General features: G+C 44.5%; 5 protein-coding genes and 1 long non-coding RNA gene across 10 annotated transcripts in view; 2 read left to right on the forward strand and 4 right to left on the reverse strand.

Annotated features, from left to right (window-relative positions):
- Nucleotides 1–73989: 73989 nt before the first annotated feature.
- On the reverse strand, nt 73990–76693 carry LOC127317408 (uncharacterized). The gene has a single exon (XM_051347970.2). It carries the CDS (start codon nt 76566–76568, stop codon nt 74793–74795), a length of 1776 nt encoding a protein of 591 aa, XP_051203930.1. The 5' UTR covers nt 76569–76693; the 3' UTR covers nt 73990–74792.
- A 102-nt stretch (nt 76694–76795) lies between these two features.
- On the forward strand, nt 76796–81530 carry LOC127317409 (uncharacterized). 5 transcript variants are annotated; one of them, XR_007861103.2, is made up of 7 exons: nt 76796–78311; nt 78409–78616; nt 78817–78868; nt 78993–79343; nt 79447–79605; nt 80130–80480; nt 81240–81530. XR_007861103.2 is itself a non-coding variant. In XM_071824619.1 (7 exons), the coding sequence occupies exons 5-7, from the start codon at nt 79136–79138 to the stop codon at nt 81455–81457; spliced, it is 585 nt and encodes a 194-aa protein (XP_071680720.1). In that variant the 5' UTR covers nt 76805–77744; nt 78269–78311; nt 78409–78616; nt 78817–78868; nt 78993–79135; the 3' UTR covers nt 81458–81530. The 5 variants fall into 5 exon arrangements, 3 of the variants coding, with proteins under 3 accessions (XP_071680720.1, XP_071680719.1, XP_051203931.1); XM_071824619.1 differs by lacking the exon at nt 80130–80480 and having other exon boundaries at nt 76805–77744; nt 78269–78311; XR_007861105.2 differs by having other exon boundaries at nt 76806–78311; nt 80416–80480.
- Nucleotides 81531–90310: 8780 nt separating this feature from the next.
- On the reverse strand, nt 90311–97132 carry LOC127317406 (potassium channel KOR1). Its single transcript, XM_051347968.1, has 13 exons — nt 96813–97132; nt 94776–95000; nt 94446–94509; nt 94003–94342; nt 93611–93906; nt 93382–93462; nt 93184–93282; nt 92089–92307; nt 91799–91987; nt 91616–91691; nt 91211–91505; nt 90955–91076; nt 90311–90875 (listed from the first exon to the last, which is right to left on the reverse strand). Exons 1-13 carry the CDS (start codon nt 97025–97027, stop codon nt 90616–90618), a joined length of 2481 nt encoding a protein of 826 aa, XP_051203928.1. The 5' UTR covers nt 97028–97132; the 3' UTR covers nt 90311–90615.
- A 911-nt stretch (nt 97133–98043) lies between these two features.
- Nucleotides 98044–116541, reverse strand: LOC127317407 (potassium channel KOR1). Its single transcript, XM_051347969.2, has 13 exons — nt 116285–116541; nt 101928–102152; nt 101518–101581; nt 101070–101409; nt 100657–100952; nt 100443–100523; nt 100247–100345; nt 99884–100105; nt 99591–99779; nt 99342–99417; nt 98933–99224; nt 98745–98866; nt 98044–98659 (listed from the first exon to the last, which is right to left on the reverse strand). Exons 1-13 carry the CDS (start codon nt 116467–116469, stop codon nt 98403–98405), a joined length of 2448 nt encoding a protein of 815 aa, XP_051203929.1. The 5' UTR covers nt 116470–116541; the 3' UTR covers nt 98044–98402.
- On the forward strand, nt 114323–115086 carry LOC139834109 (uncharacterized). Its single transcript, XR_011749466.1, has 3 exons — nt 114323–114440; nt 114543–114653; nt 114771–115086. It is a non-coding gene; the product is annotated as an uncharacterized lncRNA (long non-coding RNA).
- A 26693-nt stretch (nt 116542–143234) lies between the features above and the next one.
- LOC127317405 (potassium channel KOR1-like) overlaps nt 143235–144179 on the reverse strand; it is a 6566-nt gene continuing 5621 nt past the window's right edge. Inside the window, exons 11-13 of the mRNA XM_051347967.2 lie at nt 144035–144179; nt 143832–143953; nt 143235–143747 (exon numbers count right to left, since the gene is read on the reverse strand). The exon at nt 144035–144179 is cut by the window's right edge and continues 150 nt beyond it. Coding sequence (XP_051203927.1) covers nt 143488–143747; nt 143832–143953; nt 144035–144179 — 527 coding nt within the window. The 3' untranslated portion in view covers nt 143235–143487. The remainder of the gene's footprint in view (nt 143748–143831; nt 143954–144034) is intronic.

Consider the following 144179-nt stretch of genomic DNA (forward strand, 5'->3'; position numbering starts at 1 on the left):
TGTCCTCTTGTTCTGAAAAATAGCATCATTGTCCGATAAGGGCAATGGTTAAAGAAGCAGTTATGCATGTTTCCATTTTTAGGGTTTGTTCCCCCCTTCCGATGTCGTTAATATTTCATGTAAGAGGTTAATACTAAGAATGATTTGGGGATACTTGATTTAAAGTAAAATACAACCTTGAAATGTTGTCAAGGTGTTTTTGGAGTCCAAATGCATTAATGGACTTATTTTCATTATTGAAAATAAAATATGTGATTTAAAGGGTTATTTAAATCATCAAATTTGAACTTATTCTTGTTTAACTCCAAAAATTCTATTTCATATTTTATTATGATAGAGATTTTTATACTGAGTGGTTTTCATATTTTTAATTATTTTTGTGGAGCTTTTAAACATTTAGTATGAATTTTCAAAGTTTCTGCCTTAATTGGAATTTGTGAATTTCCCAAAATGTCCACTGGACCCACCTGTCAGTGGAGCCCAGTGGTTTGGGTTAGACCAGCTCGGGTCCAACCGACCCGAGCGGTCGCTCACTCCCTCGCCACGCGCCGCTCGACTAACCCTAATCCTCTCCCGTGCTCTGGCGACCCGTGGTCGCCGCCGCCGTCGCCGAATTACTCCGGTCTACTCCGGCCACCGCCGGCGGTGAGATGGGTATCAATCGAACCGCCGTTCGACGGCGCTTCGATTGATCCGCGTCGATCTGCTTTTCCCCGCCGCCGCCGTTCTTCCTCAACGCCCCAGTGACATGGCCGCGGGCGAATCGCCGCGCTCTCGTCGTTGCCGACGAGCCTGATGCCTTGGCGTGGCCGTGTGCCCCGCCGTGGTGCTGCTGGGGTCCCTGCGCCCCGACGACAGCCTGGCTTGGCCATGGCCTGACGCCGTCGTTCGCCCGACGCGTGCCGCCGTGGCCGCCATGGCTGCGCTGCTCTCCTCGACTCCGGTAAGTGCGCCTCCTTTCCTGCTCCCCTCCTGTGCCTGACCTTCTTCCACCTCTAGACCCGCTGCTGTGGTGTGCTTGCCTATGCAAGCACTGCTGTGTTCTTCTGCAGCGCCATGTTTGCCTGCTCCTGCTATGCTATGCTGCTGCGCTATGCGTGTGCTACTGCGCAAGATTGCTAAGCTATGTGCCTGTGAAAGCTTGCTTCTGTGTTTCCTAGCTCTATCTGTTCATTTCCATCTCTGGCTGTGGCCCTCCTGTGATTGCTCATGAGCATCCAGTGATGCTCATGACCTGTTGGCATGCTCCTATTCCTTTTTACTGTCACTAGGGCATACTGTGCGTGCTTAATTCTGTCTCTGACTTGATTGTGGTGATTAATCCTTGCATACTTGCAAGTGCCAGTGCCTTTGAGCTAGTTCATTTAGTTTAGATTCATGATTATGCTCTGTTGAGCTGTACTGTTGGCTTAGCAGTGTGATTCAGTGATGGATTGACATGTGCTTTACTTGTATAATGTGATCCTATGGTTCATCAAGCTTTTGATGTGCTTCTGGATACAATTATAAAGCCTGATGCTCTTATCTGTGATGCAATTGTTCAGTTATTTAATTATCTGTTCATGTGTTAATTGCTTGGAATGGATTCTAGCATGCTTGATCAAGTCCTGATGATCTTATGATCATCAGTTGCTTGGTGAATGGCTGCTGTTTCACTCTTGTGTCTAGCTGATGCTCTCCTGATGACAGTGTAACACAGTGGCTTGTGTTTGTACTCCTTGGTGTTTGCTCAAGCCCCTGCTACTATCTGCAATGATCCATTGGATCATCTGCATGGCCTGGTGCATAGCTTACTTCTCTGTTTCATTTATCTGTGTAGCTTTGATTCATTAAGTAGATAAATGATGTGAAGCTACTTTCTGCATGATGATGATCATATGAATGAATTGGTTAAGCTAGAGGGATGCCAATCATATATTGGGGACCCTAGCTTCATTTGAACCCTATACGGGTAATGATATATGTGCTGGTTTGATGGTTTGATTGCTTAAGTGGTAGAGGTTGCCTCAACAGCCATTCTTGACTGCTCAGAAGCTCCCACATCTTGTTGGCTTCTTTGTGATTACTAGATCTTGTTGGTTGATCCAGATTTGGACTTCAGGTGGCTCTTTCTTGTTGACAAACTTAAATAGACATATATTGTCTATCGATCGATGGAATCAATAGCTATAGGTGTTGAGTATGTGGCCGGGCTAGTTTGTGTCTTCATCTGCTGCTGGATTTCTTCAGTTATGCATTAATTTACATGGCTGTTGTTCCCTTTAGATGCTTAACCAGTGGCCTCTCTACTCTTGCTTGCACCATATGGCTTAGTAGCCAGATGATGACACAAACAGGGTACTCACACCCTTTTGCTTCTGTGTGTTTGATGCACATGCTTATTTATGAACAAAACCATCTGGTTTGTTCATGTTGAGTTATATACCTCACTCCAGCTCCTAGATTTTGATGTTGGTGTAGAGGTTTTTCTTCAGTGTTGATCTGATGGTTGAGTTGCTTGCCACTGCTCCTCCCGATGAGCTTGTGAAGCTTGGTTTATTTTCTGGTGATTGGGAATAGATGGAACAGCTCTAGCTGTTCATACATTCTTGGTGTTCTTGGCTGTTCTTGGTGAACTTACCACTGCTTCTTGTCGATGGATGAACAAATGGCTAGGGTTTGAGCACCGAAAAGGTTATATATGGTGCTGCTAAGCTCTCACTGGTCGGCTTGACTTGGGTCTGGTCACTTTGGTGACTCAACGATCTTGTGTATGTGTTGTGCCACATGCACAACCGGTGCACTGGTGTTGAGCATGCACACACTGATGTGTGTGCTGCTTGGGTGTCTGTGTGAACCAGATACTTTGCACTTGGGACATTGAGAGGATCAGCTCGGCGAGTTGATCATATCTGCTTATTTTCCTTTGTTTCTAACTCGCCAAGTGGCTATGCCACTTGGCATAACTCTTCTTTTGTTTTGAATATGTGCAGGGATCATCCATTGAGCAAAATGGACAAGGACTTCATCAAATACAAGATCAATTGAGGATGACCTTGTAGAATTTAGACTAGGACTATTAACTTGTAATTTTTCTTTATTTTCTATTCTGCCCAGTTATGTAATGTGTTATATTATTCTTTTATTTCACTTATGAATATTGTAATGACATTGTAATTTGTGTGATGATCAATAAAGCTCAAGGTTTCTCTCAAATGAGCTTTACTTAGTTGTTATATTCTTAATTATCTTGATTAATGATAATTGTTTATTAAATTATCTCAGGTTTAAATTATGTGATATTCTTTTGAGGTTTGAATTTGAAATTCAAATTCAACTTTGGTTTGAATTCAATGATACAACTTAATTTAGAATTCAATCATGCAACTTAAGTTGTAATGCAATACTCTCCTCTCTTCTCAAAACCCTAATTTAGTTAGGTGCGTTACAAGTTTGTCGCACTCTCGAAACCCTAACCCTGTAAGGTGTCGAGAGAGAAACTTGTCCCCCTTCGATGCAGTTTTTGTTTAAAAACGCGAAATTTCCCCAGAATTTTCTATGCAATGCACATCCCTTTCTAAAATCTACCCCTTGATCGTCTCTAAACCTGGGATATTACAATGTGTACCTGGAACCGCTGGTGGATGACTTGGTTTGTGGCTGGGAAGGTCGCGGGATCTGAACATATGACGCATCAAAGAAGGAGTACTTTGGTATGTATGTGTGGTACCACACGTCCCTGCATGACCTGCCAGCACGTGCTTTCCTCTGCGGGTGGTGTACACATGGGAAGTGGCCTTGCCCACAGTGCAGGCAGGCCGTGACTTTCTTCTGGCTAAACAAGGGAGGCAAGTATTCATGCTTTGATGAAGCTCGACAGTTCCTTGAGCGGAGGCATGCATACAGGAGTGATGTAAAGAGTTTCAAGAAAGACCGTGTTGTCCGTGGCCCGAAGCCAATTCTGAAGACCGGAACGGAAATCAAGGCCGAGTTAGATGCTCTTCAGCCTAGCCCTGATGGGAATGGTTTCTTGGGATATGGGGAGACACACTAATGGACTCACAAGCCGTGCTTATGGAAGGTCCCTTACTTAGAGTTTCTCGAGCTCCCGCATAACATTGATGTAATGCACACCGAGAAGAATATTAGTGAAGCCATTTGGAGCACGATTGTGGACACCGAGAAGACGAAGGATAACATAAAGGCTCCAATTGATCAAGAAATATGGTGCGATAGGCCGGAGTTGAACATGCAGCCACCTCATGGTGCCAAAAAAACTTGGACTAAGCCACACGCTCCGTTCTGCCTCACAAAGGCCCAAAAAAGGGAGGTCTTCCAATGGATGAAGGACTCCTTGTTTTTCCCTGATGTGTTCGCAGCCAACTAGATGAGGGGTCTGAACATTGAAACGTTGCGAGTACAAGGACTGAAGAGTCATGACTACCACATATGGCTTGAGCGGATAATGCCGGTGATGATTCGAGGCTATGTCCCTGAGAATACTTGGCGAGTGCTAGCGAGGTTGAGTTTTTTCTTCCGCCAGATTTGTGCTAGGGAGTTAGACACTAAAGTGATTGAGAAGCTGGATGAAGAGGCACTCGTGTTGCTTTGCGATCTAGAGAAGATCTTTCCTCCAGGGTTCTTTAATCCGATGCAAGATATGATCCTGCACCTCACGGAGGAATGCTTAAAGGGGGGGGGGCGAATTGGGGCCGTTGGCAGTTTGGTCCCGAGAGAGAAACACAAAAGCTTCGTCAAATGACTGGCAATAAATGCAAGATCGAAGCATCCATAGCCGAGGCAGTCCTGAACGTGGAGGTGGCAAACTTTACCACTAAGCACTATGATCCCAACATTCCCACAAAGCACAACCCAGTCCTCCGTTACAATGCCGCCAACAATGAAGAAGTACCCAAGCTTAGCATCTTCGTGGGGCTTGGTGGCAAGTCAAGTGGCTTGAAGCCGTACAGAACGGACCTACAGGAGCAGACCTTGATCCACTCGTATGTCTTAAACACCATGGTCGAAGTGAAGCCGTACATCGAGTAAGTGCAAACCATTTAATTATTCGCAAACATTCACGGCCTTGATCCACTCGTATGTTCGTGGCTAACTCTTCCTCTTTTCATCGGTATAGGCAATTCAAGGCTATACATTGGAAGAATACCCACAGGGAGCCTACCCCGGAAGAATCCAAGCAAATTTTTGATAAGGGCGGCGGTTTCAGTTTCAGTAGCTGGTTCTGTAACTTGGTACTATTCTATCCAAATTAGCTAGCACTTCCGACATGTATCGGTCGTTTCTCGTTCTAAACTTCTCGTGCTAAACTTGTAGGCAAGAACTGACAAAGAGATGAAGTCAGAGCTAAGAAAAATTGCTAGGGGCTTTGACCATTCCCTCAAAGCGTTCAACTCCTATGACGTGAACGGGTATCGCTTCCAGACACATAAATACACAACAAGCCGGCCCAACGCGAAGACAATAAATAGCAGGGTGGTATGTCAAGGTGATGACGGGCTCCATTACTATGGAAGAGTCGAGGGTATATACGAGCTGAATTACGGGTTTCACAAAGGGCTAAATCCCGTCGTCTTCAAATGTCATTAGTTTGACCCATGTCGGGTGAGACGGGATCCTGAAATTGGGTTGGTCGAAGTTGAAAGGAACTCTGTTTATAAGAGAGAGGATGTGTACATCTTGGCTACCCAGGCCTTTCAAGTATTCTATCTCCCGTACGCATGCAAAAACCCGACAAAACGTCTACATGGATGGGATGATGTGATGACGGTGCCTTCACGCAATAGGCCGCCCCCGCCAAACAAGGACGATTACCTCCGCGTAGACCCCTCAGCAAAGAGTGTCGAGTTTTATCAAGAAGAAGGGCTCCCCGGACATTTCACAATCGGCTTGCCGACTATCGATGACATGGTCGTAGACGATGAACAAGAAGATGCGGGCATGGATGGGGACAATGCAGAAGATGAAGCTGAGGATGTTTGTGCCCCGGAAGACCTGAGTTTGCTCGAGGCGTTCAGAGCAGGGATTGACCTCGATGCAGATGGACCACCTCCAGGTTTCATTGATGATTATTGGTTCGCCGAGCCTGATGACGATGAGGAGACACACGGTCCAATCACGGATGGCGACACAGGCTACTGATTTATGTAGTAGTAATTGTGAGGCTAGCCTATTTGTAATAACTCTGTGTAATAGTGATTGTCTAGCTAGGTTATTTGTAAGAACTCTGTGCTATGTTTGAGAGAACTCTATGCTAGTTATTTGTTGCTTCCACTAATTAATGTTCATCCTTTTGCATTATTGTTGCTTTCATTAATGTTCATCTACTTATATTTCTGTTGCTTTCACTAATATTTATCTCTTTACAATATTGCGTACTAATAAACCACTCTCTTCATTTGTGTTTGCAGGTGATTGAAGCATGCCGCCAAAAAAAACGGTGGCGGTCTTAAAAAGAAGCTCAAGGACTTGGTAGGTGTAGGGACTTCGAGGCGGGGCCGAGCTACTACCCCCCTCCTAGCCCCCCTCCTGTCGCTCCCATAGGGCGGTCGCGTAGGAAGAATCCGACGAGGGTACTCACTCGTAGTCCTAGCCCCCCTCCCGCAGCCGATGATGATGATGAGGAGGAGGAGGACCAGGAGCACCACGGGGGTGGGGAGGACCAGGAGGAGGAGGGGGTGGGGAGGACCAGGAGGAGGAGGGGGACGAGGAGGACCTCTCGGAGGATGAGGGGTTGGGGAACTTAGCGTTCGATGCCGATCCAAACCTAGTTTGGCAAGCGCCGGAGGATTACCAGTATGTTCCAGCTGTGGAGAGGCTGAGGCCACGTGATAGGAGGCCATATCGGCGTGGGATAACACAGCTCCCCGCGCTGAAGCGCTGGCGCTACAGCCATGTTGTTCTAGAGCCCTATGGAAGGAGGTACATGTTAATTTTTGGCATTTCGTTATCGCAATTTTGTCATTATGAAAATTATTATCACATACAATTTGATGTTGTCGTTTCATGGTGCACCTCGTTCAAGTTTGAAGACCCGTCGCAGAGGCCGCCACGTGGGTACTCCAACATCCTTGGGGGCCTACTTAGAAGGTATTTCCCTGGGATAGTCGATCTCCCTACTGGTGGTTGCGACGTAGCTTGGAGGTGGGCGCACTACAGCCTCGCGGAAGATCCTCTTGGCTGCGGCACCGCGGCGGACGTGGTTGTTGGCAAATTCTGGGTACGTGACTTTTGACTTCTTACCATTCATACACTCTCCTTGGTTGACAATAATTGCACTAATGCCCCTTGTTTTACCTATGTGCATGGTTGCAGAAATACTTCAAGGGGGCGAGGGCAAGGAAAATGCGTGCGATGATGTCCTACACCAGAGTGCAAGGAAGAGGGTGACTGGCAAGCACTACGAGGCACGTGTTCAGTGCGCCCGCGACTGGCACGCTGACCGCTTCGTCCACATGACTAAGGAGGACGCTCGCGACACGCTCATGCAGCCGTGGCAGTACATGCAGGTATTTGCATTTATGTGTTATTGATTTCTTTATCGCCATGTAGTTTATTTTACCATAATGGGTTTATCTTGTGCATGTAGAACCCTCCTCAGTACGTCGGCAATGACGAGAGGTGCTTTCTTGCGATGGTCATGTGGTGGACATGCCCCCAGTACCTCAAGAAGCACGAGGAGGGCAAGAAGAAGCGGGCAGAGATGCGAGGTGGATCGCATATCCAAGGAAGCATCCCCATCTCTCTTCACCTGCAGAACGAGGTGAGCAAATTAATGGTTCCTTCATTCTTTGAATTCATGTTATATATTTGTTAACTCTGCAAGGGTGTGCCACTTCACTTAATTACATGTTCTCTTTTGCAGGAAGTTAGGACAGGAGCGAAGCCTAACGTCTTTGCCGTGCTAAAGAAGATTAAGCAAAGGAAGACGCCTGATCCTGAGATGGGGTCCGTGTGGGTTAACCCGCAATCCGAGTCCCAGTGTACGTCGTATGTCTCCAAGTTCAAGCAGAAGTACGGCGAGGATGCCAACCCAGAGGCCGAGGACTTTGACCCTGACGTTGCGGTGCTTGCGGGAGAAGGCTTGAAGCATGGCCGCCTATGGTTTGGTGACGGGTGCGTCGACCCAGCGAAGGTTCCCTCTCTCCGCCAGATCCGTCGTGGTCGTAAGAGCGGCCAGCCTGGCCACGGGCTTCGGATCTAGCTGTCGAGCGGTTACGGGTATGTTCTTCCTCGGGCCTCTATATTTCCTTTACATGCTTTCCATTGAAATGTTAATGACATCGCGGCAACACAACGTAGGCGGAGATGGCAGCGAAGGAGCAGGCAGCCCAGGAGCAAAGGGCGCAGATGGAGCAGCAGATTCTGGAGTACCAGCAGCACCAGACAGAGATGATGCAGCAGATGCAACATCAGCAGCAGATGATGCAGCAGTGATGTCTACGCACGCTTCTATTCCTGTAGACAGCGTTGGGCCTCCAAGAGCAGAGGTTTGTAGAACAGCAGCAAGTTTCCCTTAAGTGAATCACCCAAGGTTAGATATCCCTCTCAAGCAACCCTGCAATCACGATACAAGAAGTCTCTTGTGTCCCCAACACACCCAATACACTTGTCAGATGTATAGGTGCACTAGTTCGGCGAAGAGATAGTAAGATGCAAGTGATATGGATGAATATGAGTGGTAATAGCAATCTGAAATAAATATGGCAGCAAGTAAACATGCAGTAGAACAATAAATAAATGGAGTTTCGATATTCGGAAGCAAGGCCTAGGGATCATACTTTCACTAGTGGACACTCTCAACATTGATCACATAACAAATAAATAACTTCTCCTCACTTGTGCTACATACACTCTCTTGTTTGATAACAAACACCATTCATTGTGTAGGGCTACAAGAGCTCCCTCAAGCCGGAGTTAACAAGCTCCACAACATTCGGAGTTCATATTTAAGTAACCTCTAGAGCATAATAGACCATTGCAATTTACACCGAGTACTAACATAGCATACACACCGTCACCAATAAGCTATGAAAGGGAGAATAGATCACATCAATACTATCATAGTAATAGTTAACTCCATAATCTAGAAGAGATTACAATCATAACCTACGCCAAGTACTACATGATGCACACACTGTCCACATTACATCATGAAGGACGAATAGACTACTTTAATAACATCACTAGAGTAGCACATAGATTAATAGTGATACAAAGCTCATGATCACATAAAGATCACATGGGAGAGAGAGATGAACCACATAGCTACCGGTACAGCCCTTAGCCTCGGAGGAGAACTACTCCCTCCTCATCATAGGAGACAGCAGCGTCGATGATGATGGCGGTGGTGTCGATGGAGATGCCTTCCGGGGGCCATTCCCCGTCCCGGCGGCGTGCCAGAACAGAGACTTCTGTCCCCCGAATCTTGGCTTCGCGATGGCGGTGGCTTTGGAACTTTTCTCGTATCGTGGCTTATTGTTTTAGGGTTTTCGCGTCGGGAGACATTATAGGCGAAGGGGCAATGTCGGTGGAGTCCCAGGGGTCCCACACCATAGGGGGGTGCCCCCCCCCCCCTTGGCCGCGCCGCCTTGTGGGGTGGGGCCCCCAGGTCTCCCCTCTAGTCCCTCTCTGGCTCTCTGGAAGCTTCCGTGAAATATAAGATCGTGGGCATTAATTTCGTCCAATTCCGAGAATATTTCCTTTGTAGGATTTCTGAAACCAAAAACAGCAGAAAACAGGAACTGGCGCTTCAGCATCTTGTTAATAGGTTAGTGCCAGAAAATGCATCAAAACGATATAAAGTATGAATAAAACATGTAGGTATTGTCATAAAACTAGCATGTAACATAAGAAATTATAGATACGTTGGAGACGTATCAAGCATCCCCAAGCTTAGTTCCTACTCGCCCTCGAGTAGGTAAATGATAACAAGGATAATTTCTTAAGTGACATGCTACCAACATGATCTTGATCAATACTATTGTAAAGCATATGAAATGAATGAAGTGATTCAAAGCAATGGTAAAGACAATGACTAAACAACTGAATCATATAGCAAAGACTTTTCATGAATAGTACTTTCAAGACAAGCATCAATAAGACTTGCATAGGAGTTAACTCATAAAGCAATAAATTCTTAGTACAAAGTTTTGAAGCAACACAAAGGAAGATATAAGTTTCAGCAGTTGCTTTCAACTTCAACATGTTTATCTCATGGATAATTGTCAACATAAAGCAATATAATGAATGCAAATAAGCAAGTATGTAGGAATCAATGCACACAGTTGACACAAGTGTTTGCTTCTAAGATAGAAGAAGTTGGTAGACTGACTCAACATAAAGTAAAAGAAAGGCCCTTTGCAGAGGGAAGCATGGATTACTATTTTTGTGCTAGAGCTTTTCATTTTGAAATCATAGAAACAATTTTGTCAACGGTAGTAATAATCAATATGTGTTATGCATAAGACATCCTATATGTTGCAAGCCTCATGCATAGAGTACCAATAGTGCCTGCACCTTGTCCTAATTAGCTTGGATTTACATGGATTATCATTGCATAACATATGTTTCAACCAAGTGTCACAAAGGGGTACCTCTATGTCGCCTGTACAAAGGTCCAAGGAGATAGATCGCATTTGATTTCTCGTTTTTGATAGATCTCAACTAAGGACATCCATACCGGGACAACATAGACAACAGATAATGGACTCCTCTTTAATGCATAAGCATTCAACAACAGATAATATACTCATAAGAAATTGAGGATTGATGTCCAAACTGAAACTTCTACCATGATTCATGGCTTTAGTTAGCGGCCCGATGTTCTTCTCTAACAATATGCATACTCAAACCATTTGATCATGATAAATCACCCTTACTTCAGACAAGACGAACATGCATAGCAACTCACATGATATTCAACAAACGTGTAATAGTTGATGGCGTCCCCAGAAACATGGTTACCGCTCAACAAGCAACTTATAAGAAATAAGATACATAAGCTACATATTCAATACCACAATAGTTTTTAAGGCTATTTTCCCATGAGCTATATATTGCAAAGACAAAGACTAGAATTTTTAAAGGTAGCACTCAAGTAATTTACTTTGGAATGGCAGAGAAATACCATGTAGTAGGTAGGTATGGTGGACACAAATGGCATAGTTTTTGGCTCAAGGATTTGGATGCACGAGAAGAATTCCTGTCAATACAAGGCTAGGCTAGCAAGGTTGTTTGAAGAAAACTCAAGTATAAACCGGTACAGCAAAACTTACATAAGAACATATTGCAAGCATTATAAGACTCTACACTGTCTCCTTGTTGTTCAAACACTTCACCTGAAAATATCTAGACTTTAGAGAGACCAATCATGCAAACCAAATTTCAACAAGCTCTATGGTAGTTCTTCATTAATGGGTGCAAAGTACATGATGCAAGAGCTTAAACATGATCTATTTGAGCACAACAATTGCCAAGTATCAAATTATTCAAGACAATATACCAATTACCACATGAAGCATTTTATGTTTCCAACCAAATAGCAATAAATGCAGCAGCTTTTAACTTTAGCCATGAACATTAAAAGTAAAGCTAAGAACACCAGTGTTCATATGAACGAGCGGAGCGTGTCTCTCTCCCACTTAAACATGAATTTATTCAGAGAATGAAAATAACAACAAAAATAAAAACACACAGACGCTCCAAGTAAAGCACATAAGATGTGACGGAATAAAAAATATAGTTTCACTAGAGGTGACCTGATAAGTTGTCGATGAAGAAGGGGATGCCTTGGGCGTCCCCAAGCTTAGATGCTTGAGTCTTCTTGAAATATGCAGGGATGAACCACAGGGGCATCCCCAAGCTTAGACGTTTCACTCTTCTTGATCATATTGTATCATCCTCCTCTCTTGACCTTTGAAAACTTCCTCCACACCAAACTCAAAACAAACTCATTAGAGGGTTAGTGCATAATCAAAAATTCACATATTCAGAGGTGACACAATCATTCTTAACACTTCTGGACATTGCACAAAGCTACTGGAAGTTAATGGAACAAAGAAATCCATTCAACATAGCAAAAGAGGCAATGCGAAATAAAAGGCAGAATCTGTCAAAACAGAACAGTCCGTAAAGACGAATTTTTTTGAGGCACTTAACTTGCTCAGATGAAAAAGCTCAAATTGAATGAAAGTTGCGTCCATATCTGAGGATCACACACGTAAATTGGCAGATTTTTCTGAGTTACCTACAGAGAATCCTACTCAAATTCGTGACAGTAAGAAATCTATTTCTGTGCAGAAATCCAAATCTAGTATCAACCTTACTATCAAAGACTTTACTTGGCACAACAATCTAATAATATAAAGATAAGGAGAGGTTGCTACAGTATTAACAACTTCCAAGACTCAACAAAACAGTAGCAAAATAAAACCATGGGTTATCTCCCAAGAAGTGCTTTCTTTATAGCCATTAAGATGGGCTCAGTAATTTTAATGATGCACTCGCAACAAATAAGAGTTGTAGCAAAAGAGAGCATCAAAAAGCAAGTATGAAACAAATTTAAGCCTAACCCACTTCCTATGAAAAGGAATCTTGTAAATAAACAAGTCATGTAAGCACAAAGCTACAAGCATAGAAAGGCAACACAAGCACAATTTCAAGATTCTCAACATAAAGAGGGGAAACTTAATATTATTAAGATGCATATAACCATGTTTCCCTCTCTCATAATAACTTTCAGTGGCATCATGAACAAACTCAACGATATAACTATCACATAAAGCATTCTTATTCACATGCATAAAAGTATCATTACTCTCCACATAAGCATAATAATTTTTTTTAGTAATAGTGGGAGTAAAACTATCACAACCATCATTGTAATCATCATAAATTGCAGGCATGGTATAATCATAATAAACTTTATCCTCCATAGTAGGTGGCACCAAAATACCACTATCATTATAATCATCATAAATGGGAGGAAAAGTATCATCAAAGAAAATTTTCTCCTCAAAACTTGGGGGACTAAAAATATCATACTCATCAAAACCAGCTTCCCCAAGCTTAAATTCTTCCATAGCATTAGCAATAATAGTGTTCAAAGAGTTCATGCTAATAACATTGCTACAACTATTTTGCAAACAAAGTTCCATGGGTTTTTTAATTCTCTCTTCAAACACATCATGTCCTAATTCAATATAAAGTTCATAAAGATCTCTAATTTTGTTGTTGTTTTTCATTAAGCCTAACTAGTGAAAATAAAAACAAGAAACAAAAAGATGCAATTGCAGGATCTAAAGGAAATAGCTTCGAGCACTCACACACCGGCAACAATGCTAGGAAATAGCTTAGTAGTCGGAGGATGTGAATACCTTTTACCTTACCTCCCCGGCTACGGCGCCAGAAAATAGCTTGATGTCTACGCACGCTTCTATTCCTGTAGACAGTGTTGGGCCTCCAAGAGCAGAGGTTTGTAGAACAGCAGCAAGTTTCCCTTAAGTGAATCACCCAAGGTTTATCGAACTCAGGGAGGTAGAGGTCAAAGATATCCCTCTCAAGCAACCCTGCAATCACGATACAAGAAGTCTCTTGTGTCCCCAACACACCCAATACACTTGTCAGATGTATAGGTGCACTAGTTCGGCGAAGAGATAGTAAGATGCAAGTGATATGGATGAATATGAGTGGTAATAGCAATCTGAAATAAATATGGCAGCAAGTAAACATGCAGTAGAACAGTAAATAAACGGAGTTTCGATATTCGGAAGCAAGGCCTAGGGATCATACTTTCACTAGTGGACACTCTCAACATTGATCATATAACAAATAAATAACTTCTCCTCACTTGTGCTACATACACTCTCTTGTTTGATAACAAACACCATTCATTGTGTAGGGCTACAAGAGCTCCCTCAAGCCGGAGTTAACAAGCTCCACAACATTCAGAGTTCATATTTAAGTAACCTCTAGAGCATAATAGACCATTGCAATTTAGACCGAGTACTAACATAGCATACACACCGTCACCAATAAGCTATGAAAGGGGGCATAGATCACATCAAAACTATCATAGTAATAGTTAACTCCATAATCTACAAGAGATTAATCATAACCTACGCCAAGTACTACATGCACACACTGTCCACATTACATCACTGATACGTCTCCGACGTATCGATAATTTCTTATGTTCCATGCCACATTATTGATGTTATCTACATGTTTTATGCACACTTTATGTCATATTCGTGCATTTTCTGGAACTAACCTATTAACAAGATGCCGAAGTGCCAGTTGCTGTTTTCTGCTGTTTTTGGTTTCAGAAATCCTAGTAAGGAAATATTCTCGGAATTGGACGAAATCAACGCCCAGGGGCCTATTTTTCCACGAAGCTTCCAGAAGACCGAAGACGAAATTAAGTGGGGCCACAGGGTGGCCAAACCCTAGGGCGGCGCGGCCCCACCCCTGGCCGCGCCGGCCTATGGTTTGGGCCCCCTGTGCCGCCTCTTGACTTGCCCTTCCGCCTACTTAAAGCCTCCGTGACGAAACCCCCAGTACCGAGAGCCACGATACGGAAAACCTTCCAGAGACGGCGCCAACGCCGATCCCATCTCGGGGGATCCAGGAGATCGCCTCCGGCACCCTGCCGGAGAGGGGAATCATCTCCCGGAGGACTCTACGCTGCCATGGTCGCCTCCGGTGTGATGTGTGAGTAGTCTACCCCTGGACTATGGGTCCATAGCAGTAGCTAGATGGTTGTCTTCTCCCCATTGTGCTATCATTGTCGGATCTTGTGAGCTGCCTAACATGATCAAGATCATCTATCTGTAATTCTATATGTTGCGTTTGTTGGGATCCGATGAATAGAGAATACTTGTTATGTTGATTATCAAAGTTATATCTACGTGTTGTTTATGATCTTGCATGCTTTCCGTTACTAGTAGATGCTCTGGCCAAGTAGATGCTTGTAACTCCAAGAGGGAGTACTTATGCTCGATAGTGGGTTCATGCCTGCATTGACACCTGGGACAGTGACAGAAAGTTCTAAGGTTGTGTTGTGCTGTTGCCACTAGGGATAAAACATTGATGCTATGTCTAAGGATGTAGTTGTTGATTACATTACGCACCATACTTAATGCAATTGTCTGTTGCTTTGCAACTTAATACTGGAGGGGGTTCGGATGATAACCTGAAGGTGGACTTTTTAGGCATAGATGCAGTTGGATGGCGGTCTATGTACTTTGTCGTAATGCCCAATTAAATCTCACTATACTCATCATGATATGTATGTGCATGGTCATGCTCTCTTTATTTGTCAATTGCCCAACTGTAATTTGTTCACCCAACATGCTGTTCGTCTTATGGGAGAGACACCTCTAGTGAACTGTGGACCCCGGTCCAATTCTCTATACTGAAATACAATCTACCGTAATCTTGTTCTCTTTGTTTTTCTGCAAACAATCATCTTCCACACAATACGGTTAATCCTTTGTTACAGCAAGCCGGTGAGATTGACAACCTCACTGTTTCGTTGGGGCAAAGTACTTTGGTTGTGTTGTGCAGGTTCCACGTTGGCGCCGGAATCCCTGGTGTTGCGCCGCACTACATCCCGCCGCCATCAACCTTCAACGTGCTTCTTGGCTCCTCCTGGTTCGATAAACCTTGGTTTCTTTCTGAGGGAAAACTTGCTGCTGTGCGCATCATACCTTCCTCTTGGGGTTCCCAACGAACGTGTGAGTTACACGCCATCAATCACGAAGGAGGAATAGACTACATTAATAACATCACTAGAGTAGCACATAGATTAATAGTGATACAAAGCTCATGATCACATAAAGATCACATGGGAGAGAGAGATGAACCACATAGCTACCGGTACAGCCCTTAGCCTCGGAGGAGAACTACTCTCTCCTCATCATAGGAGACAACAGCGTCGATGAAGATGGCGGTGGTGTCGATGGAGATGCCTTCCGGGGGCAATTCCCCGTCCCGGCGGCGTGCCGAAACAGAGACTTCTGTCCCCCGAATCTTGGCTTCGCGATGGCGGCGGCTCTGGAACTTTTCTCGTATCGTGGCTTATTGTTTTAGGGTTTTCGCGTCGGGGAGACTTTATAGGCGAAGGGGCAATATCGGTGGAGTCCCAGGGGTCCCATACCATAGGGGGGCGCCCCCCCCCCCCCTTGGCCGCGCCGCCTTGTGGGGTGGGGCCCCCAGGGCTCCCCTCTGGTCCCTCTCTGGCTCTCTGGAAGCTTCCGTGAAATATAAGATCGTGGGCATTAATTTCGTCCAATTCCGAGAATATTTCCTTCGTAGGATTTCTGAAACCAAAAACAGCAGAAAACAGGAACTGGCGCTTCGGCATCTTGTTAATAGGTTAGTGCCGGAAAATAAATCAAAACGATATAAAGTATGAATAAAACATGTAGGTATTGTCATAAAACTAGCATGGAACATAAGAAATTATAGATACGTTGGAGACGTATCAAGCAGCAGCAGGCACAGATGAGCTGGTTGATGAGCCAGACGGTTCTGTCTTCTCCACCGGGGAGTATTCCTGCTCCTCCACCTTACTCCATGCCGTGGATGCCGCCACCGCCCACTCAGAGCCCGGGGACACCTGTCACCGTGAACAACATGAACATCATCCGGAGCATGAACCGCGGTGAGTCCTCCTACACTTGTGCCCAACCCGCTACTTGTGCTTGTTCAAGTGATCATTATGCAAATGACAAATGCCAATTCCATCAACCTTGTAGATTATGTGTCACAAGGCAATGACGATGAGGCCGGCGGAAGCAATGAAGGAGGACAAGGTTGATGGCATGGTCTTCGTGCACTCGTCGTCGTTGTAATGGATTGTTCGCACTTGTTATGGATGCTCGGACTTGTTATGGATTGTAATAATAGACATTGCACTTTGTTATGCATGAACTATGTGTGCTCGATGTATTTGTGGTGTTGTTGATGTGTTTGGTGATGCTATGGTGAAATGCAATTTTGAAATGCAATTTTGAAATGCAGGGATTAATGAAAAGCAGCAAAAAAATGAAAAAAACCAGGGGCCTTTGCCGTGTATGACTTTTGGTCACTTTGCCGTGTGCATACACACGGCAAAGGCGCCACGTGGCGCAAGCCTGTGCTCCTGGGAGCTGCCTGGGGCGTGCCTGTAGGGGCCTTTGCCGTGCGTGCTAGGGCTCGGCCGCACGGCAAAGGTGAGCAGCTCGGCACTGGCAGGGTGCACGGCATTGACAGGCGCACGGCAATGCAAAGTGGCTCATGGCAATGTCGGGGCGCACGGCTGCCTCCCTGCCGCACGGCAAAGAATCCCCGCACGGCAGAGATGCTCACGCACGGCAGCGATGGTCACGCACGGCAAAGGTCTTTGCCGTGCAGTTTGTGCATGCGCACGGCAAAGACGGCTTTGCCGTCGAACACTTTGCCGGGCACTCGTTGCCGTGAGTGCACGCACGGCAAAGCCGTTGCCGTGCATACAGGCGTCTTTGCCGTGCAAAGTGGCGCACGGCAAAGCCCTGCTTTCCCGTAGTGTAGGGGCCGGCAATTTATCAGGTTCTCATGAAGCTAGGTGCCACTACACAATTCTATTGCGACTTCGGGATGCTAGAGGTTTTGAAACGGATGATATAAGCACACTAGCTTCATATGCTACTCCCTCCATCCAAAAAAAGATGCTGGAGATTTTTCTAAATTTAGACATATCTATATAGTAAAGAGTGTCTAGATATATCTAAATTTACATAAAATTATAGATATATCTAAATTTACATAAACTTGCAACTTATAGACACAGATGTACTAATTTGCAAGCAATACTAAGCTACTAATAAACTAACTGAGATGACAAAAACTGGAGGTGGCGTTTTGGCTCATAGGTGCAAATGCTCCCATTATACAAAATAATTAAAAAACAATTTTAAAATATCAAAAAATCTGACATAATTTTTTTGTGTACATTGTGACATTCTATGCTAGTGTACAAGTTTTCGTGGAGGAACAATATTTTATGTGACGTGTACAAAAAAGACAAAAAAGAACATCCTATACGTAGTCGTGTTATAGCATCAAAATTTATCTTTTTTACAGGAGTCACATAAATTTTTAGTTTTTTCTTAAAACTTGTGTACGAACATAAAATATGTAGATGTATATGGAAAATTTTATTTCAGAATTTTTTGACACTTCAAAATGTAGATTCACACAATGGAAGCAAATGCTCCTATGAGTCAAAGGGAATATCCCACAAAAACTATGCTTCTTAATTTTGCATGACCCGGTCGTGTCGCCTCTTTTGGTGTACATAACCAACTATTAAAGTGTTTTTTTATTCGTGCGACTGTTCGAAATAGTACTAAGCATTCGGGATTCGGCGGATGCGGCGAAAAGCGGGGGACAGTGGCTCCAGCGGCATGATGGATTAAGTTACATAAGCAGGCAGACCACACCAACTCCAGAAAATTGGTTCGGTAGGCAATTCATCATTTGGAGCAGATTTGCATTGCGAACCTGATGTGTGTGGGGTGGTCACTGGTCACTATGGTCGATGGTCGACTGGTCAGCAGATCAGATTCCTTGGTTTGACGTGTACACACATAAACGTACCATCATCACATGAGACATAACAAAAGCGTTATCGCAGCATATGTCTGTTGAGGAAATTTCAATTTTTGGCACTTAGAAAATTAAAATCATTTTTGATGCAAAAAATAGAAACTTCCTTTGGCAACATTGCCATGGCAAGATCCACACTTGTACCAAATATGGGCATACTATCACAACTAGCACATTGCCCGTGCTTCGCTACGGAGGCCCATTAAAAATAATACGAAACTATTTTGATATATGACTTTTTTTGTAAAATATTACCAGTGTTTCTTACGAATGCAGACACTCTATTAAAGATTCTTAAGATTTGAAGGTATTTTATTACTCCCTCCGGTCCGAAAAAAATGTCGGAGAGGCGATTTTGCAAACACACCCTTGAAGTTTGCTTTGAATCAACACGCACTCCCCCAGCAACTCAACCAAAACTCGTCCGTGGATCATCTCCTCGTTCTCCTCTAGGCTCTGGCCGCACCTGCCGCGAGCAGCAACCGCCCCCGACCCCCTCTCAAATCTCGACCTCCTCTCTCTCTCAGATCTCGGACCCGGTGGTGGCGCGCTGCTGCGGCTGGTAGTGTAGTCCTCCTCGCGGCCACCTCCCCTTAGGACGCCATGGATCAAAGCCCTCCTCCCCTTAGGGTTTCGGCCGCCTCTGATCCAGGAGAGCCATGGACCGCAGCCGGCGGGCGGCGGAGACCTACTGGCGGTAGCAGATGGTGTACGATGTCACGGTGGAGGATGACAAGGTCGCGAGATCTGCGAGCTTCTTCGGGCCTCCAACCCAGCCTCGTCAAGAAGATCTGCGAGCCAGTCAAGAAGTTGATATGTTGTTCATTTGATTAATTTAGAAGGTGTTTACTGTAATAAATATACAATGCCTTCCGAAAGTTTTTTCGAATCGGAGGGAGTACAATTTTATGGATGGATGGAGCATATTATTTCAGGCACCAAACTTCAATATCGCAAATTTATCTAAATTTAGATGTATATAGACAGTTGACACGCGTCCCGTCCCGTCAAGCCACAGTAGATGGACCCACCACCTCCCTTATCCTTCTCTCATGCGTATGCGTACTCCTCTCCTTCCCACATGCCGCCGAGGAGATGCGGAACTGCCGCCCGCCGGTTCTACCGCCACCAACATGTTCTCTTGCCGAAGCCTGCACCGCCACGACTATCCTACGCAACCCCTGCCATGTCACACCGTTGTCTCCACGAACGCCTCCGGCTGCTCTTCTTCTTCCTCCTCATTTCCAGGCCGCCCTTCAGAACACCTCGCGTTTGAGTCCGATTTTGCACCAGTTGTGGGAGGAGGAGAGGTCGAGCGCCGGAGACCTGGTAGTGCTGCCACCGCCTACTTGCATGCTGGCGCTCCCTTACCTCTTACCGGTGCTGAAACGCCGACCGTCGTGCTGGAATTTACAGCCACCAGTGCTACAGAGGTCCGTCGCTTGCTGCAAATGCACACGGCCGCAGCTACAAAAGCGGGTCACCGGTGCTACAAAAGCCGGTCCTTGGTGCTGCAAAGTCCACGACGTTACCCTTTATTAAAAGCTAATTGGACATTTTGTGTTCACAATGCAAGTACCCAATTTAGACCCCAATTGTATTCCAGACAATTTTGAAAATTCTAATCATTTTTCCGTAACGACCATTCAACCTTCTAGTTTATCGACAATTCAATCCTCTAGTTTCTCGTGAAGATTATTTGCAATAGCCATTTATACACAGTGCAAGCAAGAAAACACCCCAATAAAATATAATCCAGAGTAGTGGATCACTACCCGGGTACGTAGTAGCAAAATTGGTAGCATATACATACAGCCCTGTATTGTTCTCACTCTCGATCTCTCTCGTGCCCTCTGTGGCTCTCCCTCACACACGGATAGGTAGCAGCACATTATGAGGGTAAAAAAATGTAGCAGCAGAACACGAATTCCCCACCCTGGCCGACCGGCCCATGGTTGTCTCCTCTGGCGAGCGCCGCCCCTGGCACATCCTTACCCAGGCATCCACCTCCACCCAGCACCGCCTCCAGAGATGGCAGAACGTCACCCATTGGTAGCACCGCCACCAACATCGCGGCATCGGCCCTCCCCTGCATACCGACGGCTGGCAGCTGATTGTGCGCCATGACGCGGCGGCGGGCGCTCCTGTAGAGGCCGCGTTCGAGGTGCCCCTCCCCTCACCTCTTGTATTCTTCCTCTCCTATGCTCCTCTGATTTGTATTCCGACGGCGGATTCGAGCGAGATTTGACAAAATTGACATAGGAGATGAAGCTGGTTGATGTCCTAGTGGAAGGGTCCGGAGCTTTGCTCGCGGTGGGACTGGGATGCCCTCCTGCCGAAAAACATGTGACGGGGAGGAGCGCAGGCGATCTCGCTTGTTCTTCTCAATAGCTGACCACCACATGGAGGCTGAACAACATCGCCTCCATGGCAATGTCTTTGCCGTGCGCGAGCTGCTCCGGCCATGTGCCCATGTCCTCTTATTCATCCCCATGGCTCCCCAGCACGGCAGCCTCCTCTGCATCTCGGCTCCGACCGACCCTTGCATCCCGACGGCCGGTGCCGCCCCGAGCCACCCTATCTCGTGCTGCACCATACCGTCTCCTCCTCGAGCTCACGGCCGTGGTGGTCGCCAGATTGATTAGCAATTGATTCTTTGAGCCACCCCATCCTGCGTGGCAGGGAGACCCCGACCCACCCCTGCATCCAGACGTCCGACATTGTTCACACGCACAGGCGCTCTGGCTGGCGGCGAGATCGTTGTTGTAGATGTGCTCAATTTGGTGGTGATCGTCCGCTTGGACGAGGACGGCGCGCCGCACAGGTTGGGGAATTTTCTATTACTCAGGAGCAGATCGAACCGGTACGTTCCACTTGGCGGTGGCAAAGCTTGTAATATTTCGTTGGTGGCTAATCGCTTGGTTTTTTCTCCGGTTTTCTTACGTGCGATGGTCACCGTAGGCCGTCGGATGGCTGATCGATGGACAACGAGCCACAATGGACCGTCGGATGGCTGATCAATGCGGTCTTTTTTACGTACCAAGCATTGGAGAAGGCTGATCTATTTGGTCTTTTTGACGTACCAAACGGTTTTCTGACCTACCAACACCACCGATTCGTAACTTATTAGTAGAGATTCACAAACTACGGAGTATGCAATATATACTACCTCTATAGTTGAATAGAAGGCCACTACCAAAAATATAATTGTCATCTATACAAGGTCATTATCTTTTCCCGAGAAGAGTTGATTAGATATCTCTCTCGTGCAATGGTCCTCATTAATTTGAAGGCTGCATGCAGTCATATAGATAGAGAAACCACATGCAACATGTCTAATTAGCCTAGAACACAAGAAGTTTTTCACAAATTTAATCCAGCTAATTATTAGTATTTTTTTGGTATCTAGAAGTTGAGATAGTAGCCTTGCATAGAAGAAAGTTCACTTTTGGTCCTCAAATTTTAGTGAAAGTTCACTTTTGGTCCTAAAACTTCGGTTTGGTTCAAAATAAACCTTATACTCTCAAAAGCATTCATTTTTAGTCCTTACTCCGGTTGAGCCAGGCAAATGGTGCAACGGCAGAGAGAACGGACGATGCGGATAGGCAAAGTACTCGGGCCTTCATGGCGCAACACTTAAAGTGAATTAAGATAGAAAGAAATCAGTCGAGGAACTGGTTCAGAAACTCAACGGTTTTTTTTGTATTGAGATGTTGTGTTCAACATCTCCGGTAGCTTGGGATTGGTCTGGTTCAAAATCAATTCAGTTGGTTGACTGTTTCTTCATTCCACATCAGCAGCGATTTGCTCAGCATGACCAAGAAGGGATGAAAAGTGAACTATTCTAAGAGTTTAAGGTCCGTTCTAGACTAAAAATAACTTTTAGGATAAAAGTAAACTTTTCCAAAAATTCAAGGACAACAAATGGACATAAACATGGTCATTTGGTTGAGACCTGGATCCGTTGGCACCATGTCACTACCCCTAGATGTACTATGGAAGTGGTTAGATCATGAGATTTTTTTTAGTTTGTGTTAGGGTAGCTCATAGAAACATAAAAAAACAAAAAAGGTGCCCAAGTTATCACAAGAGTTGGACTCATGATCTCAAAGTGGGGTTTTCAAATGGACGGGAATGATAGACAAAGGGCATAGAGATGGAAAAGAAAATAAAAGTATGGCTTATGAAATAAAAATACTACAAGAAAAATATTATTATTCAATTATAAAAAAGTGTGCGTTGAGCCTGACAGTTGGAAAACGCTAAGGGTGAGTTGTTTGTCAAGCGGGTACGACGTGGCACTCGACATACAACCCTTGCGAGTCAATTCTATGTTAACTATGGATATGGGTAACAAGAGGCAAGAGGGTATGCTGAGCGACATATGATTGCCGATCTGCACGCTCGTCAAATGACCTTGTTTGCTGGGCGCTTTTTTTTCGCCGAGATTTTCTTTGCATGCGCTAGTCTTACCGCCTCATATGCTGAGTGTCCAACAAATTGCGTTTGTTATATAAATGGCCCTCGGCGTATAGCCCCTTTCCGGTATACAATAAATGCAAGGACACAAGGAACTCCATACGAAATCTAACATCACAAACGTACGAATTCGTACAAAGCTAGTTTATTCAAATTAGAAATACAATTGTTACACTGTCTTAATTACAAACAAACTGAACGTAATACTAAATCGAACTTGAAGTACTGCTGGACAATAGAATGAAGATAAACAATAAAACAATAAAGGACCGGTGCACCATTGTGCGTTCCCACGATCATCTAAAAGCCCCAGTGCGACGGATCATGATCGCGACACCACAAAGCTAGCCAGAATTATTTCAATAATCATCATCAAATCTATCATAGATCATCAGGGGTCAGGGTGGGCAGCCACCGTTTGCGCTGTGGGTGCCGCACGAGGGCCCCGCCCCGAGCTGCTGCAGGTACATTTGCCGGAGAAGCTGCGCCGTCAGACTGCCGCCGCCGTGGACAGCCCCCCCTGCCGCCCCCCACATGTCAACGCGGAGCTGCCGAGCTGCGCCGGAGGCAGAGAAGAAGGCCAGGATGGTCAGGAATATCAACAACACGGCTGCAAACCTTGCCATCGCCTGACACTAGACACTAAGAATCAAGTCCTGGATTCTTTCTGCAACCAAGATCGCACGGATACCCTTGACAAGTTGATTCTATTGCTCAATTGCTAAGTGCTACAAGAGGCTGACACTCAAACTTGGGCGAGCGATGGATGAGACGGTCTGTATGGTGCCGATGCGTATATAAAGGAACCTGTAGCTGAAGGCTTCTCCGACGTGATGTTGGTAAGTTCACGTGTGTCGTGACGAGGGAGTCATGGCGGGAAAGGTGACGAAAGTTGCATCGTCCACGCACTCGCGGGGATGTTCTCCGTGGGAACGATTCCAAGACGCACTAGCTTCACATGCTAATTACCCTCAAAAAAAAAAAAAGCTTCACATGCTAATTAGTTAATTGGCATGGTACTAATGCCAAATTGCCAATTAACAAATTAAGATGAGAATTATGGTTGTTGATTTTGGCAGGACCTGACTGGTTCATTTCATGTTGCACCACCTTTTTAAGTGGCTCTTCTTACTATGAAATGGCCAAAAATAGTAGGTATGCTTCTAGTGATTGCGGCGGGAAGCAGGAGACCGGCAGCCGGCACGGTTGGGAAGACCAACGTGGGATTGGACGACAGGTAGTGCTCGGATGGCTGCAGCTACTGGTCTGGTTTGAACTTGCTTGCGTCCCAAACCAGCAGTGTGGGTTTTACCCACTGCCAACTGAAGAAATTTTTTTTTTTTGCGGGTAGAAATCTTTTTGTTGTAAGTAAGGATCATCGGAATGCCTATTCACTACTATAAACCAAAAATGGTACACAGAACCAGAAAATATATCGTTTTGAGAGAAAGCTCGTAAGTTTGGGCCAGCAAATTACTTTCATATGGGATCAGCTAGTTCTAATTAATTTAGTTTTAACTACCTTCCAATGTTGATGTTTCTATCTTTTTTTAATAATTGTCTTAATATACTTCCTCCGGTCCGGTATTCTGGGCTTATTAAAAATGGCAGCGCGACCAAGGTATAAAATTATTGACTAAACTGCATCTCCTCTTTTGATACGATTCCACCAATCAACAGCCTAATTTGATTTTTTCTTTAAGTGTTGCTATTAAAGAGGTCAAGTGAATCGTCCTTTTAGCCCACCCCATGCAGAGAAAACGTTTCACGCAACCTAAGAAATAGGAGAGAGAGGGGCATGTTCTGGGGGCTAGGAGTAATTGTAGGACGTGATTAATTAGGCAATTAAATAAAAATAGACCTCATGTACGTGTTAGGTGTTTTGGAACATATAGTTGTTCATTAGAAGTCCAGAATACCGAACCGGAGGGAGTAACAACTTAACATGTATGTGACGTGTGTTCAAATTAACAATTGGACACTAGTATCGATCAAGCTCGGTAAAAGAGAAAATAATTAATTTAAACTACATCTGGGCATGGGCAGCCCGGCCCGGACGGCTCGGCCCAACCCGGCCCGAAAATCCCGGGCCGGGTCGGGCTTGCACTTCAGGCCGGGCTTGGGCCTGAAATTTGAGCCTGAATATCGGGCCGGGCCGGGCTTGGGCCTTCATTTTCGCGCATTTTAGTTTGATCGGGCCGGGCCGGGCTTTTTGGTCATTCGGGCCGGGTTCAGGCATAGTTTTCAATAGCCGGCTATAGCCCCGCTATAGCCAGGCTATAGCCTTTCAAGCAAGGTGCGGCTAAAGGCATTCACGTGCTAAAAGGTGGCTATAGCCCGCTATAGCCTGGCTATAGCCTTTTTCGGAGGTCGCGGCTATATCCTATAGCCCGCTATTTAAAACTATGGTTCAGGCTTAAATTACAGGCCCGACGGTCGGGCCGGGCCGGGCTCGGGCCTAACTTTTTACCCGCTGGCTTTTTAAAGCCCGGCCCGAAGCCTGGCCCGGCCCGAACTTTGCCCAGGTGTAATTTAAACACACTTCATAAACACGTCCAGTTGCTATATTAAGACAATCATTGTCCTTACTAACCAACAAAAGCAACGCTGCTGCATTAAATGTTAAATTTTTGAATAAATTACAATACAGGGCAGAGAATTGACCAATACAATGGAAAAAACACCAGTCTACGATGAAATACACGCTCAACAAGAATATCAAGTATAAGACAATGGAGTAGATTGGTTGGGAAAACATAAAAAATGCAGGTATCCTCTCCAAATGTTTCTTATAGGCGGTTATTGGCTTGCAATTTCTTTTTGGTATTCCCTAAAAATGTTTTTTGGTAGTAGATAGAAACGATTTGTTCCATTTTAGTTTCCATAAGAATGACATGTTCTCAATTAAATCGAGGTACCAGGCACTATTATGTGTGGATGCACCAATAAATGAAACGAAATTTTGGAAAATGGACCACATGAAAGATCAACATATTCCTATTGTAAACACAATCTCGTGGAGCGTAACTAATACTCTCATGAATAAAATAAATGAAGTCCTCTATCAAGAAGAAACTTGGATTAAGCAAAGAGCACGAGTTAATAAAGAGAAAAGTGCCCTCTTTTTTTATCCTGTGTACTCCGGAGCCGCATCGGTTTGCGGTCAAAACAAGTCTGAATATTCAAGTTGAGGCCATCAGTGAGCGATATCTAGGACTGCCAACGGAAGTTGGTAAGATAACAAGTGATGTCTTTGAGTTTATTGCTGATAATGCGAGGAGTAAGGTGACTGGCTAGGCGTAAAAGAACATGTCTTACCTGGGAAAAGAAGCACTTATTAAGTCCATTATCCAGGCCATGTTGACATATAGTATGAGTTGCTTCCTTCTCTCAAAAGTATCTTGCCAGAAACTTAATTCTATTCTAGGGAGATTCTGGTGGGGAGGAAATTTAGATAAGAGGTCCATGCATTGGCTGGAATGGGACAAATTATCAGTTCCAAAGAGCAAGGGGGCATGGGTTTTAGAGATATGCATTTTTTTTAACATTGCTCTTCTTGGAAATCAGGTGTGTGGAGGTTACTGACTAATCCTACATCATTGTGTTCTCAAGTTTTACTGGGGTGCTACTGCCACAATGAAAACTTGATGGAAGTGTCTGCACCAAGTACGGCGTCAAAGACTTGGCGGGCGATTTTGGCTGGAAGGGAAGCCGCTGAAACTGGGATGATTCAAACAGTAGGCTCTGGTGATAGCATTTCAATCTGGAATGATAACTGGATACCGATGAAACACTCAATGAAACCTATGGGCCGACGGATGGACACTGATTTGGAAAAAGGTTAGTGAACTGATTACGATGACCATAATTGGAAAACTGATGTGATAAGCGAGCTATTCTTTGCTCCTGACGCTGAAGCTATACTGAAGATTTTGCTAAGGCAAAGTTGGGGCGTGGATTGGATTGCTTGGTCAAGAGAGAATAGCGGAATCTACTTGGTCCGATCTACATATAGAGCTCTGATGGATCAACAAGAGATGGCTCAAATAATTAGGAGGGAAAATAATGCTAATACATCCGATAATGACGAAGATATTTGGAGCAGATTGTGTGGTACCTAAAGTGCGTGTCTTTTGGTGGAGAGTTCTTCGAGGAATATTACCTGACTAGGGGACTCTATCACGGCGGCATGTCATGGAGAACATCACTTGTGGCATTTGCAAAGCGAAATCCCAAGATTTGATGCATGCTCTAATTGAGTGTAGTCATGCAAAACAGCTTTGGTGTTGAGCCAAAGAGTCTTCCTGAAGCTTCCAAAGTTGCACCCCTTGACATGGACAAAAGATATCCTTTGTGACCCTAGATATACAACCGAGGAGCGGGCTAGGATCATCACCGTGATGTACAACACTTGGACATCAAGGAACAATATTACACATGGAAAAGTGGGTATAACCCATCCAAATCTATGGAGTTAATTCAGGAGACGATGCAATTCTTGGAGTTACCCAAGAATCAGAGACCAAGAAGAGGTCGCGCCAGCCTTGTAAGTGGAGTACCCCAGCCCAAGGTTTTGTCAAGATGAACTTGGACGGGATGGTCTGTGAGGTGGATGGTCGGGTGGCTACTGGAGTTGTGGCGAGAGAACACACTACATTCCTTGGAGCTTCTACCAAGGTGTATGACGGGGTTCTGGACCCCTTGATCGCGGAGGCCCTTGCCTCGCGTGATACCTGTGCCTAAGCTGTTCAGAGAGGTTTTGATAAAGTTGTTCTTGCAACGGACTGTCAAGTCTTATTGAAGTATTGGGTGGAAAGAAAGAATGGTCGATCAGTGATCAGAACTATCTTAGATGAGATTAGTGAGTTGAAGAGTGGTTTTTCTTCCTTTCACTTTTGGTATGAGGGCCGCGAGGCTAACCAAGGGGCTCACTGTTGCGCCAAATTTGCTGCTGTCAATGGTGAGCCTGCTACTTGGGATGCTGAGCCACCTCCTTGGTTGGTTCACAGCCTTCTGGCTGATTGTAATGGTGTGTGACTGGTGGCTACAAGTTTTTGACGCACTCTTTTCCTTACTAGGTACCGAAGGGGATTGGAAGTTTTTTAATGAGGCGGCTTCTAGCTGGTTATATATATAATGCTTTTAAAAAACTCTTCATATGGTTGTCTGCATTTTAGGTACGTAGATTATGCTTGTATTGGCTTGATTCAAATTTTTATTTAGTAAAATCTCTCTTTATGAGATAACAAAAATTAAATTACAGCCGCAAGAAATGTGGTATATTCATTTTGCATGGACATGCTTGTATGAACTAAGACATCTATCCCCGCCCTCCGCTGCATGTCAGTCTAGGGCAGAACCAGTATGTTGTACACGAGTACAAGAGAGACATATATGGTACAGTACCAAATATACGAGCATAAGGAATAGGTCGTTATTGTTCATTAGGTCAAGATAAAATTGAATAGAATGAAACAAAAAAACTCTCTTAGCAAAGAATGCACATACATTTACAAGTAATTAACATGACTGTAAAGGCGCCCACTCATCCAGTAAAGCGTCTTATCACGTATAAACCCCTAAGAGAGACGGATCATGATCACGACGCCTGAAAAGTGCACGAACATATTCATTCACTGTTCATGTGCATCTCGTCTCTTGAATCTTTGAGTAGACCATGGTCAGTGCGGGCAGCCACCGTTTGCGCTGTGGGTGCCGCACGAGGGTCCCGCCCCCAGCCGCTGCAGGAACATTTGTCGGAGAAGCTGCACCATCACACCGTCGCTGGCGGGGACGACGGCCTCCCCTTCCGGCATCCACACGTCCCCGCCGAGCTGCCGAGCCGCGCCGGAGGCAACGAAGAACACCAAGACCATGAGTAGCATCAGCGACATACCAGCGAACCTCTTCACCATCACGAATCAATTACAGTAGGTGTTTCCTCTCTTCTTCGATCACTAACTACTCGATTCTTGTTGGCTGCCCGCACAAAAGAGCAAACTAACCTGGGACACGGCCGATGAGAAGTTCCATACGGTGGCCATGCGTATATATAGTGATTGCAATGGTAGCTAGCAATAGGGCTTCGCCGTAGTGATCGATGTTGTATGCATGGACGCATAGCTTGAGACTTACATCACGGTACGTCGATCGATGCAGCTGCGAGGATGCTACGTGGCCGGCCGGTGTGAGAGGAATCGTTCCAAGGCGCACTACCTTCACATGCTAATTAGTAATCTGTGGATATACGACCAGTACTAAGATTAGGACAGTAAGCATTGTTAATTCTGTCAGTGCCGTTGAGTGTCTCCTCGTTCGTGCACATAGGGTACTTTCTAGCTGCTTCTTTAACTTGGATTTGATTGCTCGGAGTACATAGAAAATGCGGCGGAAAGGCCGAAGAAGGACGGGCAGCCAGCGGAGGCGAGCACCGGAGACCATCGAGAAAGATTGGGTGGTACTATACCTTGGACTCGAGTCTACCGGCTGGCTGCTGCGAATCGTTTGGGTTTTGGGTCGCAAGCTTGAGCTGCGCGGCAGTGCAAGCGCGCGTGTAGAAATTGTTTGGACAGTGATGCATGAGTCACGCATGATCGATGCTAGGGGTGAATTTCAGGAGTAAAGCCATCCATCGAGTCATCTTCTACGTTTACACCAGGGGTTCAAGTCTAATCCTCCATCTCTCCTTTCCATTTAAGTCACCTTCGTCGTTTACACCGGGGGTTCAGGTATAATCCTCCATTAAAACAACATTATTGGATCACCGTAGAACTCCCAATACTACAATATTAGTACCCGGTAAAGCAGATTGGATTTTTTCACACAGATGGTAATTAAAGTAATATCTAGATGATATCAACTAATACATAACTGTGAGAACTGACCTCGGGTTGGGTGGTTAGAAGGATGGTTGTACCCCAGCCCACCAGAGTTCAAACCCCAGGTTTAACATCTGTGTATCTTATAAAGGCAGAATATTCATTCAGTGGGAGGCGACGTTCCCGTCAACAGTGAGGCGTCTGTGGTGACTTCGTCAATTTCAAGATCTAATTCGTCGGCTCAGTCTTCCGGAGGTGCTCATAGGGTGAGTGTATGCGTGTTTATGTGAGCGTCTGCGTTTATACTGTGTTTCTAAAAAAAAATACATAACTACGACAACACGATACCAAGTTCCTAGTCAAGACATCGAGAAGGCACACAACTAAATTGTTGCAATAAGAAATAGAACAAAGGAAAACAGGAATTTCGACAATGGTTCTAAATAACAACGCCTTTAGTAAGGGAACTACCCACAAGCGAAGTCGTTGTTGGATCAAATCACTTAAGGTTAGATCAAGGATTCTCACCCTGAAGATCAGCTTTGAGCAAATGTAGACAATGCCATCACCTAGGAACAGGAATGGTACAAAATCACCCCCAAAACAAAGTCACGTGTATTGCTTCCACCACTTACTGGCCTAGTGTAGAAGTTGGTGACCCGCGTGATCTTGACATGGACACTGACACGTGAATGATAATTTTACAAGAGCATAAAATATAGGGACCGCCAAAATCCCTCACTAAAGGCCTTCATTGTCATAGATAGCTAGTCGTAGAATCTGGTTATGGCGGTTGGACTCGGGTGAATCCAGCACACACACCTTGATAAGGGGTGGCCCGATCTTCTCAGTAAGCAACGGTGGTGATGATATTCACGGGGTGATTGCTGCGGAGGTAACTTAGATGAAGTGGATGATAACTTGTATGACGCAACGAGATCTCTCGATTGGTCCCTGTCGCCAATGCAACAGCTCTCAACCCTACAAGATATTCGCAACTCCACACACTTGTGCACGTAGCCGCCGACCACGAAGAGGTAAGTTGCAACCGTCTAATTCTCAATGGAACAGCAGATCACACAAGACTTTATCAGGATCTACACAATATCAAGCAATATGGTGTAGGGAATTCAATAATTTTGCAGAGCAAACAACTACGAACTAGGGTTTATCTTAAACATGGTCTAAAGCAGCTAGGGGGCGTCCTGGGCACTTATATAGGCGTCCGGGATGACCTCTGGTCGAAAAGATACAAAAATAACCGACCCAAAATAGATCTGGTCGAGACAGACTCGGACACGGCCGGTCTGGGGGCCGGTCGACCGGGCCTGGGACCGGCCGGTCCGGTCTGGACCGGGCCAGGGACCGGATGGCGACCGGGTGGCGGGGCATGTGGCTCAGTACCCCGCCCGGTTGCAGTCAGCGGAACGCCCGATTGGCGCCGGGCCGGATCCGGTCTGCCGCCCGGTTGAACCGGGCCAGGGACCGGTTGCGCCGGCGTGGTGGCCGGTCTGACCGGGTGCTGGGCCGGCCTGGACTTCTTCTTCTCCTCTCGCGCATGCCTCCCGCTCCTCCCTCGCGCGTCCATGAGATATCTTCATGTCCATCTCCTTGTCCAGCTCCACGTCCAGCTGCTCCTCTCATCCTCGTGCGATGCTTGTCTCCTCTTCATACCTGATGATACACAAGTAATAGGATTTAGGTATTATAAATTTCTGATCAATCAAAGTATCGTTTAGGAACAAGTTCACCTATTGTTTAAGTAGCTTCGCACGAGCTCTTGTAATTGGTCCAATCCGAACTTCATTGGACTAGAGCTTCACAGCAGGTTCATCTACAATTGGTAATGACGGAGGTGGTAGTGAGGTAGGGATGTCCTCATCACACCTTCATATTACGGAGTAAACATCTTGAACTACCATGATCTATCGGTGCTAAAACCAAATTAAGCCAGCTGACTCATCAAATAGTACCTAGAACACCGGGTACCACATGGAGGATACATGAAGGCCCGCGAACCTCGGGTGGGAATCTCGAACGCTCCATTTACTGATCTAAGATTGTGGCCTGAGCTTGTAGTGCCACAAAACTACCCTAGGTATAGACTCGGCGGCAACAAAATCTCGTTCTAGGGTAGTAATAGCAATAAGAAGAAAATGAACTCTTGTGTTCCACTGGTGGACTAATGCTAAGACTACCCTCCTTTCGTATTCGGATGGAATTTTATGGGATTCTTTAGAGAGTTGGTAAGTTAGGCTTCACCACTTAGTGGGAGAAGGATGGGGCGACATTCTCATTTTTCGATAAAGGAAAAATATTAATATCAAAAGATATCAATTACATCCAGCCTCTGCAGCAACGCAATGCCCTAATAACATTATGTATGCACACAAACAAAAAAGACAAAAAGACAACTAAGAAATAAAAGTCTCACTACAGTATCCCAGCCCTAGCAACAACAATACATCCACCACCAATACAACACTTGAAATTCGGACCCTTCAAAAGCGACGCCTCCAAGAAGGGAACAATGCACCAGCGCCGCCGTCGCCCGATCAAAGATCTTAGGTTTTCACCGTGAAGATAGTCTCCGCTCTCAAAACAATGCCTTCAACGAGGACATTGCCAGGCACAACCAGTTAAGGCCAGTCCATGGCTCTTCACCCTGAAAAGTAAGACTCCGAGCTTCACATGTGCTGCCGCCCCCACTTTCATACCACTGCTGCGAAGTTTGGAACACCAAGCAAGCCCCTGAACAGCGCAAACACTAGTAGAAAAAGGGCCTACAGTCCCGGTCCATTTGGACCTTCAGTCCCGGTTTTTCAACCGGGACCAACCAGTCGGGACTAAAGGCTCAACCCTATAGTCCCGGTTCAAATGTGCACCGAGACCAAAGGTCCGGCACGTGGTGTGGCCAGGGGGCTCGTGGTGGAGGACCTTTGGTCCCGGTTCGTGATACAGTCCAGGACTGGAGGGCCTCTGCCACGGCAGAAAAAATGGCCATTTCTCTGCCGCGGCAGAGGTTGAGGGTGGAGCAACATTTCTCTGCCGCGGCAGAGTTTCGGATTTTTATATTATTGATCTTCGGCTTCATTGTCTTCATTTCCTTCTCATGGAAAACAACCCCCCTCTGCAGTATCACCGTATTCAGGGAACATGGGATAGTTGTCATCCTCCTCTTCTTTTTCATTGTCTTCCATCATAACCCCTCTTTCTCCGTGCTTGGTCAACCAATTGTACTGGGGCATGAAACAGTACCGCAGCAGGTGGCTATGAATGGTACTCGAGGAAGAGTAATTTACGACATTCTTACAGTCAACACATGGACAATACATAAAGCCACCATGTTTGTTTGCCTCAGCCACGGCGATAAAATTACTCAGGCCCGAAGTGAAATCGTCGAAGCATCGGTCAATGTACATCCATTAGCGATTCATCTGCATGATATAATTAAGCTTATCAAAAACCATTACATAACATCATGATTAGTGAAACGATATATATATATACACCTGCATTTTATCAATGATAGATGGAAGTATAAAGTTGTTAACCTCGATGGAGAAGAAAAAAGACAGTTAAGTGTGGCTTGTTTTGTGTGAACTCAAGTGGCAAAACCTCTTAGGAATTTCATCGAACACCTCTTGTGCATATGAAGAGGGCAAAGCAACATACACCCCTCTTGTGATAAGAAATGGAAAAATGGCTAAGTGTGGCTCATACTTGGGCAGGGCGAGGTATATGTAGGCAGATGGGAACTTGGTCCCGGTTGGTAAGGCAAACCGGGACCTACCCTTTGGTCCCGGTTTGTAATACAAACCGGGACCAAAGGGTGGGGTCGCCCCGCGCCGAACGAACCGGAACCAATGCCCCCCATTGGTCCCGGTTTGCTTTAAAACCGGGACTATTGCTCCCAGGAGGTGCTGGACAAAAGGTCTGTTCTCTACTAGTGAAAGACTTAAACCTCCATAAGCTAGTCCTCCAATCCGGCCTTCATGATATAGGCGACATTCTCATGCACATTGTGAATTAATTAGTAATCGATCAGATCGTTAGGGGGTCGTTGCAACTGCCCAAACTAGATTATCTGCAAACTATTATGCATTTGTAGTTTTTTTACTGCACTACAAGTATAGAGAGAAGATAAATAGTCCACATTGTACCTTATCTACAGAATCACTAACTCTCACATTGCTTATCATTTTGATCAAAAAATATCCTATCCTCCTCCGCAATAACTATACTATTATCCGAAATCATAGAATTTACATTGGAAACAACCGATTCAAGCAATTAAATGGAAAAAAGAGCATGGCTGAATTGAACGGTGAATCACAAAATTAGGGATGAAGGACAAAAATTGCGCTTGGGAAGTTGGGAATCTCGATCGGTGCATTTAATGATCTTAGAGTGTTGCTACTTCCTAGAGGCTGTAGTGCTGCAAAATTGTCGTGCGTATCGATTTGGCATCATCAAAATACCTTTACAGGCTAGGCTAGTACTAACGATAGAAGGAAAATGACTTCTCATGTTCCATTGGTGGACTAATGTGAAATGCTATGCTTATTTCCTATTTGGCCTGCTTTCTATGGGCTTCTTTAGAAAGTTGGTAAGTTGGCTTCAACACTTTGGGGGGTGAATTTCTCGCACACGTTGTGAAAAACGGTGATGAGGGTGGTCTTTGTCACGGGAGGCAGGAAAATATGTATGTTAAGGTTAGATACGAAAGAATCCCTAACCATTACGAGGTGTGTGGTGTTCTAGGAAATATTTACAAGGAGGATGATAATGGTATATAATTTGAGAGGGGTCGCAAGAACCCTCCCAGGCTGCTTGTGGATCGTGGCTGGCGTGGAGATCGTCGTCGTCATGAGGGTTTGCGGAGAGGGGCTGGATTGGGAACCCGGGGCTGTTCTCTATAGAATTGTTGATAGTGATGATCAGTATGTGGAGGGTGCGAATTTAAAGGGAAGGGTCTTGAGGCCAATAACACTAAACATGGTGTGAGATGAATGAAATTGAGTTGAATAAGAAAAGGACATTTAACTTTGGAGTGAATGATCCTGTAAATAAAAGCATTGTTCCTAACCTAATGAAACGTTTTGATAACCCCTCATATGGCCATTTGCTAGGAGTATCAACCCCGGCTTTAAATAGAGATCCAAAGATGACTAAGAAGGTTGGAGGAGATGGCAGTGAAATAGAAAATTCTAGATTGGCTGTCTCCTTCAGGGAGGATTGGCCAGGACCAATGAGTACCATGTCCTTCAACTATCGCGGAGCTAGCAACACTGCGATAGTTCTTGAGATAACAAATATCGTGACAAGGTTTCCCGCTGAGATGTTTCCTATTCATGAAACTCAAATTCACAAAACTATGTCAAAATATACGAATGAGCATGGTTGTGAAAGTTATTATGGAGTGATTAGTGCTTGTAGGAGTGGAGAAAATGTCTATTTATTGAAGTAAGTCAAGTAACTCTATACATCTTCGAGTTACTATATTTTCTTTCTATTGCATTTATATGTCCTTGTATGTTGGACAGTAACCCATGGAGGCTGACTTGTTGGTATGGAGAAGCCATCGAAAGTGAGATATGTACAACATGGGAGATGATAAATCATATCAGAGATGATTCATTTAGATATAAAACATGGTTATTATTTTATAAAGAGAAGAACACAATACCATATTCGATCGAGATGAAAGCAAGATGTGTGGTTTAAGAGAGGTTGTTGATATTTCTGAACAAAAACGATTATGAACAAATTTATTTCTGAACAAAAAAGATTATGAATAAAAAATTGAACAAATTTTGTTTTTGAACAAAAAATTAGGAACAAAATATTTTTTGAGCAATAATTTTTTTTGAACAAATTTTATTTCTGAACGAAAAAAATGCGAACAAATTTTTAAAGTGATTTTCTGTTTGAACATTTTCCAAATCTGATTAATTTTTTTTTTGCTAAAAAAAACCTGAAGTTTTTTCAATTTAAAGTTTTGGAAATGATAAAGAGAAAAAGAGAAATCTGGGGAAATCCTTATCTTGGCCGGCCCACTAGGGAGTGAACGCGGTGGAGCTGTGCGTGCGGCAGTTAATCCCGCACGCACTGAAGCGGCGTATAGGCTCCCCGAAGAAGGAGCACCACTTACCTCCAATTTTCTGAACAAAGCCGGGTGGTCTCTTTGGTTGGGCCAGGCTGACTACATCCTCAATCCTCCTGACATGGCAAAAGCATGTCGTAAATGGGCTGTTGTACCTAAGAAGTAGACCCCTGCACTTCAGAATGCCTTAAGAAAAACCTTACTATGTGTGTAGACGTACGTATACGGTGCTAGCTGCAAGCAAGAGCGGCCTCCTAAGAGCATCTCCACTCGTTTGCCCTCCCCACACCGAAATCCAGGGAAATTTACGTCCGGATTGGACGTAAATTTGGCGTGGGGAGGAGTAGTTTCCCAGCCGCGATCTCAGGCGAAGACGGCGATCTAAATTTAAAAAACGGGAACTTGACAAACTACGGCATAAAACGGTCGAATTTAGACTAAATTTAATGATATTTACTATATAGAGGGCGAAGTTCGTACATAGAGACCGAATTCGACTATATTTCGAATTCGGCTAGGGGAATACAACTGTAAATATGAAAACACGGCGCTCTACATGCCGAAATGGCGGTAGAACACCGTGTAGTCACCGCCATCGTCGTCGGAGCTATCGTCGTCGAACTATGGCGGCGCCGAAGCCGCCTGGCTGCTGCCTTGGCCGGCGTCTCCCCACCGGCCGCTGGTGCGAGGCGGGGACGGCGATGGCTTGTACAGCTCGTCGTCGGACGCTTCGAGGTCGATGACGGGGACGACGGCGCCGGATGGAGGAGTCGCAGGCCGCCGGAAGCGAGCGGCGTCCTGGAGGTGCCTCGCCTGCCGCTCTGCTTCCTCCTTCTCCCACTGCTCCCTCGAGTCGGCGGGTACAAGGTCCTGGAGGGACCTCGCGATGACGGCTTCGAGGATGGCGGCGTCCTCGGCGCTTTCTTCCTCCTCGACCTTCACCTTCGCCGGTTTGCGCTTCCGCTCGCCGGAGGTGTCGTGGTCGCGCTTGGGGCGGCGCCGTCCTTGTGCCGTCGATGGTTCGCGGATGACGATGCCGCCGCCGCGCGTGCGGTGGCTCGGCGGGGAAGCCGGCTCCTTTTTCACCGGCGCCAAGGATGGCGCCGACCTGGAGATCGACCTCGCCGCCGAACCGGACGACGAGGAACTGGCAGCCATACGCCGTGGCTGCCAGCTGTTTCCCCGTTGGCGGTTGTTCGATGCCCTCGATAGAGGGGGCATCGTGAGCCTCGGCGAGTTGCCGCCCTCGATGTGCTCGAGGACGTTGTGGAGCGTCCTATCCGGCGCGCTCCACCAACACCGGCGATCCGCGGCGTTGTTGCGCGGAGGCGGAGGTGGCGGGCCATCGTAGGACGCCAGTTCGCGCTCCCACCGCCGGAGAAAGAACGAATTCCACCGAGTGTAGTTCTCGGGGTGGTGGCGCGGGTCGGCGCGTTCTTCCTCCGTCATCCCCATCCGCGCCTCCTCGATGGCAACGTCGAGGGCGTGGCCCTGGGGCGGCGGCGGGATTGGCACGCCACCAGCGCTTAGCCGCCACCCGCCGCCGGGGGGCCTCTTGTCCGGCGGGCAGGGGTACCCCGCCTGGTGGAGGAGGTGCCCCTCCCACGTGTGGAGAGATCGGCGGGGGAACCCGTTGTTGGATGCGCCGTCGTCGTCGTAGAACGCCATCGTTGGAGGTGGAGGTGGAGGGTGAGTGGAGGGAGAATGGAGGAAGAGTGGAGCAGGAGCGTCGCGGCGAGCGGAGTGGCTTTAAATAGGCGCGGCGGGCGCCGGCGATTAATGCCGCGTGGAAGACGATGCGTGTGCGGAAGACGATGCGACAGCATTAACTCGCCGCGTGGAAGCTACGCGGCCGGCGAATGCTGACCGGCGGCAGGCTTTTACAACGCGCGGAAGACGATGCGATGAGGACGACGATCGGTGTCTCTCGCCGACAAGTTGGGGCCGCCAGACGCGCGGGAAGTTTTCTCGCCGTTTCGCGCGCTTTTGTTTCGTCCGGAGTCCCCGAGAGCTCCCCGGGGGGCCGGGGATGGCGTGAGATCGCCGGATGAATTTAGGCTCAAATCCGGACGAAATCGAGGAACCGGGGGCGCGACTGGGCCGAATTTCGCCGTCCGGATGGAAAAAAACGTCGTTCGAGGGCCTCGTCGGGGAGACGAGTGGAGATGTTCTAAGCCATGGTATTTTGTTTCTTTGCGAAAGACATGGTTATCCCAAGAAGAAAAGAAATGGCTCATCTAAGTCAGAGTCGAGAGCATATTTAGACGCATTCTTTTTACCGTCATGATAAACAAAATCAGCATCTTTAATTTAGATTTATTTTTCCATGACCTCGCTCTCTGGTACACCTAAAGTTGCTAGTGCCCCAAGTATTGAAGACGTTATATACCCATGGGAAGGGATTCTTTTTTCTCGCACGATATTTCCAGAATATCTCCGGGGACATGTTTTCTCAGTAATCACTTGTACAAGAGAATATTGGGCGGCATTTACTGTTTTTTTATTTTCTTAAATTTAAATAATTTTGACAAATTCTAGTAGAATTTTAAATTGTGCTTGAAAAATCTTGGACGGTATTTAGAAAGTATAGCCGATATTAACCTTGCCCCTGGGTCAATCACAACCTTGATCAGTGGAAAGCCTAAGAGTTTGGCACCGCCACTAGGGCGTCACTGGCTCACTGCGTCAGAGATATGAATTGCCATACCATGCATGGTAGCTGCAACAAGCCTGGAAAGTATACGAAGGCGCCGGCCACCGACGTCCGACGAGTAATGGCCGCGGCGAGGCCAGCAGGTGGCGACGGTCAACTGCGGCCACGTTGAGGCCGGGGAGAGGGCGTCCAGCTAGCAGAGATGGAATTGTCCCAGGTGATCACCGCCTACGACTTATGTCCGCCGCCAGCCAGTCAAACAAATGGGAGAAAGGGCAAAAGGAAGCCCAACGAACTGCGTACAGAGAAACGGCTGGCTGAACCTACGGTGGCATTACACGTGGGGCCATGAAAGGTAAGTTGTGCCCTTTTCAGGCTCATGAGGCCACGAGTGACGCACTTGCACATGTTTTAATTCAGGATTGAACGAAAAATTCAGAGAACCTTGCTCGGCCAAGAAGATTTGAGGGAGATCAGGAAGGAAAATGTCAATTCATAAACAAAGGTATATATGTACATGTTCGTCATAACAATACATGTCTTTTGCCGGCGCTTTTTCAGCTTGCCTGTGCTTTATTCAAACCGATCGTATGTATGTGTGTATTTTTTTCTGTATGTACAAAACTACAAGTTGCCACGCAGGATGCATTCGTACGTACGTACGAACGCGTGGGCAGCAAAAATCAATCACCAAGAAACAAACCAACGAATCAAATCCTACGGACGACCGATCGATCACCGGAGTCTAGACGACCACTCGATCGGGTCGTTAAAAAACGCGTTGGATCGCGCGGGAGAGGAAACGCCGGCGGGGAGCATCCTACGGCGGGCAGCCATTGTTGGGGCTGTTGGTGCCGCAGGACGCGCCCGGCCCGCCCAGCCGCTGCAGGTAGAGCCTTCGGAGCACCTCGACGACGCCGGCGCCCGGCAGCGGGGCACCCCCGGCCGCCGCCCAGGTCTCGCCGCCCAACGGCCGCGCCGCGTCGCCGAGCACCGCCAGCAGCAGCAGCGCCGCCACGAGTACCGGCAGAGCGAGCCTCATCTTCCTCATCGCCACCGCGGCCATGATATCGATCAAACCTCTTACTTAGCTTTCTTCCTCCTCCCTCTCTTCTCGCTTCTGTTGTGTGTGCGTACGACTTGGGCGCTGGCTGGGGTAGCTTGTGGGCTTTGTGGCAATGTATGTAGGTAGCTGCTATCTTTGTCTGCGACGAGGTAGCTACGGAATGAGTCGCGGGCGCCTATATATAATAGAGAGCCGTGAAGGTTTGGAGACGAAGTTGCATGTCGGTTACGTGCGGCGACCTGGTTAGTTTCGCGCTCCCGCGCGCTGAAGTTTGAAAAGTCAATGGGGCACGTAGGCGCGTGATGGATCGATCGATCCATCGACATGCCCTCGTAAAATTCCATCATGGCGGTTCCTCCCTACATTCTTCTTCTTCTTCTTAGCGAGAAATATCCGGGAACTGTAACAAGTTGCATCCGCGCGCAGGAAAAGACGACGAAAGATAGATGCGCTGCCGTGTTGACCAGAGCAAGCAAGCGCTGAGTAGATAGATGCGTGCATATATCCATGGCAAAGCATGCCGGCCGGCGAGCTCGCAAGTCAAACCGGACCGATTAGTTGGACCGAGCTCGCAGATCACTGATCGATGATACCCTCGGTTTCCAAATTGCTTGTTGAGGAAAAAAGAATCATGCCGAGCTCATTATTTTTCTCTGTTCAATGTTTTTTTTAAAACAAACACACCTACTACTCCTACGTTGCAGCTCCATATATGAATGCAGCTCCATGGATTAATGGTTCTTCAGGAGGGACAAATTAAGGGAGAAATTAGTAGCTACTAGCTAGCAACGAGGAAAATAATTCAGTGAACAAAATCGCGGTTTGACCAGGAAAACGCCGTGGGTGCCAAGACAGTCTAGGTAGGGTCTACTTTGACTTGAGCAATTCCACGGGGACGTACTTAATTAGGCACAAGCTCTGCTTTGCCATCGATTACACTATGGTGTACTTCGGTCGTCGCTGATGGGTACCTGTCTGCTGATGCGGTCAAAACGCAGGAATTTTCTCTTCGGCCAGCACGCTATGCATGGAATTCAAGCAAAAAATTATGCACGTACACTCCGTCCTGAACTTGTCCTAAATTTCCACGGCACGGGCCACGGCGGTACCATGTTCATCCAAAACTCAAAACCCTGGCTAATTTCCGAGAAAGTGCTCAAAAGTTGCACCGAAGTTCGTTTGTTTCATGGATAACATTTTTCGCTGCATCTTACGTGCACTAAGCTGCTCCATCACTCCATCCTAGCTTGCAGGAGCAAAGCTCATACTTTTTTTTTATAAATGCCGAGTTATTACTTAAAGCATTACAACTGATCTGCGATACAACCTTAGTATAACTAAGATGCACATAGACGTGAAAAATCCAGCAAAAGAAAAGAAAAAAAAAGATACAAGTAATAATCGAGAAATTTTAAGTCAGATCATTTTGTAGATTACGCTATCATCCATGATGGATAAAAATATTCCTCATCACATCCTTCAACTGTGTAGATGTATCCTTAAAATGGATCTCGATTTTTCGCATTTTGTAGAGATGACCATGAATAGAGCAAATTGATGCACCACTAGATAACCTCTATCAGAGAAAAAAAAAAAACTAGCATTAGAAACATATTAATTTGTACATCGACCGAGCGAGATCTCACCCTAATAATTTTTGCTACATGTGATTTATTTCATGTAACCATTTGCTAAATTTATTAGCGACACTACGTGAAGGATATAAGATATAAGTTATTTGAATGACTGGCCATATACAACAGATAAATTTGCACATGAAAATTATGTGTTTGATTGTCTCATTATGATGCCAAAATACACAGTTTGTACTTCTGTTCTAACTATATATGTTTGATAAGGTTGTCTTTGGTTAGGATTTCTCATATACAAATATACCAAGCAAAAAAAATGTCCTTGGTAGTATCTTTACTTTTCATTTTGTTTATCAACTGGCACCTCTAGCTGGACCAGTGTTCTATACATGAAGTTTATTGAGAATTTACCAATCTCATGTAGATTCCACCGAAATTTACCAGCCCTTGCAATATTTGTACCATTGACATGGCTCTAGCAAAGCATTTCATGATGCAATCCTGAGACCAGTTATATCTCTTATCAATGTCACATTTGGTGGAGAGGGATCCAATACTATAGCGATGATATCACTCTTGTGACATGTAATGTTGTATAGAAAATTGGATATGATTCTCGGAGTGTAGCATTTCCCAGTACTTATCCTCCCACAATCTAAGAGCATCTCCAGTCGCGTTCCCCAAAGCGTCCTCCAAACCGCGTCGGATTGAGCATTTGGGGGACGCGTTTCGTTCGTGCCGCGTTTGGAGGACGTCGCTCCCCAAGTCGCGTCCCCCAAACGCCACCCCAAAACATTAAAAATACTTGTTTTTGGCATTTTTATTTCAATTTCCACAAACTAATACATAATTGGGAACGTGGTTTACAGGAGGACACAATTTATAACATGGTTTTCAACAAACTAATACATAGTTAACTATGGTGGACACAAATATAAAATTTTGCAAAAAAACTAAACCTAACTAGGACGTACATCGAAGGTTTCCTGTGTTCGCTGCTAAGAAAGAACACTCGAGGGCACAACCAGTCACCCAAACTGGAAAATGCAGCGAGAGGATGGTGCCCTTGTTGGTTCTACCGATGAGACGAACATCCAGAAACTTCCGTGCACGTATTCGCTGCGAAGAAACAACACTCTTCATCATCAGTCGTCCTCCTCGCCGGTGTTGTCGCCGTGGTAGTCCCAGCGGCAGCGCGTCTCGTCGAAGACCTTGACGCTCATGTCCCTGTCGCTGAAGTAGGAGAACAGGAGGATGAAGCCGGCTTCGAGGCTGTGGTGGCGCGCGAACTTCTCCCAGCCGATGTTGAGGTACATCTTGCCGCGCGCATCGTAGATAACGTCGATGATCCACCGGTAGTAGCCGCACGAAGCCTCCCGCAGATGCATCGTGCGCGGGCGGTCGTCGCCGGCGACGTACTCGGCGAAGGAGTCCGGCAGCCTCTGGATGCCGCGTGGGTCGTCCTTGAGGACGAGGACGAACTCGAACAGCACACCCGACTCCACGTCCATCTCCGACGGTGAAGACGATGGCGTGGCAGGCGACGGCGAGCGTGCCGCTCTGCCATGGCCACGACCACGGCCGCGAGCTCGGCCTCCGCCTCTACCATACATGGCGTCGACTCTTGTTGAGATGGTGGCGGGTAGGGTTGGGGAGAGAGGCGCTAGGGTTTGTGTGTGAGAGGGAGGATGAGAGGCGGCCCTTTTTATAGGCCGGAGGGAGGCGGGGGAGCGGTGGCGCTCATTAACGCCAGCACGCAGAGCTAGGCGCGACGAGACGCGTCGCTGGGCCTCTGCGGAAACTACACCATCGCTGGAGGAACTGCACCGTCGCTGCGGGAACTGCACCGTTGCTGCGCGCCAATAATTTCCGTCGCGAGGTAGACGACGGTTAGGTTAAAATTTATTATGCCGCTGAGGATCGGCCCCGCCACTCCCCGCCTCGCTTTTCGGCGTGTCCGGCGTCTCCGATGCGTCCCCTGTGGGGCGGGGACGGGCTCGGGGCGCCGGACACCGAACCGGGGCGCGTCGGACAAAATTGGGCTTTGGGGGACGCGGCTGGAACCATTTTTTGGTCCGGCGCGCCTCAAATTGCTTTGGGGATGCGACTGGAGATGCTCTAATTTCTCTTCCATCATTAGTTATAAATTACTCGTGTGAGAAGAAATATTTCTGCATCACCAGTATACCAATATGCGAGTCCGCATGTTTTCAACAAAATTGAGACAATGCACGTTATCCTATATATTTTATTTTTAGAAGAGTTTGACATGCCCAGTCTTCGGTAAGGAGCTTGTAAAGTCATTTACCTAAAAGAGTTGTATTGTTAACCTCAAGGCCATGAATACCTAACCCTCCATGATATTTTCTTCAGCAAACCACACTTTGTTTTGTTTAGCCAGTTGATATTTCTTTTTCTCACTATCTCCTTGCTAAAATAATTAATTCATATATATGCAATATTGTTTTAGCTAGCTGGAAGAAACGAATTCATAAATAGTACAATATTACTTAGTACCGAATTAATAAGAACTAATATTCCACCAAGAGATAGTAGCTTCTCTTCCAACAGCTTAGAGCATCTCCAGTCGTGTCCCCCAAACCGTTCCCCAAACGGCGCCGGATTGAGCATTTGGGAGACGTGTTTTGTTTGTGTCGCGTTTGGGGGACGTCGCTCCCCAGTCGCATCCCTCAAACAAAATTTCAGAAATTTTAAAATTGAGCGAGATTTGATTAAATTCATCCAAACTTGGCATATATTACATAGATTCGAACGAGATTCGACTAAATTTAAACTAAACCTAATCTAGAAGTACTTGCGGCGGCCGAATGCATCGTAGTACTGGTGGAAGTTGTACATGTCGTCGGTGATGACCTCCTGCTTGACGCTCTCGCCGGGCTCGTCGACGGGCTCGTCCTTCACCAGGCCGCTTGGTCCTGCCTCGCCGTCGTCGGCGAGGTCCACGAGCGGCTTGCCGGTGTCGCGGATGGACATGGTGATCGCCGTGTCGAGGTCGCCCCTCCAGGCGTTCTTGTCGATCAGCGACACCAAGTACGCCGCTCGCAGCCCTGGGCAGTCCTTGGGGTCGTCGCTGCTGGCGATGAGCCACTACAGCCGCTCGTACTCCGCCAGCCGCGCCGCCTTCGCCGCTTCCTCGTCGTCCTGCTCCTCCTTCACCTCCGGCTTCGGGATGAGGAGGGCGCCGCCGCGCCTCTCTTGCTGACGCCGGCTTCCGCTCCCGTGATGTCTACGTTCCCCCTCCTTTCCTGTAGACAGTGTTGGGCCTCCAAGAACAGAGGTTTGTAGAACAGCAGCAAGTTTTCCCTTAAGTGGATCTCCCAAGGTTTATCGAACTCAGGGAGGAAGAGGTCAAAGATATCCCTCTTATGCAACCCTGCAACCACAAAGCAAGAAGTCTCTTGTGTCCCCAACACACCAAATAGGTGCACTAGTTCGGCGAAGAGATAGTGAAATACAGGTGGTATGAATATGTATGAGCAGTAGCAACGGTGCCAGAAAATAGCTTGCTGGCGTGTAGTTGATGGTGGTAGTATTGCAGCAGTAGTAACGCAGTAAAAAACGAGAAACAAGCAGTAGTAACTCAGCAGTATTTAGGAACAAGGCCTAGGGATTATACTTTCACTAGTGGACACTCTCAACATTGATCACATAACAGAATAGATAAATGCATACTCTACACTCTTGTTGGATGATGAACGCATTGCGTAGGATTACACGAACCCTCAATGCCGGAGTTAACAAGCTCCACAATTTGTTCATATTTAAGTAACCTTATAGTGTAAGATAGATCAACATAACCAGATAGATCACATCAATACCATCATAATGATAATTAACTCCACAATCTACAAGAGATCATGATCATAGCCTACGACAAGAACCACACGGTGCACACACTAGTCACCTTTACACACGTGCAGGAGGAATAGAACTACTTTAATAACATCACTAGAGTAGCACATAGATGAATTATGATACAAAACTCATATGAATCTCAATCATGTAAAGCAGCTCATGAGATCATTGTATTGAAGTACATGGAGAGAGATTAACCACATAGCTACCGGTACAGCCCCGAGCCTCGATGGAGAACTACTCCCTCCTCATGGGAGCAGCAGCGTTGATGAAGATGGCGGTGGTGTCGGTGGAGGAGCCTTCCGGGGGCACTTCCCCGCTCCGGCAGCGTGCCGGAACAGAGATCCTGTCCCCCAGATCTTGGCTTCGCGATGGCGGCGGCTCTGGATGGTTTCTCGTACCGTGGCTTTTTTCGAACGTCTCAGGGTTTTCGATCCAGGGGCTTTATATAGGCGAAGAGGCGGCGCAGGAGGGCTGACAGGGGGCCAGACTATAGGGCGGCGCGGCCCCTCTCTCGGCCGCGCCAGCCTATAGTTTGGTGGGCTGTGGCCCCCTCCGACCTCTCTCGCGTGTTCTGGATGCTTCCGGGGATTCTAAGATCTTTGGCGTTGATTTCGTCCGATTCCGAGAATATTTCGTTACTAGGATTTCTGAAACCAAAAACAGCAGAAAACAGGAACTGGCACTTCGGCATCTTGTTAATAGGTTAGTTCCAGAAAATGCACGAATATGACATAAAGTGTGCATAAAACATGTAGATAACATCAATAATGTGGCATGGAACATAAGAAATTATCGATACGTCGGAGACGTATCAGCATCCCCAAGCTTAGTTCTGCTCGTCCCGAGCAGGTAAAACGATAACACGAGATAATTTACGGAGTGACATGCCATCATAATCTTGATCATACTATTTGTAAAGCATATGTAGTGAATGCAGCGATCAAAACAATGTATATGACATGAGTAAACAACTGAATCATAAAGCAAAGACTTTTCATGAATAGCACTTCAAGACAAGCATCAATAAGTCTTGCATAAGAGTTAACTCATAAAGCAATAATTCAAAGTAAAGGTATTGAAGCAACACAAAAGAAGATTAAGTTTCAGCGGTTGCTTTCAACTTGTAACATGTATATCTCATGGATATTGTCAACATAGAGTAATATAATAAGTGCAATAAGCAAGTATGTAGGAATCAATGCATAGTTCACACAAGTGTTTGCTTCTTGAGGTGGAGAGAAATAGGTGAACTGACTCAACATTGAAAGTAAAAGAATGGTCCTCATAGAGGAAAAGCATCGATTGCTATATTTGTGCTAGAGCTTTGATTTTGAAAACATGAAATAATTTTGTCAACGGTAGTAATAAAGCATATGTATCATGTAAATTATATCTTACAAGTTGCAAGCCTCATGCATAGTATACTAATAATGCCCGCACCTTGTCCTAATTAGCTTGGACTACTGGATCATCACAATGCACATGTTTTAACCAAGTGTCACAAAGGGGTACCTCTATGCCGCCTGTACAAAGGTCTAAGGAGAAAGCTCGCATTGGATTTCTCGCTATTGATTATTCTCAACTTAGACATCCATACCGGGACAACATAGACAACAGATAATGGACTCCTCTTTTATGCATAAGCATGTAACAACAATTAATAATTTTCTCATATGAGATTGAGGATATTTGTCCAAAGCTGAAACTTCCACCATGGATCATGGCTTTAGTTAGCGGCCCAATGTTCTTCTCTAACAATATGCATGCTTAACCATAAGGTGGTAGATCTCTCTTACTTCAGACAAGACGAACATGCATAGCAACTCACATGAAATTCAACAAAGAGTAGTTGATGGCGTCCCCAGTAAACATGGTTATCGCACAACAAGCAACTTAATAAGAGATAAAGTGCATAATTACATATTCAATACCACAATAGTTTTTAAGCTATTTGTCCCATGAGCTATATATTGCAAAGGTGAATGATGGAATTTTAAAGGTAGCACTCAAGCAATTTACTTTGGAATGGCGGAAAATACCATGTAGTAGGTAGGTATGGTGGACACAAATGGCATAGTGTTGTTTGGCTCAAGGATTTGGATGCATGAGAAGTATTCCCTCTCGATACAAGGTTTAGGCTAGCAAGGTTGTTTGAAACAAACACAAGGATGAACCGGTGCAGCAAAACTCACATAAAAGACATATTGAAAACATTATAAGACTCTACACCGTCTTCCTTGTTGTTCAAACTCAATACTAGAAATTATCTAGACCTTAGAGAAACCAAATATGCAAACCAAATTTTAGCATGCTCTATGTATTTCTTCATTAATGGGTGCAAAGCATATGATGCAAGAGCTTAATCATGAGCACAACAATTGCCAAGTATCACATTACCCAAAACATTTATAGCAATTACTACATGTATCATTTTCCAATTCCAACCATATAACAATTTAATGAAGGAGAAACTTCGCCATGAATATTAAAAGCTAAGAACACAAGTGTTCATACGAACCAGCGGAGCGTGTCTCTCTCCCACACAAGCATTTATTTAAACAAAAACAAAAACAAGAAACATACAGACGCTCCAAGTAAAGTGCATAAGATGTGACGGAATAAAAATATAGTTTCAGGGGAGAAACCTGATAATGTTGTCGATGAAGAAGGGGATGCCTTGGGCATCCCCAAGCTTAGACGCTTGAGTCTTCTTGATATATGCAGGGGTGAACCACCGGGGCATCCCCAAGCTTAGAGCTTTCACTCTCCTTGATCATAGTATATCATCCTCCTTTCTTGATCCTTGAAAACTTCCTCCACACCAAACTCGAAACAACTCATTAGAGGGTTAGTGCACAATAAAAATTAACATATTCGGAGGTGACACAATCATTCTTAACACTTCTGGACATTGCATAATGCTACTGGACATTAGTGGATCAAAGAAATTCATCCAACATAGCAAAAGAGGCAATGCGAAATAAAAGGCAGAATCTGTCAAAACAGAACAGTTCGTATTGACGAATTTTAAAATGGCACCAGACTTGCTCAAATGAAAATGCTCAAATTGAATGAAAGTTGCGTACATATCTGAGGATCATGCAAGAAAATTGGCTTAATTTTCTGAGCTACCTACAGGGAGGTGGACCCAGATTCGTGACAGCAAAGAAATCTGGAACTGCGCAGTAATCCAAATCTAGTACTTACTTTTCTATCAACGGCTTTACTTGGCACAACAAAACACAAAACTAAGATAAGGAGAGGTTGCTACAGTAGTAGACAACTTCCAAGACACAAATATAAAACAAAGTACTGTAGCAAAATAACACATGGGTTATCTCCCAAGAAGTTCTTTTCTTTATAGCCATTAAGATGGGCTCAGCAGTTTTAATGATGCACTCGCAAGAAATAGTATTTGAAGCAAAAGAGAGCATCAAGAGGCAAATTCAAAACACATTTAAGTCTAACATGCTTCCTATGCATAGGAATCTTGTAAATAAACAAGTTCATGAAGAGCAAAGTAACAAGTATAGGAAGATAAAACAAGTGTAGCTTGAAAAATTTCAGCACATAGAGAGGCATTTTAGTAACATGAAAATTTCTACAACCATATTTTCCTCTCTCATAATAACTTTCAGTAGCAACATTAGCAAACTCAACAATATAACTATCACATAAAGCATTCTTATCATGAGTCTCATGCATAAAATTATTACTCTCCACATAGGCATAATCAATTTTATTAGTTGTAGTGGGAGCAAATTCAACAAAGTAGCTATCATTATTATTCTCATCAAGTGTAGGAGGCATAGTATAATCACAACAAATTTTACTCTCCATAGTAGGTGGCACCAAAAGACCACTATCATTATAATCATCATAAATAGGAGGCAAAGTATCATCAAAGAAAATTTTCTCCTCAATGCTTGGGGGACTAAAAATATCATGCTCATCAAAGCCAGCTTCCCCAAGCTTAGAATTTTCCATATCATTAGCAACAATGGTGTTCAAAGCGTTCATACTAATATCATTGCTACTAGCATGCAAATAAGATTCCATGGGTTTTTTAATTTTCGCATTAAACCATTCATGTCTTGACTCAGGAAATAGAATAAAAAGCTCACAGATGTTGTCCATTATGCCTTACTAGTGTAAACAAGAAACAAAAAGATGCAATTGCAGGATCTAAAGGAAATAGCTTCGAGCACAAACACAATGGCGCCAGAAAAGTACTTTACCTGGAACCGGAGTATGAGTGCCTTTTACCTTTCCTCCCCGGCAACGGCGCCAGAAAAAGTGCTTGATGTCTACGTTCCCCCTCCTTTCCTGTAGACAGTGTTGGGCCTCCAAGAGCAGAGGTTTGTAGAACAGCAGCAAGTTTTCCCTTAAGTGGATCTCCCAAGGTTTATCGAACTCAGGGAGGAAGAGGTCAAAGATATCCCTCTTATGCAACCCTGCAACCACAAAGCAAGAAGTCTCTTGTGTCCCCAACACACCTAATAGGTGCACTAGTTCGGCGAAGAGATAGTGAAATACAGGTGGTATGAATATGTATGAGCAGTAGCAACGGTGCCAGAAAATAGCTTGCTGGCGTGTAGTTGATGGTGGTAGTATTGCAGCAGTAGTAACGCAGTAAAACAGTAAACAAGCAGTAGTAACTCAGCAGTATTTAGGAACAAGGCCTAGGGATTATACTTTCACTAGTGGACACTCTCAACATTGATCACATAACAGAATAGATAAATGCATACTCTACACTCTTGTTGGATGATGAACGCATTGCGTAGGATTACACGAACCCTCAATGCCGGAGTTAACAAGCTCCACAATTTGTTCATATTTAAGTAACCTTATAGTGTAAGATAGATCAACATAACCAGATAGATCACATCAATACCATCATAATGATAATTAACTCCACAATCTACAAGAGATCATGATCATAGCCTACGACAAGAACCACACGGTGCACACACTAGTCACCTTTACACACGTGCAGGAGGAATAGAACTACTTTAATAACATCACTAGAGTAGCACATAGATGAATTATGATACAAAACTCATATGAATCTCAATCATGTAAAGCAGCTCATGAGATCATTGTATTGAAGTACATGGAGAGAGATTAACCACATAGCTACCGGTACAGCCCCGAGCCTCGATGGAGAACTACTCCCTCCTCATGGGAGCAGCAGCGTTGATGAAGATGGCGGTGGTGTCGGTGGAGGAGCCTTCCGGGGGCACTTCCCCGCTCCGGCAGCGTGCCAGAACAGAGATCCTGTCCCCCAGATCTTGGCTTCGCGATGGCGGCGGCTCTGGATGGTTTCTCGTACCGTGGCTTTTTTCGAACGTCTCAGGGTTTTCGATCCAGGGGCTTTATATAGGCGAAGAGGCGGCGCAGGAGGGCTGACAGGGGGGCCAGACTATAGGGCGGCGCGGCCCCCCCTCTGGCCGCGCCAGCCTATAGTTTGGTGGGCCTGTGGCCCCCCTCTGACCTCTCTGGTGTGTTCTGGATGCTTCCGGGGATTCTAAGATCTTTGGCGTTGATTTCGTCCGATTCCGAGAATATTTCGTTACTAGGATTTCTGAAACCAAAAACAGCAGAAAACAGGAACTGGCACTTCGGCATCTTGTTAATAGGTTAGTTCCAGAAAATGCACGAATATGACATAAAGTGTGCATAAAACATGTAGATAACATCAATAATGTGGCATGGAACATAAGAAATTATCGATACGTCGGAGACGTATCAGCATCCCCAAGCTTAGTTCTGCTCGTCCCGAGCAGGTAAAACGATAACACAGATAATTTCTGGAGTGACATGCCATCATAATCTTGATCATACTATTTGTAAAGCATATGTAGTGAATGCAGCGATCAAAACAATGTATATGACATGAGTAAACAACTGAATCATAAAGCAAAGACTTTTCATGAATAGCACTTCAAGACAAGCATCAATAAGTCTTGCATAAGAGTTAACTCATAAAGCAATAATTCAAAGTAAAGGTATTGAAGCAACACAAAAGAAGATTAAGTTTCAGCGGTTGCTTTCAACTTGTAACATGTATATCTCATGGATATTGTCAACATAGAGTAATATAATAAGTGCAATAAGCAAGTATGTAGGAATCAATGCATAGTTCACACAAGTGTTTGCTTCTTGAGGTGGAGAGAAATAGGTGAACTGACTCAACATTGAAAGTAAAAGAATGGTCCTCATAGAGGAAAAGCATCGATTGCTATATTTGTGCTAGAGCTTTGATTTTGAAAACATGAAACAATTTTGTCAACGGTAGTAATAAAGCATATGTATCATGTAAATTATATCTTACAAGTTGCAAGCCTCATGCATAGTATACTAATAGTGCCCGCACCTTGTCCTAATTAGCTTGGACTACCTGGATTATCGCAATGCACATGTTTTAACCAAGTGTCACAAAGGGGTACCTCTATACCGCCTGTACAAAGGTCTAAGGAGAAAGCTCGCATTGGATTTCTCGCTATTGATTATTCTCAACTTAGACATCCATACCGGGACAACATAGACAACAGATAATGGACTCCTCTTTTATGCATAAGCATGTAACAACAATTAATAATTTTCTCATATGAGATTGAGGATATTTGTCCAAAGCTGAAACTTCCACCATGGATCATGGCTTTAGTTAGCGGCCCAATGTTCTTCTCTAACAATATGCATGCTTAACCATAAGGTGGTAGATCTCTCTTACTTCAGACAAGACGAACATGCATAGCAACTCACATGAAATTCAACAAAGAGTAGTTGATGGCGTCCCCAGTAAACATGGTTATCGCACAACAAGCAACTTAATAAGAGATAAAGTGCATAATTACATATTCAATACCACAATAGTTTTTAAGCTATTTGTCCCATGAGCTATATATTGCAAAGGTGAATGATGGAATTTTAAAGGTAGCACTCAAGCAATTTACTTTGGAATGGCGGAAAATACCATGTAGTAGGTAGGTATGGTGGACACAAATGGCATAGTGTTGTTTGGCTCAAGGATTTGGATGCATGAGAAGTATTCCCTCTCGATACAAGGTTTAGGCTAGCAAGGTTGTTTGAAACAAACACAAGGATGAACCGGTGCAGCAAAACTCACATAAAAGACATATTGAAAACATTATAAGACTCTACACCGTCTTCCTTGTTGTTCAAACTCAATACTAGAAATTATCTAGACCTTAGAGAAACCAAATATGCAAACCAAATTTTAGCATGCTCTATGTATTTCTTCATTAATGGGTGCAAAGCATATGATGCAAGAGCTTAATCATGAGCACAACAATTGCCAAGTATCACATTACCCAAAACATTTATAGCAATTACTACATGTATCATTTTCCAATTCCAACCATATAACAATTTAATGAAGGAGAAACTTCGCCATGAATATTAAAAGCTAAGAACACAAGTGTTCATACGAACCAGCGGAGCGTGTCTCTCTCCCACACAAGCATTTATTCAAACAAAAACAAAAACAAGAAACATACAGACGCTCCAAGTAAAGTGCATAAGATGTGACGGAATAAAAATATAGTTTCAGGGGAGAAACCTGATAATGTTGTCGATGAAGAAGGGGATGCCTTGGGCATCCCCAAGCTTAGACGCTTGAGTCTTCTTGATATATGCAGGGGTGAACCACCGGGGCATCCCCAAGCTTAGAGCTTTCACTCTCCTTGATCATAGTATATCATCCTCCTTTCTTGATCCTTGAAAACTTCCTCCACACCAAACTCGAAACAACTCATTAGAGGGTTAGTGCACAATAAAAATTAACATATTCGGAGGTGACACAATCATTCTTAACACTTCTGGACATTGCATAATGCTACTGGACATTAGTGGATCAAAGAAATTCATCCAACATAGCAAAAGAGGCAATGCGAAATAAAAGGCAGAATCTGTCAAAACAGAACAGTTCGTATTGACGAATTTTAAAATGGCACCAGACTTGCTCAAATGAAAATGCTCAAATTGAATGAAAGTTGCGTACATATCTGAGGATCATGCACGAAAATTGGCTTAATTTTCTGAGCTACCTACAGGGAGGTGGACCCAGATTCGTGACAGCAAAGAAATCTGGAACTGCGCAGTAATCCAAATCTAGTACTTACTTTTCTATCAACGGCTTTACTTGGCACAACAAAACACAAAACTAAGATAAGGAGAGGTTGCTACAGTAGTAGAAAACTTCCAAGACACAAATATAAAACAAAGTACTGTAGCAAAATAACACATGGGTTATCTCCCAAGAAGTTCTTTTCTTTATAGCCATTAAGATGGGCTCAGCAGTTTTAATGATGCACTCGCAAGAAATAGTATTTGAAGCAAAAGAGAGCATCAAGAGGCAAATTCAAAACACATTTAAGTCTAACATGCTTCCTATGCATAGGAATCTTGTAAATAAACAAGTTCATGAAGAGCAAAGTAACAAGCATAGGAAGATAAAACAAGTGTAGCTTGAAAAATTTCAGCACATAGAGAGGCATTTTAGTAACATGAAAATTTCTACAACCATATTTTCCTCTCTCATAATAACTTTCAGTAGCAACATTAGCAAACTCAACAATATAACTATCACATAAAGCATTCTTATCATGAGTCTCATGCATAAAATTATTACTCTCCACATAGGCATAATCAATTTTATTAGTTGTAGTGGGAGCAAATTCAACAAAGTAGCTATCATTATTATTCTCATCAAGTGTAGGAGGCATAGTATAATCACAACAAAATTTACTCTCCATAGTAGGTGGCACCAAAAGACCACTATCATTATAATCATCATAAATAGGAGGCAAAGTATCATCAAAGAAAATTTTCTCCTCAATGCTTGGGGGACTAAAAATATCATGCTCATCAAAGCCAGCTTCCCCAAGCTTAGAATTTTCCATATCATTAGCAACAATGGTGTTCAAAGCGTTCATACTAATATCATTGCTACTAGCATGCAAATAAGATTCCATGGGTTTTTTAATTTTCGCATTAAACCATTCATGTCTTGACTCAGGAAATAGAATAAAAAGCTCACAGATGTTGTCCATTATGCCTTACTAGTGTAAACAAGAAACAAAAAGATGCAATTGCAGGATCTAAAGGAAATAGCTTCGAGCACAAACACAATGGCGCCAGAAAAGTACTTTACACGGAACCGGAGTATGAGTGCCTTTTACCTTTCCTCCCGGCAACGGCGCCCGAGAAAAGTGCTTGATGTCTACGTTCCCCCTCCTTTCTGTCGTGACAGTGTTGGGCCTCCAAGAGCAGAGGTTTGTAGAACAGCAGCAAGTTTTCCCTTAAGTGGATCTCCCAAGGTTTATCGAACTCAGGGAGGAAGAGGTCAAAGATATCCCTCTTATGCAACCACCGCAACCACAAAGCAAGAAGTCTCTTGTGTCCCCAACACACCTAATAGGTGCACTAGTTCGGCGAAGAGATAGTGAAATACAGGTGGTATGAATATGTATGAGCAGTAGCAACGGTGCAGAAAATAGCTTGCTGGCGTGTAGTTGATGGTGGTAGTATTGCAGCGTAGTAACGCTAAAACAAGAAACAAGCAGTAGTAACTCAGCAGTATTTAGGAACAAGGCCTAGGGATTATACTTTCACTAGTGGACACTCTCAACATTGATCACATAACAGAATAGATAAATGCATACTCTACACTCTTGTTGGATGATGAACGCATTGCGTAGGATTACACGAACCCTCAATGCCGGAGTTAACAAGCTCCACAATTTGTTCATATTTAAGTAACCTTATAGTGTAAGATAGATCAACATAACCAGATAGATCACATTAATACCATCATAATGATAATTAACTCCACAATCTACAAGAGATCATGATCATAGCCTACGACAAGAACCACACGGTGCACACACTAGTCACCTTTACACACGTGCAGGAGGAATAGAACTACTTTAATAACATCACTAGAGTAGCACATAGATGAATTATGATACAAAACTCATATGAATCTCAATCATGTAAAGCAGCTCATGAGATCATTGTATTGAAGTACATGGAGAGAGATTAACCACATAGCTACCGGTACAGCCCCGAGCCTCGATGGAGAACTACTCCCTCCTCATGGGAGCAGCAGCGTTGATGAAGATGGCGGTGGTGTCGGTGGAGGAGCCTTCCGGGGGCACTTCCCCGCTCCGGCAGCGTGCCGGAACAGAGATCCTGTCCCCCAGATCTTGGCTTCGCGATGGCGGCGGCTCTGGATGGTTTCTCGTACCGTGGCTTTTTTCGAACGTCTCAGGGTTTTCGATCCAGGGGCTTTATATAGGCGAAGAGGCGGCGCAGGAGGGCTGACAGGGGGCCAGACTATAGGGCGGCGCGGCCCCCCCCCTCTGGCCGCGCCAGCCTATAGTTTGGTGGGCCTGTGGCCCCCCTCTGACCTCTCTGGTGTGTTCTGGATGCTTCCGGGGATTCTAAGATCTTTGGCGTTGATTTCGTCCGATTCCGAGAATATTTCGTTACTAGGATTTCTGAAACCAAAAACAGCAGAAAACAGGAACTGGCACTTCGGCATCTTGTTAATAGGTTAGTTCCAGAAAATGCACGAATATGACATAAAGTGTGCATAAAACATGTAGATAACATCAATAATGTGGCATGGAACATAAGAAATTATCGATACGTCGGAGACGTATCATCCCGCCGCTCCTCGGATTGATGGGCATCGCATGCTCCTCCTTCACCACGCGATTGGGGACGGTGTAGGGCGCGGAGCGGTACGACAAGGACGGCATCGATCGGGACGGTCCTGGGGAGGAAGAGTTGGAGGAGGACGAGTACGTCCTCCTCGGCTGCCATTGCGCCGCGGGAGACGGTGTCAGTGAGGACGGCGCCTCCAACCTTGGAGCGCCGTTGTGGATGCCCTGGGTGACGTTCTGCAGGGTGCGCCCCGGAACGCCCCAGAACAGGGCGCGCCCTTCCCTGTTCCAGCTGTTCGACCCGCCGACGAGGCCGGTGGTGATGCGCATCTCCATGTCGTACTTCTCCTGGAAGTGGTGCCCCACCAGGCATTGTTGTTTTTGGGCGCCCAGGTCGGATCGGCCTGGTCCTCGGCGTTGAGTTCAGTCCGCCGGGACCTGATGGCGTCCTTCCAGCGCTCCGTGCCCGACGTCGGTGGCGGCGTGACGCCTATGCCGTTAATGGCCATCTTCCAGCCGCCGCTGCTTGGCATGCGCATGTTCGGCGGGATGGGATATCCTGCGTAGTACAGCGCCCACGCCTCCTTCACGGTGAGGCTGTCGCGGCCGAATCCATTCGCCGCGGCGATCTTGCGGGAGGACGGCGAAATTGCTTGGAATGGCGAGGAGAAGATCTGGGGGCGGCGAGGAGAAGATTTGGAAGCGGCGAGAGATTGGGTTGAACCGCAGGGTCTCTTAATGTACAGCGGCGACAAGCGAAGCGGCAGCGGGTGGTTGCACGCAATAACACCGGCGCGGGCGGCCACGCGGCCATGCACGACGAGACGCATCCCTGCGTCGCCTGAGAAAACTGGGACGCTATTAACGTCGCCTGACCAAAGGTAGGCGACGGGATTTTAGGCTTCGGAGCCGCTGACGCGTCGGTCCCGCCACGCCTCGCGTCGCTTTCCGTTGTGTCCGGCATCCCCTGTGGGGCGGGGACGGGCTCGGGGTGAAGGAGATATGCCCTAGAGGCAATAATAAAGTGGTTATTATTTATATCTTTATGTTTATGATAAATTTTTATATATCATGCTATAATTGTATTAACCGAAACATTAGTACATGTGTGATATGTAGACAACAAGTAGTCCCTAGTATGCCTCTTAAACTACCTTGTTGATTAATGGATGATTAGTTTCATAATCATGAACATTGGATGTTATTAATAACAAGGTTATATCATTATATGAATGATGTAATGGACACACCCAATTAAGCGTAGCATAAGATCTCGTCATTAAGTTATTTTCTATAAGCTTTCGATACATAGTTACCTAGTCCTTATGACCATGAGATCATGTAAATCACTTATACCGGAAAGGTACTTTGATTACACCAAACACCACTGCGTAAATGGGTGGCTATAAAGGTGGGATTAAGTATCCGGAAAGTATGAGTTGAGGCATATGGATCAACAGTGGGATTTGTCCATCCCGATGACGGATAGATATACTCTGGGCCCTCTCGGTGGAATGTCGTCTAATGTCTTGCAAGCATATGAATGAGTTCACAAGAGACCACATACCACGGTACGAGTAAAGAGTACTTGTCAGGAGACGAGGTTGAACAAGATATAGAGTGATACCGAAGATCAAACCTCGGACAAGTAAAATATCGCGTGACAAAGGGAATTGGTATTGTATGTGAATGGTTCATTCGATCACTAAAGTCATCGTTGAATATGTGGGAGCCATTATGGATCTCCAGATCCCGCTATTGGTTATTGGTCGGAGTGAGTACTCAACCATGTCCGCATAGTTCACGAACCGTAGGGTGACACACTTAAAGTTGGATGTTGAAATGGTAGTACTTGAATATGGAATGGAGTTCGAATATTAGTTCGGAGTCCCGGATGAGATCCCGGACATCACGAGGAGTTCCGGAATGGTCCGGAGAATAAGATTCATATATAGGATGTCATTTTATGTGAATTAAAATGTCGCGGAAGGTTCTATGGAAGGTTCTAGAAGGTTCTAGAAAAGTCCGGAAGAAACCACCAAGGAAGGTGGAGTCCACATGGGACTCCACCTCCATGGCCGGCCAACCCTAGTGGGGGAGGAGTCCCAAGTGGACTCCCCCTTAGGGGGCCGGCCACCCCCCCATATGGGAGGTGGAACTCCCACCTCTAGTGGGAGTCCTAGCTTGGCTAGGTTTCCCCTCCATATGGAAGGTTTTTGGTTCGGGTCTTATTCGAAGACTTGGAGACCAACTCTTGGGGTTCCACCTATATAATGAGGGCCAAAGGGGAGGGGGCCGGCCACCTCAAACACCACCAAGGTGGCCGCACCCCATAGTGGCCGGCGCCCCCCTCTCCCCAAACCCTAGCCGCCCCGCTCCTCCACTTCCCGCACGCTTAGCGAAGCTCCGCCGGACTTCTCCACCACCACCGACACCACGCCGTCGTGCTGTCAGATTCAAGAGGAGCTACTACTTCCGCTGCCCGCTGGAACGGGGAGGTGGACGTCGTCTTCATCAACAACCGAACGTGTGACCGAGTACGGAGGTGCTGCCCGTTCGTGGCGCCGGAACCGATCGTGATCAAGATCTTCTACGCGCTTTTGCAAGCGGCAAGTGAACGTCTACCGCAGCAACTAGAGCCTCATCTTGTAGGCTTTGGAATCTCTTCAAGGGTGAGACTCGATACCCCCCTCGTTGCTACCGTCTTCTAGATTGCATCTTGGCTTGGATTGCGTGTTCGCGGTAGGAAAATTTTTGTTTTCTATGCAACGTTATCCTACAATGGTATCAGAGCCGTGTCTATGCATAGATGGTTGCACGAGTAGAACACAATGGTTTTGTGGGCGTTGATGCTCTTGTTATCTTTAGTTTGAGTACTTTGCATCTTTGTGGCATAGTGGGATGAAAAGCGGCTCGGACTAACTTTACATGACCGCGTTCATGAGACTTGTTCCTCGTTCGACATGCAACTTGTATTGCATAAGAGGCTTTGTGGGTGACTGTCTCTCCTACTATAGTGAAGATTCAATTTACTCTTCTATTGAAAACATTAGTATCAACGTTGTGGTTCATGTTCGTAGGTAGATTAGATCTCTCTCGAAAACCCTAAACCACGTAAAATATGCAAACCAAATTAGAGACGTCTAACTTGTTTTTGCAGGGTTTGGTGATGTGATATGGCCATAATGTGATGATGAATATGTATGAGATGATCATTATTGTATTGTGGCAACCGGCAGGAGCCTTATGGTTGTCTTTAAATTTCATGTTGAGTAGTATTTCAAAGTAGTTGTAATAGTTGCTACATGGAGGACAATCATGAAGACGGCGCCATTGACCTTGACGCTACGCCGACGATGATGGAGATCATGCCCGAAGATGATGGAGATCATGTCCGTGCTTTGGAGATGAAGATCAAAGGCGCAAAGACAAAAGGGCCATATCATATCACATATGAACTGCATGTGATGTTAATCCTTTTATGCATCTTATTTTGCTTAGATCGCGACGGTAGCATTATAAGTTGATCCCTCACTAAAATCTCAAGATAATGAAGTGTTCATCCTTAGTAGCACCGTTGCCAAGACTTGTCATTTCGAAGCATCTCGTGATGATCGGGTGTGATAGAATCAACAAGTGCATACAACGGGTGCAAGACAGTTTTGCACATGCGGATACTAAGGTGGCCTTGACGAGCCTAGCATGTACAGACATGGTCTCGGAACACGTGATACCGAAAGGTAGAGCATGAATCATATGGTTGATATGATGAACACTTTGAGTGTTCGCCATTGAAATCACACCTTGTCTCGTGATGATCGGACATAGGTGCGGTGGATTTGGTTCGTGTGATCACTAAGACAATGCGAGGGATATTGTTTTGAGTGGGAGTTCACCTAGATTTTTAATTATGTTGAATTAAAATTTGAACTCAATTTGTCATAAACTTAGTCTAAATTTTTGCAAATATATGTTGTAGAGATGGCATCCCCAATCAATTTTAACCAGTTCCTAGAGAAAGAAAAACTTAAGAGCAACGGTAGCAACTTCACCGACTGGTTCCGTCATGTGAGGATCTTCCTCTCTAGCGGAAATCTGCAATATGTGCTTGATGCACCGCTAGGTGACCCTCCTGCAGAAACTGAAACCGATGAAGTAAAAGCTGTTTACGAGACTCGGAAAATACGGTACTCTCAAGTTCAGTGTGCCATCCTATGCAGTCGAGAATCCGATCTTCAAAAACGTTTTGAGCACCACGATCCTCATGAGTTGATGAAAGAGCTGAAAGCTATTTTTGAGACTCATGCGGCCGTGGAATGCTATGAAGCATCGAAACAATTCTTTAGCTGCATGATGGAAGAAGGCAGCTCCGTTAGTGAGCACATGCTCGCCATGACCGGGCATGCGAAGAAACTCAGTGACTTGGGAATAGTGATTCCTAACAGACTGGGGATTAATCGTGTCCTTCAATCACTGCCACCAAGTTACAAGAACTTTGTGATGAACTACAATATGCAGAACATGAACAAGGAGTTACCTGAACTCTTTGGCATGCTAAAAGCTGCTGAGATTGAGATCAAGAAAGAGCACCAAGTGTTGATGGTCAACAAGACCACCAGTTTCAAGAAACAGGGCAAGTCTAAGGGAAAATTCAAGAAGGGTGGCAAGAAAGCTGCCACGCCTCCTATGAAACCTAAGAACGGCCCTAAGCCTGATGCTGAGTGCTATTACTGCAAGGAGAAGGGACACTGGAAGCGTAATTGCTCCAAGTATCTGGCTGATCCAAGAGCGGCCTTGTCAAGAAGAAGAAAGAAGGTATATCTGATATACATGTTATAGATGTTTATCTCACCGGTTCTCGTTCTAGTACCTGGGTATTTGATACTGGTTCGGTTGCTCATATACGTAACTCAAACAGGAACTAAAGAATAAACGAAGACTACCGAAAGATGAAGTGACGATGCGTTGGAAATGGATCCAAAGTCGATGTGATCGCTGTCGGCACACTTCCTCTACATCTACCTTCGGGATTAGTTTTAAGCCTAAATAATTGTTATTTTGTACCCGCGTTGAGCATGAACATTATATCTGGATCTTGTTTAATGCAAGATGGTTATTCATTCAAGTCTGAGAATAATGGTTGTTCTATTTTTATGAATAATATCTTTTATGGTCGAGCACCATAAAAGAATGGCTTATTTCTGTTAGATCTCGATAGTAGTGATACGCATATACATAACATTGATGCTAAGCGAATTAAATTAAATGATAATTCTACTTATATGTGGCACTGTCGTCTTGGTCATATTGGAGTGAAACGCATGAAGAAACTCCATACTGATGGATTACTTGAATCACTTGACTTTGAGTCACTTGATAGATGCGAAGCATGTCTAATGGGAAAAATGACAAAGACTCCATTTTCTGGTATGATGGAGCAAGCTACTGACTTATTGGAAATCATACATACCGATGTGTGCGGACCAATGAGCGTAGCATCGCGCGGTGGTTATCGTTATGTTCTAACCTTCACAGATGATCTGAGTAGATATGGGTATATCTATTTCATGAAACATAAATCCGAAACTTTCGAGAAGTTTAAGGAATTTCAAAGTGAAGTAGAAAATCAACGTAACAAGAAGATTAAATTTCTGCGATCTGATCGTGGAGGTGAATATCTGAGTTATGAGTTTGGCATGCATTTAAAGAAATGCTGAATACTTTCACAATTGACACCGCCGGGAACACCTCAACGAAACGGTGTGTCCGAACGTCGTAATCGAACTCTCTTAGATATGGTTCGTTCTATGATGTCTCTTACTGATTTGCCGTTATCATTTTGGAGTTATGCATTAGAAACAGCCGCATTCACTTTAAATAGAGCACCATCAAAATCCGTAGAAACGACACCGTATGAATTATGGTTTAATAAGAAACCTAAGCTGTCTTTCCTGAAAGTTTGGGGTTGCGAAGCCTATGTAAAGAAGTTACAACCGGACAAGCTAGAACCCAAAGCGGAGAAATGCGTCTTCTTGGGATACCCTAAGGAAACTATAGGGTACACTTTCTATCACAGATCCGAAGGCAAAATCTTTGTTGCTAAGAACGGAACCTTTCTTGAGAAAGAATTTCTCACTAAAGAAGTGACTGGAAGAAAAGTAGAACTCGATGAGATTGATGAATCTATACTCGTTGATCAGAGTAGCGCGATCGGAAGTTGTACCTGTACCGCCTACACCGGCAACAGAGGAAGCTAATGATAATGATCATGAAACTTGAACGAGGAAACCATCGAACCTCGCAGATCGACAAGGGAACGTACCACTCCTGATTGGTATGATCCTTGTCTAAATGTCATGATTGTGGATAACAATGATGAGGACCCTGCGACATATGAAGAAGCGATGATGAGCCCAGATTACAACAAATGGCAAGAAGCCATGAAATCCAAAATGGGATCCATGTATGATAACAAAGTATGGACTTTGGTAGACTTACCTGATAGCCGAAAGGCTGTCGAGAATAAATGGATCTTCAAGAGAAAAACAGATGCTGATGGTAATATTACTGTCTATAAAGCTCGACTTGTCGCAAAGGGTTTCCGACAAATTCAAGGAGTTGACTACGATGAGACTTTCTCACCTGTAGCGAAGCTAAAATCTGTGAGGATTTTGTTAGCAATAGCTGCATTTTTCGATTATGAGATTTGGCAGATGGATGTCAAAACGGCATTCCTTAATGGAGACATTGAGGAAGAGTTGTATATGGTACAACCCAAAAGTTTTGTCGATCCTAAAAATGCTGACAAAGTATGCAAACTTCAGCGTTCAATCTATGGACTGAAGCAAGCATCGAGAAGTTGGAACCGACGCTTTGATAAGGTGATCAAAGACTTTGGGTTTATACAGTGTCATGGAGAGGCCTGTATTTACAAGAAAGTGAGTGGGAGCTCTGTAGCATTCCTGATATTATATGTAGATGACATATTATTGATAGGGAATGATATAGAACTATTAAGCAGTGTTAAAGGTTATTTGAATAATAGTTTTTCAATGAAAGACCTTGGTGAAGCATCGTATATATTAGGCATCAAGATTTATAGAGATAGATCAAGACGCCTAATAGGGCTATCACAGAGTACATATCTGGACAAGATTCTAAAGAAGTTTAGAATGGACGAAAGTAAGAAAGGGTTCTTACCTATGTTACCAGGCAAGGTCTTGAGTAAGACTCAAGGACCGGCTACGGCAGAAGAAAGAGAAAGGATGAGTAATATCCCCTATGCCTCGGCAGTAGGATCTATCATGTATGCCATGCTATGTACTAGACCGGATATAGCACATGCTGTTAGTTTGACTAGCAGATATCAAAGTGATCCAGGAATGGAACACTGGACAGCGGTCAAGAATATCCTGAAGTACTTGAAAAGAACTAAGGATATGTTTCTTTGTTATGGAGGTGACCAAGAGCTCGTTGTAAACGGTTACACCGATGCAAGTTGGAACACTGATCCTTATGACTCTAAGTCACAGTCTGGGTACGTGTTTATATTGAATGGTGCTGCAGTAAGCTGGGCAAGCTCGAAGCAGTGCACGGTGGCGAAGTTTTCAACAGAATCAGAGTACATAGCGGCTTCAGAGGCTTCATCAGAAGCAGTATGGATGAAGAGGTTCATTGTAGAGCTCGGTGTGGTTCCTAGTGCATTGGACCCATTAATCATATACTGTGATAACATGGGTGCCATCGCCAATGCACAAGAACCAAGGTCACACAAGAGGCTGAAGCATATCAAGCTGCGTTACCACTCGATTCGCGAGTACATCGAAGATGGAGAAGTAAAGATTTGCAAAGTAGACACTGATCTGAATGTAGCAGATCCGTTGACTAAAGCTCTCCCTAGGGCAAAGCATGACCAACACCAGAATGCCATGGGTGTTAGGTATATTACAATGTAATCTAGATTATTGACTCTAGTGCAAGTGGGAGACTGAAGGAGATATGCCCTAGAGGCAATAATAAAGTGGTTATTATTTATATCTTTATGTTTATGATAAATGTTTATATATCATGCTATAATTGTCTTAACCGAAACATTAGTACATGTGTGATATGTAGACAACAAGTAGTCCCTAGTATGCCTCTTAAACTAGCTTGTTGATTAATGGATGATTAGTTTCATAATCATGAACATTGGATGTTATTAATAACAAGGTTATATCATTATATGAATGATGTAATGGACACACCCAATTAAGCGTAGCATAAGATCTAAATCATTAAGTTATTTGCTATAAGCTTTCGATACATAGTTACCTAGTCCTTATGACCATGAGATCATGTAAATCACTTATACCGGAAAGGTACTTTGATTACACCAAACACCACTGCGTAAATGGGTGGCTATAAAGGTGGGATTAAGTATCCGGAAAGTATGAGTTGAGGCATATGGATCAACAGTGGGATTTGTCCATCCCGATGACGGATAGATATACTCTGGGCCCTCTCGGTGGAATGTCGTCTAATGTCTTGCAAGCATATGAATGAGTTCATAAGAGACGACATACCACGGTACGAGTAAAGAGTACTTGTCAGGAGACGAGGTTGAACAAGGTATAGAGTGATACCGAAGATCAAACCTCGGACAAGTAAAATATCGCGTGACAAAGGGAATTGGTATTGTATGTGAATGGTTCATTCGATCACTAAAGTCATCGTTGAATATGTGGGAGCCATTATGGATCTCCAGATCCCGCTATTGGTTATTGGTCGGAGTGAGTACTCAACCATGTCCGCATAGTTCACGAACCGTAGGGTGACACACTTAAAGTTGGATGTTGAAATGGTAGTACTTGAATATGGAATGGAGTTCGAATATTAGTTCGGAGTCCCGGATGAGATCCCGGACATCACGAGGAGTTCCGGAATGGTCCGGAGAATAAGATTCATATATAGGATGTCATTTTATGTGAATTAAAATGTCGCGGAAGGTTCTAGAAGGTTCTAGAAAAGTCCGGAAGAAACCACCAAGGAAGGTGGAGTCCACATGGGACTCCACCTCCATGGCCGGCCAACCCTAGTGGGGGAGGAGTCCTAAGTGGACTCCCCCTTAGGGGGCCGGCCACCCCCCCCCATATGGGAGGTGGAACTCCCACCTCTAGTGGGAGTCCTAGCTTGGCTAGGTTTCCCCTCCATATGGAAGGTTTTTGGTTCGGGTCTTATTCGAAGACTTGGAGACCAACTCTTGGGGTTCCACCTATATAATGAGGGCCAAAGGGGAGGGGGCCGGCCACCTCAAACACCACCAAGGTGGCCGCACCCCATAGTGGCCGGCGCCCCCCTCTCCCCAAACCCTAGCCGCCCCGCTCCTCCACTTCCCGCACGCTTAGCGAAGCTCCGCCGGACTTCTCCACCACCACCGACACCACGCCGTCGTGCTGTCGGATTTAAGAGGAGCTACTACTTCCGCTGCCCGCTGGAACGGGGAGGTGGACGTCGTCTTCATCAACAACCAAACGTGTGACCGAGTACGGAGGTGCTGCCTGTTTGTGGCGCCGGAACCGATCGTGATCAAGATCTTCTACGCGCTTTTGCAAGCGGCAAGTGAACGTCTACCGCAGCAACAAGAGCCTCATCTTGTAGGCTTTGGAATCTCTTCAAGGGTGAGACTCGATACCCCCCTCGTTGCTACCGTCTTCTAGATTGCATCTTGGCTTGGATTGCGTGTTCGCGGTAGGAAAATTTTTGTTTTCTATGCAACGTTATCCTACACGGGGCGCCGAACACCGTATTGGACTGCTCCAGATAAAAAAATGGGTTTAGGGGACGCGGCAGGGAATATTTTTTTGTCCGACACGCCCCAAATTCCTTTGAGGAACGGTTTAGGGACGCGGACGCGACTGAACATGCTCTTAGTATTTTGTAGTCTCTCCTCGACTTTTTTCCATTCAGCGTTAGAAAGTCTCGATAGTGTATCGAAATACCAAATAGCTAATAGGAAACTTGCATTGCCTGCAACCAAATAATTTGAAATACACTATTGTGGAAGTTCATTTTGAGCCCCTAAAGTTGCTCTTCATATCTCTTGCCTTTTTGTATCATGTTTCTTGAACAGAATCCCACCGTCGGCATATTGAAGGATATAAACTCCACCATCTACTAGATGTGGAATCACTCTCTCAATTTATCCATTATTTTCTGGGCGTTCAATTATGGCATCTAACATATCGGTCAATATATTAAATAGCATGGGTGATAGTGGGTCACCTTGTCTTAGTCCTTTTTTCGTTTGAAAGTATTTTCCAATGTCGTCATTAACTTTGATGGTCGCACTGCCTGAAGATATATAATTATGGATTAAAGTGTGTCACTCTATAGAGAAATCTTTCTTTCCGAAAGTATGTACAAAATAGACCACTTGAATTCATCATAAGCTTTTTTAAAATTAATTTGAAATATTACCATTTAATTCTGTATGCAATTTTAAGTTTGCAGAGTTCAAGAGAATACGATATGCATGGTACTAGTTGAAAAATATTTGCAATATGCTAGTATTTCCAACTGCCTATCGTATTTGTTTTCTGATAAAGGGAGTTTTTATTAACTCATACGGAGTAGTTCACATTAAGTCGATGAAACCAACAGAGTGACATCTGGCTTCTGCATAATAAAAATACGTATATCTTAAATAGATCTAATAACAATTTTCACGTAGGCTCTTAGCATGGGGAACCAAGGATAAACCAGCCTAAGGCAATAGAGGATCTATGCCAACCATCGGTGTTGTGTAAAAACCTAAGAAGCCAAAATGAAGGATTACTTATGCTCTACTGCTCTAGTCACATACATTATTTGTGTCAAAAAAATTTTTTACCTAGATTAGCGTTCATCAAAATGACCCCTCCTTTTATGTTCTATATAAGATACTACTCCCTCCGTCTTAAAATAATAAGCCGCTCTTGAATTTTATAACTTTGAATATGATTTGTACTAATATGTCTATGAAATCTGTATAAGTTCATAATGAGCAAAAGAGATTTCCAAGATAAATGAAATGTTACCATTTATAAATTCTAAATCCAGATGGTTTGGTATTTATATTAGTGTTCAAAATTATGCATCCAAAAACCGTGAAAAGCGTACCTTATATTTTAGGATATATGGAGTATTTTTTTTAGCAGAACATTTATCTTCCTAATTTTCTTGCTGTTCATTAGTTCATCCAACTAACTAGGGCGTGGTACATAGACTTGACAGACAAGATGTTGTTTTAAAAATTCCATAGAAAAATATCATGTCTAGGACCACCGCTTTGAGACGCACTACTAAAACATTCCAAGGGATTAAACGATTCCTAGTTAAACCAAGCATAAATGAGACGACTTTGGGGGATCAGACCCCGACGCCTTCCTAATTGCAACTTATTTATGCCTAACAACATGATTAAGTGCAGAATATTGAGCACTCAAGGAATTTCTCCTAACAATATATCCTCCCTCATCTAAAAAAACAATATATCCTCCAAGTTACACACTCCATCCTTAACGGAGATGGTCCCAAACATAAAAATAACTGCTTCAATTTCATTAGTTCAGCCCAAAAGGGTGACGTGGTTTTTCTACTCCCGAGCTCATATGCTCATGCTCTATTAAAAAATTCAGAAAAAATAGCAAACAAATTCAAAAATATCTGAATTTTTTTTGTACTACAATGAACATGAACATGTGTTCTAATAGCATGCCAAAAATCTACTAGAAGAGATATATGTACTGGTCTATGCAAAAAAAAAAAAAAGGATAAGTCTGATTTTTGCAAACAACAAATCGAAGTGCTCCAAACTGCACAATTTTTTGTTATTTTTGCATGACCACCAAACATGTCATTTATGTCCACAATGTTGCTTGCAGTTAGAACACATTCTCATATTCGTTGTACGAAAAATTCAGATTTTTTTTATTTCGTTTGCTGTTTTTTGCAATATTTTTATTCGATCAGACGCATATGAGCTCGAGTTCAAAAGTGTATTTTCACCAAAAGTGTATATATACATGCATTTATCTATATATTGTTGCATCACCCAAAGTGTTGCCGACATGTCCTTGTAAACTCTCCATCATACTAGTATATTGGGTGAAATTTTAGGGAATTGGCTGAAAGGAAAAGATTCATCAAATCTCCTTCCATCCCTAAATTCTTTAAGAGTGGAAATATGAGAGAAGTAAATACGATCTTACAATGCTATTATTTCCCAACTGAATGTTGTATATATACACAAGTTTTCTATACATTATTGCATCATCCAACGTGTCACCGACATGTCCTAGTACCCCAAACGCCATCATCATTCCTATTCCCCAGCTTGACATTAGTAAATCCATGTGAACGTACTGTACTTAATTAGGCAGAAGATCTGTTCTGTCATCGATTATGTGTCTACTCTGATTCCTACATGTCTGATGATGTGGTCAACACATCGGAATTTTCTCTTCGCCAGCTTCACATGGAATTCAAGCAAGCACGCATGCTAGCACGGTCCTCGATTTGGCCTGAAATTTCAAGACCCCGCGCGCGGCGTGCTCACCCGAAGTCAGAACCCTAGCTAATTTCCAAGAAAGTGCTCAAAACTTAGCCAAAAGTTTGTTACAGGGATCACATTTTTCGCTGCGTCTTACGTGCACCAAGCTGCTCGATCACTCCATCCTAGCTTGCAGGAACAAAACTCCGGCTATTTGTTATTTGAAATGATCAGAGATCAAGAGAGACACGATATGGGGATCAGTTAATATACTTCTACCTGGAAAATCATTAATAATGATATTTCCTAACTGCATTTCCAAAAAACAATTGAATCATATCTAAACTCTTTTCTTTGTCTCATTTCCGGCAAATTGACTTTCATCTCTTATTCTGATCTAATTATGTTGTTGAGACAATTGAAATTTGTGTTTACTTGTTCTAGAATCATTTATCTTTGATTTTTGAAACGGAAAGTGTCTTTGACACATGGGCACCAGTGCTCTCCTCCCTTTCAGATTTTTGAAAACTTTAAAATTTTACTTTTCTAAGTTTCAAAAAAATATGACCTTAAATATATAGATAGATAGATAGATAGATAGATAGATAAGGTGGGATGTATACAAAAAAGTTCCGTTAAAAAATAATGTGTATTTTGAACAATATAAAAAAGACAAATTTCGGACAATAAATGGTAGTGAAATAGTATTATAATAGTGTATCCTTTTGCCAGAAATTTGTTTTTTTTTGTATTTCCTAGAATTTCAAGTATTTTTTACTGGAACTTTTTTGCATACACTTCTCATGAATATATCTATCCACATATTTAACGCCATAATTTTTGAAAACATAAAAGTGTGAGGTTTTGAAATTTTTAAAAAGCTGAGCCCTTGCTCGAGTATAACCCCCTCCCCCAAACTTCGGGAATTTCTATAGTGAGCCTTGCTCGAGTATAACCCCCTCCCCCAAACTCAGTTTGGGCTTTTGGGTAATTAGCAAAATTAAATAATTCGTTAACCGTGAGCCCTTCAAAGCCCAAATCCAAAGCCGATATACCCATAGGTGGATATACCGTATACAGAGAGATAAGACACAATCTCCATCAAAGGCTCCATGATATGAACGATCTTCATCAAAGGCTCCATGATATGAACGTTCTCAACTAGCCGAGTTGTCGTTGCCGATCATGTCCACCGCCGCCGCTGGCGATCACGTCCGCCGCCGAACAAGCGCTCCTTCTTCCCTAACGCGCCGGACTGGCCGGCTAGAACGTGGCCGGACTAGCCATCCGAACGTTGCGTCACCGACCTGGGTTCACGTCACCGCCACCAGAGAATCCTTGTCCAGACTCGTGCTGGTTAGTGCCGCTCTGGCATTAATAATGAACGGGTATCGAGCCATCTTAGTCGTCTTAGTGTTTGAGCCCAAACTGAGTTTGGGAAAGGGTGTTGTACTGGAGCAAATGCCTTCTATAGTATACACACTTTTTTCTATACACTGTTGCACCACCTAACGACCAAAGTGCCACCGACTTATGTCCTCATACCAAAAGCGCCATCACCATTCCTATTGCCCAACTACTTGAAATTTTCAGAAGTCGACTGAAACTGAAAGTCACTACACCAAATTTGCAAAACCGAGAAATGGAATGAAATGTACAGGTTTACAAGCCATTATCGTGGCATTGTCGTTTTCGAAAAATAGTGAGGAATATGGGCACCCCGATTCAGAATTAGCGCCGGCCATATTGTTGTTATACTATCTCGGCATGGTGCTGATGTACATTTCGTATTAAGAATTGCCATGCCGGGCATGTTGGCAACACGAGAGAAACAAACCTACGAGTCTACGACCACTTCATAGGAGGAGATCATGACTTGTAAAACTCTCAGACCGAAGCGCGTGATGCACCATGGATTTCAACATTCTGAGTGCTGCTCGGCTGATCATGTTGACTTACAGACGGAGTAGGTCGATCGCATGGACAGCTGGTCTCAACCTGACTTGGGGGATCAGAATTCTACCCCAACGACCTGAAGTATTTTCTTCAGAGAAAAACACTAAACTGTAGCAATCAATCAAGCGGAAACTTGGAATTAGTTGTCCTGGATGAGATGACACTGTGTCGCTGTTACAGATGACCAGACCGAATGCCAGATTCATGGAAAGGCCACCTCGGGCTGTCAATTCTTTGTCACCTCCCTGCACGACAAGTAAGAAGTACTGTTGAATACATAGTCGCCAGCTTCACAAAGTTCCCCTAAAAATACACCGGTTCCATAATATTTCTTTGTGTTCTTTTTCACAATTTCCAGAGGATGACCAGAATTACAAACACTATTATTTACTGGAGGTGAAAATGATCTTTTATCACCGACTAAAACAACAGACTTACCAAAGCAAGACTAGACATGGACTTGCCAACTTTGTCTCTGCTGGCCGGTTCGAAAAACAAGGTCCCTGCTGCTGACTTCCCTATGACTTCCGGTAATAGATAAAAACAATATGCATGGGCAAGTCAGCATACATGGCTGCCATCAACTGACGAATAGTGAACAACCCACAGCCTCTGCTTCTCGTTCAATCTATAGCTGAACCTCACTTCCTGTCTGAATGCTAGCTAGCTGCTTGTACTGTTCCTACTGGAGATTAACTCGTGTTTTACGCAACAGAAACGAGATCTACTGCAAATACCTGTATTTCCTGCATGAACTCAACAAGGGAACATCAAACCACAAAATACACAGAGGACAGAGCCATATTTGTAATAATAAAGGTAGAGTTACCGGCAGATGCATTGACACGACACCACAGAAATGATGAATTTCCTCAGATGTGAGGTTAAGACATTGAGATATTAATTAACACATTGTTTAAGTGGGATGCCCACGTGGGTCTTTGTTAAGGTACACATTTTTCAAAAGTGTCTTACCAGAAGTCATGCCTAGAGATTTAAAAAGAAAAATTGAGTACTGCACTTGATAGCCTCCTTCAGTTTCATATTTGCACGGCACTTGTAAACTTGCTACTTCGAATTTCAATTGTCTTAATTCTTGAATGCAGACATAGCATAAGTAGGAGCTTAAATTATAAATAATGTTGTTCGGGAGTTCTGGGCAGCAGTTGCACATCAGGTTTGGTAGCATGATTAGGAACTCGGGTATGTGCCATTACGTTACACTAGTAATCATTTTCACATGCATTATCAACAAAATCAAAACTGAAAAGGTGGAAGTGGATTCAGACAGCCAGTTACCATGATGCAGCACACTACCATGCACCTTAGACTCCAACTTAATTGTGTCGCTGTTACGGATGACCAGACCGAATGCCAGATTCATGGAAAGATCACACCTCAGGCTGTCAATTCTTTGTCACTTCCCTGCACGAGAAGTAAGAAGTAACATGGAAATGTTCAGTAGCAGTGGTATACTAGTCTTGCTCAGCTGTTCAATGCATCGTCGTGCCGGAACTCAGCTGTTGAATACATAGTCGCTGACTTGACAAAGTTCCCCAAAAAATACACTGGTTCCTTTCTATTTCTTTGTGTTCTTCTTTTTCACCATTTTGAGAGGATGACCAGAATTACCAACACTATTATTTACTGGAGGCATGAAAACGACTTCTCTTTATCATAGACTAAAACAAAAAAAATTATCGAAGCAAGACTAACCCTGGACTTGCCAACTTTGTCTCTGCTGGCCGGTTCAAAAACATGATCTCTGATGCTGGCTTCCAGTGATAGAGAAAACAATATGCATGGGCAAGTCAGCATACATGGCTGTCACCAACTGACGAAAAGTGAACCACCGGCAGGGGCAGCCTCTGCATCTTTTCATTCTGTAGCTGAACCTCCCTTCACGTCTGAATGCTAGCTAGTACTATTTCTACTGGAGTTTAACTCCTTTTTTACGCTGCATGTACCTGTACTTCAAGCATCTGAACATAACATGGAAATATCAAATCACTCATCTACAGACAATTATAAAGGTAGAGTTACTGGCAGATGCATTCACATGATGCATCGGAAAATTATGAGTTTCACTCACGACGAGTTTAAGACATTTAGATAATATAATTAATATAATGTTGAAGTGAGATGTCCATGTGGGTCTTTGTTTAAGGTACACATTTTTCAGAAGTGTGTTACTTGTACCATAAGCACCATCTTAGAAATTATAGCACAGCACTGGAAAAAGTCATGCCAGGTGATTAAAAAACAAATGGAGTACTGCTCTTGATAGCCTCCCTCAGTTTCACATATGTACGGCACTTGCTACTTCGAATTTCAATTGTCTTAACTCTTCAAAGCATACCTAGCATGAGTAGCAACTTAAACTATAAATAATATTGTTAAGAAGTTGAGGGCAGCAGTTGTACGTCAGGTTGGGTAGGGTGATAACTGATAAGGAAATAATGTGGAAGTATGTTACACATGTTTAATCATTTCTACATGCATTTATCAACAAAATCAAAACTGACAAGGTGAAGCGGATTCAGTTACCTCTTTACCATGATGCAGCAGCATGTGCCACTATGTTACACAGGTTTAACAATCTTTGCATGCATGTATCAACAAAAGCAGAACTGACAAGGTGGAAGTGGGTTCAGTTACCTCTTTACATACAGCAGCATGTGCCAGTATGCTAAACAAGTTTAATCATTTTTACATGCATTTATCAACAAATCATAACTCCATGGTGGAAGTGGATTCAGTTAAACAAGTTTAATCATTTTTACATGCATTTATCAACAAATCATAACTGCATGGTGGAAGTGGGTTCAGTTACCTCTTTACCATGATGCAGCACGCCTGTCCTGCACCTTCCGAGGACTGGAATTTAATTGTTGTGGAGCTATCCATACCACAACAGTACCCTTCGCGCCACTATAATTAATAAAGATCTATTGCAGGTCCTGAGAACATACGGGATTGGCAAGCAAGGATGGTACAACCGTACAAGGATGAGGCAATGTAAAAATGGCAGCAACATTTCCATATGAACCTACACAATATCAAAGTTAAGACGTTTTTGTCTACCATTTTGGATTTTGCGGCGGGTTTTTTTTTTATCTCATGGTCACTCAGTCAGTAGTGCGTAGAAATTGTTAGCATATGCAGCAAATGCCAGAAGCAAGCTAGAAAATCCTCAGAGACTAAGTCTGGCAGATTTCATCAGTGAATGCACAAGCACTAAAACAATAGGCATATTATTTCTTGAAAGATGAGGATGTGATATAAGGAGTCATTTCTATCACACAATAGTACACATGCTGTTTTAGGAACCAGAAAGTCCCTCATCCACAATTAGAGAGATTCAGTAGCCATATAATTACTTGAGTAGTGAGACTGATAAAATAAAGCTAGCATATTGGCATTGGTTTGATGTTCTGTCAGAACTCACTAGAGGACTATTACGTATAAAATAAAGCTGATTAAATGTAGTGTTCGGAGAGCAATTCTCCTGTAAGGAAAACCTAAATCAGTTAGCATCGCTTGCTATGTAAATCCACATGTTTGGTCCGGGAAAATATTGAACATGCTATTCTGAAATTTTTCAAACATAATAGAAATTTAGATTCTTCATATAGAGTTCTAAACAAGTTTCAGTAAATCTGCACATATATGATTTTACCATCGGGACTCAATTATGGTGCATACACACAATAAATTTTTCTTACAGATAATCTTTTGAGACATCATACTAATAGATAAAATCTGAAATTGTAATACAGCTAATGTAAAGAGAGTATTCTTCTTTGTGGAGTCTCACAATTTTTTTGACATGGAATACACTATTTTACATGCCCAAGTTTGTGTTCTTTCCCAGGTGCAACTATAAACTTTTTTTAACCACACTGTCAACTTTATCTAATCAAAAATAAAAGGCATCATCTGATGTAGATGGTTCCATGACAAGCATTCTTGGTTTGTTCTTCTACAATTTATTGAGCAGTTGAGCATTAAAGTGATTAGGCCTTAAAGTACCTACTTTCTGCATTCTTCAAGTAACTCTCGACTGCAAGCACCAGGAAAAGGAACTGATGTGTGCCCGTCAAACATTGCCCTGATTAGCAACATCAGGATGTTTACCAGCTGACACATGTGATGATGATATTGTGCAGAATTCAGTATTGCCTAAAACTAAATGTATTACTGGCAGATCGCGATTGAAGAGTGCAGATTCTAATCACAAGGGCGGCAATTATATTAGATCAGCTAGTCTTCAGAAGCTGGTTTTCTAACCGATTGATATCTTCTCACCACAAGTTACAGCTTAGAATTGCAATTCTTGGTTAATCTGAAGCAAACTCATGCCTGCATCCTCTGAGCATGACAGTGTTCATGCTGCCAACTAAGCATATTCTTATGAAATTGTCCTTTTCGGTGCCCTTTGCTGCATAAAATCCTTTAATCGTTCTGTTTCACCAATGACAGGCAGCCATTCCATGAGAACATCAATGGTCACATAATCCGGGGTGCACCTCTCCTCCCTCATGCGGTCCATGAGCACAAAAGCCTTTCCAGCCATGTTCTTATCACGAAGCCCCTTGAACATTGCATTGAAGGTTGTAACATTTGCAGGCACACGCTTCTCGCTCATTTCATCAAACAGTGCAACTGCTAAACCTACATCTCTGCTCTTGCAGAGAAAGTCAATCAAAGTATTGTAAATCACGGTGTTGGGCTGAATACCAGATTCATCCATAGACCGGAAAATCTTCAACGCCTCATCAATTTTACCAGCTTTGCAATATCCATGTACAAGTGTACCAAAGGTTACCACAGAAGGCCCGCAACCATCATCGATCATCTTCCCCAGTAGTTCATCCACAGCCGAGAAATCTCCTGCTTTGCACAAACCAGACAAGAATGTATTGTAGGTGTACACATCTGGCCGTAGACCAGCTTCCTTCATCTCCCCAAGCAACTCATGAGCCTCACGCAGCCTCCTCTTCCTACAAAATCCACCAATCAAAATATTGTATGCTTTTGCATCGAGCTGAAAGCCTGCTTTCTTCATGGACGATGTCATGGAGCTAGCATCCTCCAACCGCCCTGCTTGTGTCAGTCCTGATATCATGGTGAAATACATAATAGCATCGGGTGAGTGCCCTTCATCTGCCATCTGATGGAACAACTCCATGGCCATACCCACATTGTTGGCATGGAGTAAAGCCCCAACCAGAGTGCTGTAGGTCACCCTATTGCCCTTGGCATCAGGCCAGACTGTTCTTTTCTCCTTGAAGAACTCCAGCGCACCCCCAATCTTCCCTACCCGGCACAGACCGCCCACAATCGTGTTCAGAGTGACGACATTCGGCGCCACACCCTCCTTCTCCATCCTTTCGACGAGATCACACGCCATGCCAACGTTTCCTGCACGGCAAAACGCATCCGCCAAGCAGTTGTAAGTGACGGTGTTGGGCGCGCACCGGTGCACGCTCCTCATCCGTTCCTCCACGAATTTCACTGCGTCCTGGACCCTCCCGCTCCTGCACAAGCCGTCCACGATGGTGTTCAGCATGACAACGTCCGGGCGCACGTCTGAGGCTGGGCCAGACATTCCGTCGAGCACCCTGAGGGCGTCCCCCACGCGGCCAGCTTTGCAGAGGGCGTTGACGAGTATGCCGAAGGTGACGACGTTGGGCCGGACGGCAGCATCCCGCATGGAGGCGAAGAGGCTGGTGATCCCCGGGAGGTCTCCTGCCCGGGCGAGCGCGGCGAAGAGGGCGTTGAACGCGGAGGTGTCCGGCGGCGGGGCGCCGGCGGCGAGGGAGTCGCGGAGGAAGCGAGCGGCGTCGGCGGGAGGGCGCGCGAGGAGCTTGGATAGGAGCGCGGCGAGGACGGGCGCGGAGGTGGGTGGGAGGCGGTGGCGTGAAGGGAGGGAGAGGAGGAGCGCGAGGGAGGCGGCGGTGAGGGCGTGGGAGGGCGCGGCGAGAAGCGAGTAGAGCTCCCCGGCGAGGGAGGGCGTGTCGCGGAGGAGGGATAGGGCGGAGGTGGAAGGGGTGGGTGAGGAGAGGAGGTCGTCGAGGACGGAGGCGGCGGACGGTTCGTTGGTGGGCGGGGATGCGGCGGCGGCGGCGGAGGAGGAGAGGCGGCGGCGTGCTCGCGCCGTCGCGAGACGCCGGAGTGCAGACATTTTTTGAGGTGGAAGCGCCGGCGAAGGGGAGGAGGTGGCGCGGCGATGAACTGCCGGTGTGGCGTGGAGAAGCGAAACGAGGTTCAACCGGCGGCGAACAGGGCGAGACCTGCCAGCTCTGAACAAAAATGTGACGTTTATCTACACTACTTAAAAAGGACGAAGTTGTTCCTTATTCTGCCACCTAAACAATACGTCAAAGTTTTGGTCGTCAACCTATCTTCCCGTCATCCCGCGCGGGTCCAACTGGGCCGAAGCCCAACTAACTCGAGTGGGACGGAACCCTACGCACCCGATACCCTCGCTCGGTCGCTCCTCACCCTGCCTCTCTCCCTTCACTGTCTCCTCCCTTTCGAGTACCAGCCGCCACCGCTGCCGGCCCAGCGCAACCATCGCTCTCACGCGACTGCCCCGCCAGCGCCGCCCTTGCCACACCCCTTCGCCTGCGCCAACTACCGGCGCCAGTCAGCGCCTCGCTCGGCCTCCGCTCGCCAACGCTCCCAACCCACGTGCCCCGTCCCCGAGCGGCCCCGCCATGGCGGACGAGGTGAACCTCCCCGCCGCGGAGGTGGGAAGAAGGCCGTGCATCCGTCCGATTCACCCAAGACACCAGTGAATCGAGGCCTCCTTGGTGTCCTTGGGCTCCTTTAGCCGCCGGCAGCCCCACTCCCCAGCCTCATACGCCATGCTCCTGCCCGACGTTCAGCCTTCAGCGTCGCGCTAGGAGGAGAGGTCGTCGGCGGCCGATGCAGAGTCCCACGAGCTATCGGACTGGATCCCGGAGGCTGTCGAGCTGGGCATCTCTGCGCCAGCGCCCAGCCCACGACCCGTTGGGATCCCTTCTCAGACATCCTCTTTCTTGCCATGATCTGGCCCGCGCTCAACTGGGTTGGCACCGGGCTGCTGGTCGTCGCCGGCGAATCGGGCGCTGAGGCTCCCGTATGGCGAAGCTGCTGCGCATGTCCTCGATCTACGCGGATGGCTGCTAGCTCCGAGAGGTCATGGGCACCATGTCCATGGTCGAGGCCGTCAGACCTGATTAGTTTCAAGGCCGCCTCTGGCTCCGCATCCATCCACCACGCCACTTCACCACCAATGCATGATGGATCCGACCGCTGCTCAGACCAGGAGCTTTTCGACCGGATCTGCAGCGCCATAAAATTCAACGAGGATGAGGTAATCATTTATTTCGTCCAAGCTTCTACATTTGAGCAAAGACATGCGCACCTCAGCGGAGAGACAGTAAAGACGTGGGAGCTATTCTTAGAATTAGTAGCAGTACCTTCTTGTCTTAGTAGAAGGAGAGAAGCAACTAAAAGTGTATATATCTTATTTCCGTTTTAAGTGCATGTCTATTTTGTCTTTTTGTTTACTATCACAACGAAATAATCAGTTCGAATGATAACTTTGACATATCTCAGTGATTCATAATGCAAGAAACAGACGATGAGCATGACCAAGTTTCTTATGATGAAAGCAGATTAGGTTCTTAAATATTCTGATTGATGTGTAATACTTCTACACAATTATCAATTATTTACTTGATGTGCCATAAACTATATGCCCACACTGGATCTTTGATAGCATTTGATCTGGGATGGTTTAATTGAAAAATCTGAAGCTTACAGGAAAGGATTTTAATAAATTATGACCTATTCTGAAAAGAATTATGTTTGTTTCGCCTTACCATTTTGCTTCAGGCTCGAAATGAAACAATAACATCAAGACGAGTTTTTTAATCAGGTGATTCAAGCTTACATTAGTATCTCAGAATTTCCGTTGTTAGTTTGTTACAACTTTCTTGTTCTCTCTGGTGTTGATTTTTTCCTGGTCTGTTCAGCTGTTGGTTGGGTGATCTACCCGCAGCAAATGAGAACCTGGTGTGAACAGGAGGCAGCGAGAGATTGAAAGGGGAAGATAGTGTGAGCGAGGAGGAAGAGAGAACCACGGTGGTGCGCGCATCTCCGAGTGGCCCTTGCGATCGGAAAACCACATCACAGAGTCATCTTCCAAGCTTATCTCCGCGAAACGCCAACCTCCATAGAAAAGTGAGCCCCCTCTCCCCCATGCAGTTTTTTCGTCATATCTTGCAGCAGGAAGGTGTGAGTTCATGACTCAGTCCTTAATTTGTACATTCTTTGGAGTATAATCTGAAGCAATTATAAAAATGAAGGCCTAAGATAGGCACAAACCTTGAAAGTGCAACATGATCATATTATCACCTTCTAACATAGAAACTGATGTGTAGGTAAGACTAGAAGAAGATCTGGGAGGACTTCCGCACCTAGACTGATGTTTAGGTAATACAAATTCATCGTGGATGGTCCTTTTTAATTTCTGAGCCATTGAGCGAATTGTTTATCTCATTTTAATGCTTGATGTGGTGCTTTATAGTGTTTGTTACTGTATTTGTATTGTACGCAGAGCCGTAGGACATCCAGGAGCTCTCGAGTGAGCAACCAAATATCACTGTGTGCATCGAGCCCCTTCTCTGCTCCCGAGCGCAGACGGTGAACGCTGGCGGCGGCCATGCCCCTTGTCCTCGTCCTTCTCCGTAAAGGCAGGCCATGGCTGCTGCTACACAGCACGACGCCGGCAAGGAGGAGAACGCTCGAAGAAGGGGCAGCGCCTCAATCTTTGGTTCCTCTTCGTCATGCACAACAGCCGTCCCAGCTCCACTCCTCCACCCATCGTTGTTCATTGCTCAAAAGGGGGAGCACGGGCAGCTCTGTAGCCTTTGCTCCCTCTGTATCTCCTTGGTTATGAACAAGCAGAGTATGAGAACACTCATGTCTTCTTCCTGATTTGCCTTCTCTCCTTCTCTCCTTCTCTCTTTTGATTTTATTATCCCCATAATTGCTGATTTTTGTTTGTACAGATGCTTTTTTAATCCATGCCTATGAGGTGCTTGATGAAACTTCAAGTAGGGCTAGCTTGGAGATTGAGGCACTGATATGCGGATCGCGGCCTGCAACGTGGTCATGTTTGGCCACACGAAGTGCATTGTCGATGGCTGCGTCGACTAGGACAGTCTGCGGTAAGTGACCAGGATTGTCTCACTGGCGTTCGGGCGCGTGCACATCCTGTATGTCTTCTCACCTTCTATCATGCACATGGTGCAATCTGGCAGCATGGAAAAAATTAAACTAATCCATAGTAAACATGAGTGGGGATTGGCCTCAAAATTTCAGTCTCCATATAAGTTTCATGTCATATGATATTTGACGGTTCAATATTTGCATAATATATGGTTTTCTCGGTACATACATGATGCCAATCTTGTTTTCATCTTAGACATATCTAAGATTGGTGAGATCATAGGAGACACTGAATTTATCTTGTCAGTTCAGTACAAGTCAGTTGGAGAAACTCGTTTATGATGTAACTCTATATCAAATCATGTCCTCTATTTTTTTCATGTGGACTGAGCAGTTCCTATTTTTTGTTCATTTCTTATTTGGCCAATCGATTAGTAGTTTTTTTGTAACATGTGTTTCTCATACACCTTTGGGGTGATGCTTACCTTCCTGCACACTTTATGACGACATTTGTTGATGTTAGGGAAATGCTTGGTGTGGTCCTATCATGGGTGACTGTTGTGATATTCAGTTTTTCTATGCTTTTCTATCCCGTCTCATGGGTAGCAAGAGGATTGAAGTCTAGAGAATAGAGAAAAATAGAGAAAACCTCACTCGGACTAAGCCCTGAAATTGGGAAGGTCAAAGATTGGACTTGTTCAGAGCTTCAGCAGCCAATTTGAATGACTTCAGAACTCTTCCCCTATTTTAAATCTGATATATTTTACTTCATACAAAATCTTGATGATGTTATTTACAATTTATAATAGGTTTATCATCTTGATTTACTAGGATTTAGAAGGAGCTCCTCACATGTGCTAAGATTATGTCACTGGTATGCACAAATTATTATTGTGATTTTGCATTCCAACTCTAGAAATAGCTTTCCAATATTCATGTTTGATCTGATTTCCTGATTCTAACTGTCAGTGGTTCTGCATTGAGCAACATCTTGCATACTCATAGAACTATTTAAGTAGTCGATTAAACAGTTTCTCTCATCAAGAAGTTATGTAGCAAATTCCTGAACATCTAAAACTTTGCTTTTGCAATGGAGTTTCATGAGGATGGTGCTATTAACATGAGTATTATATAAACTCATTCATGAATTCTTCGAAGGTTGCTTGTTTGCATCCATATTAATACATATATTGTTGAAGGAGAGCGTTTTGAGTACTTTACATTAATTGTTTCCTCCAATCACGCTTCGCCACGCCCTTATTTTCGACTGTAGACGCGCAAGAGGCCCTGTCGGTGCGGAAGAATAATTAATTTACCTTCTTTTTTTCCGTACGTACAAACCGGGTTTATCGGTACACAGCCGGTAGATCCTTTTTCTTCAGTCCGGTTACCTCCTTTTCCCTTCGTTCTGTTTAACTATTTTGGCTTGAAGAAAGGTACTAGATATTTACATCCTAATTTGGAAAATACCTATGGTCTTTCAGTTAACCATTGTTGCTTCAAATCATATAGCTGGAAAGAAACTGCATGGCTATATAGTAGGCTATGTTAGATATTTTCTCCCGCTTTTGGACATAGATGTATGATGCAGTTCTTAGTTTCTAATACAAAGTAAACTTGGCTTTTTTAACAGGGGATAAAATGGAAGCAGTAGCATATGGGCAGCAAGCACATCGTTACAACAATGAGCTGTGGGCCGTGGGTGGAGAGGGCTGGTGCCGTGGGATTCTGGCTAAACAGGACATGAGAGATAGGGAAGAGAATAACAGAGAGATGATGAGAGAGTGGTGCAACGACGCTGCACTACTGATATGTGGTGCTACTGCTATGTTTTCCATGATCAGACTGTAGTTTTATTTCAGTGCTACACGGCGATTTTATTTCAGCTGTCAAATTTTATCTGGACTATGCCTGCCATTCTTCAGATTTTTCCCTTTCTTTGCCTAAGTTTATTTATTAACACGAACAGTAGGTTTGCCCTGATTAGGAACTTCCCTAAGATTTTATTTCTCTCAAGTTGCTCACGCTAATAATTGGTATCAGGAGACAAGCGTTAGCATTTATTTTGTGAATTATATAACCATGCAACCATATTACATACCGACAAATTGCACTCTTAACAGCTATAATCTTGAATTATATACGACATTAATAAAAAGAAACATTAGTATTTATTTTCTTGAATGTGGTCTTACTCATCTTTTATTTTAACTTACTTGAACTGCAATCCAAATGCGTTAGGATTTTGTCACCAAACACTACACATTTTCGTTTAATAGATGGACCTATACATATGCTTATTGCTTCATGACAACACACGTTCGCTTTAGACCGTCTCACATTGTTTCGGGGTTATTAGGATCTATACCTATGCCGATGTCACTGCTCAATAAGTTGTATTGAAATTTGTTTTCAAACCATCTTTGTAAATTATTTACCCGTGGCAACGCACGGGCAATTTACTAGTAACAAAAAAAAGCCGACTCATTTTCCTCAAATCAATCGATTTTATTAATTTGTTTATTTTTAATAGAACCATAGCATTTTTATATATTAAGAAAAAGAGCGAACGGTACAGAGCAACTCAATAAAAATACACGAAATTCTTGAGATGCCTTCGTCTTTAACCTCTAGATCGTATCAACAACGTGTCGCCCATGCCGCTCCTGGAGATGAAGAGTAAGCAATAACCGTGTGGAGGGGGAGTCGCTAAACGGGCCAAGAACACCACATCCCCCCCCCCCCCCCCCACCCCCCCAGACGAAGAAGAAGGAGATAACCGCATATGAAGCTCTGTGACAATACGGAGATCCCCTAGCTAAAAGAAATCCTCGAGAACGACATCACTCCCACAAGCTTTTCGACGTCGTTGTCGAGATGAGGCTAAAGCCCGGGAGACATTATTGATGAGCTAGCTGGTTCTCCCGGAAATACGTTGAGGCGCTGCAGTTGTCTGTACATCTAGGGGTAAAGCACTACTTCGGAGACGCGCCGCTCCACCAAATTAAAATTCTAAAGCAAGGGGAACAGAGCCCTCCCGCCAATGGGAAACGAAGAAAACCTAACAGCCCCTAATCATTTATCAGGACCGACGGGGTACAGGAAGGAGCAACTTATCTCATACGGCTCTTCCATGAAGGCACCATGAATCCGGCTCTTCCTTGAATTTGTATCATTTTGATTCAACTTCTCCAATTTTTTGCAACATGAAACATAAGTTAGGTTTACACACACTACCATAGTGTACACTCTTGATGGGAGGTTCTAGATTGACCTCTCAATATAACATATGCAATCCTCGTGCATGGTTAGAAATAAATTAATACTGATCCATAATAAATGGCGGGGCGTCCGATACTTATTATTAGGGATCTAGGGGTAGGGAGTATTACAGTTGCTTGTAGAGCCTAACATTGACAAGTATATTGATATTATATTTAGATCAATACAAATGTACCCTTGCGTGAATAAAGATCCACTTAAGCGACAATCCCCGATGGACAGGGGATAAAACCACTCTTCTGATTCATCCAACCAATGACTGATTCTCCTCCTACTTTTTTTCTCCTAGCACTTTCACCTTTGTCTGATAGCTTATGCATTATTTACCCCCACATCATCACTAATGTTAGACTTAACAGTGGTACACCGCTTCAGACTAGATAATCCATATGAAGAAGAATCTTAGGAGCAACCTCAACTCTGCACGAGGTTTACTTCCCCGGATCCACGGTTTGCATTGCTTTTGTGTCGCTCGCGATTACAAGTATTTAGGTCTCTTTTCTTAGATCTACCTAACCTTTCATCCAACAATTACCCAATGCGCGGGGTTGATCATGTTATCAAAAGAAAAAAAGGCGTAGTAAAATTTATAGACCTTAAAGAAACCTAGAACAATGGATCAGTTCAAATAAAGAAGGACAAGCACATAATAGAAAATGTGGATATGAAAATTTACAGGGACTGGACTGTTGGGCTCTTTGAACAAGTAAAATGCCTCGTTGACACCGATCGAGTGATGATTGAGAGGGCATTCACAACTCTAATGAACATATTAAAGATCCTTTATCAGAAGATATTCCATACTTTCGCCACCCAAGTTAAGCTTTTTCTTGCTTGTTGTATCAAGCACAACTAGACCTTATGGTGGGGTGTTGATGAGTTCTTCCTGAAGGAGGATGATGTGACACCGGACGAGGTTGAATTTTATCATGGTGTCAGTGCAACAGATAATGTGATCTAGAGGAACAAGAGGCAGTAGTGGACATATACTATATAGGATGACAGATACAACACCGAGATCTGAAGAGGAGTTGACGAACCCAATAAGTGAAGTGGAGAATAAGAAGATTTCCATGCCATTGTGTTCTATGAACTACCCCGTATTTGTGTGTATAACTGGTACTTGTGTGATGACATCCTATTTTATATTAGCTATTTAACATCTCGATGAACTGCTACTTGCTATTTGATAGTAGCATGGTTAAACAACGTTAGTTTAGTACTGCTTGTTGTTCGATAGGTTGTCAGTAATGTGTGCTAATGTAATCACTTGTGAGAATTTTAACCACACCAGGAGAGGCAGTATGCACCCAAACAAGCATAATTTCCATCCCTCGAACCAAAATCCATATTTGTGAGCAACCAAACAATGTTACAAAAAAAGGAGAGATAGATTGTTAGGAACTAAACAAGATGCACAACATGACTCCGGGCTTGGTCCGGAAAAGATCTCCCCAGATGCGAAAAAGGTGCGGACAACCAATCACACCCTAGATTGAATTTCTGTTCTACTCAATATAACATATGCAATCTCCGTGCATGGTTCGAAAAAAATAATACTTCCTCCGATCCATAGAAATGTCGATCTTTACTTCAAAATTTGACCAAATTAAACTAAAGCCCCAACATTTCTTATGAATTAGAGGGAGTATTAGAGTTGTTGGTAGAGAGTTTCAAGATTGACAAAGTATATCCCTACTGTCTCACTATCAACAAAAATGTACCCTTCTGTTAAGAAAAGTTCACTTAAGCGACACATGCTACGATTAGCGCTAATCCCTATGGGCAAAACCACTCTCCTGATCATCCAACCAATGGCTGATTCTCCTCCTACTTTTCCTCTCCTAGCACTTTCCACCTTCGTTTGGTATTCTATGAATCATTTGCATCCGCATCAGCACAAATGTTGGGCTTAACATTGGATCACCGCGTTAGATCAGGTACCCCATATGGTTTGTAACAGCCGCAACTCAGCACAAGGTTTACTACCCGGCTCAATAGTTTGCATTGCTTTCTTTGTGTTGCCGATAGTTACGACTATTTAGGAAAGGTCTCTCTTCTTTTTCGATAAATGATGCTTTCATTACTTTTATAAGCAATTACATCCAGCCTCTGCATAACCAGGATGCACACAGCCGTTTATGTTGTCTCAGGTTCAAAAAAGATAAAAACAAAAACTAGGCGAGATACATATCATGATGAATCATATAACGCCTAAGAAGTAGGTGGGGCATCTATCCGTAGACTATGCTGCCACCCATGTTGGGAAAAAGTATCCCTCGCCGTAGCCTCCAACCGTGTACAGACCTCCGTAAACAGGTCTCGGTTCTCCACTCGCTGAAGAGGTAACCACGAACGGAGAATACCTGTACATCTGTAGATGACCTGCAACAAAGAGCAATTTATATCATTAAAAATCTTGTCATTTCTACATAGCCAAAGCGCCCAGATAACTGCTAGCGCCCACACCCTAAGAAGCAACTTAAACCTTGAATCGACACCATGAAGCCAATTACCAAAGACATTGGCAACACTAGTCGGAGGATACAGGGTAGACGCTACTTGGATGACTGACCATATAGATCTCGCGAACTGGCACTGGAAGAGTAAGTGCTTGATTGTTTCGTCCTGATGACAGAAAACACATCGAGTACTCCCATGCCAATTACGCTTAACAAGATTGTCTTTGGTGAGGATTACCCCTCGACGAAGATACCATCCAAAAAATTTAATTTTTAATGGTATCTTCATCTTCCAAATCTTTTTATTATTATCAACTGGTAAATCAGAAAGAAGGATCGCATTGTAGAAAGATTTCACAGAGAAAGCACCATTGGCATGAAGGTTCCATCTAAATTCGTCCGGTTCGTCCGATAATTGAATATCCCCGAGCCGTTGAATTAAGGTATTCCATGCCGCAAGCCTTTGTCCAAGTAAAACCCGTCTGAAGATACCTAGAGCAATTGCTCGGTTTCGTCGAATAAAAAATGATACCTGCATAATAGCAAATGCGGATATAAAAGTTCAGATTTCCTATAAAACAGCTAGCTGTTTAACAATTGGTGAACATACACTTTTTAGTCCGTCCGATTTTCTTTCTGAATCTTCGCGCAGCCATCTCTCTCATGCTCTCAGCCCCTTTCTGTCTTGCGGGTTGACCGGCTGAGTTGAGTCCTTTTTCGAGATTCATTATTCGTTCGGAAGCCACCGCTCAGCGCTCAGTGTATCTCGTTTTGCTCGGGAGAGGAAGCGGAAGCCATGGCGGACAGGGCTACGGCGACACTGCAACTAGCTCAGTCGGTGCCGAGGGGGCCATGCTTCGGGAGACGGGGAAACCACTGACGGAGGGAGCAACGGCCCCGTAGCTTGCGCTAGTGGCGATGGAGAGAGCCACGGGTCACATCCTTCCTCGTCCAACGACGAGGAGATCAACGATTCACGAGCATGGAAGGCATGTTCACCGCCGATGAGATGGGTATTTCTGCGACCTTCTTCCACTTTCTGCTAAGTTCTCTGATTTCGTTGGGGCTCGTACGGTGTTAGTTTTGGTTGGGGTGGTATCGCTGTATCGTTTGTCAGCACGAGATCTGAGAATTCATATGTAGTTTTAGTGCTCAAATTTTGGCGTTAGGGAGTTCGTCCTCGGCCGTGTCAGTCTCCTTGATGCTTGTCTTTGAGCTCCCCTTAGTTTGGGTTCGGTTTTGGGGCCGCTAGCTTGCTTTTTTGAGGGAAACATTGGGGCACTAGCTTATTGATTACATTAGGGTTTAGTTGATTTTCAGGTTAGGCTGATGGTATGCTCAGATCTTGGATTAGTTAGGGTTTAGTTTTGTGTTTAGTCTGAGTTTTGTGTTCAGCTTGTTATGAGACAGATTATGTATTTGGTGTTCATTCTTACTTCAAAATCATCTTGATCTGATTGTAGGCCTGTGAGCTCTGTTTTGACTTTGATTTGTGAATGAGGTTTAGTCTCATGTTAATAACTTAACAGGTGATTGTTACCATGTGGTTCTAGGACTTAAATTGGCTGCACAACACATCCAACTTTCCCCACATCTGGATCGACCTGTCTAGATTCTAGCACTGCTAGACTACTTCGTGTGTGTTGTTGCTGCATCACATAAATTAACACCGCTAATACTTCTGCATATTGCTATTGCATCACATAAGTCACCATTGTAGTGTCTAAATTCTACTAGTACTACATGAGTGCTCACTCCTTTATAAGTTTTGGAGATGATGATGCACATGTTCATGTGGATTTCTGAATGTTATGTAGTGTCTGTGTTAGGATTTACTTCAGTTATGTGCTACTTCTCATGGAATCAGTCATATGATGTCCGATGCCTGGCTTGGCAGCTGCAACGGATAACTTCAGTACTAAATGAGTTGCCTACTCTGTTTCTGTTAGCAAGCCTTAAATATGAAGACAATGCAGTGTCTATGTAGCATTCTTACATTTGAAAAATCTGAATCTTAGGCAGTGTCTGTGTGTGGATTTACTCTAGCTGCACATGTAGTGGTAGCCGAATTGCATTTTGGGTGGTAGCCTTTGTTATCGTATTTATATTGATCCATTGTGTATACGTAGGATATGCCCATCCATGTTTCCACATAATTTTCACTTCCTTAACAATAACACTAGTATGTGACGATTTTAAAATGACATTCGGTTGGATTTGTTAGCTCTGTTGGCTATTGATTTGTGCATGAGTTTAGTCTAAGAAAACACTAGTTCAGATTGCTTCAAGGAGTTCAAGCTTTTTTACAATCACTCATCTGGTTGTTGGCTTGTGAGTTCAGTTGGATTTTGATTTTTTGCATGAGCTTTAGTCCCCTCTGATATGCTAGTTCAGATTGCTTTTAAGTTTTTTCAACCACTCATATTTGTTCAGTTCCATGTTATTCATTCCTTCGGTCTCTTTGTATGTTGTATCTCAATCATTTCTTAATGTGAGATATTCTTAAGATTTATCTTATTTTCTCATTAATATACTTCTCAGTTTCATGTTTTATCATTTTTATTTTTCTTTGTTTCTTAGTCTCATATTATTCTCTTAGTTATATCAGTTTCTCTTAGTTTGCATTCCCAGTTTTTCAGTTTTATCATATTTTCAGTCTTTTTCCTTTCTTTAGTCACTCAATTCTTCAGTCTAGTTTTGCTCTTCAGTCATTGTTCTTTATTCTTTTTTCAGTTCATCATTTTACTCTGTATATTGTTTCGCCGGTCATTCTCACTATTACCATTCTTGTTCTTTAGTCATTCCTATTATTCAGTTATTATTCATTGCTCTCTTCATTTAGTCTTTCTTAATTTCTTCAGTTATTTTGTCTTTTCTTTCTTTATTAGTGTTCTTCAGTTAGTCATTCAGTCCTCAAATCTTCAGATTTCATTAATTCAGCAAGTCTTTAACCATTGTCTTGTCAGCCGTTCTATCCGTCAGTATTTCATCTCATCAGTTAGTATTTCTTCGGTTTGTCTTTCATTCTTCAATATTTTAATTTCTCTTTGTCTTTCAGTCCTTTGTGCGAGTCTTTCATCCTTCTTCAGTCTTCTAGTCCTGAAATCCGTACTTGCATCCTCAATATGTCTATAGTTTCTGCACATTCTTTTCTAGTATTGGTTCCTTATTTTCTGCCCACGGTTTTATGTTTGTTAACTTCTATCTTCTACAAGAAACACCAAGGTACACACATCGCTTAGGGCATGCCTTTTCAAAGTTTATGCTAAGTTTTTAAGTTCTATTAAGAATTGCACACTTTATTGCAACATGTCCTTTCTTTCTTTTATTATTCCATTTTCAGAACCAATACTTCAAGGGAGTATGTAAATATTTTCATTTTGGGGCTGCAAAAATACACAGTGAAGTTGTTTGCTAGATTAATGTCCATAGAAGAGGACTGGTCACATTACTCGTTACTCATTGGCAGAGGGTACTACACGAAAACCAAGTATGACACCACACATGATGGCCATATATTTGATTTACCACAAAGTCAGTACTACTAATCTTTTTTTTGCAGGCAAGTACTACTAATCTTTTGAGGTAGTAATGGGTGTGCTGATCACATTGTATTTTCATGGCCACATCAGAATAGTGTATTCTTTTCCCGTGTGAGCTACTGTAAGTTGTATTTGTGTTCTTTGTGAGCTATTGTAAGTTGTAGCTGCACCAAGACATGCCCTCCAGAGTGGACAATCACTTTGTACTATATTTATAGACTAGTTTTTGTTTACAAGGATTATCGTGCTACACTATTTCCTATGTAAGAATATTTTTGTGTATGGATTTTTGTTGCTGAAAGAATGGGGCCCATCATTTGTGTAAGGTACATGGAACATGAAGATATGACTATATATGTACTTTTTACGGTATAATATTGATGTACTTCTCGGCATAAAATCTGAGGCATCAAACTTAGAAGAGAACAGAAAATGGGGCCCATTATTTGTTCACTCTCTAATCATAGCTCTGTTCATTTATTCTTTCTGAATTCGTTCATCGTGCCCGCTATCGTCTTTGTTTTTATCTCAGTTTATCATTTCATCTTCTTGAGCATTCAGTGTTATCATTCACCTTCATCGGATTCAGTTTTCAATATTCATTCTCTCAGCGCCTTTCTCGGTGTGGCGTGACTTTATTTTTGTTTTGATAATTGCTATTTGCTCTGTCGTAAACTGATGCCCATCAGCGCTCTGTAGTGTTAGGTCAATCATTTCAGAAATCATAACCAAGGGACTCGCTACATGAGCTAGGTCTTAGGAAACATTCGAACATGGCAATGGAGAGTCTCAATGATGCACAAAGGCCAAATCTGCCTGTTTACGGAATAAAAAACAGACACTTTTTTTCTCCCTTTGTCATTAGCTGATTTTGTACAGTTGTCAAGTTTTGATTTGTCAAAAAAAATGTGCCTGTTGCCGAAATGTAAAACAGCTAGCTGCTGGTTAGTCAGTCCCTAAAAGTTTACACAGGCTTAGACTGTTGGGTCCTTTGAACAAGTCGAAAGCCTCGTCGAGCGGATCTCATGTATTTGGCGGTACAATCAGGCCCAAGGCCCAGTAGCTACCACTTCCTCCCAATTTCCAGATCGAAATGGTGGAGTGTATCCGACCGGCCGTCTTCTTCCCCGCGCGTCGCCGCCGGCCGATACTACTCGACCCAAAATCCCTCCACCGGTATCCCCGCCGCACCTCAAGACTCCTTCCCGATCAACACATAAAGCCGTCCCATCTGTCAAAGAAACGGCGCACATGCTCGTTCAGGATATCGCGCGGTCGGTGAATGTAACAATGGCAGGGTGATGGGGAAATAACCCGTAGCCGATTCCCGAAGAGAAGCAAAGGCGAGGAGGCCGTACCAATGGAGAATCAGCTCAAACTTCCAGGCAGTTGGCTGAATCAATTCTGCTACACGGTAACTGAGCTGTTTTTGTTCCATTCACTTTATTCATATTCCATTTCGAATTTACATTCAACTGTAATTTGTACACCATCCAGAGTGGGTGTTCTTGTAACACTATCTATCTACGCTGGCACAACACCCAGAAAATTTCTGAAAATTGATTATTCACCACATTGACCAGCACATGCCAGTTACACCGCGGTGTGGCAGATAATCAAATCCCCCGCTGTGGAAAATAGGCTATACATATGCACCTGAAAGCAAATGCAAAATTTGTTGCAAAAAACATGGTCTGTCTTACTTCCCCATTTGGCTCACCTTCTATGCGTTCTCACTCGTGTCCTCGTCTCCGACCAGATAGAGCTTCTGCCCATCATTGATCATATCGATGTCCTGGACCGTTGCGCCATCCTCGGATAGCAAGCGAAGGCATGAACCAGACAAACCCAGCTTCCCCTGGGCGGACCTTATAAGTTCGTCAATCGTGTGAGGAATCCACATCACCACTCCCTCTTTTCGCTTGGCATCAGGTTCCCACGGATGGTAAGGGAACACGGGGCAACGTCGCGGATGCATTTTGTCTGCCAACATAAGATATTTTTTTGTCAGAAATGGAGAATGTGCTGGTAATGTTGTGGAGGTATGAGCTTCTGAACTTACTTCTCACTTCTTCGCCGCGTGTAGGGAACTTGGAGAGCTCAGCGGCTTTCGCTTGTTCCAGCAACCTCATAAGCGGCTTACTCCCGGACTCACGTGCTTCGTCCAATGGCGTAGTACCGCGTCTGCATTCATGCAATTGTCAAGCTCAAACATGCATTCAAAGTTATTTACTTACTCCTTCAGTAAAAACGAGTTACGTCTTAATGGTTTCAAGCTTGATGGCACAGACAAATAACGAATTATTGTTTGGAGCTACCTGTCTGTTGCGAATACGCTGGCGCCTGCTTCTACCAGCAACTTCGCCATCATATACAAGCCCTCTGCAGCTGCTATGTGGAGAGGATTGCGCTGGTCGTAGTCTTTTGAGTTTGGATCAGCACCGTAAGCCAGAGCACCTTGAATGAACTCAGAATCTCCCTTTGACACTGCCATGCAGAGACGGCTGCCGGCGTTCTCAAGGTTCAGCTTGGCTCCTTTTGTAAACAGCAATGTGGCCACTCTACCATGCCCCTGCTGCACTGCCTCCAGCAAGGGTGTGCTCCCAAATTTATCTGGCGTTGAACAAAAAGAAAGTCCATAAAATTGTGGTCACATAATTGGACAAGTATATATGCTAGAAGCTGGAATTTTCCACAGGGATGACATTTCACTGAATGAGTACCAGTAAGATTGATATCAGCCCCTTCGTGGATAAGAAACTGCACAATATCTTCATACCCTTTGGAAGCTGCAAGATGCTGTGAAGATGATGATGGTTTCATGAGGCATGCAATATTTGTCATGAAGGATGATACAATTTGAATTACATAATAACCAGAGCACCAAGTATTTTAGTAGATTGTACCAAAGGAGATCGCCCATCATAATCAGTGTTCTTTGGATTGGCTCCAGCTCGGATTAAGCCTGTCAGCTGATGAAGGTCACCATAAAAAGCGGCCGTATTTACTCTTAAGGTCAGCTCTGCCTCTTGCTTCCCTATATGGAATATGATATCTGATTCTATATGTTTGACACGCTGGCCATATTCATTGTTCTGCAGTCAGAGATACCGCATCAAGAAAGAAATGCACCATCCATGAATATTGGAATTAGATAAAAATAATTACTTCCGTGTTGATTGTTTCTAGTGTTTACCTCAGTAAGATTGCTCAAAAGTTTTCTTCCGTCAGCGAAATAAATCTCTAATATGTGTGTGAACGACTCTTTATCTAGACGTAAGAGCCTGCATAGTTCACAAACACGAACGGTGTAGGGCTGTGGAATGTTGCAAAGAATTGCAACTTCTCCAAATGAACTCTCTTGCTCCAACATTATGATAGTCTCTTGACCATCTTCGCCAATGCCAACACCTTCCTGCACAGAACAAGAATATATGGTAACAAAGATGCCTACATAACTAGTTATGGAGGTCAGTTTCAGCTAAGAAAGGTGTGTACCGCACCCATTAACTTTAGATACTATTAATGCACCGAAAAAACACACAAAAACAATTCAGGTGTGGTGCGCCTGAATTATGATACAATAGTACACACAAACATCAGTCAAATACATTATAAATACATGGAACCACGGTGGTGCTGAATATATGTGAATATAAAAATGCTGGTATCCTATTTCGTGCTTTATTTCTTCCATATACATGGCCATGAAATTTTCTGGGTAATCACGTCTGTGGATTTTCTATACTCCGTAGCTATAACCCACTACTATTCATCAGAAGCTGGGGCTTTGAGAGCTGGATACTTTATGTTCGTACACTACACAAGATTGGACTTCCCTTATAGCTTGTACCCATTTATACCTATGCATGTTTGGAATTGAAAATGAGTTGACAATTAAGATATTTCAACCAAATGCCCATTGACCAAGTCCTAGAGATGGTGGCACTGTAGATTTTGCTTTATTTAGTGTGTGAAATAAGGGCATGTTAGAGTGAAGTTGATGAATAAAAAAGGAATACTGAACATATTTCGGATCATAAAAGTGGTGCTACAATACACACAGAAATTTGCAGAAAATTTGGTACCGTGTAAATTGCAAGAAGTTTAATGGGCATACGTTTACCTATACTTAGAAAAGCCATACTCTTAGTAAGAAATGTGGACCGAACCACCACAAGGAATTTAACAGTAAGTGAAGGCCACTCAACTGGATACTGTAATATTCGAAGAATTTAGGAAAAAAACTGAGATAGAAGAATCAAGAAATTATCCCTAGGATTGAACTCACCAGTGCACCCTGACAGACGAAGTATAATTGATCAACTGCGCTTCCTTGCTCCAAAATAACTTCTTCTGGTAAGTAGAACTCTTCTTCCAGCCTAATCACCTGCAGAGAGCAAACACAAACTAGATAATTCTTATGAAATCTAATAAATTTATACGATAGATCAAAACGCATAATTTTTCCAAGGGAAAAAATACACACAATCTGGTGGATGAATTCTGCGGAGCATCCTTTGAACAATGGAGTTCTTTCAATATAGGGTATGTACAGTGTTTCAGAAATCTGCAAATACAATATAGAGACTCAAAACAGACAAGAACATAGCTGATATGCCATGTAAAAGACACTTGACTTTTGAATCACAAGCTGGCAATTTAGACAAGACTTATTTCAGAAAAATGGCAAGGTACCAAAAATATAACTCAATCACCTTTGCACGAATAGAAATTGGGATATCCTGAAGTACAGAGGCTTCAGTGCAGCTGCTTTCATACTGCAACCTCAAATGTCCCTTGATCTGTTCTCTGACGTCCTTTCCAAGTTTATTTCTGTTCATATACCTGATAACTTCTTTCATTCTGTCTCTGAATCGCTCGGTTGCCGAGCCTTTCACAATCATTGCAGTCATGTTACCAATGAGGTACGCGCCAAGTACCATATCAAATGAAACATAAATCATGAGAAATATCATTTCCCTAACATTTACAGCATGAATGTCACCATAACCTGCAGAAGAAAAAAATCATTTTTAAACACAGACTAAGTTTCTAAAGTACTTACTTGAAGGAAAATTATATGCTGAAACATGAGACCAAAAGTTACCAACAGTTGCCATGGTGACGATGGCAAAGTACAATGATGTAATATAACGCTTGGTAATATCAATCTCCCTGAAATTAGAATAGCTATAGTCTCCTAACTGCAAACTCCCTATCCATGTATGTCCTTCCATTGATTCAGGAAGCGTCGTTGCCAGGTAATAGAAGATACAAGCTGCTGTGTGTGTACAATAGAGTTCCACAACTATGAGTTTCACTATCCTTGTGAACAGGTAATTCACACGGATGTCCTTTTCCAAATCCGTAAAGAATTCTGTGACTTTCAGAGCTCGTGCTAAGCGAATCCACAGTAGGTATCTTAGTTCCTCTTTACGTCCAGAAGCCTGGTTTAGAGTTCATTGTATGAAAAAAAATAATGAAAAACAAGCTAAACACAACCACATCATAAACTGCACAGAGAAAACAAAATGATAACAAAATAATGACCTTATAGATAGCATCCCATGGGAAGCAACTAAGGAGATCGAAAATGAACCTTGATTTGCAGTATCTGGATGTACAGAGCAAATGAATCATGGTTATGCTCACATTTGAATTGCGGAAATATTATATTCTAGTATATAGCATAGAGTACAAACTAATGGATTTGATTGAAGGATGACATGCAAATAAATAGGTACTTTTTGAAATTAAGGGCGCCACTTGTTTCACCAGGGAACATATGTCCTTGGGTACCAATTTTAGTATCTCAGGAATTCAGCATGAGTTCCAATTATTCAGTTATACTGTCAATGTATGGCATAAGTGAATAGTTACCGGAGGGCAATAGATGTTGGATTGTATACGATGCGGTATGTGTCGGTGTCACGGTAGGCCACAACAAACTTCAGGATAATATCAACAAGGAAGGCAATCTGGCCAACTATGTCCAAGAAGAACAACTTCCTAGGGAGCCCCCTGAAGAATCCAAATTCAAATGGTGTAAGGAAGGTACTGTACACTGCCCAAACCACTATGAACCTGGTCCATAACCTATATAACCTGCAGGGACATGATAAAAAAACACAAATAAGTAAATTGGCACACACTACATTTTTCAAATATTAGAGCAGCAAACCAATGACATTTTCCAAGGTTCCAAGCTCGCAAAACAGTCAACTTGAATTTGTTAAATTATGGCCTTGTGATTTCCTACAAAGGTTTAATTTGGTTGTCAAATTAGCAACAGCCACAAGCGCGCGCACACACACAGTTTTTCTTAACTAGGTGAAGAAATAGTTGCTGGCCAAATAAGCCCCATGATTATGCGTTCCTGTGCACAACAGTGTTTATCAACTGTCCCAGGCAGTATATATCATGCTAATTTGACAACCAACGGGGGTGGTAGCCACGAGTGCCAGACTGGGTTTCTCCTTGCACAGATCCAATGGTATTAATAATAAGTTAACTGAGATGGAAACACATGGAATGCATAAATTTAGATGATCACTGAGACACCTAATCCCCAACGAGACCTGTCACAATCAGCAAGGGTTAAAAACTAAGAACCAACGTCGCACTGAATGTTTCAGATTTTGATCTACTTAATCGTGTTGGCCTGCAGATCAACTTAAATATTCCTCAACCAAACTATTATAACTACACTCGGGATTAGTGGTACTCTCTTGATAGTACACATCCGCTCCTGCCAGCCTGTTTATTACTTTAGGCCATCCAAAGCAGCAATCTAAATTGTAGGCGACCAATTCAATTTGGAATGCAGAGCAATATAGAAATTATTTGAACTGCAGTAGCCCTACACCTGGTTGGCGTTGTGGAGGCAGCTTATATATATTCACTTAATTGCCATTGGGGCTAAGCAGCGGTCTCTGACCATTGGAGTATATTGTGTTTCTAGGCAACAGCTACGTCCGTTGGATTGTTGTATTGCCTGGTAATAGCTACATAAGCATTACCATGTTGCTATTGTTTGTTCTTCGTGCAGTATATCAAAAAGATCCGAGGTTGAATTGCTATATTACAATATATATTAATGCTTGCTAAAAAAACAGATATGGAAATTGCAGAAGGAAGTGCTGTGTGAGTGTGGTGCAGTAGCACTCTTTCTTTCTCAAGAAACAGAAAACGATGAAATGGCCCAACATAATAATATGCGTTGGAACTAGATGCAGAAGATTGTAGTCCCCCTTTCATTCTCTTCAGGAAGTATTTGTAAGCCCTTTAGAACATCGTTCCATTCCACAATGATCCCTTCATCAACAAACCCTCTTATATATTCTTTTTTTTTTCGAAAAGGATGTGTCATCGTTATGTCGCATCATCTTCCCTCTTTTTTTTGAAAATGATGTGAAAACTCTTACAATTTTCCAACTATTTCCCTGATTATATTTCATTCTATCCAGTATTTGTTCCACAGTTAACAACCCGTATTGTAAAAAAAGAGTACCTCCTCCAATCTATATCAATTTTGTTAATATGGATGTACCTAGACACACATTTTAGTTCTAGATACATCCATATTAGCGACAAGTATTATGAGTCGGAGGGGGTATAAGGATCGTTCGCCCACAGCAGCCTTATACAATTTGCAGCTCTAACTCAGAAATTAGCACCGCACCGTTTGAAAAGTTAAGTTTATGCTACGGCTGTAAATAGAGTGTGAACTGTGAAGTACGCTAGCAGCAGTATATTCAGTTTCTATAGTCATCGAACACAACCATGTGAAAAAAAAAACAGTACAGTATAAGAATCGTTCGCCCACACAGACAACCAGCAGGGTGAGCTGAGGCGATCAAGGTTCTAGCTGGAACAAGCAGCAGGCGGCAGGGTGAGGCGTGGCAGTGTGATACGTACTTGTTGTCGGGGTGAATGATGCGGCCGTGGAGGAACCCGTCCTCGCGGCCATCGGTGCCGAGACGGCTGTGGCGGCGGAGCGGTGGGAGGCGGCCGACAAGCTCGTTCCGGGACGAGCGCGACCGGTCGGGCACGTCGTCCACCTCGTACTCCTTCTCATCCTGGTCCTTCTCCCCGCCCTTCCTCTTTGACCCCAGCCACCTTCCCATCGCCATGAGCTAAGCTGCCACGCACGCGTAGTAGCAGCTAAAAATGGTGGTGGCGTTCGAGTTGATGGAGCTTGGATTTTGAAGTTGAGCTGGCCGGCCGGGCGTGCGATCGAGGCGAGATAGGGGAGAGAGCTAGGCGAGGGCACGCGTGTGCTTTATAGGGGAGATAGGGGTGGAGCGTGGCACAAGCTGCTCGACACGGGCTTCCTCGCGGCGCCACGCGTGGAGGCGTCGGCGTCAGCCGACCAGTCGCTTGTACTAGGACATAAGGGAACTACAGACTGGACTACAGGAGTGCTGTCCCGAGACACGCACGTCCCGTACGTGGGATTGGTCAAGAATACTTCTCCGAGTGGTGAGGCTCGATCGAGCCACTGCAGCACCGGCCGGTATTATATGTCACATAAGTCAGACTCATCGATCGTTTTGTTGTTATCGATTTCCTTACTTTTGATAATTATTACGGTAACCCAAAAATATTCTGTACTCGTACTAGGATTTGAATACTTTAAGGGAATTGCTAAGTTTCAGCTAGCTGAGACCTAGATTATGTCTCAGTCATGTGGTCCAGCGTTAGATTTTGTTTCTGCTTGAAGATTGGTGTTTGATGTTGTTTGTATTTTGTTTAGACGCACATCGAAACACTGATGTAATTTGACTGAGACATAAGCTAAGTTTCATACTTCGACTAAGACTTAGACATACTTTAAACGGTTTTGCTAGTTCAATCCTGCACTATCAGATTTGAATCGCGATTCGAGTATTTAACTCGTAATTTGGGTTGCAATTGAAACTTTCTTTTCACTTACATGCTTGGTTGCAACTAAAAACTTCTAACCTAAAAAATGTCTCTGAACTTCCATGATTCGTGCTAACAGTGAGTTACAATAGAACATGCAACTAAAATTCGATCGATGTCATTAGACTGAGAACTAGTAACACTATAAACGGTGGGCATCGGCTGGATCTTCGTAAGCGATCATATGCCGTGAAATCAAGAAGGCTGTTCAGTAACAGAATGTTGATCTCGGCTTTGAACACTTGCAGCCGATAGCTAGTAAAGAGTTCAGAAACCTTCAGATTCTTGACCCACCATACCGTGCGAGTGACTGCACGCTCAACCAACCGATAACTTTTCAAAGTGCCGGACGCACTAGCTCGACTTCTGAGGGGAGTCAGTTTGTGCAGATCTCCATCCACATTACATTTCCATTTGTGTTCATTTCCACCACTTATAATCTGTACAATTAATACTGGCATGCAAACCTCGGGAGGCTAATCCTACAGGAGTACTTGACATGAAAAGATAACAACCAAATTCTTATGGCAGAACTTGGTTATTCATCTTATTCCACTCCACAGCCCACCTGCTCCAGCTCTGCTAGCTCTGTCCCTCGCCATTAACTCCGACCAGATAGAGCTTCTGGCCATCCTGGACCATGTCGACATCATGCACCCTCGCGCCATCCTCACCGAGCAAGCGCAAGCACGAGCCGGATAAGCTCAGCTTCTCCTGGGCTGACCTGATGAGTCCCTCTATTGTGTGAGGAATCCATAGTACCACCCCCTCTTCGCGCCCAGAATCAGTATCCCATGGATGGTTAGGGAACACTGAGCATCGTCGTGGGTGCAATGTATCTGTCAACGTAAGTATTATTTGTGTGGGATCAGAAAGAAGCATAGGCTGATGTAATTTCATAGAGGTTTGAGTTTATGAGCTTGCCTCTCACTTCATCGCCGCGGGTGGGGAACTTAGTTAGCTCATCGGCTTTTGCTTGTTCCAATAGCATCATAAGTGGCCTACGACCGTACTTGCGCCCCTCATCTAGCGGAGTACTGCCCCATCTGCAAACATGGCAATGTCAATATCATAGTAACACACTTGATGGATGAAATATCTTTTGGTGGTACCTGTCAGTTGTGAACACGCTTGCGCCTGCGTCTACCAGCATCTTCGCCATCATGTACAAGCCCTCCGCGGCGGCTATGTGGAGTGGAGTGCGGTGGTCGTAGTCTTTTGAGTCTGGATCAGCGCCGTAAGCTAGAGCCCTCCGAACAAAATCAGAGTCCCCCTTTGATACTGCCATGCACAGATGGCTACCATTCTCGAGATTCAGCTTCGCTCCTTGGCTGAACAACAATGTGGCTACCCGGTCATGCCCCTCCTTCACTGCCTCCAGCAAAGGTGTGTTTCCAAACTTATCTGGTTTGGAACGAAACACAAGTGCGTAAAATGTATGATCGATTTTAGAGTTATAAATTACATTTATATATGCAACAATCTGGGCAGCATAGTTGGCATTGAACTGAGTGAGCATACCGGTGACATCGATATCAGCTCCTTCATGGATTAGGAACTGTGCAACATCTTCATACCCTTTGGCAGCTGCGAGATGCTGTGAAAAACATAGTGCTTGCATCATACATACATTATTCATTATGAAATGCACAACATTAAGGATTATATTTATTTTTGAAAAGGGGAAGACCAACATCTGCATCGAGTGATGTATGTAACCTCATATTCTGAATTATATGAAAACTTTAAACTATTACTAAAGGTTCATACCAAAGGAGATCGTCTATCATAATCAGTGTTCTTTGGATCGGCTCCCGCTCGTATTAAACTCTTCAGCTGATGAAGGTCCCCGTAAAAGGCGGCACTAATTACTCTTAATGTCAGCTCTGCCTCTTGCTTCCCTATATGAAATGTGATATCTGATTCTAGTAGTTTGACACGCCCACCGTATTCATTGTTCTGCAGTTAAAGGAAGTGCACCAAGAAAAGAAATGATATCCTTCAGTTGTGCAATTTGGTGAAGTAACAACTATCATGATGATTTTATATGTTGTCTTGTTTACCTCGGTGAGGTTGCTCAAAACTTTTCTTCCATCAATGAAATATATCTCCAATATGTTTGTGAAGGACTGCTTATCAAGACGCAAGAGTCTGCAAAGTTCACAAACGCGAACACTGTACGGTTGTGGAATATTACAAATTATAGCGATTTCTCCAATACAACACCCAGGTTCTAGCATCAAAATAGTCTCTTCTTGACCATCTTCACCAATGCCAACACTTTCCTGGATGTTAAAGAAACATACCACAAAGGGTTTTACATATGCATTGCTTTGACTTGTAAGGTACACAATACCAAACTCATATGACTACCCATTACCCAGCAACAAAAATTATTAAGCAATAATCCCTAGGCTTGAACTCACCAGTGCACCATGACAGACAAAGTATATCTGATCAACTGCACTTCCTTGTTCCAAAATGATCTCTCCTGGTAGGAAGAATTCTTCTTGCAGCCGGATCACCTGCCAAGCACAAGAACATGATGATAAATAGTGAACAATCTGTTGATATGCATAGATCAACATATACAATTTGACACAAGAATAGAAGAGTACATACAATCTGTTGAATGAATTCCGCTGAACATCCTTTGAATAGAAGTGTACTATCAATGTATTTCTTGTACAGTGTTTGAGAAATCTGCAAATATAATATAAGTTGTAGTTCATGAGTCAGGTTGTCAATTGATATGCAAAAACACGGAAACTTTTGCAGACTTGGTACTGCAATCTAAAAGTTTCTGAAAAGAAGCTCTTTAAACATAACTCATCACCTTTGCACGAATAGAAATTGGGATGTCCCGAAGAACAGAAGCTTCAGTGTAGCTGCTCTCATATTGCAACCTTAAATGCCCCTTGATTTGTTCTCTTATGTCCCTCCCAAGTTTATTTCTGTTCATATACCTGATAACTTCTTTCATTTTGTCCCTAAATCGCTCAGTTCTCGATCCTTTGACAATAAGTGCAGTCATGTTACCGATGAGGTAAGCTCCAAGAATCATATCAAAGGAAACATAGATCATGACAAATATCATTTCCCTGACATTTACAGCATGTATGTCACCATACCCTGCAGAGGGAAAACGTCTTAGTATTTTAGGATACGGGAACTTTTTTATGTCTATGGACATGGAGATGCAATGGCAAGAACTTTGTCTTTCCCATGACATCATGAGTCAGAACTTACCAACAGTTGCCATGGTGACGATAGCAAAGTAGAATGATGTCGTATAAAGCTTGACAAGATCAAGCTCCCTGAAATTATCATAACTGTAATCTCCTAACTTTAAACTCCCTATCCATGTATATCCTTCCATTGATTCGGGCACCGTTGTGGCTAGGTAATAGAAGATACATGCTGCTATGTGTGTACAGTAGAGCTCCACAACTATAAGTTTCACTATCCTGGTGAACAGATAATTCACACGAATGTCCTTCTCCAAATCCTGAAAGAATTCCGCGATCTTCAAAGATCGTGTTAAGCGTATCCACAATAGGTATCTTATTTCCTCTTTATTGCCACATGCCTGTAATGGAGATCAACATAATAGGCAAACAATCGAAATCTTAACCACAGAACAAGCTACACACCATATATTAGCAAGTTAGATTCAAATCGTTAGCCAAAGGGTAACCTTGTAGATAGCATCCCATGGGAAGCAACCAAGGAGATCGAAAATGAAACTTGATTTGCAATATCTGGATTCAAGGGTAAAAAAGTCAGCAGTTAAAAGTTATGTTCAATTAGTTGGAGAACATTTTGAAAAGTACAGTTTCCTAAATCGGAGCCCTCTTGTACGAGTGCAAGAATAAAAGCTTTTTCTTTATGTTTGAAGGAAATGTGCAATCACTTCAGCAACATCCAAAAAATTGAGATTTCCAACACACTACTCTTAAGATCCCCGTTTTAATGATTCTGATGATGTATACAGGATGACGTGCAAACATAGGAGCATCAAGAAAGATGCAAATGTAGTGTAATGCAGAGCAAGTTCCCATTTATTATAGTTCAACACTATTCAATCATAAGATGAGAAAATGTTACCTGAGAGCAATAGAGGTCGGCTTGCATACGATGCGGTACGTGTCGGGGTCGCGGTAGGCCACGAAAAACTTGAGAACAATATCAATAAGGAAGCCTATCTGACCAACTATGTCCAGGACGAACAGCCTCGGAGGGAGTCCCCTGAAGAATCCAAATTCGAAGGGCGTAGCGAAGGAGCTGTACACTGCCCAAACCAATATGAACTTGGTCCATAACTGATACAACCTGCAGGGACAACATCCACCAACAAAGAGTAGATTAAGTAGCATGGATGAATAATAAGCCATCAACTTTCTGTACATGCTAATACACAATTTTTCATATTGACCCCTTTGAAGTAGAAACTTAAAAACCATTATCCAGTTAAGTAGCCTGCTGAATTACAAGTTTCAGAACCATTAGCTTCGTAATATTGCGACTGCATGCTTGCTGAATTGCATAGTGTCAAGTGTCAACAACTCGTTTAATCATCTGCGATCAGTGCTAAACAAAACATACACTGTAGTCTGTAGACATCAACCACGTAATTAACTTGGTTTTCAAAAGATTCCCCACATGAACCGAACTGTCCAAAAACAACACTCTGGCTTAATTTAGGCCGTTCAAACTAGTATCCATGTAGCGCAGTCACTATCAATCTAGCAAAGTCAGCGAAGCAACGAGAAGGAATTTCGGGGAGCATGACGTTATCAAAATCATCACAAGTATCCGTACATCTGGTTGGCCTGGAAGAGGGAGGCTACCTATGCAAGTTGCTTATCTGTCATAATTTGATAAGCAGAGACATCTCCACATTGTAATATATTGTTTGGAAAGCTGGTAGCAATAGCTACTTGTGCATGTAGGCAGTTAAAAAATCTAAATCATCTCCCATCACACATGTTTGACTTAAAACTAGTACAGTAAAACATATGTGCTCCAGTTGTACGTTACTCCCTGCACGTGAACATACATACCACAAGTTGAAGGCATACAATGTTTTGATGCTGCCTGGAGACGACAAAAGAAAGCAAGCGAAAAGAAGGGCGGTAAAGAGACGAGAGTCACGCTAGAGCAAAGATTCAGAAACGGTACTGTGGACCGAATGAACAGTAAATTGTGTAAAAATCCTAGTCCCCATTTCCATAAAAGTTGTCTTAACTTTGTCTAAATTTTAATATATCTAGTTATTGTTTAGTGTCTATATATACATCCAAATTTTAATAAAGGTAAGACACGTTTAATGGAGTATAACCGATCACGATAGCAAAGCGTCCCTGTTTACCGATTTTCATGTTAAAAATAAAAATCTTGTATGAAACTACATGCAAGAGGAACACCTTTATCATTTTTTCGAAGAGCAGGTCGAAAAAATATAATATGCAGTGAAGATAAAGAGACCTATATCTCTACTAATTATATTTGTTCAATAGACTTGTGCAATGGAATAAGATGATAAGACACAAGTTAGATAGGAAAATTAATTAAAAGTTTTAAAAAGAAAAACAATTATGCATGTAGATAATTCGGCTAATGAGTTTATTATCCAATATGGGTGGCTGCATAGTCTGAGGATAGTGGCTCCTACACCATGATATGTTTTTTCATTCTAGAGATCTCTTTTGTGATGAACAATGTGTTTTTGTAACCTTGAACGGCTGTGTGCATCTAACTATGCAGAGGCCGGGCGTATTACGTCAAACCTTTTGAGTAATAAAGCGTCATTTTTCGAAAAATATAGATAATAGATGCATGGACATGTAAAATCTGAAACTTAAACACAAAAATATGTAATTTGGAGAAAATAACAGATTACCTTACTGCTACATGCAAGCTCCATACCCTACATAATTTTTTTGAAAGGAGGAACGAAGCCTCACGTATGCATCAAAGTGATCCATACAACATTTATTTAGATTTAATTAACAAATATTTGTCAAAGGCATAAATCACAAAATCCGAAGCCAGCACTCAAAACTGACAATGGGTGAAGAAACATGTCGTCAGGGTTGTATGCCCCAACCCCAGAAACTAACACCCCATCAGCTAATCAGACACCGGGGGCATCAGTGAGTTACCCTATGACGAAAAAAGAGCACACGACCACCCTCCATGATCGCCTCATGCTCTCACTTCACAAGCCGTCGCGTCCGTCAAACCCAGGTACATACCGTGCATCATGAGAGTTCCCTCACTGGTGGAAAAACAGGCTTCGGGTGAGCCCCATAAGTCGCGAAGCTGCAGGAACCGCGACTAATGGTACCTTTAGTCGCGGTTCGGGAGGCGAACCGCGACCAAAGGCCTGGGCCCAGGGCGCTCGGTGGCCAGCCGGTGCACGTGGGGGTCTTTAGTCGCGGTTGGCCAGGCCAACCGCGACTAAAGGTGCCCGAAGGCCTTTAGTCGCGGTTGGCCAGGCCAACCGGGACTAAAGCCCCTCCCCTATATATACCCACGCAGCAGCCAACACTTAGCCATTTGGTGCCATTCTCTTCACAAGCTTCACAAGTGGGTGTTAGGTTTGCTTTTGGTTCCTCTTATGCACATAAGGTGTTTGATGAAATGCCCCAAGAGCATGAAACAAACATGATATGAAGTGTTGGAGCCACACTTGAGCTTTCTCATTTATTTTTTCCTCCTCGATCGCGGTTAGCAACTTGAACCTTTGATGTGTCGTTGATAAAATGTGCATGTGTGTGTAGTTCATTGTTTAATTTATATTGTTTGTAGCTAGTTAGTTTAACAAATGCATGATGGTTAATTATATATTTTATATTATAATAATGCAGATGAATCGACAATGGATGTACGGTAACCGACTCTCCGGCGAGTTCAGTGCGGGTTTGAAAGATTTCCTCGTAGTGGCTAATGCGAACATGCAGGGGGGTTTTGTTATCTGTCCATGTGTTAAATGTAAGAATCAGAATGGTTACTCTTCCTCAAGAGATGTTCACATGCACCTGCTTCGGCACGGTTTCATGCCAAGCTATAATTGTTGGACCAAGCATGGAGAAAGAGGGGTTATAATGGAAGAAGATGAAGAAGGGGATGATTTCATCGATGAAAGCTATCTTGCTCATTTCGGTGATACTTTCATGGAGGATGCTGAAGGTGAAGGGGAAGGTGAAGGGGAAGGTGAAGAAGAGGCACGTGATGATCCCGTTGATGATCTTGGTCGGACCATTGCTGATGCACGGAGACGCTGAAACTGAAAAAGAGAGGGAGAATTTGGATCGCATGTTAGAGGATCACGGGAAGGCGCTGTACCCGGATGCGATGATGGTCTGAAAAAGCTGGGCTGCACACTGGATTTGCTTTGAGATGGAAGGCACAGGCAGGTGTAGCTGACTCGGCATTTGAAAACTTGCTGAAAATGTGGAGGAATTTGTTTCCAAAGAATAACGAGTTGCCCGCCACTACGTACGAAGCAAAGAAGGTTGTCCGCCCTCTAGGTTTAGAGGTTACGAAGATACATGCATGCATCAACGATCGCATCCTCTACCGCGGTGAATACGAGAATTTGAATGAATGCCGGTATGCACTGCATTGCGTTATAAGATCGAGGCGATGACCCTGGTGACGATGTTGAGGGCCGAGAAACCCAGGAAGAGGGTTCCCGCCAAGGTGATGTGGTATGCTCCTATAATACCACGGTTGAAACGTCTGCTCGGGAACAAAGAGCATGCCAAGTTGTTGCGATGGCACAAAGAGGACCGTAAGTCGGACGGGGAGTTGAGACACCCCGCAGATGGAACGCAATGGAGAAAGATCGACAGAGAGTTCAAAGATTTTGCAGCTGACGCAAGGAACATAAGATTTGGTCTAAGTACGGATGGCATGAATCCTTTTGGCGAGCAGAGCTCCAGCCATAGTACCTGGCCCGTGACTCTATGCATCTACAACCTTCCTCCTTGGTTGTGCATGAAGCGGAAGTTCATTATGATGCCAGTGCTCATCCAAGGTCCGAAGCAACCCGGCAACGACATCGATGTGTACCTAAGGCCATTAGTTGATGAACTTTTACAGCTGTGGGGCAGACCTGGTGTCCGTGTGTGGGATGAGCACAAAGAAGAGGAATTTGACCTACGAGCGTTGCTTTTCGTAACCATCAACGATTGGCCTGCTCTTAGTAACCTTTCGGAACTGTCAAATAAGGGATACAATGCATGCACGCACCGCTTACATGAGACTGAAAGTGTACATTTGCCAAATTGTAAGAAGAACGTGTACCTTGGGCAACGTCGCTTTCTTCCGAAAGGTCATCCAGGAAGAAAGAAAGGCAACCATTACAACGGCAAGGCAGATCACCGACCGAAGCCTGCGGAACACACTCGGTGCTGAGGTATTTGATATGGTCAAGGATTTGAAAGTCATCTTTGGAAAGGGTCTGGCGGACAATCAGTTCGAAGGGAGCTGACGGGCACGTAGCCATGTGGAAGAAGAAATCTATATTCTGGGAGCTAGAATATTGGAAAGTCCTAGAAGTCCGCTCTGCAATCGACGTGATGCACGTTACGAAGAATATTTGCGTGAACATCCTAAGCTTCTTGGGCATGTATGGGAAGTCAAATGATACAAAGGAAGCACGGCAGGACCAGCAAAGTTTGAAAGACCCTGATGACCGGCATCCGGAACGGTTTCAAGGTCGTGCCAGCTACGCTCGACCAAAGAAGAGAAGGTCATCTTTTTGAATGCCCGAGTAGTATGAAGGTCCCGTCAGGATTCTCGTCCAATATAAAGGGAATAATAAACATGGCGGAGAAAAAGTTCCAAAACCTGAAGTCTCACGACCGCCACGTGATTATGACGCAATTGCTTCCGATTGCTTTGAGGGGCTCCTGCCGGAAAATGTTCGAGTAGCCATTGTGAAGCTATGTGCATTCCTCAATGCAATCTCTCGAAGGTAATCAATCCAGAAGTTCTACCACGGTTCTGAACGATGTGATCCAATGTCTTGTCGATTTCGAGTTGGTGTTCCCGCCATCCTTCTTCAATATTATGACGCACCTCCTGGTTCACCTAGTCGATGAGATTTCCATTCTCGGTCCTGTATTTCTACACAATATGTTCCCCTTCGAGAGGTTCATGAGAGTATTAAAGAAATATGTTCGTAACCGTGCTAGGCCAGAAGGAAGCATCGCCAAGGGCTATGGAAATGAGGAGGTAATTGAGTTTTGTGTTGACTTTGTTCCTGACCTTAAGCCGATTGGTCTTCCTCAATCGCGGCACGAGGAGACTAAGTGGAAAAGGCACGATCGGAAGGAAATCAATGATATGTATGGACGGCCATTCTCTGATCGAAGCACACCACACTTCTGACCAATTCCAGCTTGGTGGCTCCGTACTTTGAGAAACACAAGAATATTTTACGCTCGGACAACCACAGGAAGCCCGAATCCTGGATTAGGAAGGCCCACATGGAGACTTTCGGCTTGGTTGAGAAAACATTTAATGAGTGACAATAAGGTTGTAGATCAGCTGTACATGTTGGCCAAGACACCATCTTCGACTATAACGACTTTCCAAGGGTACGAGATAAATGGGAATACATTTTACACGATCGCCCAAGATAAAAAGAGCACCAACCAAAACAGTGGTGTCCGCTTTGATGCAAAGAACCGAGAATGGGCAAAAGGTCACATATTATGGTTACATAGAGGAGATATGGGAACTTGACTATGGACCCTCCTTTAGGGTCACTTTGTTCCGGTTCAAATGGTTCAAGCTAACAGGAGGTGGGGTAAAGGTGGACCAGCAATACGGAATGACAATGGTGGATTTCAACAATCTTGGTTACCTTGACGAACCATTCGTCCTAGCGAAAGATGTCGCTCAGGTTTTCTATGTGAAGGACATGAGTAGCAAACCGAGGAAACGGAAAGATAAGAAAACGATCAGTACATCATGCGATGATTCAAAGCGCCACATTGTTCTTTCGGGGAAAAGAAACATCGTGGGAGTGGAGGACAAGACAGACATGTCGAAGATTATAATATGTTTGCTGAAATTCCGCCCTTCAAAGTGAACACCGACCCAAGCATTAAGTTAAATGATGAGGATGCTCCATGGATACGGCACAATCGTAAGCAAGCAGGGACACAAGGGAAGAAATGATGTGTAATAATTTATTGTACCAAACTTTGTTGAATGAATCATGTGAATTATATTACCCGTGATGTGTTTGGTGTCCATTTTCGAATGATTCAATTGACTCGAGATAGCACCGATGATACATGAAATTTGGAGTGACTAAGTCATACTCTGCATGCATACATGAAATTTGGAGTGACTAAGTCATACTCCTTCATACAGAAATTTGGAGTGACTAAGTCATACTCCTGCATACATGAAATTTGGAGTGATTTAGTCATACTCCTGCCTAGGCGTATAATATGCATACTCGTAGTCTTCATAGCCGCCGCCGTTGTACCGGTAGTCGTCGCCTTCTAAGTTGCCGGCGTCGTCGTCGCTTCTGTCGTCAGCTGTCGTCGGGCGGCGCTCGTGGCTCGAATCGAGGGTAGCGCAGGCGGGGGATATGGCCGGCCGTGATGTAGTCCATGACGCTCTGCAGTCCGGCCGTACCACCATAGCCGACGGCCGGCCTCGTGGAAGTTTCCGGGAGGCGAGACCGTCCTCCTCATACACGGCGAGCGCCCTCTCACGCCGATTGATGAAGAAGGCGTCCCAAGTATGCTGGTTATCGGGATGCCAACGGGGATTCATCCGCTGCTCCGGCGTGAGGTCGAGGTAGTAGTGGTTCGTGATGGCCGCCGCGCGCGGTACTCGAGGGACGGGAGGGACCGGCACGCCGCCGGCGCTTAGGCTCCAGCCAGGGACGCGAGTAGCCCGGAGGGCAAGGGTAGTTCGAGGCGCAAAGCTCCTCCACCTGCCGGTAGGTTAGAGTGGGTGCGGTGGAAGCCATGAGAGAGTGATGAGAGATTGTAGAGATGTGATGCTTTGGCCAAGCCGGGCTACCTATATGTAGTGACAAATGGCGGGAAAAATGGGAGCGGGAAGACAGGAGGCGGGAAGAAAGAGGCGGGGAGAAAGTGGCGGGAAGAAATTGGCGGGAAAAAATTGGCGGGAAGAAAGAGGCGGAAGAAATTGGCGGGAAACAATTGGCGGGAAGAAAGAGGCGGGAAGACAGGGAAGAAATGGCGGGAAGACGAGGAGGAAGAGGGGTCGGCGGAAAGAGGCGGGAAGAGGGGGCCAACGAACTTTTGAATTGAATTAGTTTTATTTTTATGAATTTTTGATAATTTGTATTTTTAAAATTTTGAATTGAATTAGTTTTATTTTTCTAAATTTTTTGATATATTATTTGTATTTTTAAGATTTTGAATTGAATTAGTTTTATTTTTATGAATTTTTTGATATATTATTTGTATTTTTAAGATTTTGAATTGAATTAGTTTTATTTTTATGAATTTTTTGATATATTATTTGTATTTTTAAGATTTTGAATTGAATTAGTTTTATTTTTATGAATTTTTTGATATATTATTTGTATTTTTAAGATTTTGAATTGAATTAGTTTTATTTTTATGAATTTTTTGATATATTATATGTATTTTAAACATTTTGAATTGAATTAGTTTTATTTTTCTTAATTTTTTGATATATTATTTGTATTTTTAACATATTGAAATGAATTAGTTTTATTTGAATTAGTTTTATTTTTCTGAAATTTTTTGATATATTATTTGTATTTTTAAGATTTTGAATTGCATTAGTTTTTTTTCTGATTTTTTTGATATATTATTTGTATTTTTAAAATTTTGAATTGAATTAGTTTTATTTTTCTGAATTTTTTGATATATTATATGTATTATATGATTTTCAAAAAAGAAAAGTATTTTCAAAAAAGAGCTTTAGTCGCGGTTGGCCTGGCCAACCGCGACTAAAGGTCCTTGCGCGCGAGAAATTAAAAACCGGGCGAAAATCCCCTTAGTCGCGGTTGGGGTCGCCAACCGCGACTAAAGGTAACCTTTAGTCGCGGTTGGCGACCCCAACCGCGACTAAAGCCCCATCCCTATTTATACGCGCGGGCGCGAAGGCGCGCCCCATTCGTCTTCTCCGCCCGCACGAAGTTCTTCTCCGCCCGTCGAGCTGCGTCGTCGCCGCCCCGTCGTCGTCGCCGCCGTCGCCGCCGCCCGCTCGCCGTACGTCGTCGCGCGCGCCGCCCTCTCTCGCTCGCCGCGCGCGCGTCTCACTTTGGCCGCGCGCCAGCGCCGCCGCCCTCTCTCGATCTGCTCGCGCCGCCTTCTCTCTGCTCGCGCGCTCTCTCTGCTCGCCCGCGCTCACGTCTGCGCGCGCCAGCTGCGCGCGCCCGCCGCCCCTAGCCGGCGCCGCGCGCGCCGCCCTCGCCGCGCCGCGCTCGATCTCTGCTGCTGGCCGGCCTCCGACGCGCGCGCGCGCCCGCACGGACATGCAGGCAGAGAGATGAGAGGAGGGAGAGAGAGAAACCGGCGCCCTTTTTTTAACTAAAATTAACTCACAATTTGTTAATTTGACTTAACATTTGTTAATATTAACTCACAATTTATTTTTAGTAATTAACTCACAATTTGTTAATTAACTCACAATTTGTTTTTAGTAATTAACTCAAAATTGTAAACTAAAATTTGACTTAAAAAAGAGTGTGAAAAAAAACTAAAATTTGACTTAGGAAAACTAAAATTTGACTTAGAAAAACCAAAAACTCAAGTTTGTGTAAAAAAAAAACTAAAATTTGACCACCGGCACAGATATGGAGGGGCAGCGAGCCCCTCGTCGCCCCCTCCGTAAACTTAACAAAATCTTGACTTAACAAAATTTTGACATAACAAAAATTTAACTTAACAAAAATTTTACTTAACACCGCCACCGCCACTGCCACCGTGGCGAGGGTTATGTGTCCTCGGCGAGGGTTATGTGTCCTTGGCACCGCCACCGCCCTTTCGCCACCCCCCTTTCGCCAGCGCCCTTTCGCCACCAACCCCGCGTGTATATGGAGGCGGCGGCGAGGCCCTCGCCGCCCCCTCCGTATACGCGCGGGGTTTTTTTTTGTTTTTTTACGAGAGAGAGGATCGGCACCGCCACCTCCACTGCCACCGCCCTTTCGCCACCGCCACCGGTCTCTCGGTCACGCGGTCACTGCGAGGCGAGGTCGATCGTCCGCATATACACATCTAATACGCGTCACCGCCACCGCCCTTTCGCCACCGCCACCGGTCTCTCGGTCACGCGGTCACTGCGTCCCCCCTCTCGCCTCCCGCTCGTCGCCCTCTCTGTTTATATGTAGAAGAGATGTGATAATGCATATACACAATTAATTTGTTTTGACTACATGTTTTCAGGACTGACATATGGCGGACGATAGAGCTGACCCGATTCTGGACAACTATGATCCGGAAGCTGAAGACCATATGTTCGGCATCATAAAAGGCGATATTCTATATGTGCCGACCGGAGAAGAAGAAGATGATATCTCTTCTTATCTGAACCTTGAGGGTGAAGCTGAAGGGCGCCGTCAGCAAGCAGATGATGCCGAAGAAACGTCGATAAATGACGATCTTCAATTGGAAGTAGCAACCACCTCCGGCGCCGAGGTATATATATATACATATTGAGCGTCTGGTGATACAAACTAACTGATTTGAATAAATGTGTGTGTACTAACGCGCGCGACTCTCTTTCTTATTTTAGCCCTCGGCCGGATCGTCGAAAAAATCGAGTACGTCGTCAAAGCGTGGCGCAACCAAGACGATGAAACCAAACGAAACATGCACCATCGATGTTGTCGATGAACAAACCGGCAGGCCGCTGGAGCCCAGCAAGAACGCCACCAAGTTTGTCAGCCAATGCGGAGCAGTTGTTAGAGACAACGTCTCGATCACCGTCCAGGAGTGGAATGAGCCAAAGAAGGCACGTCTTGGTTTCACTTTTGTCGATAAGAGAACAAAAAAAGATTGCTTCAAGAAGCTTATGGAACATTTCGTTCTACCTCCGGAATACCGCAGATACGATGAGGCGGGTAACAAGATTCAGGAAAACAAGGAGAGGTGCAAGCTAGTCAAACAGTTCGCTCTTTCTAGGATGGCCAACGCATTCCGGAAATACAAGCAAAATCTAGCCCATGACTTTGTCAAGCCGGGCAAGACTCCGGATTTCACAGGACAATATGAGAAACTACAACATGATTGGCCAGAATTTGTGAAGCAAAAGAAATCGGAGCAGTTCCTTGAAATATCGAAAAAAAATAAGGAGAATGCGGCCAAGAAGGAGTACAATCATATCATGGGGCCAGGAGGGTATCGCTTTTGGCAGCCTAAGTGGGAGAAGATGGAGAACGAGCTGAGGGCGCGAGGAATCCGTCCAGGTACGGAGGGATGGGACCCAAGGGCCAAAAGCTGGTGGTACGGGCATGGGGGATCGCTGAACCCGGAGACAGGGGAGTGTGTTTATCAGGGCAAAATAATTACACCCACCCAAAAGCTTATTGAGGCAATGAGGGAAGCTCAAGAGGGGAGGATCAAGTTCAACAGAGAGAACGACGCCCTGACAAAAGCCCCCGGGAATCCTGAACACGGAGGACGTATACGAGGCATGGGGCCCATTCCGTGGAAAGTAGGGTTCCCCCAGAACGATGACCCGTACGGTTACAGAAGCCGTAAGAGAAAGATGGATCGGGATGCAGATGTTGTGGCGAAGTTGGTAACGGAAATGGATGTGATGAAGAAAACCGTGAGTGTACTAGTCGCCGAAAGAGATGCAGCTCGGGCGCAGCATGAAGATCATCCAATGGATCTCGGAAGCCAGCAGCGGAGAAGAAGCAGCGTGGCTTCCACGGAGGCCTCACCGGCTGGTGCACCGACGATCGAAATTACTGCACCGGAGCCTCTGGTGGTCGAAATTACTGCACCGGAGCCTCCTCGCTACCCCGTGGACGATATAAAGGAGATGAAAGCATGTCATCTGTATTATCCTATCGGGAACATGTCCATGAAGGTAGCCATCGGCAGTGCTTTACCACCTGGAGCACTCCACCACAACAACCCCATTCAAGATGGCTATGCTCGTGTCACGGTGGAGGAGATAGTCCAAGGGTTTGAGGACCTGGACATTGACATTGCTACACCTGAAGGGGTGAAAAGACTTGGAGATGTCAAGCGCCAGTTCATTCTATGGCAGAAGAAATTTATCAAGTTTCCAGGCGAGGCGCCAACAAGTCCACCCCCGTACGGTGGTGGTGGTGGCGGTGGCGGTGACGGTGGCGGTGGCGGTGACGGTGGCGGTGGCGGTGGTGGTGGTGGTGCTTCACCTAATACACCTCATTCACGTCAGCCGACGCCGCCCCCCAATTCACCTCCGGCGGGTAAGCAGACGCCGCCCCCCAGTCCTCGTCCGGCGGGTGATCAGACACCGGTACCGCCCCCCAATCCACCTCCGGCGAAGAAGCAGAAGCAGTCCTGGGTTATTAACCCGGACCCTTATGTACCTAGAACCACAAAGATACCAGAGCCATCACTGAAGCCTCTCATCCCGAGGCCTTGGGAACTTAGTGTCGAGGAAAATGCAGCGGCCGTGGCTGCTCAGCATGAGAAATGGAAGGAGGAGTGCAAGAAGAAAAGAGAGGGCGAGCCCAAGCGGTATATTACGACAAGCAAAAGCGATGGGCTAAGTCATTTTTGAACACACCGTCCCAAGCCGCGAAGAATCTGCCTGACGACTATTTACGTGAACTTCGTAGGCAAGCACTCGCGTTCAAGAGGAACCAAGAGTTGGCGGAGAAGAAAGCCTTGGAGGAGGCCGAGAAAAACTTAGAAAGGGGGAAAGAAGTTGCCCAGCTCGGGGAACAAAGTAAACAATCGATCGCCCCGCTCATAGTGCAAGCCGCCGATCCGGATGCCCCCGATATCATAGCAGCTGCGGCAGCACATGGATTGACTGTAACGAGTGCCAGAGAACAAGCGGCCGACTTAGGTATCACTCTTCGTGCACTGCTAGGCCTTGATGAGGCGCCAATGAAGGACGTAGTATTTACATATGTGAAGAATGGCCCTCTCGTCGAGCCTGCGCAGGAAGAGGATCTACCTCGACAAATGAAAGGTCTGCTAAATTGGTACAAGGGTTACATAAAACATAAAAACGCCAAAGACTATATCTATGCGGAAGTTAGATATGAGCATCACTTCAAACATTACTGGGTACAAATTCATCTGAGTGAATTGTTCCAGCTGTTCAATCTGCGCGACCTCGACAAATCTATCATCAGTTGCTACGTTCTGTAAGTGATTTATTAATTTCTACCCCATCTCGTTCATTGCCTGCACTATATATATATATTGTCCTAACTATCTTGTTGTGTACGCTATTATGCAGAATGAAGAAGCGGGAAATGCGAATAAGGAACATCCATGATGTTGGGTTCATTGACCCACACATCGTTAATTCACATGTGTTAGAACACCACCCCGCCGACGTGGAGGATGACCTGTGGCGGTTTATTAGAAAACAGCAACAGAAAAGTGATATTCTATTTCCTTACCATTTTGGGTGAGTGTTTCTGTCTTGAGCACATTCTCTTTTGTTTACTCCATGCATGGTATGTGGCTAATCGATGAGTTATGCATGACTGTGCATGTATCGTGTCCGCAGGTTCCACTGGATTCTTATGGTAATTCAAGTTCAGACCTCCTCAGTTCTCGTCCACGACTCTCTGAATATGGATCCGGCGCTTTGGGCCGACATGAGAAAAATGATGCAAAAGTAATTATTTTCATTCATTTGCGCTCTATATCGATCGGCCTATTTCGTTCATCATTTCCTAATATCAAGTAACTAATTAATAACTCTCTTGTTTATTTAATTTTCTTTGCCTCGTAGGGTTTGGAGACGGTTCGTAGATACCAAGGTCGGTGAATTCAAAAAAGAGCTACATTTTAAAATGGCAGTGCGGACGACTGGGGATATTCAGCCACCGGGGACCAATCTATGTGGATACTATGTTTGTGAGAGGATCCGGAGATACTGCAATGAGCGGGACCAGAAGTGTGAGAACAACATCCTGAGGAATAACCTCCGGAAGACGCTTAGTCCAGAAGCTCGCTTCCGACCACTTCAAGAGGAACTAGCTGGATGGTTGGCGAGGGAAGTCATCGATCCTAGAGGAGAACACCATTACGATGACGTAGAACTTTATATGCACCAGAATTTGTAACTAACTTGTTCAAAATTGTATATGGTCATCCGATATTGAATATATATTGTATATGGTCATCCGATATTGAATATATATTGTATATTCCTCTTGAATTCTTTTTGGTTCTAATTTCAAATTTGTTTGAAATTGTACATTCATATGCATGTATGTAGTACCGTAGAATATGTGAAACTCCTTCAAAATTAAAACCCAAAAGAAATAAAATAATACAAATTAAAAAGAAACCAGATTTAGGGGGAGGGGGGGCTAAACCCTAAACCCTGCGGAGGCCTTTAGTCGCGGTTGGCCAGAAGAACCGCGACTAAAGGTCCTCCGCCCTGGCGCTCGCCTGCGGCCCACGTAACCGCGACTAAAGGGGGGGGGGCCTTTAGTCGCGCTACTTTGGTCGCGGTTGCGCAACCGCGACTAATGGCAGTTGCGAACCGCGACCAAAGCCCCTTTTTCCACCAGTGCCTTTTCTCTCTTATTTCCCGGGTGGTTAATTTTCAGCTATGTACTTATGTCCATGATTTATTTCAAGGGTTCTGAAATTTTCTAGTAATACAGTTCGTTGCGTGTTTTTAATCATGGGATCAGGGGTACCCTCCTTCATTCACTTACTCCCTCCATCCCATCAAAAGTGTCTCAACTTTGTTAAAATTTAGATGTAATCAAACACTATTTAGTAGGTAGATACATCCAGATTTTGATAAAACCGAGACATTTTTTGGTGGGATGGATGTAGTATTTCCCAGAGTCATGAAGACGAAACACAACATAACATTTCACACCCTTATGCTTTTCAAACAACAATTTCACTTTCGCTGTGATGGCAGAAGACACTAATTTATTTTCTCCGGCCAACAATCCCTGGACTCTGAAGTCTGAACATGCTACTTGTCACTCTGCTGCCACATCTTTTTTCTATCCGAGCAGATGCAGCTAGCAGACTTGAAAGAAAAATGTGTGGTAATTTTGATTCTGTTTAGTTGCAGCAACAGCTAGCAAAGCGATCGGCATATATTAATTTTTTCCGAAATGGAGTGTTTCCCTGCCCTCCCGCATCTGCATCGATAGATGCATGCTGGCAAAGCTGTGAGATAGGACTAGGAGCGGAGCTGATCAATTTTCCGCAACATGCAGCGGCCCAGCGTGAAGGGCCGAGGAGGAGGAGAGGGAGTTAATTACATGGACGTACCTGTTGTCAGGGTGGATGATATGGCCGTGGATGAAGCCTTCCTCTCCGTCCCGGCCGCTATGGAGGCGTGGGCGCAAGATCGCGAGGCGGCTGTTCCGAGACGACTCGAGCCCGTCGTTCACCACTTCCACCTCGTACTCCTCCACCTCCTCGTCGACGCTCCTCTTAGACCCCAGCCTAGCCATCGGTGGCAGCGAAATGGGGTGGTGGTGGTAATGACGGAGTTTGGGTTTTGAAGTTTGTCCTTGAACTGGGTGTGTGTTGCGGCCCCGGCGCGAGAATGGAGCAAGGCGACGGGGTTATTTATAGAGGGGAAGAACACTGGCTGGCTGTGAGCAGGAGATGGAGGAGTTCTACTCACGCTTACTACGGGGCCACGGCGTTCAGGGTTCCATATTCCTGGTTGCCCGGGGAGGGACAAGGCACAATTTTCCATTTCCTGTGCGAGATTCCTGCTTGACGGGCCGGGGGAGATTCCACTCCTCGAATCTCAAACATCTCCAGGAAATAAACGGTGGACCTCGATCGAAAGTGATGGCTCGACGTATAATTGTTAATTTAGATTATGTGTTACATCATGATTGTGGCTGTAAACAATACTTTGTCGAGATAAAAATAGCAAGAAGCTACGACAGATTGACATGACACTTTTACTTTTGAACAAGCTAGTTGTCCCAATTGCACGGGAAGCGCATTATTAATTATGTTTATTTTATCGGCATCCAACTATCGCACCGCCTTCGATCAAACAACAACACTTGATACCGTCGGAAGAGATGCCCCTTGGCCCTTGGATCGAGCAACAACAAGGTCCTCTACAAGATATATTAAAACAACCATCTTCAATAGAACTGACGCCTATGGCATCGCGATTACAAGAACTCGCAAAGTTTTGAAGCATTAACGAGGGTCCTACTAAGACTTGCGGCTCTCCGGTCTACAGACCATAAACCTGCTCAGAATGCTCAAGGTCCTCCCATCAACCCAAGACCTATCGTGATTGCCTTCGACGCACTAATACATCGCGTCAAAACCCTCATCGGCTACTAATCTGGCTCACCATCCACACACACACTACAAGCCTGAGTTACGACCAAGAAAACCACCATTTAAGGAGGATACACTACAGGAATCCGAGGAGACGCCGACGGCCGGCTGCCCTCGGCGTAGGCTACGCCGACGGCAGCCCTCGGCGTATGCCCTCGACGTTCAACTCCCTCGGCGTAGGCTTCCGTGCCGTCGGCGTAGGCCTGGCCGTCGGCGTACGACGCCTACGCCAACGGTGCAACCTCACCCTAGGCATCGCTGCCCTCGCCGTCTGGCCACGGCGCGCCGTGACCGTTAACGGAGGTGCATCAGATACCGACGACGTTGCCCTCAGCGTAGCCACACCAACTGCGCGCCGTGGAGCGATGTGGCGCATCGCGAGGCTGCCATCTGCGACGTCTACGCCGACGGCCAGACCCTCGGCGTCTGCATGGGCCATGCAGGGGACACGCGCCACGCTGCGCGCGGCTGCCAGGCGGAGGTCTACGCCGAGGGCAATGCCCTGGTCTATGCCGACGGCATTGCGACCTGCTCAATTTTTTTAATTCCATCCACTTTGCACCGTTCCAGCAGTTCACTTTGCGCAGTACAATAGTTCATATATCCAAATTCATCGAAATTCATCCAAATTCATCCAAATTCACCATAATTCACCAAAATAGCATAAAATCCACATAGTAGCATACATGGTGCACATAATAGCATACAAGAGGAGAGTGCCATGTCATCTAAATACATAGTAGTAGCAAGCAAGCGCATAGATAGTGTGAGCTGACTAGCGCATGAAGGACCCGGGCGGGGTGTATCCGCCCTCATTGTTGGCGAAACGAGAAGCCCGGTGCCGAGGTTGCGCTCCAGTAGAAGCTGCAGAAGAACCAGCTGGAGAGTCACCGGGAGTACGCCTAGGAGAAGTCGATGGAGAGGCACCGGGAGTATGCCCAGGAGAAGTCAACGGAGAGGCACTGGGAGTACGCCCAGGAGAAGTCGACGGAGTACGCCCAGGAGACGGAGAGGCACCTCCATGAACCGGTGTGACCTTGCGCCCACCCCGCGAGGCCTAGTTCCTGAAGCATCCCGTTCCCTACATGTTCCCTACATATTAGCAACTTGCGAGGCAAAGGAAAGTGGTAACTACCGGTTTGGCAAAGAACTTACCGGTGTGGATCCATAGTAAGTCATAGCGAAAGTTGCCCTCGATGGCATGATAGACATGTCCCCCGCCATGGGAACGGGGTCCGGTGGCGGTGTACCAGTAGACAAAGAAGTCATTAGTGCCTGCAAGATAGGTTACAAGTCAGGCTTTGCAGAAATAAAGCATCAAACTGAGACTTGTCATCTACTTGCGAGAAGAAAGATTCAAACTTACTTCTACAAGATAGGTAGATAGGTATATATTTCTGCAAGCGTGTCAGCAGGCCGCTGCGCAGTGGAATAAGCAGAATACGGCCTACATGGTCTAAGTTTGATGCTTTATTTCTGCAAAGCCTGACTTGTATAGGACAAGTCAGGCTTTGCAGAAATAAAGATTCTAAGTTTGGTTGTACCACTGCTACGGTGTCAACCTCTCACAAGCGCCACGCAAAGTGATAATCGCCTGCCTATGATGCTCCGGGTCCACACGATAGAAGCACTTCAATCATGCATAAATCAGTTGTGAAATTCACGAATTAGCACATTAGGGTCATCAACTATGAACGGTGCTCGAGAAATATATGTCTTACCCAAAACTTGGTGGTCACAGCCTCAGCAGCTGTCGCGAAGCCTACGACAGGGGCATCCTCATAGTCCGCCCAAGTAGTGGCTAGTTTCGTCTCGCCACCGGGGACCGTGCTAAGTGGAGTGTATCTGCCCGGCCAGAACTTCTTAATCAGAGCCCCAAGCAAGCTGTTAGGCTGGCGGGAGGGGGGGGGGGGGGGGGGCTTGGCCTCCCATGTCCAGTTGCTGCAAATAAATCACACATTAGTACACATGCCAAATTGTTTATTATGACCAAGATGAAATTTCTAAAGTAGTACACTCATCGCTCGAAGGAATGATAAGGGCCTTATCATCATGGGTCTTAGGCTCCTTCCTCGCCTCGGGGACTCTAGCTTCTCCACGAATCTTCAGGGGCTTCGGCGCACCCCCACCCTCCATCACCTCCAACTCAGCCCTAGAGTCCGACTCGTGTGTAGACTCCGTCTCCATCTCCACCTCCCTACTAGACGGACCCTCTAGGAATAACTCAGGAGCCACGTCGCCAGAAGCGGAGGGTGGCTCGTCAAAGTCCATGTGTACCCCGCCCCCAACTCGTCCTCCACCTCGTCCTCCTCGTCCTCGTCCATCGGTACCATCGGCGTAACGCGGATTGGGCACCGCGGCTCGATCACTCCGTCTAGTGGGTCTAGGAATATTCCTCTTCACCTGCGTCAGCGTCCTAAGCAAGCTCGCCGAGTCTTCCTTACCGCTGCTCATATTGTTCAGCCACCCGCATTGAGAAAAATAAAATAGTTAAGCACAAAGACATAATAAAATGAAGATAGTAAGAATAAAAGGCACAATGCAATTAAGAAGCATGTTGACATAATAAAATGAAGATAATAAGAATAAAAGGCACAATGCAATTAAGAAGCATGTTGACATAATAAAATGAAGATAGTAAGAATAAAAGGCACAATGCAATTAAGAAGCATGTTGACATAATAAAATGAAGATAGTAAGAATAAAAGGCACAATGCAATTAAGAAGCATGTTGACAAACAAATGCTAAGAATAAAAGACCCTCACCAGCAATCATCACTCTCACTCTCACTCTCACTCTCATACTCCGTCTCTTTCTCTTTCTCTTTCTCTTTCTCACTATCACTATCTTTTGAGTACAAAGGTTAAGGGTCGACTGTCCCGTAAATGCTGCAAGCGTTACGGGTCAAAATATGCTGACCACTAATGCATATTTATCCGCGTAACGCAACTTTACTTGGAAAATGAATCTAGTGATATAAGAAAATGCGGAGAAGTGGAGGCGATGTTTTAGCTCACCCTCGGCGGATGGAGAGAATCACGCACACGACGCCGAGGCGGTCACGACGGGGCGGTCACGACGGAGCGGTCACAACGGGGCGGTCACGACGGAGCGATCACGACGACACCTATTTCCGTTCAATAAAAAACAAATTATTTCACATTTTCATGTTCATTTAAATTTTTATTTCACATTTTGTATTTGTATTTGTATTTCACATTTTCTATTTCACATTTCCACGTTTCTATTTTCACAATTCACAAATTATTTCACATTTCACATTTCTATTTTCACAATTCAAAAACTATTTTCACAATTCATAAAATAATAAAAGTTACAAGAAATGAAAAAAAATGAAAAAAAGCTTACAGAGATGGGCCGGCGCGAGCAGGGGAGGTTGGGGGCGGCGCGTGGAGGGGAGGCGGGGGGCGGCACAAGGCGGAGGCGGGGAGACAGGGGCGGCGTGTGGCTGCCGGGGGCGGCGCGCGTGCAGGAGGCCGAGGGGCGGCGCGAGGCGCGCGCGGAAAGAGCAGGGCGTCGGTGCGAGCAGGTGGCGGCAGCGGTGCGAGCAGGGGGCGGCGGCTGGGAGGCAGGGTGCGGCAGCGGCGAGCTCGGGGGAAAAAGGGGGCGCGGGGGAAAAAGGGGTGCGGGCTCGGGTGGCTTGAGCGGGTTCGGCTCGACCCGTTCAAGTCGTAACCATAGGGGGCCTATGCCGAGGGCTAGGCATATGCCGACGGCTGCCCTCGGCATAGCCATTTTTTTATTTTTTTTATTTTTGTTTTTTGTCTTATTTATTTTTCTGACTACATTATACTATTATATATATAATAATAGGTTCATATAATTTTTCTCACGGCTCTGCCCCTATGAACTTTACCCCGTAGATCATCTTACCGCAATTTCATCTTTTGCAATAGTTACTACACATAAAATGACGCCACACATAAAAGAACTAGACCCACACAGGAACCAAAACACTTAAAGAACTACACCCACACACGAACCAAAACATTTAAAGAACTACACCTACACACGAACAAAGCACTTAACACTGGGTCGACACATGACCCGCTAGACACACAGACTCGACACACACACACATATTAATCAGTTGTCGAAATCTTCGTCCTCCCTGGGGGTGTCCTCTGAAGCGGTACTTGAGAGGTGCCCCAACCACCATTCATCATCCTCCCCCCATGTCGACGCCTCTCCTTTGGCGTACTCTGCTTCATATTCGGCCCTCCTCTGCCGCTTTCCCGCCCTCCTCTCTCTCCTGTACGTCTGCTTCTCCTTCCAGAATGCGCGCGTCGCCTCGACGTCTCCGGGATGGTCTTTGCGCCACTGTGCCATGAACTGCTCGTCCGCCTCGGTGGTATCAATCCGCCGCTGGCTAGACCTGTACCACCGCGCTTCACCCTGTGAGCGAAGTAGCGGCTCAGTAGGGAGACTCTGAGCTTCCGTCAGAGACCTGACCTCCGGGAAGTTCATTTCGTGCCGCGGCCGGCCAAACCTCCAAGCCGCAACGTCGTATGCGCGGGCAGCAGCCTCCTTCGTGTAGAAGGTGTCGAGCCACACACGCGCACCACCGGCGGTGATTTCAGCCGCGAAATGTCCCGCACGTCGCAGGCGAACGCCGATGAAGCCCGTGTTGCTACGGTGACGAGGAGCCATCTCAGCGGTAGCTCAGCTCAGAGGATTTTGTGGTGTTGTTGGATGAGAGAAGTGATGAGGGGAGAAATGTTGATGGTGTTGTTAGTGGAGAAGACATGGCTATATATAGGCTGACGAGAGGCTGAAACGGCGGGAAAACTTGGCGGGAGAGAATGGGCGGGAAAGGGTGGGCGGGAAAACTTGGCGGGAAATCATGGAGGGAAAAAAAGGGCGGGAGAGAAGCAGCGGGAAAGGGTGGGCGGGAAAAAAAGGGCGGGAGAGAAGTAGCAGGAAAGGGATGCAGTCTTGGATGGGGTGAATGGCCCCAAAACTTGTGTGTATCCACATGTCATGCACAAAAGTGATTTGAGATGGTTTTATATCGGATAATCTTTGTTACCACATGTACCTATGACCTAACCAAGCTCAAATAGAGGCATATGCCCACCGGGGGACCCCCGATGGGATGCAGTCAAAGGGGTAGACCGAGCGGTCAACAGAACTAGGGTTTCGTTAGAAATCGAGCATCAGATATAGGGAATGGCCCCAAAACTTGTGTTTGTCCACATGGCATGCACAAAAGTGATTTGAGATGGTTTTATATCCAAGGCTACCCCCAGGTGTGTCCGGCTTCTCGGACAGGGGGTTCTACACTTAGGCAGATTCTGCATGTATAGGGGGGAACTTCCTCGGAGGTGAACCGGAGAGAACCTTGGGACCATATGGGATGATCTTTGTTACCACATTTACCTATGACCTAACCAAGATCAAATGGATGCATATGCCCACCGGGGGACCCCCGATGGGATGCAGTCAAAGGGGTAGACAAAGCGGACAACAGAACTAGGGTTTCGTCAGAAATCGAGCATCAGATCTAGGGAATGGCCCCAAAACTTGTGTTTGTCCACATGGCATGCACAAAAGTAATTTGATATGGTTTTATATCCAAGGCTACCCCCCAGGTGTGTCCGACTTCTCGGACAGGGGGTTCTACACTTAGGCAGATTCTGCATGTATAGGGGGGAACTCCCTCGGAGGTGAACCGGAGAGAACCTTGGGACCATATGGGATGATCCTTGTTACCACATGTACCTATGACCTAACCAAGCTAAAATGGAGGCATATTCCCACCGGGGGACCCCCGATGGGATGTAGTCAAAGGGGTAGACCGTGCGGTCAACAGAACTAGGGTTTCGTCAGAAATCGAGCATCGGATCTAGGGAATGGCCCCAAAACTTGTGTCTGTCCACATGTCATGCACAAAAGTGATTTGAGATGGTTTTATATCCAAGGCTACCCCACAGGTGTGTCCGACTTCTCGGACATGGGGTTCCTACACTTAGGCAGATTCTGGATGTATAGGGGGAACTCCCTCAGAGATGAACTAGAGAGAAACTTGAGATCATATGGGATGATCCTTGTTACCACATGTACCTATGACCTAACCAAGCTCAAATGGAGGCATATTACCACCGGGGGACCCCGATGGGATGCAGTCAAAGGGGTAGAACGCGCGGTCAACAGAACTAGGGTTTCGTCAAAATCGAGCATCGGATCTAGGGAGTGGCCCCAAAACTTGTTTTTGTCCACATGGCATGCACAAAACTGATTTTAGATGGTTTTATATCCAAGGCTACCCCCAGGTGTGCCCGGCTTCTCGGACAGGGGGTTCTACACTTAGGCAGATTCGGCATGTATAGGGGGAACTCCCTCGGAGGTGAACCGAAGAGAACCTTGGGACCATATGGGATGATCCTTGTTACCACATGTACCTATGACCTAACCAAGCTCAAATGGAGGCATATTCCCACCGGGGGACACCCGATGGGATGCAGTCAAAGGGGTAGATAGCGCGGTCAACAGATCTAGGGTTTCGTTAGAAATTGAGCATCAGATCTGGGGAATGGCCCCAAAACTTGTGTTTGTCCACATGGCATGCACAAAAGTGATTTGAGATGGTGTTATATCCAAGGCTACCCCAGGTGTGTCCGGCTTCTCGGATAGGGGGTTCTACACTTAGGCAGATTCTGCATGTATAGGGGGGAACTCCCTCGGAGGTGAACTGGAGAGAACCTTGGGACCATATGGGATGATCCTTGTTACCACATGTACCTATGACCTAACCAAGCTCAAATTGAGGTGTATGCCCACCGGGGGACCCCCGATGGGATGCAGCCAAAGGGGTAGACCGCGCGGTCAACAGAACTAGGGTTTCGTCAGAAATCGAGCATCGGATCTAGGGAATGGCCCCAAAACTTGTGTTTGTCCACATGGCATGCACAAGAGTGATTTGAGATGATTTTATACCCAAGGCTACCCCCAGATGTGTCTGGCTTCTCGGACATGGGGTTCCTACACTTAGGCAGATTCTGGATGTATAGGGGGAACTCCCTCGGAGGTGAACCAGGGAGAAACTTGAGATCATATGGGATGATCCTTGTTACCACATGTACCTATTACCTAACCAAGCTCAAATGGAGGCATACGACCACCGGGGGACCCCCGATGTGATGCAGTCAAAGGGGTAGACCGAGCGGTCAACATAACTAGGGTTTCGTTAGAAATCGAGCATCAGATCTAGGGAATGGCCCCAAAACTTGTGTTTGTCCACATGGCATGCAGAAAAGTGATTTGAGATGGTTTTATATCCAAGGCTACCCCCCAGGTGTGTCCGGCTTCTCGGACAGGGGGTTCTACACTTAGGCAGATTCTGCATGTATAGGGGGCATGGGCGGATGTAGAGTGTTAGCCATGGGGGGCAGATGCCCCCACTCAAATTTTTGTCCCTTTGTATTAGTAAGCTAAAAACAATCATTTGCCCCCACTTAGCATGAGATTTTTCCCTCATTAGCACATTTTCGCCCCCTCTTGATTTTGATCCTGGGTCCGCCCATGATAGGGGGAACTCCCTCAGAGGTGAACCGAAGACAACCTTGGGACCATATAGGATGATCCTTGTTACCACATGTACCTATGACCTAACCAAGCTCAAATGGAGGCATATGCCCATAGGGGGACCCCCGATGGGTGATAACCCACAAGTATAGGGGATCGCGGCAGTCTTCGCGGGAAGTAAAACCCAATTTATTGATTCGACACAAGGGGAGACAAAGAATACTTGAAAGCCTTAACAGCGGAGTTGTCAATTCAGCTGCACCTAGAAACAGACTTGCTCGCAAGAGTTTATCAGTAGTAACAGTTTTATAGTAGTAGCAGTGGTGAAATAACAGCAGCAGAGTAACACAGACAGCAGTAGTGATTATAGTAAACAACAGGATTAAAATACTGTAGGCACAGGGATGGATGACGGGCGTTGAATGGATGAGAGAAACTCATGTAACAATCAAAGCAGGGCATTTGCAGATAATAATAAAGCGGTGTCCAAGTACAAAGCAATCCATAGGCATGTGTTCCATATATAGTCGTACGTGCTCGCAATGAGAAACTTGCACAACATCTTTTGTCCTACCAGCCGGTGGCAGCCGGGCCTCTAGGGAATCTACTGGATATTAAGGTACTCCTTTTAATAGAGTACCGGAGCAAAGCATTAACACTCCGTGAACACATGTGATCCTCACATCACCGCCATCCCCTCCGGTTGTCCCGATTTCTATCACTTCGGGGCCTTTGGTTCCGGACAGCAACATGTGTATACAACTTGCAGGTAAGATCATAAAACAATGCATATCATGATGAAATAATAACATGTTCAGATCTGAGATCATGGCACTCGGGCCCTAGTGACAAGCATTAAGCATAACAAGTTGCAACAATATCATCAAAGTACCAATTACGGACACTAGGCACTATGCCCTAACAATCTTATGCTATTACATGACCAATCTCATCCAATCCCTACCATCCCCTTCAGCCTACAGTGGGGGAATTACTCACACATGGATGGGGGAAACATGGCTGGTCGATGGAGAGGCATCGGTGGTGATGATGGCGATGATCTCCTCCAATTCCCTGTCCCGGCGGAGTGCCAGAACGGAGTTTCTGGTCCCCGAGACGGAGTTTCGCGATGTGGCGGCGTACTGGAGGGTTTCTGGCGACTTCGACTTCCTTTTCGCGTTTTTTAGATCGAAACCTTTTTATAGTCCAGAGGGGGCGTCGGAGGCCAGCCGAGGGGGCCACACACTAGGGCGGCGCGCCCCCCCTGGGCCGCGCCGACCTGGTGTGTGGGGCCCTCGGGCCTCCACCTGGCTTGCCCTTCTGGCTCCCTGGGTCTTCTGGTAAAATAGGCCCTTTGGTATAAATTCCGAGGATTTTCCCGAAAGTTGAATTTCTGCACAAAAACAAGACACCAGAGCAATTCTGCTGAAAACAGCGTTAGTCCGTGTTAGTTGTATCCAAAATACACAAATTAGAGGCAAAACAATAGCAAAAGTGTTCGGGAAAGTAGATACGTTTTGGACGTATCAACCCCCCAAGCTTAGCTTATTGCTTGTCCTCAAGCAATTCAGTTAACAACTGAGTGCGATAAAAGAACTTTCACGAACACATTTGCTCATATGATGTAAATATTCTCATGATATGGCTAACACTTAGGCAATTCGTAATAAGGTACATGCAAATAAGATCATCCAATAGCTATGTCAATCATGGAAAGGTACCAACAATTAATAATAAGCATCATGAATCATGTCTATAAGCAGGATTGCAATGTTCATTAAAGAGTATGATAAAGTGGTATCTCGCTTGCCCGAATTTGAACAGCAAAACATAAATGCCCAGGCACCTCTGAGTTCATAGAAAGACTAGAAATAGAGATTGTCAAAGATAAAAGCATCAAAGTTATACCACAGTCAATCATATTTTGGGACAAGCATATTACACTAAGAATGACAGTTCTGGTCTCAAGAAAGTGCTCAAAGAAAGGATGGAGACACAACATAAAAGTAAAAGATTGACCCTTCGCAGAGGGAAGCAGGGATTAACATGCGCTAGAGCTTTTCATTTTTAAAACAGGAGTAAAATTATTTTGAGAGGTGTTTGTTGTTGTCAACGAATGGTAATGGGTACACCAACTACCTCGCCAACCAGACTTCCAAGAGCGGCTCCCATGAAGGACGTTATTTCTACCAGCAAGGTAGATCATCCCTCTTCTCTTTTGTTTACACATGTACTTTAGTTTTATTATGGGCGACACTGCCCCCAACCTTTGCTTACACAAGCCATGGCTAACCGAATCCTAGGGTGCCTACCATCAATCTCATACCATGGAGGAGTGTCTATTTGCAAAATTAAGTTGCTTACTGATGAATCAGAGCAAAACATGTGAAGAGAATTATTAATAAAGTTATTAGTTGGGGCTGGGCACCCCGTTGCTAGCTCTTTTTATGAAAGTCCGTCAAAAGCAAATGGCAAGGTCCAAAGATAAACACCACATACTTCCTCATGAGCTATAAAACATTAACACAAATTGAGAAGCATTTTGAAGGTTTTAAAGGTAGCGCATGAGAATTTACTTGGAATGGTTTGAAATGCCATGCATAGGTATTTATGGTGGACACTTTGGAATAACTTGGTTTTCAGGGGTTTGGAAGCACGAGCAGCGTTCCCGCTCAGTACAAGTGAAGGCTAGCAATAGACTGGGGAGCGACAAATCAAGAGAGCAGTCACTGTCATAATCATGCTTGCGGCAAAATAAATTAATGGAGGCATAAAAGTGATACAAGAACTCTGAAGCAATGTAAATCATAGAGGCTTAATTGACTTTTGTTCAGTCATAGCATGCGTGAGCATGTGCCAACTCGATTCAAATGAATTATTCAGAGGAGGATACCACAATGTCATACCTACTTATGAATAAAACAATGCAAGCAAACATCCATGACATGCTACTCATATTAATAAATTGGAGCTAAACATGAGAGATCATGAACTACTAAACTTTTTTAAATGACATATACCTCACATGAACCAACTAAGTATGCTCACATGGATGAGTATATGTACAAAAATGAAAACAAATAGAGTTCATACCAGCCTCTCACCACAATCCAATTGTCGTAGATCATCATTATTGCCTTTCACTTGTGTAGCTTGGATAATATGAAATGAAAACCACGCTCCAGCCACCGAAGACCATTGAACTCATAATAAACTTTACAAAATCAAAGAAGAACAGAAAATATTTTTGGTGTTTTCGAATTGGAAACAAGAACAAAAGAAAACAAGCAAACAAAGCAAAATCTTTTTGGATTTTCTTATAGCAAACCAACGATAGCAAATAAAGCAAAATAAAAGCAAGAAACCAAAATAAACAAGTGATGAAGAGAAACAACAGAAATATTTTTGGTCTTTTTATGTTTTAGGAAGGAAACAAAACAAAAACAAGAAAACGGAAACTAGAAGAGTCACATAAACACAAAGCAGCAGGAATTCGTCAAACTTGACAGCAGTACAGTAATCGATTTTAAAGAAATTCTTCCACTGCTCAAATCTAAAAGTGTTCAACTAATGAAAGTTAGATAACAACCTGGGGAACAGGCACAAAAATTGGCTTCGCAAAATATCGTTCTGGCTATTTTTGAGAATTTTTTTGGTAACAGTCCAGAATCTGTTTTCAGGCAGCACTTCCCCAAATATCATCTCCCTCTCATTAGAAAACCACTTAAAGAAACTAAACAAGTATATACAAGTATCCAACAACCATAATATGCAAAGAATGAGTGATGCCGGTATACCTCCCCCAAGCTTAGGCTTTTGGCCTAAGTGGAGTTCAATCCCATGGTGCCCATGAAGTAGCACCTCCGTAGTACGACGAAGATGGATCATATTCCGGGTATGTGCTAGAAGAAGCACCCGGATACGTGACGGTGTAGTCGTAGGAGGGCTCGGCGTCCTCGGAGTCATGCTGCTGGTGGAAGCCTTGTATCTTCATTTTCTCCTCCACCTCCTCCTTAGAGCGCGACCATGGTTTCCTGTCAATACTAAACAAATCTGGTTGGGGCAAAGGGATTTCCCTCTCATCCCCGTCAGCAAACAACATTCTATAGACCAAATTATCCGAACTAGAATCAGCGGTAACAAATTGATGGCTCTTCATAGCAGCAATATCAAGCCTCATAGGAGTTAATGACACATCAGTAGAGTCAAGAGGAAGTTCTAGATGTGCTAAAACGCGTGATGCAATAATTCCTCCAAAAATAGGCCCCTTGTTAGACAAACGGCGAGCAATAAGAGAACCAAGATGATAAGGTGTCTCTCCAGTAAGTGCAGCAATTAAGAAAGCAAGATGGTAGCTAGAAATATTGCTAGTGTTCTCCCTACCAAGAATGCTAGTAGCAATGTAATAGGCAAAATACTTAATGGCGGGGAGTTGGATGTTTCTTATCTTGCCACGCTGAATGGTGCAGCAATCATCATTGGTGATCTCTCGATAGAGCTCCAACAAGACCCTGGGGTTGTCCTCAATCTTCCTTGCTGTACCTACAGGGGCAATGCCCAATGCAACACAAAATTCTTCCAATTTCATAGTAATAGGATTACCATAGATCTTGAATGCAACTGTCGGGCGATAGTGCTTGTTGTCGAATTTGAAGCTCTCAACAAAGATTTTGGTGAGCATGAAGTATTGCTCCCTTTCATCTCCCATATAGGCGGTTAAGCCCGCCTAATTAACGAGGGTCAAGAAATCATCTAGCAAACCTGCATTACTCAAAAAGTCATAACATGGGAAAGATGAAGCATTAGGGACTCCATTGTCTTCTTCGGGCTCGAAGCTTGGCGCGATGATATCCTCATTGTAGGATCGCCTGAATCGGGTGGCAGTCCTAGAGGGCCTTCCTGTGCTGGTCGTCTCTCTCTCAAATACTTCTCCAAAGTTGAAATTATCTATCTTCCTTTTCTGAAATTTTTCAACAAACATTATAAAATTTGATTTGGTGACATATAATTGAGGGGAACTACTATAGGAACTTGCTAGAGTACTAATCATGCATCAAAACTAGTTTATACAACTTAGAACAAGCATGCAAGCTCACTAAACATGTTACCTACAGCAGCAAAATATTCAAGATATACTCAACCAAACAAAATTCCACTTGGATAATCGGAGGAGTCACATACCAGAGAGCAAATGTGCCAAATTTCAGACAGAAATCTGGGCTGAGCAAAGAGATCGAGAAATCTTGAGCTCTTGAGCAGAAACACGAGTGAGAGAAAACTGGTGCTGGTTTTTTCGGGAGAGAGAAGAGTGTGGGAGGAAGAGATAAGGAAGTGGGGCAAGGGGGAGCCCACACACCAGGGTGGCGCGCCCCCCTTCCAGGCCGCGCCGTGCCCCACTGGTCATCCCCAGGTGCTCCCAGGTGCTTCTTCGAAAAATAGGACCAACGGTATAATTTTTGTGAATTTTTGAAAACTTTGAAAAATGCACATTTCTAGGTATTAAATTTATTATTACTGGACAGGAAAAGATTTTAAAATCTCTAATTAACTAAGGAACTTTGCAAATCAAAAGTGCTACAGCAAGTAAAACAAGTGGAGGAAGAAAGAGATGTTGTTTACCTCCTCTATGCATATAAAAAGTATTTGTTAACAAGGTTGATCAAGTCTTGCCACCAAATAAATTTTACATAGCATAAGAAGAAATAAACTTCAAATCAATCATGTTACCTTGAATTGTATTGATATGGATCCAATTATAAGATTTTGATATCCTTCTTTAGGCTCATATATAGGACAATCAATAGTTCCAACTTTGATAGTTCTCACGTTAGAAATGGTATTAACTCCACATACTTTATCAATCCTCTTGGGGAAATAAACGGTATGCTCCTTGTCATCAACATTGAAAGTAACCTTTCCTTTATTGCAATCAATAACAGCCCCTGCGGTGTTAAGAAAAGGTCTCCCAAGAATAATAGACATATTATCATCTTCAGGCATTTCCAACACAACAAAATCAGTTAATATCAAGCAGTTATTAGTAACTTGAACAGGAACATCCTCGCATATACCAACAGGAATAGCAGTAGATTTATCAGCCATTTGCAAAGATATATCAGTAGGTATCAACTTATCTAAATAAAGTCTCTTATAAAGAGAAAAAGGCATAACACTAACACCGGCTCCCAAATCACATAGAGCAGTTCTAACATAATTATTCTTAATAGAACAAGGAATAGTAGGTATACCTGGGTCGCCCAACTTCTTTGGAACTTTGCCATTGAAAGAGTAATTAGCAAGCATAGTGGAAATCTCCTCATTGGGGATTTTCCTTTTGTTAGTGACAATATCTTTCATATACTTTGAATAAGGAGGCAATTTAATAGCATCAGTCAAAGGGATTTGCAAAAATAAAGGTTTCATCCAATCGCAAAATTTATTATAGTGTTCTTCTTCCTTTGATTTTAGTTTCTTAGCAGGAAAAGGCATTTGCTTTTGAACCCAAGGTTTCCTTTCATTACCATGTTTCTTAGCAATAAAATCTTCTTTAGTATACTTTTTGTTTTTAGCATGCTTTTCAGGTTCATCTTCAACCTCTTCTTTATCAGAAGCATCATTCTTATCATTATCATTATCATTATCATGTTCATTACCACTTTCAGTTTCAGCATCGGAAATAGAAATACTATTAGGATCATTAACAGGTTCAGAGGATTCTACAACATTTTTATGTTTCTTCTTCTTTTTCTTAGAAGGGGCACTAGTTTCAATTCGTTGAGAATCTTGTTCAACTCTTTTGGGATGCCCTTCAGGATATAGAGGATCCTGGGTAGAGACACCGCCTCTAGTTGTTACTTCATAAGCATGTTTCTCTTTAGAATTTTTTTAACAAGTCATTTTGCACTTTAGTGAGTTGATCAATTTGAGTTTGAACCATTTGAAAATGTTTAACAAGCATCTTAACATCATTGGAGGTTCTCTCCACAATATCATGCAAATTGCTAATAGCTTGAGAATTTTCCATTAGATGATTCTCTACTCTCATATTAAAATTTTCTTGCTTAACAATATAATTATCAAACTCATCTAAGCATTGAGCAGGAGGTTTTGAATACGGAATATCTTCCTTAGTAAAGCGTTGAAGGGAGTTTACCTCAATCACGGATGAAGGGGGAATTATCTCACATATATCTTCTATGGGAGGTAAGTTCTTCACATCTTTGGATTTAATACCTTTCTCCTTGAGAGACTTCTTGGCTTCCCACATATCTTCATCATTCAATTTAATTAAACCCCTCTTCTTCAATATTGGCGTCGGAGTTGGTTCAGGTGTAGTCCAATCATCATGATTCCGGCCTATTTTAGCCAATAATTCTTCAGCTTCGTCTGGAGTTCTTTTCCTGAAAACACAACCAGCACAACTATCCAAATATGCTCTAGACTCAATGGTTAGTCCACTATAAAATATATCAAGTAAATCATGCTTTTCCAAATCATGTCTAGGTCGAGCCCTAATAAGAGAGCAAAATCTTGCCCATGCTTCTGGCAATTTCTCTCCATCTTCCTGGTCAAAGCTATAAATTTTCTGTAAAGCAGCATGTTGAGCACTAGCGGGAAAGTATTTCCGAAAGAAAACATCAAGCAAATCACCTGGACTTTTAATAGAACCAGGAGGCAAATTATTATACCAAGTTTTAGCATCTAATGAGAAAGGAAAATTTTTAGCAACGAAATAAGTACGTATCTTAACATCATCTTTAAACAAGCTACTCATAGAAGAAAGTTCATTCATGTGTTCTACATCACTTTCTTTTTCAGTACCACAAAAGGGTGTTTTCTCAACAATAGCTATATGAGATAGATCAAGAGAAAAATCATAATCTTTATCCTTAATGCATATAGGAGATGTGGCAAATTTAGGATCAGGAGATAGCTTATGTCTAACAGTATATTGTGCGAGAAACTTTTTAATTTTTCTTGCATCAGCAGTAGCATTGCATCTATTAATAAAATCATCATTAAGCTCCACATAATCCTCATCAGGATCATCACTAGAATAATCAAGTTCAGGTGAATTAACAGGTGTAGCAGCATTTTCATTAGGTGTTTCAGTATTTTCAATTTGGCTAGACCTAGCAATTGTAGCATCTAGAAAGGATCCCAATGAACCACTATCATCAAGCACAGCAGAAACATTATCAATATTATGAGAGTTTTCAGATTCAGCAGAAGTACCAGCAAGTGAAGCTTGCGGCGGTGAAACAAGTTGACTTATCACAGATGGTGAATCAAGAGTAGCAGAGGTACTCAGAGTTGTACCTTTTCTTGTAGTGGATGGTAATATGGCGACTTTAGGATCGCGAGATTTACCCATGATGGAGAATTTGCAGCGAACAATATCAATCCAAGTGAACCTCCAAATAAAGCTATGCTCCCCGGCAACGGCGCCAGAAAACAGTCTTGATAACCCACAAGTATAGGGGATCGCGGCAGTCTTCGCGGGAAGTAAAACCCAATTTATTGATTCGACACAAGGGGAGACAAAGAATACTTGAAAGCCTTAACAGCGGAGTTGTCAATTCAGCTGCACCTGGAAACAGACTTGCTCGCAAGAGTTTATCAGTAGTAACAGTTTTATAGTAGTAGCAGTAGTGAAATAACAGCAGCAGAGTAACACAGACAGCAGTAGTGATTATAGTAAACAGAAGGATTAAAATACTGTAGGCACAGGGATGGATGACGGGCGTTGCATGGATGAGAGAAACTCATGTAACAATCAAAGCAGGGCATTTGCAGATAATAATAAAGCGGTGTCCAAGTACAAAGCAATTCATAGGCATGTGTTCCATATATAGTCGTACGTGCTAGCAATGAGAAACTTGCACAACATCTTTTGTCCTACCAGCCGGTGGCAGCCGGGCCTTGTAGGATAACGTTGCATAGAAAACAAAAAATTTCCTACCGCGAACACGCAATCCAAGCCAAGATGCAATCTAGAAGACGGTAGCAACGAGGGGATTATCGAGTCTCACCCTTGAAGAGATTCCAAAGCCTACAAGATGAGGCTCTTGTTGCTGCGGTAGACGTTCACTTGCTGCTTGCAAAAATGCGTAGAAGATCTTGATCACGATCCCTCCGGCGCCACGAACGGGCAGCACCTCCGTACTCGGTCACACATTCGGTTGTTGATGAAGACGACGTCCACCTCCCCGTTCCAGCGGGCAAAGGAAGTAGTAGCTCCTCTTGAATCCGACAGCACGACGGCGTGGTGTCGGTGGCGGTGGAGAACTCCGGCGGAGCTTCGCTAAGCGTGCGGGAGCTATGGAGGAGAGGGGGGCGGCTAGGGTTTGGGAGAGGGGGGCGCCGGCCTCAAGGGATGCGGCCACCTTGGTGGTTGTTGGGGTGGCTGGCCCCCTCCCCTTGGCCCTCATTATATAGGTGGAACACCCAAGAGTTGGTCTACAAGTCTTCGAATAAGACCCCAAACCAAAACCTTCCATAACTCATGAAACCTACCCAAGCTAGGACTCCCACTAGAGGTGGGAGTTCCACCTTCCTTGGGAGGGGGTGGCCGGCCCCACTTGGGGAGTCCACTTGGGACTCCTCCCCCTTAGGGTTGGCCGGCCATGGGAGGTGGAGTCCCACCGGGACTCCGCCTTCCTTGGTGGTTTCTTCCGGACTTTTCTAGAACCTTCTAGAACCTTCCATAGAACCTTTCGAATCATTTTAAATCACATAAAATGACATCCTATATATGAATCTTATTCTCCGGACCATTCCGGAACTCCTCGTGATGTCCGGGATCTCATCCGGGACTCCGAACAAATATTCGAACTCCATTCCATATTCAAGTTCTACCATTTCAACATCCAACTTTAAGTGTTTCACCCTACGGTTCGTGAACTATGCGGACATGGTTGAGTACTCACTCCGACCAATAACCAATAGCGGGATCTAGAGATCCATAATGGCTCCCACATATTCAACGATGACTTTAGTGATCGAATGAACCATTCACATACGATACCAATTCCCTTTGTCACGCGATATTTTACTTGTCCGAGGTTTGATCTTCGGTATCACTCTATACCTTGTTCAACCTCGTCTCCTGACAAGTACTCTTTACTCGTACCGTGGTATGTGGTCTCTTATGAACTTATTCATATGCTTGCAAGACATTAGACGACATTCCACCGAGAGGGCCCAGAGTATATCTATCCGTCATCGGGATGGACAAATCCCACTGTTGATCCATATGCCTCAACTCATACTTTCCGGATACTTAATCCCACCTTTATAACCACCCATTTACGCAGTGGCGTTTGGTGTAATCAAAGTACCTTTCCGGTATAAGTGATTTACATGATCTCATGGTCATAAGGACTAGGTAACTATGTATCGAAAGCTTATAGCAAATAACTTAATGACGAGATCTTATGCTACGCTTAATTAGGTGTGTCCATTACATCATTCATACAATGACATAACCTTGTTATTAATAACATCCAATGTTCATGATTATGAAACTAATCATCCATTAATAAACAAGCTAGTTAAGAGGCATACTAGGGACTCTTTGTTGTTTACATATCACACATGTACTAATATTTCGGTTAATACAATTATAGCATGACATATAAACATTTATCATAAACATAAAGATATAAATAATAACCACTTTATTATTGCCTCTAGGGCATATCTCCTTCAGGCCTCTAGGGAATCTACTGGATATTAAGGTACTCCTTTTAATAGAGTACCGGAGCAAAGCATTAACACTCCGTGAACACATGTGATCCTCACATCACCGCCATCCCCTCCGGTTGTCCCGATTTCTGTCACTTCGGGGCCTTTGGTTCCGGACAGCAACATGTGTATACAACTTGCAGGTAAGATCATAAAACAATGCATATCATGATGAAATAATAACATGTTCAGATCTGAGATCATGGCACTCGGGCCCTAGTGACAAGCATTAAGCATAACAAGTTGCAACAATATCATCAAAGTACCAATTACAGACACTAGGCACTATGCCCTAACAATCTTATGCTATTACATGACCAATCTCATCCAATCCCTACCATCCCCTTCAGCCTACAGCGGGGGAATTACTCACACATGGATGGGGGAAACATGGCTGGTCGATGGAGAGGCGTCGGTGGTGATGATGGCGATGATCTCCTCCAATTCCCCGTCCCGGCGGAGTGCCAGAACGGAGTTTCTAGTCCCCGAGACGGAGTTTCGCGATGAGGCGGCGTACTGGAGGTTTTCTGGCGACTTCGACTTCCTTTTCCCTTTTTTAGATCGAAACCTTTTTATAGTCCAGAGGGGGGCGTCGGAGGCCAGCCGAGGGGGCCACACACTAGGGCGACGCGCCCCCCCTGGGCCGCGCCGGCCTGGTGTGTGGGGCCCTCGGGCCTCCACCTGGCTTGCCCTTCTGGCTCCCTGAGTCTTCTGGTAAAATAGGCCCTTTGGTATAAATTCTGAGGATTTTCCCGAAAGTTGAATTTCTGCACAAAAACAAGACGCGAGAGCAATTCTGCTGAAAACAGCGTTAGTCCATGTTAGTTGTATCCAAAATACACAACTTAGAGGCAAAACAATAGCAAAAGTGTTCGGGAAAGTAGATACGTTTTGGACGTATCAATGGGATGCAGTCAAAGGGGTAGACAGCGCGGTCAACAGAACTAGGGTTTCATCAGAAATCGAGCATCGGATCTAGGGAATGGCCCCAAAACTTGTGTTTGTCCACATGGCATGCACAAATGTGATTTGAGATGGTTTTATATCCAAGGCTACCCCCAGGTGTGTCCGGCTTCTCGGACATGGGGTTCCTACAGTTAGGCAGATTCTGGATGTATAGGGGGAACTCCCTCGGAGGTGAACCAGAGAGAAACTTGAGATCATATGGGATGATCCTTGTTACCACATGTACATATTACCTAACCAAGCTAAAATGGAGGCATATGCCCACCGGGGGACCCCCGATGGGATGCAGCCAAAGGGGTAGACCGAGCGGTCAACATAACTACATCAGAAATCGAGCATCGGATCTAGGGAATGGCCCCAAAACTTGCGTTTGTCCACATGGCATGCACAGAAGTGATTTGAGATGGTTTTATATCGAAGGCTACCCCCAGGTGTGTCCGGCTTCTCGGACAGGGGGTTCTACACTTAGGCAGATTCTGCATGTATAGGGGGGAACTCCCTCGGAGGTGAACCGGAGAGAACCTTGGGACCATATGGGATGATCCTTGTTACCACATGTACCTATGACCTAACAAAGCTCAAATGGAGGCATATTCTCACAGGGGGACCCCCGATGGGATGCGGTCAAAGTGGTAGACCGCGCGGTCAACAGAACTAGGGTTTCGTCAGAAATCGAGCATCAGATGGGGTGAATGGCCCCAAAACTTGTGTTTGTCCACATGGCATGCACAAAAGTGATTTGAGATGGTTTTATATCCAAGGATACCCCCCAGGTGTGTCCATCTTCTCGGACATGGGGTTCTACACTTAGGCAGATTCTGCATGTATAGGGGGGAACTCCCTCGGAGATGAACCGGAGAGAACCTAGGGACCATATGGGATGATCCTTGTTACCACATGTACCTATGACCTAACCAATCTCAAATGGAGGCATATACCCACCGGGGGACCCCCGATGGGATGCAGTCAAAGGGGTAGACCGCGCGGTCAACAGAACTAGGGTTTCGTTAGAAATCGAGCATCAGATGGGGTGAATGGCCACAAAACTTGTGTGTGTCCACATGGCATGCAAAAAAAGTGATTTGAGATGGTTTTATATCCAAGGCTACCCACCAGGTGTGTCTGTATCTTGGAAAACCCTAGGGCGGGGACCCCGCAGATCTACCCCTATAGCTTTCTCCATGCGAGGGTTTACCAATGGATTTTTTTTACTTGCTTTGGTTTGTTTAGGACATATGTACATGGAAACCATAGGTTGGGCATACTTTACCATAAAATAGGCTCCGTTTGAGCAGTGGCGGGAGTTTCCACTTATAGATCCTGGATTTTACCAAGTGCTAGCCCATGTATGCGGAAATCGTCAACGCCGAGTACATGCAAGGTTAGCCAAACCTTACATCACACTTGTACATATATGTTAGGGGCAGATGCAAGTTTCCCAACAATTCTGACGCTCCAGTGATCTATATCTTGGGAAACCCTAGGGCGGGGACCCCGCAGATCTACCCCTAGGGTTAGGGTTAGGGTTAGAGTTAGGGTTAGCAATGTATGTGGAAACCCTAGGGTTAGGGTTAGAGTTAGGGTTAGGGAAACCGTAGGGCGGGGACCCCGCAGATCTACCCATGTGTACATCGATAGAAAATGTTGGGCCTAGTGGCTCCGGTTGACCCGTCTGCGAAGAGCGTCACTCGTGGGACGTACATATGCCATCTACGAATTCTTAAAAAATAGAACCATTTTTACATAATTCATACTAGTAAATAAATAATAGAAACATAATATAAAGTAATATGAGAGAGAGAAAAAAGGAAAATATAAAAAAACCTATATGCCGAGGGTGGCCGTCGGCATAGGGGGGCCATGCCCTATGCCGAGGGTAGCCCTCGGCGTCTGTCTGACGCCGTGAGCGGGCTGTGACGGCGCGGGTGCGAGGGCAGGCGATGCCGGTGCTACGCCGAGGGCCAGGTTGACGCCGACGGCTGCCCTCGGCGTAGCCTCCTCTACGCCGACGGTAAGTATACGCCGATGGTCGTCTTCCGGCGGTGCCCTAGCGAGGAGGTACACTGACGGCCCCGATAAAAAGCCCTCCGCGTAGAGTTTGGCCATCGGCGTCTAGCTCCATTCCTGTAGTGATAAGAGCATCTCTAAACGAAACAGCAAAATTACTTAGAGGAGCAAAAGTTAGGAAAATATTCCTGAGTAGTTGGAAAGTAAAATTACTATCTCTTGGTGGAAGATTGGTACTCATAAATTTGGTACTCACAAATATGGTACTATATATGATATCATTCCTCCAATTGCCAAAAGGAATTCTTCATAGATTGGATTACCTTCGGTCAAGATATTTTTGGCAAGGAGATAGTGAGAAGAAAAAGTATCGGTTGACAAAATGGAGTGTTGTATGCCGTCTCAAAGATCAATATGGACTTGGTATCCATGATCTAGAGCTTAAGAACCAGGCCCTGCTAGGCAAATGGCTGGCTAGGTTCTTAACCGAGGACGGAGTATGGCAAAACTTGTTGAGGAGGAAGTATGTAGGCTCGAAAGTGTTGTCTCAGGTTTCTTGGAAACCTGGAGATTCACATTTTTGGGTTGGCATTATGGCTACTAAGAAGCACTTCTTTCCACACGGGTCTTTCTCCAGTCGAGATGGTTCGGAAATTCGTTTCTGGGAGGATAAGTGGTTGGGGATAACTACGCTCCGGGAACAGTATCCAGCTTTATATAGGATCGCACGTCATAAGGATGTAACCCGGCCTTCAAAGGGTGATGGAAACCTCTCCACCATCTATGACTTTTAGACGTAATGTAGTCGGTCCCCGCTTAACCAATTGGAATGAATTGCTACAGAGATTAGCTTCGATCCAATTGGTCCAAGGGAAAGATATATTCTGTTGGGAACTTACCAAAAATGGTAAATTCACAGTAAGATCCATGTATGAAGCGTTGATTCAACCTATTCAACCGGTTTAAAATAATAAAAAGATTTGGAATTTGAGGATACCACTAAAGACGAAGGTTTTTGCTTGGTACTTACGTCGTGGTGTTATTCTCACAAAAGATAACCTTGCAAAAAGGAACTGGCATGGATGTAGGAGATGTGTTTTCTGTCATGAGGACGAGACAATTAAATATCTTTTTTTTCTAGTGATGGTTCGCCAAAGCTATATGGTCAATCATTCAGATAGGATCTAGCTTATACCCTCCCCGTAGTGTTGAGAAAATTTTCGGCAACTGGTTAAATGGGGTAGAGGTTAGGTTTAGGAGTCTTATCAGGGTGAGAGCATTAGCCGTTATATGGTCGCTCTAGCTATGTAGAAATGATAAGGTTTTTAATGACAAGAATTCTTCTCTTATGCAGGTAATCTACCGATCTACGGCTATGCTCCGTTTATGGTCGCCACTTCAGCGATTGGAGGACCGCGACCTCATATGGAGGTGTCTACACGATTGGAGAATTCGGCCAAGGAGTTTATTATCCAACATGGGTGGCTGCATAGTCTGAGGATTGCGGCTCCTTCACCATGATTTCCTCGTCTTTGTATGAGAGATTTACTTACAGTTGAACCTTTTATGTTTGGTTGTATCTGCGAACGGCTGTGTGCATCCTAGCTATGCAGAGGCCGGGTGTATTACGTCAAACTCTGAAGTAATAAAGCGTCATTTTTCGGAAAAGCCATCTCGAGCAAGCTAAAAAAAAGTAGAGGGCCAATATTTTGCTCATCGGCCTCCGTGGTGCCTATATTTGTTCAGACGCGATGTTTGGAGGAAAAGATTCCTCCCCGAAACGCGTTCAAGCTTGCGCTGCTGCTTCACCGCCTTTTTCCTGCTGAACATCCGCCAGCTACGTATTACCTCCTCCGCGAGCCCGAACCCTCCTTACCAACCTCCCCCACTCCGCGGAGCTCGCCCTACATGGTGCACCAGGGAGCTAATAGTGACGCCCTACGTGGTGCACCACTGCTAAGCTAAGCCAGATAGCAATGGCACACTAGTGGCATCTCATAGATATATGGCTTAGCAGTCCACTGATAGCCAATTCTGATGCGCCAATGATTAGCTTTTTTCTAGTAATGTTGGCAAGAGTGCAAATCCAACCGTTATATATGCTGCTGATCCTGAAGAACAATGCTAGAAATCATGAACTGCAAGTGAGTACATTCTGAATATGCTTCAACAGACAGTGGCAAATGGAAACCATCTATGAGATTCTCATTCCTCAAGAAATCTTTGACAGATTGCAACTTGTCTTTAGCAAAATAGAAAATACTAGAGAATGTCACACTACCAGGAAAAGCCTTATTGCCGGTGCACCAAAAAGGGTTACTGTCGACGCACCAGCGCCCGCCGGTGGGAACAAGCCGGTAGTAATGGCTTACCGCCAGTGCGCCAACAGTAACGCGAGTTATCCCCGGTGCACCTGCCTAGTGCGCCGGCGGTAAGTTATACCAGGAAACAAAAAAAACAAATCTAGGTCTAGATCTAGCTCGTGAGCCGTGGTTGTGGTGTCATCTCTATGCCGGTGTAGTAGGTGCAGGAGGAGGTCGAAAGATCCAGAGGTCTTGGTCTCGTCGCCGCGCCGGTGTAGGAGGAGTGGGAGGAGGTGTAGGCCGGAGGTGGAGGAGGGCGAAGGAGGTGGAGGAGGCCGGAGGAGGTCGTGGCTGTCGTTGCAAGAGGAGGCCATGCGGATAGGTCGACGGTGCAACAGCTGGAGACATGCGTCACTGTAGAAGAGGAGGAGGAGGAGGTTGATGGAGCAGCAGCCGAAGGAGACCATCGGTGTAGAAGAGGAAAAGGAGGAGGAGGAGGAGGAGGAGGAGGAGGAGGAGGAGGAAAAGAGAAGGAAGTGGGGAAAATGAGGACAGCAGGATGGTTTGCATTATATATAGCATAGGTTACCGTGGGCGCACCAAATATGGTGGTGCGCCGGCAATAATTTTTCCTATTTTTTCATCAAAATCTAAAACCTGAGAAAAGTCATGTTTTTGTTTTGAATTTGCCGAATCCTGGGGGGGGGGGGGGGTGGAGAATGGTGGAGCGCCTGTGGTACATTGATCTGGTCCGGATCTCTTCGAACTTTATCCCTGGCGCACTAAATTTTTGCTGCGCCGACGGTATTGGACTATCATCGGCGCGGTCAAAACATGGTCCACCGGTAATATTTACCACCAGCAGGCACCTTTAGTGGTGCGTTGGCAGTACCGTTGGCAGCTAAAGGATATTTCCTAGTAGTGTCAAATCCAAAGTTTGTTTCTTCCCAGAGATCTGACCACAAGAGCATAGAGCTACCACATCTGATTTGACACCTTGTTATGGATCTGTATTGATTAGATGGACTGATAACATCTTTCCACCAAAAGGAGCCAATCAGACTAACAACATAAGGAGGTATATCAAAATAGTATGAATCCTTACCCACGGTGTATCTGCATTGTTATAGAACTTATGAAGATGTTTCAAGAGAAGATGTGTTTTGCAACTTAAGATTGATGATTAGGTTTGCAAATCATGTCACATGCAGCTAAAGAATGAACTTTATCATTATTCTTTCTTCTCCATAAACAATTAATGTCTTCTAGCTCTATCCACAACTTCAAAAACTCCCACGGGGGTCTTTAGAGTCAACATGAAAAAAGTAGGGAGGGAGGATAGAACGGAGTTGACCAGAACTGGTCTGTCACCATAAGAAAGAGAGGAGGAAGTGGGAGACAATCTTCTCTCAACCCTATCAATGAGGGGAGACATATCTCTGATGGTAGGGTTTGTGGTACCCATGGGCAGCCCTAGATAAGTGAAAGCCATTGAACCAAACTAACATTCAAATTGTTTTCAATTGAGACAACTTCATCGTTGGACAAATTAATAGGGATCAAAGAAGATTTTTTGTAGTTAATTTTTAGGCCAGTGAAAGCAACATATTGATTCAGAATATCCTTGAAGATAGAAAGTTGAACCTCGTCAGCTGGAAACACAATAATTGTATCATCAAAATATTGGATAATGTTGCAGTATGTTTTCAGAGGATTTGGAGAAAAGATTAACAAACTCATTTTTCACAATATGCCAACATTTCTTTAGGAGCAAGACATTAAAACCATCCGGTCCAGTGGTTATATCAGGTTTCATATACTTGACAATATTTGCAATTTCTTCCTCAGAAAAAGGAGAAATTAAGGATTCCAAACCTGATACCCAGTCAAAAGAGATGACAAATCACAGGGAGATGATGTAGAGATAGAAATGCCCATTCTGCCCTTGAAATTATGAAGGAAAGCATTTTACTTATCGGGGTGTTCTGTCAGGAGAGAGAGCAATTAAGGATCTCCTCAAATGATCAATTTGCTGATATCTTCACTAAGCCTCTGTCTTTGTCTCTATTTCAAGATTGTAGGCGCAATCTTAATTTGTTAGATGTTACATGACATGGTTAATATTGAGGGATGGTGTTAGGCTATACATATATTAGCTTATGTATTGTACCTGTATTTGTACACCTGTATACACTATAAATATAAACCAACGCCAACCTAGTTGGGTGTTGAGCATTCGCCAATTCTATTGTCTTCCGAACATTTATCTGGAAGAACATGATTCTTCTTTTTATTTCCCTTGCGGTGGACCATGCAACTTATTTTCTAGCTCAACTTCTGAAGGGAGTAAGTTTGTGCAGATCTCCAATTTACATTTCCATTTACATCCATTCTCATCACGTATGATTAATCTATACATATTGAAGAAAAAGTTACTTTTCGTATATCTACAGAGGTACATAAAAACCAGCAAGCATGCAAATCTAAGGAGGCTAATCCTACATAAATATTTGGCGGGAAAAGATAACCGCAAAATTCTGTTGGAAGAACATTCTAATTTTCTTAGTTTGCTCCATAGCGCACCTACCCTACTTGCTTTGTCCCTCGGCATCGCCTCCAACCAGATACAGCTTCTGGCCATCATGGACCATGTCGACGTCATGCACCCTTGCGCCATCCTCGCCAAACAAGCGCTGGCATGAGCTGGACAAGCTCAGCTTCTCCTGCGCTGCCCTGATGAGTCCATCAATCGTGTGGGGAATCCACAGAGCCACCCCCTCTTTTCGATTAGCATCAGCATCCCATGGATGGTTAGGGAACACAGAGCACCTCCTCGGGTGCATTTTATCTGTCAGCAGGATAGTTTTCGTGTAGGTCAGAAAATGAAAAACATGGGCAGTAATTTGATAAAAGTTTGAGCTTCTGAACATGCCTCTCACTTCTTCACCACGGGCAGGGAACTTGGATAGCTCATGGGCTTTCGCTTGTTCCAACAACATTATCAGCGGCTTACTGCCCGATTTACGCCCTTCGTCTAGCGGAGTAGTGCCCCACCTGCATACATGGCGATGTCTAGCTCATGTATGCCTACAAAGTAAGTAGGAAACTTCAAGGATGAAGTTTTTTGTGTGGTACCTGTCAGTTGTGAATACGCTTGCGCCTGCGTCTACAAGCATCTTCGCCATCATGTACAAGCCCTCTGCAGCGGCTATATGTAGAGGAGTGCGGTCGTCGTAGTCTTTTGAGTCTGAATCAGCTCCGTAAGCTAGGGCCCTCCGAA

The sequence above is a fragment of the Lolium perenne genome, chromosome 7 (assembly GCF_019359855.2).
Source record: "Lolium perenne isolate Kyuss_39 chromosome 7, Kyuss_2.0, whole genome shotgun sequence".
Taxonomy (NCBI): Eukaryota; Viridiplantae; Streptophyta; class Magnoliopsida; order Poales; family Poaceae; genus Lolium; species Lolium perenne.

Bases quoted from the DNA above. Each gene is read 5' to 3' on its own strand.
- LOC127317408 (XM_051347970.2), bottom strand. From the start codon at position 76,568: ATGTCTGCACTCCGGCGTCTCGCGACGGCGCGAGCACGCCGCCGCCTC.
- LOC127317409 (XM_071824618.1), top strand. From the start codon at position 79,136: ATGGCTGCTGCTACACAGCACGACGCCGGCAAGGAGGAGAACGCTCGA. The intron at 79,344-79,446 runs GTATGAGAACAC...TTGTTTGTACAG, and splicing joins CTTGGTTATGAACAAGCAGA to ATGCTTTTTTAATCCATGCC. The intron at 79,606-81,239 runs GTAAGTGACCAG...CTTTTTTAACAG, and splicing joins GTCGACTAGGACAGTCTGCG to GGGATAAAATGGAAGCAGTA.
- LOC127317406 (XM_051347968.1), bottom strand. From the start codon at position 97,027: ATGGCGATGGGAAGGTGGCTGGGGTCAAAGAGGAAGGGCGGGGAGAAG. The intron at 93,463-93,610 runs GTGATTGAGTTA...TTGTATTTGCAG, and splicing joins CAATTTCTATTCGTGCAAAG to ATTTCTGAAACACTGTACAT. The intron at 91,077-91,210 runs GTAGCTCCAAAC...GCATGAATGCAG, and splicing joins AGCGTATTCGCAACAGACAG to ACGCGGTACTACGCCATTGG.
- LOC127317407 (XM_051347969.2), bottom strand. From the start codon at position 116,469: ATGGCTAGGCTGGGGTCTAAGAGGAGCGTCGACGAGGAGGTGGAGGAG. The intron at 100,346-100,442 runs GTATGTACTCTT...TGTGCTTGGCAG, and splicing joins CGGAATTCATTCAACAGATT to GTGATCCGGCTGCAAGAAGA. The intron at 98,867-98,932 runs GTACCACCAAAA...CCATGTTTGCAG, and splicing joins AGCGTGTTCACAACTGACAG to ATGGGGCAGTACTCCGCTAG.